General features: G+C 42.1%; 6 protein-coding genes, 3 non-coding genes and 1 pseudogene across 14 annotated transcripts; 8 read left to right on the top strand and 2 right to left on the bottom strand.

Annotated features, from left to right (window-relative positions):
• The first annotated feature begins 5557 nt into the window (after nucleotides 1-5557).
• LOC135548291 (interleukin-7 receptor subunit alpha-like) lies at nucleotides 5558-10736 on the top strand. 2 transcript variants are annotated; one of them, XM_064977744.1, is made up of 9 exons: nucleotides 5558-5574; nucleotides 6998-7190; nucleotides 7408-7528; nucleotides 7718-7866; nucleotides 8027-8178; nucleotides 8524-8683; nucleotides 8809-8902; nucleotides 9004-9085; nucleotides 9182-10736. In XM_064977744.1, exons 2-9 carry the CDS (start codon nucleotides 7109-7111, stop codon nucleotides 9608-9610), a joined length of 1269 nt encoding a protein of 422 aa, XP_064833816.1. In that variant the 5' UTR covers nucleotides 5558-5574; nucleotides 6998-7108; the 3' UTR covers nucleotides 9611-10736. The 2 variants fall into 2 exon arrangements, with proteins under 2 accessions (XP_064833816.1, XP_064833814.1); XM_064977742.1 differs by having other exon boundaries at nucleotides 9179-10736.
• Nucleotides 10698-18842, bottom strand: LOC135548295 (calcyphosin-like protein). The gene is made up of 4 exons (XM_064977747.1): nucleotides 18702-18842; nucleotides 18255-18432; nucleotides 17934-18143; nucleotides 10698-11213 (listed from the first exon to the last, which is right to left on the bottom strand). Exons 1-4 carry the CDS (start codon nucleotides 18836-18838, stop codon nucleotides 11112-11114), a joined length of 627 nt encoding a protein of 208 aa, XP_064833819.1. The 5' UTR covers nucleotides 18839-18842; the 3' UTR covers nucleotides 10698-11111.
• A 2948-nt stretch (nucleotides 18843-21790) lies between these two features.
• Nucleotides 21791-44493, bottom strand: LOC135548289 (G-protein coupled receptor-associated protein LMBRD2B). 5 transcript variants are annotated; one of them, XM_064977738.1, is made up of 18 exons: nucleotides 44437-44493; nucleotides 38726-38941; nucleotides 37983-38098; nucleotides 36702-36800; nucleotides 36312-36479; nucleotides 35894-36104; nucleotides 35699-35773; nucleotides 33800-33913; nucleotides 30041-30224; nucleotides 29498-29679; nucleotides 29153-29286; nucleotides 27079-27184; nucleotides 26891-26988; nucleotides 25593-25696; nucleotides 25454-25500; nucleotides 25213-25342; nucleotides 24844-24970; nucleotides 21791-24704 (listed from the first exon to the last, which is right to left on the bottom strand). In XM_064977738.1, the coding sequence occupies exons 2-18, from the start codon at nucleotides 38897-38899 to the stop codon at nucleotides 24641-24643; spliced, it is 2133 nt and encodes a 710-aa protein (XP_064833810.1). In that variant the 5' UTR covers nucleotides 38900-38941; nucleotides 44437-44493; the 3' UTR covers nucleotides 21791-24640. The 5 variants fall into 5 exon arrangements, with proteins under 5 accessions (XP_064833810.1, XP_064833812.1, XP_064833811.1 ...); XM_064977740.1 differs by having other exon boundaries at nucleotides 38726-38956; nucleotides 44437-44471; XM_064977739.1 differs by having other exon boundaries at nucleotides 38726-38956; nucleotides 44363-44465.
• Nucleotides 44494-70149: 25656 nt separating this feature from the next.
• Nucleotides 70150-75797, top strand: LOC135548293 (protein phosphatase 1 regulatory subunit 3B-like). The gene is made up of 2 exons (XM_064977746.1): nucleotides 70150-70414; nucleotides 73391-75797. Exon 2 carries the CDS (start codon nucleotides 73438-73440, stop codon nucleotides 74281-74283), a length of 846 nt encoding a protein of 281 aa, XP_064833818.1. The 5' UTR covers nucleotides 70150-70414; nucleotides 73391-73437; the 3' UTR covers nucleotides 74284-75797.
• An 11790-nt stretch (nucleotides 75798-87587) lies between these two features.
• On the top strand, nucleotides 87588-90865 carry LOC135548294 (3'-5' exoribonuclease 1-like; annotated as a pseudogene).
• A 580-nt stretch (nucleotides 90866-91445) lies between these two features.
• Nucleotides 91446-130847, top strand: LOC135548288 (malignant fibrous histiocytoma-amplified sequence 1 homolog). Its single transcript, XM_064977736.1, has 3 exons — nucleotides 91446-94803; nucleotides 129020-129355; nucleotides 129524-130847. Exons 1-2 carry the CDS (start codon nucleotides 91878-91880, stop codon nucleotides 129148-129150), a joined length of 3057 nt encoding a protein of 1018 aa, XP_064833808.1. The 5' UTR covers nucleotides 91446-91877; the 3' UTR covers nucleotides 129151-129355; nucleotides 129524-130847.
• Nucleotides 130848-136316: 5469 nt separating this feature from the next.
• Nucleotides 136317-139331, top strand: LOC135548296 (large ribosomal subunit protein uL22). The gene is made up of 7 exons (XM_064977748.1): nucleotides 136317-136360; nucleotides 136820-136869; nucleotides 137183-137223; nucleotides 137522-137656; nucleotides 138094-138192; nucleotides 138692-138883; nucleotides 139248-139331. The coding sequence occupies exons 2-7, from the start codon at nucleotides 136830-136832 to the stop codon at nucleotides 139293-139295; spliced, it is 555 nt and encodes a 184-aa protein (XP_064833820.1). The 5' UTR covers nucleotides 136317-136360; nucleotides 136820-136829; the 3' UTR covers nucleotides 139296-139331.
• LOC135548963 (small nucleolar RNA SNORD58) lies at nucleotides 137029-137098 on the top strand. Its single transcript, XR_010456914.1, has one exon. It is a non-coding gene; the product is annotated as a small nucleolar RNA SNORD58 (small nucleolar RNA).
• LOC135548961 (small nucleolar RNA SNORD58) lies at nucleotides 137915-137984 on the top strand. The gene has a single exon (XR_010456912.1). It is a non-coding gene; the product is annotated as a small nucleolar RNA SNORD58 (small nucleolar RNA).
• Nucleotides 139089-139158, top strand: LOC135548962 (small nucleolar RNA SNORD58). Its single transcript, XR_010456913.1, has one exon. It is a non-coding gene; the product is annotated as a small nucleolar RNA SNORD58 (small nucleolar RNA).
• Nucleotides 139332-144179: the final 4848 nt, after the last annotated feature.

Here is a 144179-nt window from a genome sequence, read left to right as displayed (position 1 = left end):
CTGGCCTTTATGGAAGAGTGGCAAGAAGAAAGCCATTTCTTAAAGATATCCATAAAAAGTGTTGTTTAAAGTTTGCCACAAGCCACCTGGGAGACACACCAAACATGTGGAAGAAGGTGCTCTGGTCAGATGAAACCAAAATTTAACTTTTTGGCAACAATGCAAAACGTTATGTTTGGCGTAAAAGCAACACAGCACATCACCCTGACCACACCATCCACACTGTCAAACATGGTGGTGGCAGCATCATGGTTTGGGCCTGCTTTTCTTCAGCAGGGACAGGGAAGATGGTTCAAATTGATGGGAAGATGGATGGAGCCAAATACAGGACCATTCTGGAAGAAAACCTGATGGAGTCTGCAAAAGACCTGAGACTGGGATGGAGATTTGTCTTCCAAAAAGACAATGATCCAAAACATAAAGCAAAATCTACAATGGAATGGTTCAAAAATAAACATATCCAGGTGTTAGAATGGCCAAGTCAAAGTCCAGACCTGAATCCAAACGAGAATCTGTGGAAAGAACTGAAAACTGCTGTTCACAAATGCTCTCCATCCAACCTCACTGAGCTCGAGCTGTTTTGCAAGGAGGAATGGGAAAAAAATTCAGTCTCTCGATGTGCAAAACTGATAGAGACATACCCCAAGCGACTTACAGCTGTAATCGCAGCAAAAGGTGACGCTACAAAGTATTAACTTAAGGGGGCTGAATAATTTTGCACGCCCAATTTTTCAGTTTTTGATTTGTTAAAAAAGTTTGAAATATCCAATAAATGTCGTTCCACTTCATGATTGTGTCCCACTTGTTGTTGATTCTTCACAAAAAAATAGTTTTATATCTTTGTTTGAAGCCTGAAATGTGGCAAAAGGTCGCAAAGTTCAAAGGGGCCGAATACTTTCGCAAGGCACTGTATGTATGTATGGGGGACAGGGGAAGGGGTAGTCATTCAAAAAACATGTCAATCCCTATTATTTCACACAGATTGAGTCCATAGAACTTATTATGTGATTTGTTAAGCCAAATGTTGCTTCTGAACTAATTTAGGCTTGCCTAAACAAAGGGGTGAACACTTATGCAATAACTATATTTTAGTTATTTAATTTTATTAACTTCTAGAACTTTGTAGAATTTATTTTCACATTATGGAGTATTTTGTGTAGAACAATGACAAAATGTTTCAATTCAATTTATTTCAATCCCACTTTGTAACATAATGTGAAAAATGTTTAAGACTTTCTATAGGCAATTTCTATAGGCACTGTGCCTGTTAAAGAATATTGCAAAACAGATGATGTTGAGTGCAACCTTGGTTAGAAAAACAAGCAAAAGGAAGCAGGAAGCTCACAGAGTTGCTGTGCATCAGAGAGATTAATGTGGCTGCCAGAGACATAGTTTCAAAGAGTTATTTTGATGTGGCTTCACTGGACATGAGCCCTTCAATAGTAGTAAGAGATCACCATGTGGCTTCATAGTTGGGATAGAGGATATATCTGAAGGATGAGGTCAGAGGTGGCATAAGCAGCAATTACTCTACCAATCTGTTTACATATCTGAAGGAGATGTGTTTTTATGGTTTTTGATTAATGATGTCATTTTGTTGTTGTGTTTGAGGTTTTTGCTGTTGTTTTTCACTTCATCAATACAGTTTTACCCTTTTCACCAGAACACAGGGACCATGCATCATCCTTAAGCACTTTGCTAAACAGTCATTACACACTGTCAAAGGATGAGGATCTAGACCACAATGAGAGAGTGCAAAACAGACTAGAGAACCGACTCCCAGGGCTGTGTGAAGTGCTGCAGAGCAGAGAGGAGGCATGAGGTAAAAAAACCACAGCAGATGATGTTTGTGAGATGAGTGCAGAGATAAGGCCACCAGCGTGTGGTTTCATAGGGAGAGGCGGGCCAGGCTGCTTGGTTCCTTTAGAACTCTGGAGAGTGAGGTGTGTGCCAACCAGGCTTTACGGAGGATTGCAGAGAATAGTGTGCAGCTCGGCAAGTGTTGACTAAGCTTTCACCCTTCTCATAACCATCTCCCCTCACTCAGGTATCAAGTGTAGTGCATAGGGGTATACTACAAAGCATGATCAATTAGTTATAGCCAGCTTATTTTGAAAACAGCCAGAAACAATTGCTTTTGGTTGTTTAGTAAATTAGACAATGCCCATTTAAATAATGTATTTTTTAAGCTGAAAAAAAAGTTACTTCAGAACATGTAGGCAAGTTAGCTCCTTGAACCTGCTTTGTAGTATACCCCTTAGTAATCTCTCACAGACCAAATTAGGGGATATTTTAGTTCTGAGTTAACCCCCCGGAGGTGGCCCCTCAACATGAACAGTGCAAGAGCCAGTGAGTGTAGAGAGGAATAGGATTCTTTCCCTTCGCCCACAGGTTTTTCTCATCTTTCTTCTACACCAAACCCAGCATCACAACCACAGCAGCCACCCACAGATGTATTCGAGACCTCACACCAACATCTACCCTCCGCCCACGAGCACCCGCAGTTACCAACACCTCCACACACACACACACACTCACACACACACTCGTCCCTCACCTTCCCTCCAATCATTCTTCACAATATGAAAGATCTAGGGTATTTTACTCTCTCTACTGTTTATTTTTATTTTTTTTAAATCCTCTACTGTTAAATCATTATAAACACGTTAGTCAAAATATCTATTTTCATAAGTGCAGTTTGGTGCTACTGTACATATTATCGTTTTAAAGTTGAAAGTTTGATGTTAGACAAGAAGCCATTTGAATGTTGCTTACATCACCTACTTTTTAATGTCAGGAAAATGTGAGGCATTTTAATGAATACATTTCTATATTGTCCTTAAGCACCACTGTGTACACAGTGAAGCCAATAGACCACAGGTCTTACCAGCTGGTGCTGGATTCTCTTGGCTGGGATCTTCTAAGAACTTACAATGGATCAGAAGCATAAATAGTGAATAATAACTAAAAGGGGCATTCCAAACCATATTTAAACTGAATTGAAAGCCAGAAAACTAATACAAATGAAAAGTTTATTTCCAAAGCGCGATATCCACAAATGTTTAGCATTTGTGTTTTTCATAAAAAATAATTGCTTAGGGGTACTTTTGTGTGTACTGTTTTCAGATTTTTAATTAATAGATTTTTTTTAATCCATTGTTTAGCTGGAATGGAATGTTCATATCCTGTATATTTGACAGTGATATGTAGTCTCACCTAGTTGTCTTAAAATTAATGCACTTACTGTAAGTCACTCTGGATAAGAGCATCCACTAAATAAATGACTGACAAAAACATATTGACGTCACAAATGTAACATTTTGCATTGCTTTATTATAAATGTAGTTACTGGTTACATTTGGCTGTGTAAAACCGAGCAGTACTAAGTATTTCTCTGAGAGTGAGGCACATATATTGCACATTGCAAAAAAAACATGAGTATTTGTCTCTCTGAAATGAAACCATCAAGTGATTTTAAACAAATACATGTCTGTCATTGAACAACCCCATGCCATGTTGATAGTGAAAAACCACACCGATCTCTATAATAGAGATATAATAATATAAATATAAATAATATAAACTCAGCAAAAAAAGACACAAACCTTTTTCAGGACCCTGTCATTCCAACGATAACTCGTAAAAATCCAAATAACTTTGTTGTAAAGGGTTTAAACACTGTTTCCCATGCTTGTTCAATGAACCATAAACAATTAATGAACATGCACCTGTGGAACGATCGTTAAGACACTAACAGCTTACAGACGGTAGGCAATTAAGGTCACAGTTATGAAAACTTAAGACACTAAAGAGGCCTTTCTACTGACTCTGAAAAACACCAAAAGAAAGATGCCCAGGGTCCCTGCCCATCTGCGTGAACGTGCCTTAGGCATGCTGCAAGGAGGCATGAGGACTGCAGAAGTGGCCAGGGCAATAAATTGCAATATCCGTACTGTGAGACGCCTAAGACAGCGCTACAGGGAGACAGGACAGACAGCTGATCATCCTCGCAGTGGCAGACCACGTGTAACAACACCTGCACAGGATCGGTACATCCGAACATCACACCTGCAGGACAGGTACAGGATGGCAACAACAACTGCCCGAGTTACACCAGGAACGCACAATCCCTCCATCAGTGCTCAGACTGTCCGCAATAGGCTGAGGGAGGCTGGACTGAGGGCTTGTAGGCCTGTTGTAAGGCAGGTCCTCACCAGATATCACCCACAACAACGTCGCCTAAGGGCACAAACCCACCATCGCTGGACCAGACAGGACTGGCAAAAAGTGATCTTCACTGACGAGCCACGGTTTTGTCTCACCAGGGATGATGGACGGATTTGCGTTTATCGATTAAAGAATGAGCATTGCACCGAGGCCTGTACTCTGGAGCGGGATGGATTTGAAGGTGGAGGGTCAGTCATGGTCTGATGCTGGTGTCACAGCATCATCGGACTGAGCTTGTTGTCATTGCAGGCAATCTCAACCCTGTGCATTTCAGGGAAAACATCCTCCTCCCTCATGTGGTACCCTTCCTGCAGGCTCATCCTGACATAACCCTCCAGCATGACAATGGCACCAGCCATACTGCTCATTCTGTGCGTGATTTCTTGCAAGACAGGAATGTCAGTGTTCTTGGCCATGATTACATACACCTGTGTCTTTTGACACTACATAAACGAGTCATCCCGTAGTGTTTGTGATTATACCCTGATGAAGACAGCTTGGCTGTCGAAACGTTGGTAATTCAATTTTTGCATCTGAGCTCCTAGAGTGTGCGGCTCTCTTTTATTTTCAAGTTTTCTACTCCGCTAGCTAGCACCTCGTCTAAATAGGTGTGCGTTTCTTTTTCTTCTAGAGTGTTCTGCCATGGCCAGCGAAGAGCCCGGATCTCAATCCCATTGAGCACGTCTGGGACCTGTTGGATCGGAGGGTGAGGGCTATGGCCATTCCCCCCCAGAAATGTCCAGGAACTTGAAGGTGCCTTGGTGGAAGAGTGGGGTAACATCTCACAGCAAGAACTGGCTAATCTGGTGCAGTCCATGATGAGGAGATGCACTGCAGTACTTAATGCAGCTGGTGGCCACACCAGATACTGACTGTTACTTCTGGTTTTGACCCCCCCTTTGTTCAGGGACACATTATTCTATTTCTGTTAGTCACATATCTGTGGAACTTGTTCAGTTTATGTCTCAGTTGTTGAATCTTGTTATGTTCATACAAATATTTACACATGTTAAGTTTGCTGAAAATAAACGCACTTGGCAGTGAGAGGACGTTTCTTTATTTTCTGAGTTTAGCATTTTGGAATGAAACTTCAAATCTGAAGTGTAAAAGCGCAGAAAAAACGTGCTGAATTCAGAATACCCCAAAAGTCTTCCATAACAGGGAAATGGTTAACAGAGTAAGGGGTTTTCCTTTCCTGTCACATTACAGGACACATTGGTCATATCACAAATGCAATGGAACCTTGTCATTGTAATACTGAAACCTGTTGAAACAAGCATAAATGTTAAGTCATTCTCACAACATCCTGTAATGGGAAATGGTTTGAACATTTCTACAAACTTTGTGGTAAGTGCTCCTTTTTCTCAAACTCTTGTTCAATGATAAGGTTAGTGTTGAGTAAGATGAGTACGTTCTGGCCTGAAACAGTTCATTTGTGTAGACAGGAAGTGTTTTGTATAGGTTACTGGTTTGTTTTTCTCTTCATGGTTGTTGGTACAATAGTAGGAAGAATATATTCTTGTTAAATGCATGTATGTCTCAGGTTGTTTCACAACAGCAAAGAAATCTGAACATTATTCCAATGTTCAAATGACCAGATCCTTACTCTATTAAAAGTGTTTGAATGAAAAAGGTTATATATTCTTCTGTCTGTGTAAAGATAGTATACAAGGTGTCAATAATAGCACACCTTGCTCATATTCTAATGCTTAGAGCACTGCTTGAGTTGGCATCCCCCACCTCCACATGCAATTCTCAGAAATTCTCTCATAAGAATGTGATCTGGTGCCATGGCACAAACCCAGATAAAACTTTAAAGGCTGAGCCCCATTATATCCCTGAGAATAGTGTGCTCATAATATGATGATAATAATCTTTAAATTAGAGTAAGGTTTATCCTGCCCATTGCTGAAACATTTACCCGACAATTGTTACAGAGGCACAAAGATCATACCCCCAAGACATGCTATAGCTCTCACCATTACCGATAACAGGGAAGGTTAGCATTCTTTGGGGGGTTTGATATTTATGCCTCTGTAACTTTCTCACTCATTATTATTCATGAGTTATTCATGATTATCCGTAATCATGGTAGCATCCATAATAGAAGTGTTCTAAAACATATTCTATTCTTGGGCACAACATAATCTGAAACACTACCAAACAAACTGCAAATGCATCCAACAAGTTTGTAAAGTCACGAGCTTGATATAGTCATTGTGTGCTATGAATATGGGACCAAATACTAAACATTTGACTACTTTAATAGAGATATAAGAGAATTTGTCCAAATAATTATGACTAGATACATAAAGTGCTTTCATGCCTGAACAGTTTTTCATTTCTAAACAGCTTTGGCTGTAACTAATGGGGATTCTAATAAAATACTAATATATGTGAAAACACCCTAAAATAAAAGGTGACATCTTTGTACTGTCGCCCCAAAACCTCAGCCAATGTCACTGAGTAAGAATACAATAACCAGCTCCAATCTTGAATAGATAATTCAATTTCTCTCTCTCTCTGTGTGTGTGTGTGTGTGTGTGTGTGTGTGTGTGTGTGTGTGTGTGTGTGTGTGTGTGTGTGTGTGTGTGTGTGTGTGTGTGTGTGTGTGTGTGTGTGTGTGTGTGTGTGTGTGTGTGTGTGTGCGTGCGTGCGTGCGTGCGTGCGTGCGTGCGTGCGTGCGTGCGTGCGTGCGTGCGTGCGTGCGTGCGTGCGTGCGTGTCTCCTCCCTTCCTTCTGCTCTCCTCTGTCATATTTATACTGACAGTTCAATGAGACAGCTGAGACATTTTGAGTTCCTTGTGCGTGTGCGCGCCAGGGTCTCACCTCTGTATCTGGGGGCACTACATCGTATATTAGTGTGACTGCTTTGTGAGAAATGGCATACAGCCTCTGGATTACCTTACTCCTGCTCCCGGTTCTGGTGCACTCTCAAAGTGGAGAAGAATTGGTTGACAATGGTGAGCTGCCATTCCTCTTTAAGAGTTCTATTTAAATGATTCACTGATTTAATCCTGAAGTCTAAGTGCATTATTTGTGTCCAACACAGTGATGGTGCAACATTAACTGTTCATTCTCATTCTTTACCAAAATGCATTTGACAAAAGGTTTGCTGCTCTTGACCCCATTCAAACCACTGAAATTGTTTTGTTTTGTTTCGTTTCCTTTCCCTTCCAGAACCCAGAATACTCTGCACCTCTCATCTCAGTGTCTCGGCAGCAAACAGCCTAACCTGCCACCTTGATGATGACACCGATGATGATGATGAAATGGAGGACATAAAAGTCATGAGTCTTTGGTAATAAACCTCCTAGAAGACCACTGAACATCAGTTGTGTTAGTTAGGAGCTTATACAACACAAAGGACAAATATCATGGGTGGAAGAACACCCTTACTGCATATTCAGATATCCAGATGTGTAAAATCCTCAAATAGATTAAGAAATGATTTATTGATAATGTGATTTTATTAACATTATGTTTACAGCTACACAGATGACAAAAAGCAACGCTGTTTGAAAGAGAAGGGGAATAATGTCACATTTACAGACCTGGACACTCTGCAATCGTATAATCTCACTGTTCAATTAAAACGAGGAGGCACATTTTGGAAAACAATGAGTTTGAAAAAAATAAGTAAGTTATCATAATTTCATACCTTCTCACCCTATGATTTGAATGAAAGTAACATGAGGCATTTTTACATGACAGATATCAATTGATAGCCCTTAGTTGGCACTTGCATCAATTGCCCTTAACACTTATCCTGTCTTTCTTGTCGATCTTTATGTTTCAGTTAAACCCAGGAGTCCTTGGGTGGTGAATGCCACATTTCTGAGGAGCTCCAACCGGGCTCTTATATTCATTGGGAATCCATACCTGAAGGATTACCTGAAACCCAGCAATCAACTGTTCCAACTTCGCATCTGGAGTGTCAAAAATACCCTGGTACAATTGCCAAAAGCCAATTTTTCTTGGATTTGTGGATACAAAAGCTTAATTATATTACCATAATTTCCATATCATTGAATCAGAATAGGCAGAATCTACCACACACTCAAAACTGATTAGTGAAGGTGCAGGAGGCAAAATGCAAAACTGGAGAAACAGGAAAAAGTCTCTGCACACTTCCAGCCAGATTTATTTTAATAGAGGCTAAGCTTTCGGTCAGTTGACCTTCATCAGAGAATATCATTCAATTGAGGCTGTTCCGAGGGCAGAAGCGGGTGCAACTAAATATTAGGAAGGTGTCTTATTGTCTTGTTCTTCTTTTACGGTGTACCCTGTTCAAAGGTTAAAAACATAACCCATCAGCCTCTGATCATTGAGGGGGACGAGTACCTCCATAAGAACACAGAGTATCATGTCAAGGTTCGAGCCAAGCCAAGCGGAGGGTACTTTGATGGCAGTTGGAGTGAGTGGAGCGCCTCTATCAGTTTCAGCACCAACACAGGTAAAAAAGGAGATGTATCTAAAAAGCATAGCATGATATCTGGACTGTACAGTTAGGTGGAAGTGATAGAGCAAGGTACAGGAAATGTGAGTCACATGCATCATCTCTCTCCCACTTCCCTACAGAGACAGATGTGCAGGTGCTTTCCTATTCTCTCATCGTGCCCATTGCTTCTCTGCTGTTGGTTACTTTGGCAGTTGGTATTTTCTGGAGAAAACAGTGAGTATCAAATTGATCTCCTTTTCCTCTGCACATCATATTTTGTGTGTGTGTGTGCATGTCCTCCATGTCATCCTCTGGATGTCTCTTTGTCCTCACAGAATACATTCCTTCATATGGCCAAGCATTCCACATCCCAAACACACACTTCTCCAGATCCCCCAGACCTATGAGCCAATGAAGGTAAGTCCTCTGATATGCACTAGACAGTGAACGATAATGGCCATAATAAGTTATGAAGATATTGTTTTATTCCATCTCTTTCCTTTGACACAGCAGGGCCCACCTGTGAGCTTTAACCCCGAGCTGTTCAGTGACCTCAACATCCAGCTGGTGGAGCCGGACAAGGAGCAAGACCTTACCTCCCTACCCCCTGACTCTGACTCCCATCGACTCGCTGAGGTCAAAGATCAATACCACATTCAAGAGCGTGATGGGGATACGACGTCCTGCCATACCACCAGTAGTGGAGGGTCGGAGACCATACTACTTAGGTGTGAGTCCCCAGGAGTGAACCTCAACGGTGGGGCGGGGATCAGTAGGAACAGTGGCTCCACCGTGGGGATCCTGGATCTGAGGAGTGGCTTTGAGAGCGTGGAGACAGACGACAGTGATGGTAACATTGGTCCTGAGAGGCTAGGTGCTACTCAGCAAGGAGGCAAGGATGAGGCTTATTTCACCATGTCTAGTTTCTATCAGATCCAGTGAGAGAGAGATGGAGAGACAGACAGACAGAGAGGGAGCGAGACAGACAGATGGAATTATCTATTCAAGACGAATTATAGCTGCTTATTACATTCTTACTCTGAGTGACTTTGGCTGCTTTTATTTGAAGTCTATTTAATTCACCGTGACTCAAACTGACTATCCACTGACCCCCAGTATCACGAGACTAGCAGAACTCAATGCACATGTTATTTACAAATGATAGGAGACAGAACAGGAATCATCATCCTTGTGTTTGTTTGGTTTTGTGTTGTTAATTTGTTGCTAGTTGCTAAGAAACAAGACAAGGGAGGACTTCAACAACTTGAAATACAATGCTGCACCTCCCTTATTATCCTTTCTGTGTTTTCACATCCCATACTATATTAACCCCGTCGGTATACTGACGAGCCACCATGACACCTTGGCGTTATACATACTGCTGCTTCATATCACAGAGATACTCTTTACCATGACAACAGCTGCTAAATAAACCTAGGGCTCTATTCAATCCATATTGCGGAAGTTCAGTGTTACAGCATGAATGAAATATAAAGGTAATGTTCCTGTGTTTATCGGAGACTGCATTCATGGTAAACATTGCATATGTCGGCTCAATCGGAAATTAACCTTCAATTTCTATTGCGCAATATGTAACGCATCAGTGATATGGTTTGAATAGAGCCCCTAGAATGTCAATTCCTCAGGGTTTAAATCCTTCTACACATTCTATACATAATTTAATCACAGCTTATGTGTTTGTTTGTCATTATATTTTATATTTTTTGCACATAAGTGATTGTATTTCCTGCACAGTTACCGGTATGTTATTTTTTTTTACACTGACTTGGATGTATTACAGTATTATACTATACTATGTACTATCATACATCATAGTTTTCAATGCAGAACGCTTTATTATTTTCTTGAACACTTTGTGAGACTTTAGCAGAGCATTAAACATGAAGTCATCATCGGCAAATTACTGCTTTGTTTATATTTTACTGTATGATCCGGTATTTGTTTATTTTAATCTGCCAAATGTGACAGCATTATCTGTGTAGAAATGACCACGTTGTTACATTTTGTGTTTAACAATTTTATTAAACAGATGAATTCCAAAAACAAATGCAGTTGTATCATTTCCTCTGCTTTCATCATCTCCTGAAATGACTGTACTTTGATTCATCAGTCTTTACGATTTCCCGTGTCTTTATAAAGATATATCTAACATCGGAACTGTGGACCACAGATGTACAGATACATCACATTTCAATTTCAACTATACGGAATATTGGTTGTTTCTGGAGAAAGTGACTGTATAATTAAAATACATATTTTCACACAGCACTAAATATTTACAAGTCATTCATAATCATTTGCATATCATTGGGACATTATTAATATTCGGTGTCAACATGATTTCTATAATGAAATATTTGTTTAAGAAGGCACCTTGAAAAACTGTCCATCATAAATCATCATAAAGTTATCAACTTAAAACTCACAATTTCCATGCATTTTTCATCATGAGAATGAAATAGACATCACTATCGATGGAGGCGCTGACTCCGCAGTAGTAGTTGAGAAACTCCTCCATGGTGACCTGCAGAAGGGAAGGATGTCAGACAGATAGCACTCCCTGAACCAGCCCACACCCTCAGTGTCAGATAGAGACAGAAACTCAACATAACCCTGATCAGGCTGAAAACTAAAAAGCAGAGGTGAATGGGACAGACACTGTTGTGGGAGAGTTGAGTGTGTCACAACCTTTTGTTCCCTCATCAATACTTGTTCTTCAGTGCAGATTCAGACATTTTCAGCTAACGTCTAAATGCTTAGTCAATCTTGCGACTAAGGTGCAATATCTAACCAGAGAAAAACAAAACTTTGACATCTGCTGGCTGACAGTGAGAAACAGCTCCACCAAGCTACCAGTTCTACTATAATTGTACTACTAAGAAACATACATGTTGCACTGTAACAGTTTGACAGCTGTTACAAATAGGCCTAAAAACTCAAAATGGCTAAGAGCAGTGTAAACACCTTGAGGACAGCCCTAAAGAATTGAATGTAGAGAGTTACACCCCACTAAACTACTGCATCTAGAAAGACAAGTGAAAAGATATACCATGACATCTACCGTGGTAACACTATATTTGGATAGTCCCAAGTAGATGGTTTGTAGATGTTCAGTAGATGTTGAATAATTATCACATATCAAATAACTATCAACTAACCCTAACTAACCCTTACCTTAACTCTTATCCTAACCCTAAACCTAACCGGAACCTTAGCAAGCAGTTTCTTATCGTTTGTTGATAGTATGCCCATCTGTAGATCATGACTATCCAAATAAAATGTGACCTCTGCCATCCATGTCCCAGGATTAAGTGCTATTTAGTCTTTACCCTAAACATTGACTCAAGAAGATATTAGTTAATACGTTTCCAGGCACTTTTCCTCATGATAGATATCAATATCAATGGAGGATCTCACGTCTGTATAGCAATTCATACTCTTCTTGTGTGACCTAATATGTTCCAGAAATAAGACATGATATGACACCGTTTGAGATGGTTCCACAGATATGCAGTTTGTAAATGTCAGGAGCCTAAGAAATGTCTCATGCGTCCAGATAATCTCATTCATATCTGATCGAATAATGTACAGGCTGTAAGTTTAGCAGTATAGGTTTACACTACAGTAGAGGTGGACGATAGTAAGACCCGGAGGAGCTATAGGAGGACAGGTTCATCGTAATGGTTTGAATGGAATAAATATGACGTTATCAAACCCATGACTTTATTTTTATTTTTATAATAATTATAATAATAAGTAAGATATACATGGCAGAGGCTTAATCAAGCTATTCATCTTGATTACTTTCTTATGTCATTCTCTCTGGCACCAAAAGTTTAAAAAGTGTTGATGGGGACAGAATGCGGTCAGACCATCAGATAATTGGCATATACATTACTCTTACAGAATTTCCACATGGCGAGGATATTGGAAATTGAATCAAAGCTTACTGGATTATAACTTGTTTTTAACTAGGACATAAGAATTTATAACGGACTTTTCCGACATAACATAGGTACAGCAGATCCTCTTATTGTATGGGACACTTATAAATGTGCCTTTAGAGGCCATGCAATTCAGTAGTCATCTATAACACAAAAGCAATTTAGGTCAAAAGAGTCCATATTAACACAGGAAATGGAAGGACAAACAGTAAAGACAGATAGCAATAAAAACTGTACCATCAGAGGCTCAGAGCAAGTTAGAGGAAAAAGAAAAAAAATGGAGGAACTTATTCAAGAAAGATCAAGTATAATATATTATTAAAAAAATAAAGCGAACTGGATGGAATATGAAAAATAATTTGGTGCATTTTTCCCCAATCTTCAACATAAAACTGCTACCAAAATAAATGTACTGAAACTTGTTACAAATGATGGGAGTCACTCATGATCCACCGAATTATATTTTGAAAGAGGAAGTAAAGTACTTTAAGCATATGTTTTCATTTCAGTCTCCTCCATCTCCACTAACCGAAGCTAATTTTATGGATTTTTTTCTATTAATAATATAAAATTAACATCTGAACAGAAAGACTCATGTGAAGGCCAAATTACAGAGGAGGAACTTCTTGATGCAATTAAAGCCTTTAAGTCCGGGAAAACTCCAGGGCTGGATGGCATACCAGGGGAGGAATACCACGCTTGTTTGATATACTCAGAGGACCATCATTAGCATGTTTTAACCACTGCTATATAAATGGTAGATTATCGGACACTCAACAAGAAGGTCTGATTTCAATATTACTGAAACAGGATCCAGGTGGTATATACAGTGGGGCAAAAAAGTATTTAGTCAGCCACCAATTGTGCAAGTTCTCCCACTTAAACAGATGAGAGAGGCCTGTAATTTTCATCATAGGTACACTTCAACTATGACAGACAAAATGAGAAAAAATAATCCAGAAAATCACATTGCAGGATTTTTAATTAATTTATTTGCAAATTATGGTGGAAAATAAGTATTTGGTCAATAACAAAAGTTTATCTCAATACTTTGTTATATACCCTTTGTTGACATTGACAGAGGTCAAACATTTTCTGTAAGTCTTCACAAAGTTTTCACACACTGTTGCTGGTATTTTGGCCCATTCCTCCATGCAGATCTCCTCTAGAGCAGTGATGTTTTGGGGCTGTTGCTGGGCAACACGGACTTTCAACTCCCTCTAAAGATTTTCAAATAGGGTTGAGATCTGGAGACTGGCTAGGCCACTCCAGGACCTTGAAATGCTTCTTACAAAGCCACTCCTTCGCTGCCTGGGCGGTGTGTTTGGGATCATTGTCATGCTGAAAGACCCAGCCACGTTCATCTTCAATGCCCTTGCTGATGGAAGGAGGTTTTCACTCAAAATCTCACGATACATGGCCCCATTCATTCTTTCCTTTACATGGATCAGTTGTCCTATTCCCTTTGCAGAAAAACAGCCCCAAAGCATGATGTTTCCACCCCCATGCTTCACAGTAGGTATAGTGTTCTTTGGATGCAACTCAGCATTCTTTGTCCTCCAAACACGACGAGTTGAGTTTTTACCAAAAAGTCATATTTTGGTTTCATCTGAACATATGACATTCTCCCAATCTTCTTCTGGATCATTCAAATGCTCTCCAGCAAACCACAGACGGGCATGGACATGTACTGGCTTAAGCAGGGGGACACGTCTGGCACTGCAGGATTTGAGTCCCTGGCGGCGTAGTGTGTTACTGATGGTATGCTTTGTTACTTTGGTCCCAGCTCTCTGCAGGTCATTCACTAGGTCCCCCCGTGTGGTTCTGAGATTTTTGCTCACCGTTCTTGTGATCATTTTGACCCCACGGGGTGAGATCTTGCGTGGAGCCCCAGATTGAGGGAGATTATCAGTGGTCTTGTATGTCTTCCATTTCCTAATAATTCCTCCCACAGTTGATTTCTTCAAACCAAGCTGCTTACCTATTGCAGATTCAGTCTTCCCAGCCTGGTGCAGGTCTACAATTTTGTTTCTGGTGTCCTTTGACAGCTCTTTGGTCTTGGCCATAGTGGAGTTTGGCGTGTGACTGTTAGGAGGTTGTGGACAGGTGTCTTTTATACTGATAACAAGTTCAAACAGGTGCCATTAATACAGGTAACGAGTGGAGGACAGAGGAGCCTCTTAAAGAAGAAGTTACAGGTCTGTGAGAGCCAGAAATCTTGCTTGTTTGTAGGTGACCAAATACTTATTTTCCTCCATAATTTGCAAATAAATTCATTCAAATTCCTACAATGTGATTTTCTGGATTTTTTTCCTTCTCATTTTGTCTGTCATAGTTGAAGTGTACCTATGATGAAAATTACAGGCCTCTCATCTTTTTAAGTGGGAGGACTTGCACAATTAGTGGCTGACTAAATACTTTTTTGCCTCACTGAATAAAGCTCCAGTCCGTTTAAAAAAATGGAGGCCTCTTACACTTTAGTGTTGTGATGCAAAAATTATAGCTAAATGCTTAGCACATTGAATTAAAAAGGTTTTGTCAGATATTATTCATCCTAATCAGACAGTTTTTTTTACATGGACGATACATTGGAGATAATATAAGACAAGTACTGGAAACAATAGAACAATATGAAATATCTGGGAAACCAGGCCTGGTTTTCATAGCTGACTCTGAAAAGGCTTTTGATAAAGTACAACCGCAGTTTATATATAAATGCTTGGAATATTTCAACTTTGGAGAATCTCTTATAAAATGGGTTAAAGTATTCGCACCCATGCTCTGTCGTAATCGGCCGCGACCGGGAGGTCCGTGGGGCGACGCACAATTGGCCCAGCGTCACCCCACGGACCTCCCGGTCCCAGGGTTTGGCCGGTAGGGATATCCTTGTCTCATCGCGCACCAGCGACTCCTGTGGCAGGCCAGGCGCAGTGCAAGCTAACCAAGGTTGCCAAGTGCACGGTGTTTCCTCCGGCACATTGGTGCGGCTGGCTTCTGGGTTGGATGCGCGCTGTGTTAAGAAGCAGTGCGGCTTGGTTGGGTTGTGTATCGGAGGACGCATGACTTTCAACCTTCGTCTCTCCCGAGCCCGTACGGGAGTTGTAGCGATGAGACAAGATAGTAGCTACTAACAATTGGATACCATGAAATTGAGGAGAAAAAGGGGTAAAAATTCAAACAAAAATAAAATTAAAATATTTTAAAAATGGGTTAAAGTTATGTATAGTAACCCTAGGGGTAAAATAGTAAAGTTTTAATCTGTCAAGAGGAGTAAAACAAGGTTGTCCACTATCGGCACACCTATTTATTATTGCCATCAAAATGTTTGCTGTTAAAATTAACAACAATAAGGGATTAGGCTTAAAAACAAAGGTGTCATTTTACACTGATGATTCATGTTTTCTTTTAAATCTACAAATATAATCCCTCCACAGCCTTTTAGAGGATCTAGATACTTTGTCTAAACTCTCTGGATTAAAACCAAATTCTGATAAGTGTACTATATTACGTATTGGATTACTGTGTAGTTTACCAATAAAATGGTCTGACGGGGATGTGGACATACTCGGTATACATATCCTGAAAGAAAGAAATGATCTCAGTCCAATACATTTTAATAGAAAGTTAGCAAAAATAGATAAGATCTTGCTACCATGGAAAGGAAAATACCTGTCTATTTGTGGAAAAATCACACTGATTAACTCTTTAGTCATATCACATATGACCTATTTGTGTATGGTTTTGCCTAGCGACCTGCTTTTTAAATTATATGAGCAACAATATATTCAATTTGTAATGGCAAATCAGACAAAATTAAAAGGGCCTATTTATATAATGAATATGAATTCTGAGGGCAGAAATTATTAAATATTAAAGCATTAGAACTCTCACTAAAGGCATCAGTCATACAAAAGTTATACTTAAATCCAAAATGGTCCTCTAGTAAATTAGTAAGAATGTCTCACCCCATGTTCAAGAATGGCCTTTTCCCCTTTATTCAGATTACAACCGCTTACTTTCGGTTATTTTAAAATTAAATCTCCAAAATATTGTTATTTTTTAGACAAGCTATAGAAAGTTGGTTGCAATTTCAGTTTAATCCACCTGAAAAGGCAGAACAAATAATACAACAATGTGGTTAAACTGAAATACACTAATTGATAAAAAAACAAAACTTTTTTCAATAACATACAAAAATATATAATCTTTGTAAATGATATCATAAATGGGACTGGTGGAGTTATTTCTTTGCAACTCTGCCTAGAAGGCCAGCATCCCATAGTCGCCTCTTCACTGTTGATGTTGAGACTGGTGTTTTGAGGATACTATTTAATGAAGCTGCCAGTTGAGGACTTGTGAGGCGTCTGTTTCTCAAACTAGACACGCTAATGTACTTGTCCTCTTGCTCAGTTGTGCACCGGGGCCTCCTACTCCTCCCACTGTTCTGTGATGGGAGTGGTACACAGCGTTGTACAAGATCTTCAGTTTCTTGGCAATTTCTCACTTGGAATAGTCTTCATTTCTCAGAACGAGAATAGACTGACGAGTTTCAGAAAAAAGTACTTTGTTTCTGGCCATTTTGAGCATGTCATCGAACCCACAAATGCTGATGCTCCAGTTATTCAACTAGTCTAAAGAAGGCCAGTTTTATTGCTTCTTTAATCAGAATAGTTTTCAGCTGTGCTAACATAATTGCAAAAGGGTTTTCAAATGATCAATTAGCCTTTTAAAATTATCAATTTGGATTAGCTAACACAACGTACCATTTGAACACAGGAGTGATGCTTGCTGATAATGGGAATCTGTTTGTCTATGTCGATATTCAATTTTTTTAAATCTGCCGTTTCCAGCTACAGTAGTATTTTACAACATTAACAATGTCTATACTGTATTTCTGATCAATTAGATGTTATTTTAATGGACAAAAAGTTGTTTTTCTTTCAAAAACAATGACATTTCTAAGTGACCCCAAACTTTGGAACGGAAATGTTTATTTACCCCAAAAATATATGGGGGATTGGAAATTATGCAGACAATTACATTGATGGAAGCACCAATCAATCCGCAATATTAAAGCTGATCCACCCCATACATTTAAAAACAACGACAACATGAAGACCACAATTGACTCCGTTCCATTAATTCCATTCCATCCGTTACAATGAGCCTGTGCTCCTATAGCTCCTCCCACCAGCCTCCACTGATAAGACCACTATGACCTCTATCCAACATTTCCATATTTTACAACCCCAAGGCCTGAAAGTGACCAGGTTAGTATGGTGTAATGTTATCAGTATTACCTTTCCGTCCTTGTCGTAAGGAGAGTCGAAGCTGTCCAGGAATTTGCGGAATACTTGCTCCTCTGTCCACTCCCCGTTTTGATATTTGGGGTGGTACTTGGCATTGTAAACCCCACTCAGATCTTCAATAGTGATCACCCCGTCACCAGTCTTATCCAGCTTCCTAAAGGCCTGCATGATCACCTCCTTCCTGGCATTGGACATTGGGGGCTGTGATCATAACCAGGACAACCAGAAATAATGGACAAAATTCACAGATTAAATAAGTATGATCAAATGTATCATGTATTTCAGAGGCTTACCCCTACCACTCATATTTACCCTGAGAGTGAGGAGAAATTCATCAAAGTCAATGAGTCCACTGTTGTCCCGGTCAAAACGTTGAAACATTGTCATGGCCTCATCTTTATCAATGAGGACACCGTAGTCATTAAGCCCCTTCATAAACTCCTTCACATCCAATGTACGGTTGTTGTCATCATCCATTATCCTGAATGTTCTGACAGATAAACCATTGAAGAAGAAAAAATATATAAATGGGTGCCAGTTGAAGAAAATAATTAATTTACGTTGTCAAAACAGTCCTTGCATCTTAGAAGCCAATCTAGAGCTGTCTTCTTGACAGGATTGCCTATAGTACAGTGTTTGATCAATCACTACTGCTACTATATCAAACATTTGATGTTGATGACCTGGGCAACATATCACTTGATACAGAACCATTACCTGTGCCATTCACATAAGAGTATACTAGTCTCTCTCTCTCACCTGCCCAGACCCTTGATGCCAGAAGAGCCTCGTGCGAGACACTGCATCCTCAGTCGATCCACAGGGTCTGTGCAAACAGACAGCTGTTTTTTGGCGTTCACCGCCATCTCCCGATCATGTCGTGACGTCCCTGCCATGATACCTGCAGGCAGCAGGCAGGTAATCAATTTGCATCACTGATTTGCATGCATACAGTGCGATTTGATGCCGAAAACATAGACACATTTTAGTGATGTCTAGTACAGTTTTTGAGTGATGTTGTATACAAAGATAAATTAAACATAATGCTTGAGCTGTGTGACAAAGCAGGGCCCTAGCCTTTAGGGGCCCTAAGCAAGATTTGGTTGGGGGTCCTCCCACCTAGCTGCAAAACATTTTAGTGGCCCCCCTCAACAGCAGAGAGATAAAAAGTGCAATTCTAAACATGTTGCCATTGGGCAGAAACAAAATGTAGCAATTTCATAAAAATGTCATGCAATTCTACTTATTTTGCCATGGGGCAGACAGAAAAAGATTCAGTTTCACAGCTAATTTCCTGTAATTCTATCCATTTTACCAATGGGGTGGAAACCTCATTTAGCTGTTTTAAAGCTAATTTCCTGTAATTATACACATTTTGCCATGACTTATGACATGTTATGATATCTGAGTGAGAATTACTAACAAAATCAATGGTGGCTCCCTGGAGGTCAGGGCCCTGCGTGCCTGGTTAGTATTTGGCCATGATTACTTCAAGTTTAGATAGCTGGCTAGACAAACTAAAAACCTAAAAATTGTTAGCTGGCAAGGCTAATTGAGTGACGGTCAGTGACTGACCAAGAGAAAAACCACTGAATGATGTTCAAACAAAATTCTAAATTGCACCTGGTGCATTATCCCATTCTTACTCTCAATAGTAAGTTGAGACCCCAACTGAGTTCATAAAAGAAAATATATATATTTGGTGGGTTTGTGGCCCCCCTAGAGGCCGGGGGCCCTAAGCAACTGTTTATGTCGCGTATGCCTGGAGCTGGCTCTGTGACAAAGCCTTAGGGAACATGTGTCAAACTCATTCCACAGTAGGCGGAGTGTATGCAGGTTTTCGCTCCTCCCTTGCACTTGTTATTTTATTAGGACCCCCATTAGCTGTTGCAAAAGACCATGAAGCTGGGGTTCACACAGAACATTACATAATACAGGACATTAATTGATAAGAACAGCTCAAGGACATAATTACATTTAAAAAAAAATAAAGTCACACATACCTTACATATCAATACATACACACAAAATATCTTGGTCAATTGATGAATTAAGGTCACTAATTAGTAAAGAACTCCCTTCACCTGGTTGTCTAGGCCTTAATTGAAAGGAATTAACTAAAACCTGCAGACACTTGGCTCTCCATGGAATAAGTTTGACACCCCTGCCCAAACTCGTTTGTTCTACATATTTATATATGAACCTTCCAAAACGTTAAATCCTGCTGAACACGTCCCTGGCGCTTGCTAGCTGAACGATCAACCTAACCTAGCAAGTATCTTGCATTATGACCGTACTTACAAAAAGTCTGACTGTATACATTTAGATAATTAGATTCCTAAATACCAAACACGTTTGTTTGCTACTTTATCTGTAAAGGCGAGAAACATACCGTACAAATTTGTAAAGCAACCTGTAGCCAACTGTCAAACAACACAAACAAAGATCAGCGGCTCCTCTCCCCACCTGCGTTACAGTTTCCATAGAAATGCGGGCTTGCCTTCTCCCCTTGTTCCAGGTCGCCTACTGTAGATTATAGGCACAGGGCTTGCTCCGACTGACTGACCTGCATCATAAATAACTGATCATTATTTGTAGATCGGTCAGTCACAATTTCCCCATGATACATTACGGGTTTGATCCTCTATTACACAGCCAGAGTTTCTAAACAAAGATACTAGACCATCATTATTCTAGGAGCTGCAGTCATACCCAGGTCAGGGCAAGCCAGCCAACAAAGATAGAAATACAGTGTTCCTTATTGTAATTTAAGGTTACTCAAGTGCAGGTCCTTTGCAGGTCCTCTCCACAAAATATGTTGAGCCGAATACATCATTTAAGGATGCTTTAGTTTATTTCTTTGCACATGCTATTTTAGTCTAAATATTACATTTAAAAAAAACGAGGACCAACACCAGGGTTTAATAAATTCTAACATTCCAGCATCAGAGTACATGTGCAGGGAAAATGAAATAAAGAAAAACCAAACATCTTCACCAAAATCAGTGTGAGGTTACCTATCAACATTATATATACAAAAGTATGTGGACACCCCTTCAAATTAGGGGATTCGTATATTTCAGCCACGCCCATTGCTGACAGGCTTATACAATCAAGCACACAGCCATGCAATCTCAATAGACAAATATTGTCAGTAGAATGGCCTTACTGAAGAGCTCAGTGACTTTCAATGTGGCACGGTCATAGGATGTTGTTGTTAAGTGGAAATGTTTAGGAGTAACAACGCAATGTTATAGGTCACACAAGCTCACAGAAAGGGACCGCTGAGTGCTGAAGAGCGAAAAGAATAGGGTCCTCTGTTGCAACAGTCACTACTGAGTTCCAAACTGCCTCTGGAAGCAACATCAGCACAATAACTGTTTGTCAGGAGCTTCATGAAATGGGTTTTCATGGCAGAGCAGCTGCACACAAGCCTAAGATCACCATGTGCAATGCTAAGCATTGGCTGGAGAGGTGTAAAGCTCACCACCATTGGAGTCTGGAGCAGTGGAAAGAAATGGTTTGTCGAGATCAGTGTGGAAGAACTTGACTGGCCTGCACAGAGCTCTGACCTCAACCCCATCAAACACCTTTGAGATAAATTGGAACGCTGACTGCGAGCCAGGCCTAATCACCCAACATCAGTGCCTGACCGCACTCATGCTCGTGGCTGAATGGCAGCAATATTCCAACCAGTGGTGGGGAAAATTACCCAATTACCATAGAGTAAAAGTAAAGATACCTTAATAGAAAATTACAAGTAAAAGTCACCCAGTAAAATATTACTTAAGTCTAAAAGTACTTGGTTTTAAATGTAAAAAAATAAAAATAATTTCAAATTGCTAATATTAAGCAAACCAGATGGCACAATTTTTATTTATTTATTTACAGATAGCCAGGGTCACAGTACAACATGTAGACATAATTTACAAACAAAGCATGTGTTTAGCGAGTCCGCCAGATAAGAGGCAGTATGGATGACCAGGGATGTTCCATTGATACGTGTGTGAATTGGACCATGTTCCTGTCCTGCTAAGCAATCAAAATGTAACGAGTACAAAGTAAATTATTTTCTTTAGGAATGTAAGTGAAGTAAAAGTTGTCAAAAATATAAATAGTAAAGTAGATGCCAAAAAACAACTTAAGTAAAAATACTTGAAAGTACTTAACACCACTGGTTCCAACATCTAGTGGAAAGCCTTCCAAGAAGAGTGGAGGCAGTTATACCCTCAAGGGGGGGGGGGGACTAACTCCATATTAATGCCCATGATTTTGAAATGAGATGTTCGACGAACAGGTTTCCACATACACTACATGACCAAAAGTATCTCAATAACACTACACGTCTGTATAATTCATTAGGAACTTTACTTTAAAAGATGCAGTCCAGGATCTTAAGCACAACAAATGTTGTAACATATTGTATTCATAACATATAGGAATTACAACAAAAAATACAAAATCAGAATGTAACAACATACAAAATAGATGACAAAATTGGATGACATCGTACACAAACTGGGACCTGTTTAACTTGGGCAAACCACTTTCAAAACTTGTGCCTGAAATTATACAAAAGTTGGGGGAGCATCAATTTAATTAATTTCTTACTTTTTACAAAAAGAGATTGTAAGGAGTTCAAGGGGCATCTAACCTGACAAGATTATTTTTTTAGCCCATGGTCACCAGTGAACTTAACAGATGCAGTTAAATGAATTTAGAATAAATAGCATGTTGTACATGTGTTGACATTTGTCTGCTAGATTAATAGAACCATATAATACAATTTTAAATGAGAGCATCATTAACAAATACATTGAGAGACGGGGGACTGGTTAAATCTAAAATATTATTTACAACAGATTACAATTTAACACGATTTTATAATAATTGTCCAACTCCTTCAAAATGGTGAATACCATGCATTTAACATGCATGCTTCTGACCATTTTTACCTGAATTCCTCATCCAACCAAGCTCATACAGTTACAGTAGTTTCAAGTTGACACAATATGAAGTCATATTTCTAGGACAACGTATTTCAGTGGCACAATGACCTGTTGCTTCGCAGTACCTTCCAGCAAGACCTCTTGAACAACGTAAGAATAAATATTTCAATGCAATGCATTTAAAAAAAATGCACTTTTATTTTTGGTTGATCCAAGTAATTAAACCCAAAATAATGAAATCATAACTGGAAAAAAATATGCCTTTGCCATTTTTGTAATGCAGTCAAATAAACAAAATAATATGGCACAATGATATCCCAAAAAGACTTCAGTAGATAATTTAACACCTAAAATTCAAATAGTTTGACAATAAATAAGTCGTTACTTATGTCAAGCAGTTAATCGCTAATGACACAATATAGAACATTACTTTTAAACAGGCCTTTCAACAGAATCCACAAAAACTATTTTCAAACAAACTTAAGGTCATTTTGACACTCGGAATAGAACATAGAGAACATATCTCAATTAAGAGCAATGGCAAATCTCTTTTTTTTTTTTTAGTATCGGCTGTATCAGTTGACCTCCAATTTCAACAACATCTCGAGCATTATGGGCCAAATTCCAACTTGAGATCCAATTTGCACAAATCTCACATCAATTCAAGTGAATGATAAGAACAAATACTGTATCTCAGGGCAGGATATATGAGCAGTACAAACATTGTTAATTGAGTTAACTCAGTGTGGGCTGGATCACATAGATTGCACATTAAATAGAGGACTGTAGGTCTAAATACGGTACTCTCAGTTTCTATGGTAGCAGCTTCCGAAACAGACCTAAGCAACGGTCCTTCCATCCATATACCAGAATAATACAAGACTGGCAACACAAGACTCATTTAAAAAATATATATAATAATTTTAAACTTTATTTAACTAGGCAGGTCAGTTAAGAACAAATTCTTATTTTCAATGACGGCCTAGGAACAGTGGGTTAACTGCCTCGTTCAGGGGCAGAACAACAGATTTTTACCTTGTCAGTTCAGGGATTCGATCTTGCATCCTTTCAGTTACTAGTCCAACGCTCTAACCACTAGGCTACCTGCCGCTCCATTGAAACATTGATAATTTTTTCCACTATTTCTATTTTGCTGACAGTTAAATAAGTAGAAAGTAAATAACTTTGTGGGTTAAATACAACTTCATACATATTAAATAAGTCTTCCTCCAAAAATATCCTTAAATTAGTAGTAATTACTTATCTTCTCATCAAAATTATGAACAATGTAATCAGCCCATCAACCAGATTTTTGAGGTAAGACACTTTATACATCCATTGTAAAGATCACAGGGTATACCACAGGAAGAGGATCTTGAACGGAAATTCATGCATAAGTAATAACAGAAATGACGAAGTGGTTTTAGGGATGAGAAAGTGATGAGCCCAAATGGGGTACGGATCTGCATTCATGACATGCTGCACAGGGGAGGACAGCTATCGGTCTAATGGGGAAGTGTATATCAACAGCCACTGGAGTGTTCTGACAGAAGACAAGCTATTGGAGACAAGGAGCAGCAGATGCATCATGCCAACAGTGGAGTGGAAGATAAGAGGTCGTGCTACATTCACAGAGCCTGAGAGTCTCTCTCCTTCGTAGTCTTCCCTACAAGGTGGATGAGTGGAGGATGAAAATTAATGTGCAATATTTAGCTTTCCTATTCCTTCGACTCTCCCTCGCTACTCTTCTCAAACATCATCAAATATTCTGCTCCGTGACGAGGACATGGACAGGTACCTGCCTGGTACATGCCTGCAAAATGGAGAGGCACAGTACACATATGTTTAACAGCACACACTGTGTTATTGGCTTACAGGTATCATCCACAGCAGAGCAGAAAGTGAAACTAACACATTTATTTCGATAAAGTGGGGAGTGGAGGACCTCTTACCTGGTGGAGTCTGCTTCAAGAGGGTCGTCTGAAAGAGTCTCTGCATTGAAGTCCAAAGGCTCTGCGTCCTCGAGAAGTTCTATAGAATCTCTCTCTGTTCCTCTGCCAGTCCGAGAGTACTTCACCTCTGTTGAAGAAAAAACAATGATCAATACCATATCACTGCCTTCCGCAGTTTAATTCAGATGCATGTAATAAGGGACTTATTAAGTTGGGGTGTATCCTTCGTGTCATCAAGATAAGCCATGACTCTACGAGAGCAAACAAAACATTGATTCATTGTTTAACAAAAGCAATGAGTAAAATCTAGCTTATGTGTAGAAAACAAGCACAATGTAATGTAAGTAGGTTTTGCGACCAAACACTTACGTCTGTTAGGGCTAGTGTTAGGGATAGGCACAGTATCAGAGTAGTTGGTCTCAGTCATTTCTGCGGCTTCATTTCTATTCCTGTTCCTGGCAGTGTCTTCCCGAGTGTTACCATAACGCTCCTTCCACTCCTAGAACACAGGCACAAGCCTGACGTTAACGCCTTGATCCGTTACTCTGCAAAAATAACAACCAACACATATACTAAAAAAGGGCATGGAACATTTTATCTAGGGCCTCACCCTTCGCCGGTTCTCTCCATCCTCTGTCCTTTGGCGCTTTCTTTTCTCTGTCAGAAACAGAGAAATCAGTGATTTGAGTTGACAACACAAACTTCTTCCACTGTCAAATGGTTTTCATTCAGATCAAGTGGGAACAAACCTCGTCGAATCAGCTCCTTGCCCTCATCAATCAGGTCAGAGGTCATTTCATTGTCTCCCACGAACTGCTGAAAGCCCAGGAGGTTCAGACAGCGGGTACCCAGGCTAAAGGGTTAATACAGAATCAGTGATGATCTGTCAAAAATCAATACTTGTTCTTGCACAGTATGTATCCATTTGTATTTATTATGGATCCCCATTAGTTCCTGCCAAAGCAGCAGCTACTCTTCCTGGGGTCCAGCAAAATGAAGGCAGTTTATACAATTTTAAAAACATTACAATACATTCACAGATTTCACAACACACTGTGTGCCCTCAGGCCCCTACTCCACCACTACCACATATCTACAGTACTAAATCCATGTGTATGTATAGTGTGTATGTTAATCGTGTGTCTATGCCAATGTTTGTGTTGCTTCACAGTCCCCGCTGTTCCATAAGGTGTTTTTTTAATCCGTATTTAAAAAATCTAATTTTACTGCCGACATGAGTTACTTGATGTGGAATAAAGTTCAATGTAGTCATGGCTCTATGTAGTACTGTGTGCCTCCCATAGTCTTCTGGACTAGGGGACTATGAAGAGACCACTTGTGGCATGTCTTGTGGGGTATGTATAGGTGTCCGAGCTGTGTGCCAGTAGTTTAGACAGACAGCTCGGCACATTCAACATGTCAATACCTCTCATAAATAAAAGTAGGGATGAAGTCAATCTCTCCTCCACTTTCAGCCAGGAGAGATTGACATGCATATTATTAATATTAGCTCTCTGTGTACATCCAAGGGCCAGCTGTGCTGCCCTGTTCTGAGCCAATTGGAATTTTCCTAAGTCCTTTTTGTGGCACCTGACCACACGATTGACCAGTAGTCCAGGTGCAACAAAACTAGGTCCTGTAGAACCTGCCTGATTGATAGTGTTGTTAAGGCAGAGCATCACTTTATTATAGACAGACTTCTCCCCATCTTAACTACTACTGCATCAATATGTTTTGACCATGACAGTTTACAATCTTTGGTTACTCCAAGCAGTTTAGTCATCTCATCTTGCTCAATTTCCACATGACTTATTACAATATTTAGTTGAGGTTCAGTGTTTAGTGAGTGTTTTGTTCCAAATACAATGCTTTTAGTTTTAGAAATATTTAGGGCAAACTTATGCATGCTGATAATCCTTTTGGGTCATTGGTGGAGTATTCCTTGTAGAAGAGAAAGTTGATATTCTGTATCGTAGTATTATTGATGTGTTTGTCTACACCACGAATGTATTGTCATTTCATAATCTAAACAGCAGGCTAGACTCACCTGAAGTAGGTAGCGATACATAGCAGCAATATAAGCATGGGGTAGTAGATATAGAAGCCATTAGCAATGAACGATAGGACCCTCATAGAACCCATGATCTGCAGAGGAGTGACATGTTATTTTCCTCATATTGATGATACATCAACGAATATGTTCCATCAGTGTCAGAAGGATGTGCTGTGTCTTACAGAGGTGTAGGCCGTCTGCTCCTTCAGTTGGTGGGAGATGGCAGAGTCCATGTGGATCAGACCCAGGAAGTTCAGACACAGAGGAGGGGTCAGACGGCAGAACAGCCTAGAGCAACAAGACTACATTAGACATTTAACATTATATCATGTTACACAAACATATACCTAGTGCAAGGTACAGCTGTCCAAATACAATACAAACTCAGCAACAACAAAAAAATCCTCACTGCCAACTGCATTTATTTTCAGCAAACTTAACATGTGTAAATATTTGTATGAACATAACAAGATTCAACAACTGAGACAAACTGAACAGGTTCCACAGACATGTGATGAACAGAAATGGAATGTGTCCCTGAACAAATGGAGGGTCAAAATCAAAAGTAACAGTCAGTATCTGGTGTGGCCACCAGCTGCATTAAGTACTGTAGTGCATCTCCTCCTCATGGACTGCACCAGATTTGCCAGTTGTTGTTGTGTGATGTTACCCCACTCTTCCACCAAGGCACCTGCAAGGTCCCAGACATTTCTGGGGGGGGGGGGGTTCTTCACTGGGGGGGCGGGCTCTTCACTGGCCATGGCAGTACACTGACATCTTGCAGGAAATCACACACAGAACGAGCAGTATGGCTGGTGGCATTGTCATGCTGGAGGGTCATGTCAGGAGGAGACTGTAGGAAGGGTACCACATGAGGGAGGAGGATGTCTTCCCTGTAACGCACAGCGTTGATATTGCCTGCAATGACAACAAGCTCAGTCCGATGATGATATGACACACCGCCCCAGACCATGACGGACTATCCACCTCCAAATCGATCCCGCTCCAGAGTACAGGCCTCAGTGTAATGCTCATTCCTTCGATGATATACGCAAATCCGACCATCAAAACTACAACTCGTCAGCGAAGAGCACTTTTTGCCAGTCCTGTCTGGTCCAGCAACGGTGGGTTTGTGCCCATAGGCGACGTTGTTGTCTGGTGAAGACCTGCCTTACAACAGGCCTACAAGCCCTCAGTCCAGCCTCTCAGCCTATTGCAGACAGTCTGAGCACTGATGGAGGGATTGTGCGTTCCTGGTGTAACTCGGGCAGTTGTTGTTGCCATCCTGTACCTGTCCTGCAGGTGTGATGTTCGGATGTACCGATTTTGTGCAGGTGTTGTTACACGTGGTCTGCCACTGCGAGGACGATCAGCTGTCCGTCCTGTCTCCCTGTAGCGCTGTCTTAGGCGTCTCACAGTACAGACATTGCAATGTATTGCCCTGGCCACATCTGCAGTCCTCATGCCTCCTTGCAGCATGCCTAAGGCACATTCAGGCAGATGAGCCGGGCAGCTTTCTTTTGGTGTTTTTCGGAGTCAGTAGAAAGGCCTCTTTAGTGTCCTACATTTTCATAACTGTGACCTTAATTGCCTACTGTCTATAAGCTGTTAGTCTCTTAATGACCGTTCCACAGGTGCATGTTCAGTGTTTGAACCCTTTACAATGAAGATCTGTGAGGTTATTTGGATTTCTACAATTTATCTTTGAATGACAGGGTCCTGAAAAAGGGATGTTTCTTTTTTAGTTTAGTTCTGTCCACACAAATACAACCAAACCAAAAATACACACCACTTTCTGAATGTAAATTTCCTCAATTTTTACTATATACATGATTTCGACAGACGTTTTGTCTTTCTATTACTTAGCTAATCATGGATAAAACCAGAACTAAAGTCTCACGTAATTGGTCAGCTGCTCAATTAAGTTCTGGGTTCATACATGTTAAAAGAAGAGATGAAAGAACGAGGAGCGGAACGGGGAGCTCCACACACTCTTTGAAAGTTATGGGCCGAATGTCCCCCCCCTCTCGAAATTTGAAAGACGCAAACACCTATGAAATCGAGATTTATCCAAATAATCAGCAACGAAAAACCCAAACACAGGAAATACTACTACTTGTAATCCCACATTCTTTCCCGACAGATTTGACGGTACCAGTTATGTTTAAATAGATCGGTTTACGAGATCAATACTTAGCTAATGCTGTCTAATCAGAACCACATTCCTCTCCTCACATCGCTCTACCACCCACTCACATGCCACTGAACTGCAGGCTGTAGGCGTCAGTCTGGTGGTGTGAGGCCAGGTAGTAGTAGTTGAACACTCGTATCCGGAACACAGTGGAGTAAACGCAGGTACACAGGAAGAAGATGGTGATGAAGCACGCCATCTAGTGGACAAAACAATAACCTTCATGTGGGAGACCCGACAACCGCTAATTGAATTATGCATACACAACAGAAACCCACTGGATGTTGATTTGATCAGATAACAATGCTTTTGGAAGCATGTAGTGTGCAACTTTCTTTCTATACAGATATTACCAGATACACCAATTAGTACAGTAGTACACCGGTAATTGCTTTCCATTCGCGTCTCACCTCGATATACAAGTAGTTATAGTCTCTCTCAGCGAGCTGGATGAAGACAGCGAAGAGTGAGAGGACAGGCCGGGTGCTGAAGAAGGTGCACTCAGACCACACCACACCCACAGAGAACAGAGACAGCAACACAGCCAGCAGCCGGTAGAACCACTGTCTCAGCAGACACTCCCAGTACCACTCTGGAGAACAACAACATAAAAACACAAAGCTCTCCAAGGATCTTAGAAATTGAGTAAAATTCTAAGTGAGGAGAGGAATGGAAGACTGTAGGGCTGTGACAATACCATTATGGGAATCATTTTGTCGATGGTAAAAATGAAAACACGATGCAGACTAAACTCTTTGATCCTTTAAAAACCTGCTCTATGTAAAATATGTTGCACGATTGCTTGGAAAATAAATAAGTGTGATTCTAGATGACAACATAATGATGTTTTCCTAAAGAAGTTCAACCTGCTTCGTGCTTTGTTTGTAGGTGTGAGTGAACCCTCAGTTGTAGAGTTGACCCAGCTATGAACTGTGAGGATCTGTGTGACCCACCTACAGTTGGAGTGTATAAGTATGGGCTGAGCCAGCTAGTTGGTTCTGTGGAGGGGAAGCTGTGAACAAACTGGTGGGCTGAGCTGGTCTCATTCTTGGCCACGTCCTCCAGGTGCATAGCCTGCTGCAGGAGGATCTGCCACTGGACATGGGTCCTGTTGTGCCTCTGCACTGCGTAGATCACCTGACCATTCACAAAAGAACCACATCCTCAAACTAGGGTTTTGAGTAAATTTGTATTTAACTAGGCAAGTCAGTTAAGTACAAGTTCTTATTTACAATGAGGGCCTACACCGGCCAAACCCGGACGACGCTGGGCCAATTATGCGCCGCCCTATGGGACTCCCAATGACGGCCAGTTGTGATACAGCCTGGATTCGAACCAGGGTGTCTGTAATGATGCCTCTAGCGCTGAGATACAGTGTCTTAGACCGCTGAGCCACTCGGAATCCCCATAAATCCATTTGAATTTAATCACTTTTTGACAGCATCCCTTTTGATTTATTGTTTAAAAAACTTTACATACATGTTTCCCCATGGAAGAAGTTGTCAGAAAGTTACTTTTTAGACCTAAATGGCAAAGCATTTAGGAGACAGAGGTGCTTAAAGTTAACCCATTTTGCATACCATGACACATCCATGTCTTCATCACTGGAAAAGATAACCGGTTGAGTTTGATATAATTTAAAAGCTTACAAACAGGGTTGTCAAACCATTTTATAATTTCTTGAAAACAATTTTTTTTCCATTAAAATTACATTTCACCTTTAACGTAAATTAACTCCCATTTTTTTTCCCATATTCACATTTGTTGCATCTTAGAACCTATTTTTCATCAGCTGTGGTTTTTGAGTTGTGCCTGCCATCGGGTGCCATTTCAATCATAGAAAAATAATTCCTAGAATTGACTTATCCCTTCAGATCACTGCAATTTAGCTGGTACACCATTGAAATTTAAATTATAACATTTAATTACTACCACAAAGGCGGCTGCTGGTCCACCCACCATCTGTCAACTTAAATGGTCATGTCTATTGTAATATCTATATGAACACAACCGTTCATTTTCTTAGTTTAGATCAACCATCTTTGTGGTACACTTTGAAAGTTTAAATTTAAAACAACATTCCTACACTACATGACCAAAAGTAGGTGGACACCTGTTCGTCGAACATCTCATTTCAAAATCACGGGCATTAATATACAGTTGGTGCCCCATTGTTGCTATAACAGCCTCCACTCTTCTGGGAAAGCTTTCCACGAGATGTTGGGACATTGTTGCGGGGACTTACTTCCATTTAGCCACAAGAGCATTAGTACGGTTGGGCACTGATGTTGGGTGATCAAGCCAGGATCGAAGTCGGTGTTCCAATTAATCCAAATGGTGTTCTGAGCAGGCCAGTCATGTTCTTCCACATCGATCTCGACAAACCATTTCTGTATGGACCTCACTTTGTGTACTGGGGCATTGTCATGCAGGAAACAGGAAAGGGCCTTTCTCAAACGTTTGCCACAAAGTTGGAAGCACAGAAATGTCTAGAATGTCATTGCCCCAGACAATTATTCCTCTTCCACCAGTTATTGTGCTGACATGGTTCCAGAGGCAGTTTGGACCTCAGTAGAGGGTGTTTACGCTCCTTGCGCTTCAGCGGTCCCGTTCTTGCTCATAGATGTTACCATTTCACAATAACAGCACTTAGTAGACGGGGCAAGTCGAGCAGGGCAGAAATTGGATGTATCGACTTGTTGGAAAGGTGGCATCCTATGACAGTGCCGCGTTGAAAGTCACTGAGCTCTTCAGTAAGGACATTCTACTGCCAATGATTGTCTATGGAGATTGCATGGGTGTGCTCCATTTTATAGACCTGTAGCAACGGGTGTGTCTGAAATAGCCGAATCCACTCATTTTAAGGAGTGCCCACATACGGCTGTATATTTAGTGTATGTATTAGATTTCTTTTACACCTTTAATTCATCTTTATTTAACTAGGCAAGTCCGTTAAGAACACATTCTTATTTTCAATGACGGCCTAGGAACGGTGGGTTAACTGCCTTGTTCTGGGGCAGAACGACAGATTTTTTTTACAGCTCGGGGATTCAATCTTGCAATCTTACGGTAGTCCAACGCTCGAACCACCTGCCTCACGAGGAGCCCGCCTGTTACGCGAATGCAGTAAGAAGCCAAGGTAAGTTGCTCGCTAGCATTAAACTTAATCAATCATAATCACTAGTTAAAACTACACATGGTTGATGATATTACTAGTTTACCTAGCGTGTCCTGCGTTGCATATAATCGATGCAGTGCGCATTCGCTAAAAAGGACTGTCGTTGCTCCAACGTGTACCTAACCATAAACACCAATGCCTTTCTTAAAATCAATACACAGAAGTATATATTTCTAAACCTGCATATTTAGCTAAAAGAAATCCAGGTTAGCAGGCAATATTAACCAGGTGAAATTGTGTCACTTCTCTTGCGTTCATTGCATGCAGGGTATATGCAACAGAGTCAGGGTATATGCAACAGAGTCAGGGTATATGCAACGGTTTGGGCCGCCTGGCTCATTGCGAACTAATTTGACAGAATTTTACGTAATTATGACATAACATTGAAGGTTGTGCAATGTAACAGGAATATTTAGACTGATGGATGCCACCTGTTAAATAAAATACGTAACGGTTCCGTATTTCATTGAAAGAATAAAATGTCTTGTTTTTGAGATGATAGTTTCCGGATTTGACCAGTATTTCTGTGTGTTATTATAATTAAGTCTATGATTTGATAGAGCAGTCTGACTGAGCATTGATAGGCACCAGCAGGCTCATAAGAATTAATTCAAACAGCACTTTAGTGCGTTTCGCCAGCTGCTCTGCTGTTTATGACTTCAAGCCAATCAACTCGAGATTAGGCTGGTGTAACGATGTGATGTGAAATGGCTGGCTAGTTAGTGGGGGGCGCGATAATAGCGTTTAAAACGTCACTCGCTCTGAGAATTGGAGTAGTTGTTCCCGTTGCTCTACATGGGTAACGCTGCTTCGAGGGTGACTGTTGTCGTTGTGTTCCTGGTTCGAGGCCAGGTAGGAGCGAGGAGAATAAGAAAATCCAATAGTCAAAAGGTATATGAAATACAAATCGTAGAGAGAGAAATAGTCCTACAATTCCTATAATAACTACAACCTAAAACTTCTTACGTGGGGATATTTAAGACTCATGTGAAAAGGAACCACCAGCTTTCATATGTTCTCATGTTCTGAGCAAGGAACTTAAACGTTAGCTTTCTTACATGGCACATATTGCACTTTTACTTTCTTCAACACTTTGTTTTTGCATTGTTTAAACCAAATTGAACATGTTTCATTATTTATTTGAGGCTAAATTGATTTTATTGATGTATTATATTAAGTTAAAATAAGTGTTCATTCAGTATTGTTGTAATTGTCATTACACATTTTTGTATTTTTTTTAAATAATAAATAAAACAACATATATATATATATATTTTAAATCGGCCGATTAATCGGTATCAGCTTATTTTGTCCTCCAATAATCGGTATCGTGTTGAAAAATCAAAATCGGTCGACCTCTAGTATGTATGGAAGGTTTCATTGAAATCAAAAGGGGTGCTGTCAAAAAGTGACTGAACTCAAATGGATTGACCCTTTAAAGAAGTCTGGATATAGTCAGCAATGATAAAAAAAACACAAAATCGCGAAATACAACTGTTGATTAGCTAATAATGTGTACATTTCTTAAATATACCTGTTTGTGAAGCTTCACCAGGTTCTTCTCACTAGGATAAGTGTTCTGTTTGTCATCAAAGTCCTCATAGTCATCCATGTTTCTGCCCATCTTCTCCTGGTACTCCACAGGACACTAAGAGAGAAAACTCTGTTAGGATCATAGAGACAGATACTGTGCCTTCGGAAAGTATTCAGACCCATTGAATTTTTCCAAATTTTGTTAAATTACAGCCTCATAACATTGACTTTCAAAAAAAATCTTTCAATCTACACACAAGACACTATAATTACAAAGCGAAAAAAAGGTTTAGACATTTTTGCTAATTTATTATAAATAAGATACGCTTTTATTTTTTATTTACATATGTATTCAGACCCTTTGCTATGAGACTTGAAATTGACCTCAGGTGCATCCTGTTTCCATTGATCATCCTTGAGATGTTTCTACAACTTGGAGTCCACCTGTGGTAAATTCAATTGATTGGACAGGAGTTGGAGAGGCACACATTGAAAGTCAATGTATATAAAAAATAAAATAAAGAAAAAGTTCTTAACATGGTGTGTTACATGGTGTAAACCTGTCTATATATAGCTCCCACAGTTGACAGTGCATGTCTGATCAAAAACTAAGCCATGGAGTTGAAGGAGTTGTCTGTAGAGCTCAGAGACAGGATTGTGTCGAGGCACAGATCTGGGGAAGGGTACCAAAAAATAAAGTATTTTCTTCCTAGAGCTGGCCGCTCAGCCAAACGAAGCAATCGGGGGAGAAGAGTCTTGGTTAGGGAGGTGACCAAGAACCTGATGGTCACTGACAGAGCTCAAGAGTTCCTCTGCAGAGATGGGAGAACTTTCCAGAAGGACAAGCCTGTCTGGAGCTCTCCACCAATCAGGCCTTTATGGTAGAGTGGGCAGACGGAAGCCAGGCCTCAGTAAAAGAAACATGACAGCCCACTTGGAGTTTGCCAAAAGGCTCCTAAAGACTCTCAGACGATGAGAAACAAGATTCTCTGGTCTGATGAATCCAAGATTGAACTATTTGGCCTGAATGCCAAGCGTCACGCCCGGAGAAAACCTGGCACCATCCCTTTGGTGAAGCATGGTGGTGGTAGCATCATGCTCTTGGTTTGTTTTTCAGAGGAAGGATCGAGGGAAAGATGAATGGAGCAAAGTACAGAGAATCCTTGATGAAAACCTGCTCAGGACCTCAGACTGGGGCGAAGGTACACCTTCCAACAGGACAAAGACCCTAAGCACACAGCCAAGACAACGCAGAAGTGGCTTCGGGACAAGTCTCTGAATGCCCTTGAGTGGCCCAACCAGAGCCTGGACTTGAACCTGATCGATCATCTCTGGAGAGACCTGAAAATAGCTGTGCAGCAATGCTCCCCATCTAACGCTACAGAGCTTAAGAGGATCTGCAGAGAAGAATGGGAGAAACTCCCCAAATACACATGTGCCAAGCTTGTAGCGTCATACTCAAGACTTGAGGCTGTAATCGCTGCCAAAGGTGCTTCAACAAAGTACTGAGTAAAGGGTCTGAATACTTATGTTAACGTGATAGTTTTAAAAAATCATAAATGAACAAAAATGTCTAAAAACCTGGTTTTGCTTTGTCATTATGGGGTATTGTGTACGAGATTGATGAGGGGATAAAAAAAACAATTCAATAAATTAAAGAATAAGGCTGTAATGTAACAAAATGTGGAAAAAGTCAAGGGGTCTGAATACTTTCCAAAGGCTCTGTAGAGGACTCCAGGCACTGGACTTTCTCAGGCCACTTCACATTCCTCACTTGTTTAATCCTCTCTTTAAGCACAGAGAGAGTGCACACATCTCATTCAATAACATTGTGGGGTTGGGCTCCACATTCTTTACTGAGAATATGTCATTGTTTCTTTGTTTGATGATTTAATCTTGCCTTTCTAAGAATAGTATCGATGTACTTCCTCAGTGGGTGGTTATACTTGATGGATTCTTGGACTTTTCTCACTTCCTAAAACAGATCAACAGCAAATAGAGAAGGGCATCAATCAAACACAATTCAACTCAGTTTCTAAGAAACAGACCACTATAATGTTTAAATGTTGTAGTCAGAGCAGGAACCATTCCCTACCTCCATGACGTCCTCTAGATTCTCCTCTGCATCAGCCTTCTCGGTCATCAGCTTGGCTGCCTTGAAGTAAGTCTTGATGAGCAGGTGTCCCTGCCGCGAGGCGTTCCAATACGAGCGCGGAATCTCTACTAGGCCATAACCTAGCAACAGCACCAGCAGGAACAGGCCCCAGGTGTTGGCTGCAGTGATGCCTATTGTCTGGAGCTCATACCTGAGAGAGACAAAGGGACAGACCAAACCAGATTTAAGTGAGACAAAGATATACAATACATGGTTCCTTCTAATTACCTTTCTACTGTATATTATTACTGTGTTGTATAGAGTACAATGAGGTGAAATGCAGAATGGTAACATTTTTGTTGTTGTAGTCAACAGCACACTTTCCAAGTCTAATTTGTCCATGTTGCTGTGCACTCACCAGGAGAGGTGCCACTGAGGGTGAACGGCCACGTAGATAAGCAGCGATCCGAAGATGAGCAGGTATGTCCCGTAATAAATGGCATTCTCTATCAGTGCCGTCTTTATTTTCCCAGTGATGGAGAAGCCCCCCGAGCGTGCATAGGATTGCATGAAGGGCAGCAGTAGCCTGCAAAGACAACAAGATCTGGATTAAGGCAGCTGTAAAGCTTTTTTGGTGTGTTAAAAGATAACATTTCTAGTACGGACAGAAGCAGATAGTTGACTTAGTAAGGAAGGTCTGTCTGTCTCTTAGTATATCAGTCTAAATGAACAAACTTAGAGACCAGTTCTGATCAGTAGGTGTTCCCAGTACAATTAAATACAAGGCCAAACAGTGTCAAGCACTCACCAGGTGAGACACTGAGAGGTCCAGTAAACAACCCTCCAGAACACAGGCATGATTCCATCTGGAATGTAGCTCCACGGCTTGTAACACACCTTTGGAACACTGTCATGGAAAACATACAAACAGTGTTGATATGCAGTTAGCAAGGTCTGGAAACATTGAAGAAATTAACATCTGGAGGGGAATGAAATGACAAAAGCTACTGCCTACTGCTATACTGATGGTGACCTATTTAGGCGGAATCAAACAAATAGATACTGGAGCAAAGCACAAACATTGATCTTCATTGTCAAGCAATGAAACTCCAATGTTTGCCTTGTATAGACTATTAGGATAATATATCAGACTGTCTGGGAGAAAACACTGTACATAATGACAGTCAAGCAAAACTACATTGGAAAAAATAAATAAATGCAACATGTAAATACCACAGTAAATGTCAATACCACAGATGTCTCAAGTTGAGGGAGCGTGCAATTGGCATACTGACACAGGAATGTCCACCAGAGCTGTTGCCAAGGAATTTAATGTTAATTTCTCTACCATAAGCCTCCTCCAACTTTGTTTTAGAGAATTTGGCAGTTGTCCAACCGGCCTCAACCACAGACAACGTGTATGGCGTCATGGAGGAGTGCAGTTTTCTGATGTCAATGTTGTGAACAGAGGACACCATGGTGGTGGTGGGGTTATGGTATGGGCAGACATAAGCTACAGACAACGAACACAATTGCATTTTATCGATGGCCATTTGAATGCACAAAATCACTGTGATGAGATCCTGATGCCCATTGTGTGACCAACATATGCATATCTGTATTCCCAGTCGTGAAATCCATAGATCAGGGCCTAATGAATTTATTTATTTAAATTCACTGATTTCCTAATATGAACTGTAACTCAGTAAAATTGTTTCATGTTGCGTTTATATTTTTGTTCAGTATAAAAAGGACCCAATGTACTTGACATTTCACAATGGGAAGAGAGTGGACTTTTAGCTGTTGCAAATGAATGCGTGACAGAAGATAAACAAAATCTGCTTGATAATCCCATTTAGATCAGCTTTTGCAAAATCGTTTTGAGAAGACAGCCTCATGTTTTGAATTACAGCAATGGTTCCTGCCTTATGCTTTCTGTCTAGGACCCTCTTCCCTGGTCTTTGGTAACTACTGTACATGCTAGTGTTTTGTTCAACCAAATCCTGACCTCTGACCTGTCATGTCCCTGAGTGCTGAACCTAATCTTATAACACTTGAACATATGAGACCCTAGGGCTTAGGCACTAACCTTTTAGTGGGTGTGGCCGTGGTGGAGTTTCCTGCAGTTTGATTGGATATCAGTGCGGTCACCAGGGATACGGAGGCATGTTCTTCATGATCAATCTTACACTGCTTGTAGATCGTCTGAAAGGTCCAAACAAACACAGACAAAGGAAGATAAGGCCCTAAAAATTGTTAGACTCCAGCCACCAAAGTCCTAGACTGTTCTCTCTGCTAAAGCATGGAAAGCGGTACATATGCATCAAGTCTGGAACCAACAGGAACCTGAACAGCTTCTATCTCCAATCCATAAAACTGCTAAATGGTTTAGTTAAATAGTTAATTAAATAGCTACCCATACTATCTGCATTAACCCTTTTTGCACAAACTTTGACTCATCACATACGCTGCTGTTAGTCACTTTATTCCTAGTTACATGTACCAATCTACCTCAATTACTTCGTACCCCTGCACATTGACTTGGTACTAGTACCTTGTGTATATAGAGCCAAGTTATCATTACTGATTGTGTTTCTATTATTTCTTTATTTTCTTTCTCTTTGCATTGTTGGGAAGGGCATTTCACCGTTAGTCCACACCTGTTATTTACAAAGCATGTGACAAATAAAATTGTATTTGATATCAGTAAGGTCTGCAAACACACAGACACACCAAGTTACTGGTCACCATTTTCATCCGAGTTAGGTGTTTCTTGAAAAAGGGAATGGATAAGATGGGGTTTTGGTGGTGAATGAGGGCAATAGTACTAACCGTGCTGATGTCCAGAGGAAGAATGAAGACGATGAGGAAACACAGGTACCAGGCCAGTAAGGTGCCAAACAGCACCATCCTCTGCTGCTTACGGAAGTCTGCATAGCGATGCAGCAGGAACAGAGCCAGGAAGAACACCACCACTATCTCAATGCCCAGCGCAGCCCCACTCATCCTGACTGCCTCTCTTATTGCTCTCGAAACCAGCAGCAGTTACTGAAAAGAGAAATCCTTCAAATAAATCCCACGACTATTCATTAGATGGGTGTAAAAGAAAAATTCACATCAAAGTAATATTGCATGGTCTAAACAAATGTGTATGTACTCCTAAGAGAGACAACAAGTAGCTCTTCTTTTGAAAGTTTCAGGCAGAGCATAATTCTCACTGAGTGACACACACTCCCCTCCCCCTCTGTCAATCACTTGAGAAAATAATGAACCCATTTTCATTGGCTTCCAAAGACATGAGTAGTCTCCTACAAAAGACCTATTGGTCTGTGAGTCTGAAAGGGTCTTTTGTTTCCCTCCTTTAGAGCATGATTAAATGAGAATGGGAACGTTCTGCTCTACATAAAACAAACGTTTACAATAACAAACCAAAAATGGCATGAATGAATATGATTGTGGTAAAACAATGTCATAATATAAGCCATTGCAGGGCCAGCTAATTGGCATTAGCTAGCTAGCCAGCCCCCCTCCCCTCCCTAAACTACCAGGTGTGAAACAGAGAAGAGACTCAGGGGGTATGCTAATTTGGTATAGAGCAGACCTAACCCACACTATTAAATTAATCAAACAGGAACATTTTATATCTGGCAAAAAAATAATAAGGAAATTATCTCAACAGAGATAAAATGTCCTCATGTGTGCTACCTATAACGATGTCCGCTTCTCCCATCCTAGAGGGGGAAATCAACTATTTCCAGGCTCGGGACATGTACTAGACTGTGGCGACCTAAATTCCAGAACCCGACACCCTCAGCACACAGGGGGACAAACACCTACCTGGAGGTGACAGCAATCCCTCCCCTTTATGCCCCCCTAGAAAGAACTACGACAACATAACCAACAAAAACTGGTCACAACTCCTGCAGCTGTCAGACGCTGGGTATGTACATAGTCAATGGTAGGCTTCGAGGGGACTCCTATGGTAGGTACACCTATAGCTCATCTCTTGGCAGTAGTACTACTTTATCACTGACCCTAACCCAGAGCTTTCACAGACAGTCCACTGACACCCCTAATAGATCACAGAAAAAGCACACTATTTGAACAGAGCTTTGCTCAATCATGAGTCAATGCCAAAGGAACTTAAAAATATTAACAAATGCTATAGATGGTAGGAAAACAGTAGGGAAATATGCCAAAAACCAATAAGGTAACCACAAATTCAAACCCTTGACAAATGGTTTGATGAAGTATGCAAAAACCAAAGTAAGAAATTGAGAAACCTATCTAACCAAAAACAGACTAGTGATGCACCGATATTCAATATTTTCCTTGCCAAAAAAACAGATACCCAATATTTAAAATTTTAGCAGCCTTAAGCATTCTAGTCCAGTTAAATAGTTAACATACACACAAATGGACGCAGCGGTCTAAGGCACTGCATCTCAGTGCAAGAGGTGTCACCACAGTCACTGGTTCGAATCCAGGCTGTATCAAGTCCGGCCGTGATTGGGAGTCCCATAGGGCAGCGCACAATTGGCCCAGCATCATCCGGGTTTGGCCGGTGTAGGCCGTCATTGTAAATAAGATCTGACTTTCCTAGTTTATTAAATAAAGGTTACACACACACACACACAAACTACACTGACCATAAAGTTATTTTGTTGGCACCTATTTCTTTCACTTACTTTCTGTGCTGTTTGTTTCGTTGTTAATTTGTTCAGTCGTTTCATTCTCAACCATTTCTATGGAACGCCGTTTGGGTCTTTGTGTGTCAAAGAAATGTCACATTTTCACAACGATTCATTGATACGTATGCTATGATACTGGTAAAGTTGTCTCACGCACTTAGTGCTGGTCATTAAAAAAAAGCTAGTTCATGGATGCAAACAATGTTCTTCCCCAAAAACATAGCAAATCGACAATTTGTTTCAGTGGCTTTTGTTAGCTAGCTAACAATATAGCTAGGTGTCATCTAAAATAACCCTAATTTATAAAGACAGTTCTTATTTGATTAATGGTGGTCGGACACATCTATGTGAAGCTAGCCACAATAAATATAAACCACAATAGTGGACTTTGCAGTTAGCCTTCAAAATAAAATTTTGGCATAATTCTACTATTTATATTAATTTGCATTACTGTCAATGACAAACGTGTATTTTGAAGGCAAACCGCAAATTCCACTATTGTGCATAATCCTTATTGTGGCTAGCTTCACAACACATAACCATGTCCGGTCGAGCCTCACTAGCTAGCTGCCCGTTTATAACGTTAGCTTTGGGCAACAGGGTTGGCTAGCTATGTATTTTCATGAACTGAAGTTCAATTTCAATAGCCGAACAACAAGTGGCAACCTAGCTAATACTTACTCGAAAGGATTACTTTTTTTCTTTCTTTTTTACCCCCTTTTTCTCCCCAATTTCGTGGTATCCAATTGTTAGTGGCTACTCTCCTGTCTCATCGCTACAACTCCCGTACGGGCTCGGGAGAGACGAAGGTTGAAAGTCATGCGTCCGATACACAACCCAACCAAGTCGCACTGCTTCTTAACACAGCGCGCATCCAACCAGGAAGCCAGCCGCACCAATGCGTCAGATGAAACACCGTGCACCTGGCAACTTTGGTTAGCGTGCACTGTGCCCGGCCCGCCACAGGAGTCGCTGGTGCGCAATGAGACAAGGATTTCCCTACCGGCCAAACCCTCCCTAACCCGGACGACGCTATGCCAATTGTACGTCGCCCCACGGACCTCCCGGTCGCGGCCGGTTACGAGACTGCGCCACCCGAGAGGCCCAAGGATTCCTAAATCATTGCTAAGAATAATGAAAATGACTGCAGGTTCTACTGGTCATTGTTTTCAGGCTAGTTGTAGTGGTGCAACCTAGGTACCAATCTAAAGCTAGCTACCCCAGAAGTTGTGGTCGAACAAATGATGGTTTTACCAACACGGTATTGTAAACGCATCATTCGTGGCCGGTGTTTGCTTATTTGTACAACTTTGACAGTGCTACTGTATCTTTTTTGACACGCAAAGACCCAAACCGCATTCCATATTATGTATGTTGTGAAGCTAATAGCAGTGACCCCGTTACTGTGTAACTCCGGTAGGGCAACATCTGAAAAATAGCGCACTTGGTAGAGTGTACCGGTGCTTGACCAGTTGGAGAAAGCCAACATCACCCACGACAGAGAACGGTTGATTGTCAAGGACAATGAATTCCATTATCTTGGCTTCAATGGATTTTGCCTTTGAGTTGTCTCGTTGAAATGTTGTTACTCTTTCAAATGACTGCTCGATCCACTGCAGACATTGTGGGCTAGTTTAGGAATGCGGTGTTGCACGTATAGCGCAAAATTTTACATGGCGTCAATTCGTCATGTACCTACGCGATAGAAAGTATGCACGTCAGGGCGTTAAACTAGACAAATGTTATCATTTTTAGCTAATTTTCGGCCGATTCCGACATGTTCACCGATATATCGTGCATCACTAATACAGACCCAGAAAAACTATGGCAAATCACAAAAACAAAAAGCATGTCAGAAATCATCTCAATGTAATTGAAGAATATAACCACTTGGAAAATACTAAACAAACAACACGAAGAGCTATCTATCCAAAACAGAGATGTATGGATAAACCACTTCTCCAATCTTTTTGGCTCTATAACAAACAAAGAACAAAAACATATGTATAATCAAATACAAATCTTAGAATCAACTATTAAAGACTACCAGAACCCACTGGATTCTCCAATTACATTGAAATAACTACTCGACAAAATACAAACCCTCCAACCCCAAAAGACTTGTGGGGTTGATGGTATCCTAAATGAAATTATAAAATATACAGACCACAAATGCCAATTGGCTATACTTAAACTCTAACATCATCCTCAGCTGTCACCCAAATATTTGGAACCAAATTTGACCCCAATAACTACCTGGGGATATGTATCAAAAGCAACCTTGGGAAACTCCTCTACGTTATCATTAACATCCGACTCATACATTTCCTCAGTGAAAACAACATACTGAGCAAATGTCAAATTGGCTTTTTAACAAATTACAGTAGGGCCGACCACGTATTCACCCATGCTTTGTTGATTTCAAAAAGCTTTCAACTCAAGTTGGCATGAGGGTCTGCTATACAAATTGACAGAAAGTGGTGTTGGGGGGGACATCATAAAATCCATGTATACAAACAACAAGCGTACGGCTAAAAATGGCCAAAAAAAACACAGACGCTTTCACACTTGTTAAACAATAAAAATGAATCTAATTTCACAGGCTAATGCTTCATTTGCCTTGGAGTTTTTTTACCGTGTTTGGGGCCCCGTTGAAATAATACTTAATAGCAGCAAACGACCTATCAGAAATGCTAGCGAGCAACCATAAGCGAACCACGACTCCCGCACAAGCTATATTCACCACATACACCCTAATTGACAAAAACTAAAACGGCTAAAAATGGTCAAAAAACACAAATTTCTTTCCAGTGGACCAGGGGGGGGTGAAACAGGGAATACAAATTCCATCTAGACACCGTTGCCCTATCGTACACAAGTTAAGACTCTGCATGCAGAATTTTGCAAAAATATCCTCAGTGTGCAACGTAAAACACCAAATAATGCATGCAGAGCAGAATTAAGCAGATACCTGTTTATGATCAAAATCCAGAAAGAGCAGTTAAATTGTACAACCACCTAAAAGGAAGCAATTCCCAAACATTCCATAACAAAGCAAGAGCTGGCTCTCAAGAGAAGACAGGCTATGTACACACTGCACCCAAAAAGAGGTGGAAACTGAGCTGCACTTCCTAACCTCCAGCCAAATGTATGACCATAGAGACAGATTTCACAGAGCCACAAAGAAATAGAAAACATTTCCAATTTTGATAAACTCCCATATCCACAGTGTGCAATCACAGCAGCCAGATTTGTGACCTGTTGCTACAAGAAAAAGGGCAACCAGTGAAGAACAAAACACCATTGTTAATACAACCTATATTTTCCCGATGTACTTTAACTAATTGCACATCATTACAACACTGTATATAGACAATTACATTTGAAATGTCTTTATCATTTTGGAAATTGTTTGTGCAATGTTTACTGCAAATTCTTAGTTTATCTATTTCACTTGCTTTGGCGATGTAAACATACTCAAGTTAATTGAGCAAAGACAGCGCCACCTTCCTTGTTACGGTCACTCACACAACGTATTTAGCTGGTATGGTAGTTTAATCAATAACAAACAAGCAAAGACGCTTTCACACTTGTTAAACAACAAAAAATAATCTAATTTCACAGGCTAATGCTTCATTTGCCTTGCCCTTGGATGTTTTACCGCGTTTGGGGCCCCGTCGAAATAATACTTAATAGCAACAAACGACCAATGAGAAATGTTCGCTAACATAAGCGACTCGCGCACACGCAGTGTTGCAGGTACGCTTAATTATCTCACCATTCGACTGTTAAGGATCCAGCCAAAATCACAGTACCACAGTTATGATATTGTAAAATACAGCTACCGTGTACCATGGAAGAATTAGCGTCACGTCCTTGGTTCTTCCTGGTTTGCGTAATGGCAGCTGGGGATGATGGGTAGTGTATGCGTTTCGAAAAGGTTAGTGCAATCCAGAATCCTTGAGCCTTCCCTAGCCTGCTACCTTGGCCCTTTATCAGTAAGACAGGTTTACCGACTGCGTGCTCTCTCGCTTCCTTTTGATTTTGGTCAAAGTTGATCGAGGAGAGTGAACGTGAATGCGCTTGCATGAAATGAGATGGTCCTTAGGCAAAATTATGTTTACATGGGTGGATCCCATATTGTGATCAAAACTAATGAAATTATTTGTGCAAGACATTTTATAGATTAAACAATATGGGGGTTTGGCAGATTTCAAAATTCTTCCGTTGGAGGATATACATTAACTACTTAAGTATTTTACTTTACTATTTCGGACAACTTTTACTTCACTACATTCCTGAAGAAAATAATGTACTTTTCACTCCATATATTTCCCGACACCCAAAAGTACTCGTCCAATTCACGCAATTGTCAAGAGAACATCCATGGTCATCCCAACTGCCTCTTGTCTAGCGGACTCACTAAACACAAATGCTTTGTTTGTAAATTAATGTCTGAGAGTTGTAGTGTGCTCCTGGCTACCCGTCTGGTTTGCATAATATGAGGAATTTGAAATAATTAATACATTTACTTTTGATACTTAAGTATATTTTAGCAATTCCATTGACTTTTGATATTTAAGTATATTGAAAACCAAATACATTTAGACTTTTACTCAAGTACTAATTTACTGGGTGATTTTCACTTTTACTTGAGTCATTTTCTATTAAGGTGTCTTTACTTTTACTCAAGTATAATATTTGAGAACTTTTTCCACCACTGCCTATGTGACTACTAACGAATTGACACAATCCTCGACCACTCAACCTTTCCAAGTTACGGAGGAGAGAGGATGGAGGATGGTCTTTTTTCCAAATTAGAAAACCCCCTTGCTAAAGCTAAACGCCACGCCCACAGACATTCATTTATTCTCCACAATGAGTCTGGATCTGAGTATCTCCCTGACACTTCACCGAATGCAAACACATTTGAGGCCGTATGATTGGTAAGAAACCGATGAGTCGGGCCAGGGCCAGAACACACATGGGTAAAGCAGTAGTTTGAAAATGTGTCATTGGTGTGATAATCAGATTGGTTAGAGACAATTGTTTTGTACAATGCCCCTCGTCACCACAGACGACTTCAATGATGGCAGTCTTAGACTAAAGTATACTGAACAAAAATATAAACACAACATGCAACAATTTTAAGGATTTTGCTGAGTTACTGTTCATATAAGGAAATCAGTGAATTGAAATAAATTCATTATGCCCCATCTATGGATTTCACATGCTTGGACAGGGGCGCAGCCATGGGTGGGCCTGGGAGGGCATAGGTCCACCCACTTGTGAGCCAGGCCCAGCCAATCAGAATGAGTTTCTCCACAAAAGGGATTTACTACAGACAGAAATACTCCTCTGCGCCCCCCTCTGACGATCCCGCAGGTGAAGAAGCCGGATGTGGAGGTCCTGGGCTGGCGTGGTTACACGTGGTCTGCGGTTGTGAAGCCGGTTGGACGTACTGCCAAATTCTCTATAACAGCATTGGAGGTGCCTTAAGGTAGAGAAATTAACATTACATTCTCTGGCAACTGCTCAGGTTAACATTCCTGCAGTCAGCATGCCAATTGCACGCTCCCTCAAAACTTAAGACATCTGTGGCATTGTGTTGTGTGACAAGGAAAGTTTCTGATATCTTTTATTTCAACTCATAAAATATGGGACCAACACTTTACATGTTGCATTTATATTTTTGTTCAGTGTATTAAGCGAACAGAGCAGTGGAAGGACAACCCGTGAACTGGGGATGTTACGTGTTGTCTTACCCAGCCTCCCTTGCAGGATCACCATGTGCGGCTCTGTATTTAGGGGAAACTGATGAGTCACAAGATGGCGGGTACAACCGAATGGATGTTGGACTTGGAGTCAGTGGAACCCACTGGTGAAACAGAGAAGCCACTCTCCGTACTAGTGAGTTTTGGTGCAGAGTTTATACATGATGAAGTCAAGTTATTATGTGTCCGTTTTTGTCCCGAATCCCGAATTACAGTTTTTTAGGTGTTGTCATGACTTTGGCCTCTCTCTACCCCACTGATGTTACATTTGCAAACACTTTGGTTAACATAGAGATTCTGGGAACATCAGAACGTGGGGGGAAATGAACTATATTCTGGTAATCCGACCAATTGAACATATGCAGTGGTACTTAATGGATATGATGTCATTTCGGTTGTCATCTGAGACATTCTCATCAATGATAAGATGACAAACTCTACAGTGTAAAGTCTACACATCAGAGTTATCGGATTCACATGGAATTGTTGTTCAATTTAAATGTTTGAACATGAAATTATTCCTGATGGAATGAAATGTGATTTTAGCTTCTAAAACGTGAGATTTGGGTTTTCATAAGGTAGGGCTCTGCTCAATCAGTGGCCTGCCCCTGTGAAGGGACATGGCCTATAAAACTTTTCAAACACGCCCTCCTCTCCCTTCCTATATAAAGCCTTGACGCCAATATAACCTCCTGTTCCGAGGATGTGAGGACGACGGTCCGATGTCAGAATGTTTCAGATAATAACTACAGAACGAAGCCAACATCAGTGTGAGCTTTGGTTGCGAATGGTATGAACTTTGAACTCTTATTCAGTACAGAAGTGATACCTCCTAGCCGTTGAGTTAGCAACAGCAGTTGCAAATGGAGGTTAGGAAGGAACAGACAGAGTATTCTGTCTACCACACAACGACGTTACCACAACGTACCCAATTTACCAGCAGAGACATTCTTCAAAGGACTCGGTTGGGCAACTCAGCCTTCCATCTACCACCAACCTACTAAAGCGCAGCTCAGAGTAAATATTTATTGCATTTTCCTTTTCCAAATGGGTGGTAATTTAGAATGCATAAGATACTGTATTTACGATAGCACAGCTTCTTCCTTTGGTCCTCAGTCTTCCCGCTCTTTCACTCAAACCCAGCCCTTTTCTTTTGTGTAACAAGCTGTCATATCTGTTCCGCCTGCTAGGGACGTTTTCCTTTATGACAATTTGTAATCAAGTTATGATTGTGTAATTCTGTGTGATTAGTTAGGTATTTAGTAAATAAATAATTTAACCCAATTTTGTATTGCTAATTCAACTTGTTAGCCAGGCTTCGCGAAGATAACCAAGAATTTACAACTTTCAGATGAGACTGAATTAAGGTGACAATTAATAGACTGCTATTGATGTAAAATATTACTAGGTCTTTAAGAGTTTATTCGGAAGATAACAGCTCTATAAATATTATTTTGTTGTGACCCGACTCTTTAATTAATAACATTTACAAGATTAGCTCAATCAGGTAATATTAATTATGGAGAAATTATTTTATTGAATAGCATGTCATATCACTTAATCCGGCGTAGCCAAAGACACGACAGTGTCAAGCTTATGGTCACGTGGAAGCAGTGTGTAGAAGGGAAATTCCTAGATGTGAGAAGTGTGCTGGAGGACACAAGACAAAGGAATGTCTAGTATTGGTGGAAAAAGTTGTGTGTGTAAACTGTATGGCTACCCATGGTGCTGGAGATCAGAGGTGTCCGGTGAGAGAAAGACAGGTTGAGATTGCCATGATCAGAGTAGTGCAGAAGGTGTCATATGCTGCGGTTGCAAACAACTGTCCTATTTTGTTATTTTTTTTGCATTGTTTGTAACTTATTTTGTACATAATGTTGCTGCTACCGTCTCTTATGACCGAAAAGAGTTTCTGGATATCAGAACAGTGATTACTCACCTCGAACTGGTCAAATATTTTTTATTTAACAAGTCCGACACGAAGGATATACTGCTTTCTCGAGACCAGGCCCAAATCCCTGTCATTTGCGTGAAGAAAAGACAGAGAAAAAAGGGGCAACGGTCGGGGTGCCTTGTGAGAATTCGTAGGCAAGTGAGTAAACCTCCACTACCATCCGTAATACTGGCCAACGTGCAATTATTGGAAAATAAATTGGACAATCTACGATTAAGACTATCCTACCAACAAGACATTAAGAACTGTAATATATTATGTTTCACGAGTCGTGGCTGAATGACGACACAGATAATATTGAGCTGGCTGGGTTTTCTGTACATCGGCAGGACAGAGCAGCTTCATCTGGTAAGACATAGGGCGGGGGTGTGTGTCTATTTGCCAAAAACAGCTGGTGCCGTCTAATATTAAAGAAGTCTCGAGGTATTGCTCGCCTGAGGTATAGTACCACATGAGAAGCTGTACACCACACTATCTACCAAGAGAGTTGTCATCTATATTATTCGTAGCTGTCTATTTACCCCCACAAACCGATGCTGGCACTAAGACCACACTCAGCGAGCTGTATAAGTGTCACGACTTCCGCCAAAGTTGGTACCTCTCCTTGTTCGGGCGGCGTTCGCGGTCGACGTCACCGGCTTTCTAGCCTCCACCGATCTTCATTTCTTTTTCCATTTGTTTTGTCTTGATTGTACACACCTGGTTCCCATTACGTTTGAATTATTTCCCTATTTAACCCTCTGGAGCCATCATGGTTTTGTGAGTGTTTATTGTTGTCAGTTGTCTTGTTTATGTGATTTTGGATTTTCGTTCTCCTTGTTGGAAGATTATTTTTGAGTAAATTTACTATTACTCATCTCTGTGTCCTGCACCTGACACCACCTTACCCACATCACCTAGACTCTGACAATAAGGCCATAAGCAAACAAGGTGTCACACCCTAACCATGGAGAGCCTTTTTATTCTCTATTTTGGTTAGGTCGGGGTGTGACTAGGTGGGTAATCTAGGTTGTTATGTTTCTATGTTGGCCTGGTATGGTTCCCAATCAGAGGCAGCTGTTTATCGTTGTCTCTGATTGGGGATCATATTTAGGCAGCCATTTCCCCACTGTGGGAACTTGTTTATGTGTAGTTGCCTGTGAGCACTCCATAGCTTCACGTATCTTTTGCTTTTTATTGTTTTGTGCGTTTCACAAATAAAAAGTTGTGGAACCCATATCACGCTGCACCTTGGTCCGAATGTTCTTTCGACGATCATGACACAAGGAAATCCAGAAGGGGCGCTCCTTGTGGCCGGGGACTTTTATGCAGGCAAACTTAAATCCGTTTTACCTTTCAACCAGAGGGGAAGAAAAAAAAAAAACTCTTGACCATCTTTACTCCACACACAGAGACGCGTACAAAGCTCTCCCTCTCCATCCATTTGGCAAATCTGACCATAATTCTATCCTCCTGATTCCCGCTAACAAGCAAAAACTAAAGCAGAAAGTACCAGTGACTTGCTTAGTACGGAAATGGTCAGATGACGCGGATGCTACGCTACAGAACTATTTTGCTAGCTCAGAATGGAAGATGTTCTGGGATTCATCCAATGGCAATGAGTAGTATACCACCTCATTAATGAAGCCGGTGACTAAGTGTATTGACGATGCCATCCCCACAGTGGCAGTGCGTACTTATCCCAACCCGAAGCCATGTACTGTATTACAGGCAACATTCACACCAAGCTAAAGGCTAGAGCTGCCGCGTTCAAGGAGCGGGACATTAATCCGGACGCTTATAAGAAAGTCCTCAGACGAACCATCAAACAGGAAAAGCCTCATTGCAGGACTAAGATTGAATCTCTGATGCATGTTGGGTGTGGCAGGGCTTGCATACTATTACAGACTACAAAGGAAAACCTACAGTAGCCGCGAGATGCCCAGTGATGTGAGCCTACCAGACAAGCTAAAAACCTTTTATGCTCGCTTTGTGGCAAGCAACACTGAAGCATGCATGAGAACATCAGCTGTTCCGGATGACTGTGTGATCACTCTCTCCGTAGCCAATGTGAGAAAGACCTTTAAACAGGTCAACATTCACAAAGCAGCGGGTCCAGACGGATTACCAGGACGTGTACTCAAAGCATGCTGGACCAACTAGCAAGTGTCTTCACTGACATTTTCAACTTCTCCCTGACCGAGTCTGTAATACCTACAGTGCCTTGCGAAAGTATTCGGCCCCCTTGAACTTTGCAACCTTTTGCCACATTTCAGGCTTCAAACATAAAGATATAAAACTGTATTTTTTTGTTTAGAATCAACAACAAGTGGGACACAATCATGAAGTGAAACGACATTTATTGGATATTTCAAACTTTTTTAACAAATCAAAAACTGAAAAATTGGGCGTGCAAAATTATTCAGCCCCCTTAAGTTAATACTTTGTAGCGCCACCTTTTGCTGCGATTACAGCTGTAAGTCGCTTGGGGTATGTCTCTATCAGTTTTGCACATCAAGAGACTGAAATTTTTTCCCATTCCTCCTTGCAAAACAGCTCGAGCTCAGTGAGGTTGGATGGAGAGCATTTGTGAACAGCAGTTTTCAGTTCTTTCCACAGATTCTCGATTGGATTCAGGTCTGGACTTTGACTTGGCCATTCTAACACCTGGATATGTTTATTTTTGAACCATTGTAGATTTTGCTTTATGTTTTGGATCACTGTCTTGTTGGAAGACAAATCTCTGTCCCAGTCTCAGGTCTTTTACAGACTCCATCAGGTTTTCTTCCAGAATGGTCCTGTATTTGGCTCCATCCATCTTCCCATCCATTTTAACCATCTTCCCTGTCCCTGCTGAAGAAAAGCAGGCCCAAACCATGATGCTGCCACCACCATGTTTGACAGTGGGGATGGTGTGGTCAGGGTGATGAGCTGTGTTGCTTTTACGCCAAACATAACGTTTTGCATTGTTGCCAAAAAGTAAAATTTTGGTTTCATCTGACCAGAGCACCTTCTTCCACATGTTTGGTGTGTCTCCCAGGTGGCTTGTGGCAAACTTTAAACAACACTTTTTATGGATATCTTTAATAAGAAATGGCTTTCTTCTTGCCACTCTTCCATAAAGGCCAGATTTGTGCAATATATGACTGATTGTTGTCCTATGGACAGAGTCTCCCACCTCAGCTGTAGATCTCTGCAGTTCATCCAGAGTGATCATGGGCCTCATGGCTGCATCTCTGATCAGTCTTCTCCTTGTATGAGCTGAAAGTTTAGAGGGACGGCCAGGTCTTGGTAGATTTGCAGTGGTCTGATACTCCTTCCATTTCAATATTATCGCTTGCACAGTGCTCCTTGGGATGTTTAAAGCTTGGGAAATCTTTTTGTATCCAAATCCGGCTTTAAACTTCTTCACAACAGTATCTCGGACCTGCCTGGTGTGTTCCTTGTTCTCCATGATGCTCTCTGCGCTTTTAACGGACCTCTGAGACTATCACAGTGCAGGTGCATTTATACGGAGACTTGATTACACACAGGTGGATTGTATTTATCATCATTAGTCATTTAGGTCAACATTGGATCATTCAGAGATCCTCACTGAACTTCTGGAGAGAGTTTGCTGCACTGAAAGTAAAGGGGCTGAATAATTTTGCACGCCCAATTTTTCAGTTTTTGATTTGTTAAAAAAGTTTGAAATATCCAATAAATGTTGTTCCACTTCATGATTGTGTCCCACTTGTTGTTGATTCTTCACAAAAAAATACAGTTTTATATCTTTATGTTTGAAGCCTGAAATGTGGCAAAAGGTCGCAAAGTTCAAGGGGGCCAAATACTTTTGCAAGGCACTGTATATGTTTCAAGCAGACCACCATTGTCTCTGTGCCCCCAAGGTAAGCTGCCTAAATGATTACCGTCCCATAGCACTCACATCGGTAGCCATGAAGTGCTTTGAAAGGCTGGTAATGGCGCACATCAAAACCATCATCCCAGAAATCCTAGACCCACTCCAATTCACATACCATCCCAACAGATCCACAGATGACGCAATCTCAATCACACTCCACACTGCCCTTTCCCACCTGGACAAAAGGAACACCTATGTGAGAATGCTGTTCCTTTACTACAGCTCAGCTCAGCATTCAACACCATAGTGCTCCATAGTGCTCAGCTCAACACCATAGTGCAACACCATAGTGCCCACAAAGCTCATCACTAAGCTAAGATAGACCCTGGGACTATTTTGTTTTTTTACGTGTTATTTCTTACATTGTTACCCCAGGAAACCTGAGGTAATATTACATACAGTATGGAGGAACTATTAGATAAGAGCAACGTCAACTCACCAACATTACGACCAGGAATACGACTTTCCCGAAGCAGATCCTCTGTTTGGTCCACCACCCAGGACAATGGATCGAATCCCAGCCGGCGATCCAAAACAATGGCGCCGAAGAGGGGGCAGACGTAGCGGTCTTCTGGTCAGGCTCCAGAGTATACTACTCGCCAACATCCAGCCTCTTGACAACAAGGTAGCCGAAATCCCAGCAAGGGTTGCCTTCCAGAGAGACAGAGACTGTAACGTTCTTTGTCTCACGCAAACATGGCTCACTCGAGACACGCTATCGGAGTCGGTACAGCCACCTGGTTTCTTCACGCATCGCGCCGACAGAAACAAGCATCTCTGGTAAGAAGAAGGGCGGGGGTGTATGCCTTATGATTAACGTGACGTGGTGTGATCATAACATACAGGAACTCAAATCCTTGTTCACCTGACCTAGAATTCCTTACAATCAAATGCCGACCGCATTATCTACCAAGAGAATTGTCTTCGGTCATAATCACAGTTGTGTAAATTCCTCCCCAAGCAGACACATCCTTGAAATAACTTAATTTGACTCTATGTAAACTGGAAACCACATATCCTGAGGCTGCATTTATTGTAGCTGTGGATTTTAACAAGACTAATCTGAAAACAATGCTCCCTAAATTTGATCAGCATATCGATTGTGCAACCTGGGCAGGCAAAACCCTGGATCATTGTTGTTCTAACTTCAGCGACGCATATAAAGCCCTCCCCCGCCCCCTTTCGGAAAAGCTGACCACGACTCCATTTTGTTGCTTCCAGCCTATAGACAGAAACTAAAACAGGAAGCACCCGTGTCAGGTCTGTTCAACGCTGGTCCCACAAATCGGATTCCACGCTTCAAGATTACTTCGATCATGTGGACAGGGATATGTTCCGCATTGCGTCAAACAACAACATTGATGAATTCGCTGATTCGGTGAGCGAGTTTATTAGCAGGTGATGTTGTACCCACAGCGTCTATTAAATAATTCCCCAACCAGAAACCGTGGATTGTTTGTAGCATTCGCGCAAAACTGAAAGCGGGAACCACTGCTTTTAATCAGGGCAAGGTGACCGGAAACATGACTGAATACAAATAGTGTAGCTATTCCCTCCGCAAGGCAATCAAACAAGCTAAGCGTCAGTATAGAGACAAAGTAGAGTAGTATTCAACGGCTCAGACACAAGAGGTATGAGGCAGGGTCTACAGTCAATCATGGACTACAAAAGAAAACCCAGCCCCTTCGCAGACCACGGTGTTGCTCCCAGACAAATTAAACAACTTCTTTGCTCGCTTTGAGGACAATACAGTGCCACTGACTCGGCCCACTAACAAAACCTGCGGGCTCTCCTTCACTGCAGCCAATGTGAGTAAAACATTTAAACGTGTTAACCCTCGCAGGGCTGCAGGCCCAGATGGCATCCCCAGCCGCATCCTCAGAGCATGCGCAGACCAGCTGGCTGGTGTGTTTACGGACATATTCAATCGATCCTTATCCCCGTCTGCTGTTCCCACATGCTTCAAGAGGGCCAACATTGTTCCTGTTCCCAAGAAAGTGAAGGTAACTGAGCTAAATGACTACCTCCCGGTAGCACTCACTTCCGTCATCATGAAGTGCTTTGAGAGACTAGTCAAGGACCATATCACCTCCACCCTACCTGACACCCTAGACCCACTCCAATTTGCTTACCGTCCCAATAGGTCCACAGACGACGCAATCGCCATCACACTTGCCCTAACCCATCTGGACAAGAGGAATACCTATGTAAGAATGCTGTTCATCGACTACAGTTCAGCATTTAACACCATAGTACCCTCCAAACTCGTCATTAAGCTCGAGACCCTGGGTCTGAACCCCGCCCTGTGCAACTGGGTCCTGGACTTCCTGACTGGCCACCCCCAGGTGGTGAGGGTAGGTAAACAACATCTCCACCCCGCTGATCCTCAACAATGGGGCCCCACAAGGGTGCATTCTCAGCCCTCTCCTGTACTCCCTGTTCACCCATGACTGCGTGGCCATGCATGCGTCCGACTCAATCATCAAGTTTGCAGACGACACTACAGTGGTAGGCCTGATTACCAACAACGACGAGACGGCCTACAGGGAGGAGGTGAGGGCCCTCAGAGAGTGTGCTGTCAGGAAAGTAACCTCATACTCGATGTCAACAAAACAAAGGAGATGATTGTGGACTTCAGGAAACAGCAGAGGGAGCAACCCCCTATCCACATCGACGGCACATTAGTGGAGAAGGTGGGAAGTTAAGTTTCTCGGCGTACACATCACGGACAAACTGAAATGGTCCACTCACACAGACAGCGTGGTGAAGAAGACGCAGCAGCGTCTCGTCAACCTCAGGAGGCAGAAGAAATTCAGCTTGTCACCAAAAACACAAACTTTTACAGATTTACGATCGAGAGCATCCTGTCGGGCTGTATCACCGTATCCCCGCAACTGCTCCGCCCACAACCGCACGGCACTCCAGAGGGTAGTGAGGTCTGCACAACGCATCACCGGGGGCAAACTACCTGCCCTCCAAGACACCTACACCACCCGATGTCACAGGAAGGCCAAAAAGATCATCAAGGACAACAACCACCCGAACCACTGCCTGGTCACCCCGCTATCATCCAGAAGGCTAGGTCAGTACAGGTGCATAAAAGCGAGGACCGAGAGACAGAAGCTGTTTTTTCAATCTCAAGGCCATCAGACTGTTAAACAGCCATCACTAACATTGAGGGGCTGCTACCAACATACTGACTCTTAAACCACTTTAATAATGTGTATAAGGTAGTTGTTGTGAAATTGTTAGGTTAGATTACTTGTTTGATATTACTGCATGGCCGGAACGAGAAGCACAAGCATCTCACTATACTCGCATTAACATCTGCTAACTATGTGTATGTGACAAATAAAATTGGATTTGATTTGATTCCCTCTACAACTGGATCCTAGACTTCCTGAAGGGACGCCCCCAGGTAGGAAGGGTAGGCAACAACACATCTGCCACGCTGATCCTCAACACTGGGGCCCCTCAGGGGTGTGCTCTTAGTCCCCTCCTGTATTTCCTTATCACCCACGACTCAAACACCATCATTAAGTTTGCTGATGATACAACAGTGGTAGGCCTGATCACCGACAACAACGAGACACCCTAAAGGGAGGAGGTCAGAGATTTGGCAGTGTGGTGCCAGGACAACAACCTCTCCCTCGGTGTGAGCAAGACAAAGGAGCTGATCGTGGACTATAGGAAAAGGCGGGCCATACCGGCCCCCATTAACATCGACGGGGCTGTAGTGGAGCGGGTCGAGAGTTTCAAGTTCCTTGGTGTCCACATCACCAACCACAAACTATCTTGGTCCAAACACACCAACAAAGTCGTGAAGAGGGCACAACAACATTTTTTCCCCCTCAGGAGACTGAAAAGATTTGTCATGGTTCCACAGATCCTCAAACAGTTCTACAGCTGCACCATCGAGAGCACTGGTTGCGTCACCACCTTGTATGGCAACTGCTCGGCATCTGACCGTAAGGCGCTACAGAGGGTAGTACGTACGGCCCAGTACATCACTGGGGCCGAGCTTCCTGCCATCCAGGACCTATATACTAGGCAGTGTCAGAGGAAGGGCCAAAAAATTGTCAGACTCCAGTCACCCAAGTCATAGACTGTTCGCTCTGCTACCACACGACAAGCGGTACCAGAGCGACAAGTCTAGGACGAAAAGGCTCCTTAATACCTTCTACCCCCAAGCTATAAGACTGCTGAAAAATGTATCCCCAATTTGTTTTTACACTTTTGCTACTCACTGTTTATTATCTATGCATAGTCACTTTACCCCTACCTACATGTACAAATTACCTCTACCCTCGCACATTGACTCGGTACAGGTATCCCCTGTATATAGCCACTTTATTGTTACTTTATTTTGTTATTTTTTTAACTTTAGTTTATTTAGTAAATATTTTAACTATATTTCTTGAACTGCATTGTTGGTTAATAGCTTGTAACTAAGCATTTCATGGTAATAGACTTTAATTTGAAGAGTGTAGTAGATGGGTCCAGGGTGAGAGATCATAAGAAGATCCTTGTGAGTAGGCTGAGGTCAATAGAGAGTGATAGGAATAGCATGTCCTTCACTAAGGTTGTTTTTTTTGCTTCATGGCCATGGTTGTCAACTGTACTGCAGGAATTGAACAAAAATCACAGAGGATAGATGTTGTGATGGCAACTGCAGGGAAGGACTTAGGTGTACGAGAGTTTACTGCAGAAGAGTTAAAAGGTGTTTTGAACGATAGTGTCCCATCCTCCCAGGCTGCTGGCCTGGTGTAGGATCAGATAGAGCCAAAGTAATGAAATAGTGATGATGTTTTAATGGGTGTAGGGTTAGTTGGTAAGGCAATTTTTTCACAAAGTGTAATGAATTCATTCTACAGAATAGTAATGTGGTACACAGCGAACACAGTGGTGGCATGCACCTATAAACTTTTTTTCATAATACTTAAGAAGAAGAACAGCGAAAGAATTTAGAGGGAGTCATCAGGCTAGCAAGTCCCAATCCTAAACCCTAACCTTAACCTAACCTTATGTCAGGATTTCTGGACATGGGAGCAGAATCTGGACTATACAACTTGGGAAGAGATAGACAGGTGGGCGGTCGACCCAGGGAGAGTGCCGGAGCCCACCTGGGATTCGCTGGAGCAGTGCGAGGAGGGATACAGGAGAATGGAGTTGGAGAAACGAGCACAGTGGTGCGGTAGGAAGCCCGAGAGTCAGCCCCAAAAATTTCTTGGGGGTGGCACACAGGGAGTATGGCGAAGCCAGGTAGGAGACCTGCGCCAACTTCCTGTGCTTACCGGAGAGCGAGAGGGGTCAGCCAGGATCCGCCAGAGCCGCCAGTCAGCCAGGATCCTCCAGAGCCGCCAGTCAGCCAGGTTCCTCCAGAGCCGCCAGTCAGCCAGGTTCCTCCAGAGCCGCCAGTCAGCCAGGTTCCTCCAGAGCCGCCAGTCAGCCAGGATCCTCCAGAGCCGCCAGTCAGCCAGGATCCTCCAGAGCCGCCAGTCAGCCAGGATCCTCCAGAGCCGCCAGTCAGCCAGGATCCTCCAGAGCCGCCAGTCAGCCAGGATCCTCCAGAGCCGCCAGTCAGCCAGGATCCTCCAGAGCCGCCAGTCAGCCAGGATCCTCCAGAGCCGCCAGTCAGCCAGGATCCTCCAAAGCCACCAGTCAGTCAGGATCCTCCAGAGCCGCCAGGATCCGCCAGAGGCGTCAACCAGCCTGAGCTGCCCCTCAGTCCTGTGCTACCCCTCAGTCTGGAGGAGTTGGTTTAGTCCAGTAGGGCCCTTTAGTAGGGCACCAGAGCCGCCACCGTGGACAGACGCCCACCCAGACCCTCCCCTATGGATTTAGGTGTGCGGCCGGGAGTCCGCACCTTTGGGGGGGGGGGGGGGTTATCTTTGTATTCTTTATTATTTTGGTTAGGTCAGGGTGTGACATGGGGGATTTATGTGTTTTGTCCGGTCTATGGGTTTTTGTATGTTTATGGGGCTGTTTCCTTTCTCGGTAGTTTGTAGGTCTATGGTTGCCTAGATTGGTTTTCAATTAGAGGCAGCTGTCTATCGTTGTCTCTGATTGGGAACCATATTTATGCAGCCATATTCTGTGGTTACTTGGTGGGTGGTTGTCTTCTGTCTGTGTCATTGCACCAGATAGGAGACTGTTTCGGTTTTCACATTTGTCGTTTTGTATTTTGTAGTGTTCTCGTGTATGGTCTTGATTTAACATGTTGACCTCTAACCACGCTGCATTTTGGTCCTCCTCTCCGTCTGTGCTCTCATACTCCCAAAACACTGTTGTTTGAATAACAAGAAAAAAAATTGCAATATTACCGTTGTTTGTCCCTCTTGAGCCACTATAGCAACAACATAACCAGGAACACTTCCTCAATAGTAAGAATGAATATAAGATAAATCAAAAAATCTGTAATTAATTTTGAATTTTTGCAAAGGAGGTCTTAGTGATGCAATTTTACAGCTAGCTAAGAGGTTTGGTGCAGTGTTTTTACATAAACGCTACTCCTCTCGTTGAATGACAACAAACTAGGAGTAGTACCCTTGACCAATCACTGACAAACTTTGACTTGTCTCATGTAGCCTAGCGGTTAAGAGCGTTGGGCCAGTTACTGAAAGATCACTGATTGGAATCCCTGAGCAGACTAGGTGAAAACCTGTCAATGTGCCCTTGAGCAAGGCACTTAACCCTAATTATTCCTGTAAGTTGCTCTGGATAAGAGCATCTGCTAAATGGCCCCCCAAAAAATGTGTTCATGAATAGCCAAAGAAATTAAATGCTGAAGGCCGACACAAACAAAAGCTAAAATGTTATCCCAATATGTGTGTGAACTGTTTCGACTGGGAAGCATATGGTACGCTGTAGAAGCAGAATGAACTCTTGGTAGGTGCATGTGTGAAAGTCAGACACTAGTGGTTTTCCAACAGCAAGGCTCATCAAACATTTTGGGGTGGCAGGGTAGCCTAGTGGTTAGAGCGTTGGACTAGTAACCGCAAAGTTCAAATCCCCGAGCTGACAAGGTACAAATCTGTTGTTCTGCCCCTGAACAGGCAGTTAACCCACTGTTCCTAGGCCGTCATTGAAAATAAGAATTGGTTCTTAACTGACTTGCCTAGTTAAATAAAGGTAAATAAAAAAGTGTTTTTTCTTAAATTTGCCAGGATGTCACTTGTCCTACTTATACCAGTACACACATAACTTAATCATTATGAAACTTTTATTCGATAAAATAAGCCACATTTACCAAATAAGCCAGAACATTTTTTGGTAATACAATTTAACATTCATTGACCTTCATACAAAAACTTGATTGGTGAGCATCCCGAAAAAACACTACCTGCTGGAGATGACAGATTTTGGGCCCAGTGATCCCTCATGCTTCTCTTCTTTCTCTGTCACAAAGCACCTTGTTCTTCTAAAAGCCCATTTATACTTGATCCGAAAATGAGGTCGGGGGCACCATATGGATAGTGTGACGCAATTGCGAAGCCTCCAGAGGCATGCAGAAGCCAAATTGAGCTCTCTACCGCATTGCTGTGTGCCGCCCAAATAAATGTTTTCTACCAATCCGTGGTACGGTGCCATCCCAAATATAAAACAGGAAAGTTTGATCAAGCGAATTGAAAAATTATTTTGACACCCAAAAGTCAAAGAAATCCATGTAATATAGGCTACACCTTCACAATAAATCGATTCTTTATTTTAGACAGGTCTAAAGAAACATGATTGGAAGAAAATGTAGTCTATTTCAGAAGAACAGAATAGCAGACTGAGTTGTCCTTATGTTAGGTTCAGATCTGGCTATGCCAAATGGCTGTGGGCTACACAAGTTCATTTAGCAGACAAGATTTTCTTAGAATTCCGTGGCATTATTTTATAGTATGAAGAATACAATTGAACAAAGTTGAATAAAATAGAAAGGATATTTTCTCCAAACGATTTGAGGGAGTGCGCACATGCGGCTATTCTGTGTTGAGCGGTTCACAACGAAATAGGTATTTCTATATGCTCTTTTTAGAGTTATTGATGTTATTAATGCAACTTTTGTTGTTCTACAAACGTTGAGCTATATGTGCAGAAATAATGCTGTAATATGAATGCAGTAATGTCTAACAAGTAATATCTAACATATTACACAACATATACCCAATACACACAAATCTAAGTAGGAATGAATACAGATTATATACATATATGGATGAGCGATGTAAGAGCGGAACGGACTAAGATACAGTAGAATAGTATAGAATACAGTATATACATATGAGGTGGGTAATGCCAGATATGTAAACATTGTTAAGTGACTAAGATACCATAGAATAGTATAGAATACAGTATATATTTTTATTTTATATCTGCAAATAAATATAAAAATAACTAATTGTGCTGTCTTGTTTGCTTAATATAAGGAATTGTAACTATTCATACTTTTACTTTTGATACTTAAGTATATTTTAGCAGCTACATTTACGTTTGATAAGTATATTTAAAACAAAATCATTTTAGACTTTTACTCAAGTAGCATTTTAATTGAGTCATTTTCTATTCAGGTATCTTTACATTTACTCAGGTATGAAAATCGAGTACTTTTTCCACCACTGGTGATATGGGGGTTGGAGGCATGTAGCCTAGCATTTTAGAGTGCTGGGCCAGTAACCAAACGTTCGCTGGCTCGAAAACCCGAGCTGACTAGGTGAAAAATCTGATGTTGTGCAACACTTACCACTACTTGCTCCTGTAAATCGCTCTGGACAAGAGTGACGACTAAAATGTTCATGTGTATTTCAACAGTATAAAGATAAACCTTTATAAACAATGACAACACTGCCATGTTGATCTGAGTCCTGCCGCTGGAAAACCACACTAGTATCCGCCTGTCGCAGATGCACCGCACCTCCTCTGACTACACTTCTCCGCTTTCGGCTAAAGTCTATTTATTCAGCCTTTCCAGTCAAACGAGCCAGGTAACTCCAGATGAGTTTGTGGACAACTGGGACACTTTTATCGACAATGAACTCAGCGTGAACCCGCAGGGGAGTCTGGAGTACTTTCCTGGCAATTTCTAGAACGCAAACACATTCTAACTGTTCTGGGCCATCCTTCGTCACTTTACACACAGAAGATCTTCGTTAAATATAGAATCGCATGGTTTATCCGTCTCTGTGACTGCCAAATACAAAGTTGACAATGTCTTTGCAATTGATACAAACAAGCAACGTCTAAAAATATGATTCAAATGACCGAGATGACTGTATTAAAATACAAACAGTAGACTATAGACCCATTTCAATCATATTGAAATACATGTATTGTATTTTATTTTTATACTTGTATGCTACTGTCTGTAATTGGTCTCAATATATTTCATAATGTGTAGCCTAACATGTGCGCAATGATGTGCCAAATCATTGATTTAGTAAATCCTTATTTGCTGCCATAGGCGCTAATATCAACCTAGGATCTGATCCGTCATCAGTATTGTGAAATAATTATAATGTTAAAGTAAGATTTTAATGTTGAAAGCTGATCCGAGAGCAGAGCTCCCTTTCAATTCTATCAGTATGGACACAATCTCCAACAACGCACTTAGCGACCGTTCTCTCTGCATGATGTTTTGGGAAATGCATGTATAACGGATGTGAAACGGCTAGCTTAGTTTGCTCTGCAAGGTCCGCGGCTTTTGTGGAGCGATGGGTAAACGACGCTTCGAGGGTGACTGTTGTTGATGTGTGCAGAGGGTCCCTGGTTCGCGCCCGGGTATGAGCGAGGGGACGGTTTAAAATTATACTGTTACACATGTTACATCTTCGGCCATAGGAAAGATGCATTATTAAAACACTGGGGCAGGAAGGGGACAGGGGGAGCAGGTAGCTGACTCGTGGTGGCTATTCAGCCGCCTGATTGTCTGTGGGTAGAAGCTATAGGCCAGTCTGTTAATTTTAGCCATGATGCTCCTGTACTGCCCGTGTCTGAGTGATGGAAGGGGTAGCTGGGGTTTTCAAAACAACTGGGAACTCAAAACGAGGTCAAATCATGTCAGTGATCTTCAGGTAGGAGCTCGAGAAAGATGCCAGAGTTTCCGGCTTGGATTTCCGAGTTGGATGACGGTTAAACAGTTACCGTTTGTCTTGTACGCACTGATGTCGGGAGTCGGAAACTTCCGATTCCCCAGTTGTCTTGAACATGACAAGTCTTAGACTGAAGTATGTAGCGAACATAGACTGGTTATTTAGCAACACAGACTATGCGTGCACAACTATGGGGCAAAACAGACAGGGTTGGTTTAGATTGTTGACAACATGTAAACTATATTTAATCTCCAATGTTTATTGAAACCTTAAATACATTTGCACAAGTAGCAATCGTTGTCTCTTAAATACATTGTTATAGTTGTTGGTTAGCCAGCTAGTGAATTTTAGCCATATTGACGTGAAATCAGTCAAAACACCTCAAAACAAGATGACACTAGCTGAAACGAGTTACTTACGATTCCCCACATGGCAGTTTGTCTTTGTTGGTAGCTATCCGGCTATCCAGAATCACAACAACTCATGGACTTCTGCCCCATTGAAGCGTGCAAATAGTTTGTCACTGTCAAATAATCCATCTATAGAGCAGCGGAATAATTTAATTTGGGTCTTCAGGCAAGAGCCCCAGTACCAATGGCTATGCACATTTTTACCTACAACAATTTCACACCATTTTTTTTTTGTCCACATTAAAGATTCCTCAGCCAACCACACAAGCAACCAACAGCAAAATAAGAATATCCCTAGTAGAATAGTTGACCTATTCAATTGGTCAGCTTGTTGCATTCTATGAAGAAAATAATATTCTTCTCTCCAGGAATTTGAAATTGCAAGCGCGGCAAGGGAATATGGTGACCATGCCCAGTCATTGCACAACATTTCTTAATACAGTTACGGGGAAAAACATTTGAAAGCAGTTACACTGTTAAAAGAGGAGGATCACAGCTTTCTTTGATACCTACATTATTTTTCAACTCCTAAAAATTGAGCGAGCAGCGCCATTTTAACATCAGAGTTGTAAGAAGCAACATGGTTTAGGTGTGTTAAGGCCTTGGATACACTGGCAATTTTGAGAGGCAATACTGCCTAGCAATGGTTGTTGCTACTATTTTACATTCAAAATGAGCAACTTTTAATATCTGGGGAATCTTGGGATGTGTTCGTAATTTCACTCTGTAGTGCTTAAAGTGCACTCTGGGCATTTGTAATTCTAAGCATTGTCAGATTGTCCATAAATTCAAAGCGTTTCGCTTTCTGAGCGTTCAGATCACACACTGGATGGTCTGGCTGAGGAGTAGGGTTGATCCAAGCGTTCTGACATCACAACAGCAGTCAAGCAACCAAGCTAACTGGTCAAGTTGGCTAGCTAGCTACTTCCAGACCATTTTACACACCCTAGCAGAGCTGGTTAGTCTGTTTATGTTATTTAGAGTGTTGGTGACTGTTTTCACAGAACCCAAACCGGCTGCGTGTGTGCGCCATCGTGCATAAATTTATTTTGTCCCCCCACACCAAACGCAATCAAGACACGCAGGTTAAAATATCAAAACAAACTGAACCAATTACATTAATTTGGGGACAGGTCGAAAAGCATGAAACATGTATAGCAATTTAGCTAGCTAGCTTGCACATGCTAGCTAATTTGTCCTATTTAGCTAGCTTGTTGTTGCTAGCTAATTTGTCATGGGATATAAACATTGAGTTGTTATTTTACCTGAAATGCACAAGGTCCTCTACTCCGACAATTAATCCACACATAAAACGGTCAACCGAATCGTTTCTAGTCATCTCTCCTCCTTCCAGGCTTTTTCACCTTTGAATTTATATGGTGATTGGCATCTACACTTTCATAGTACTACCACGACAACCGGCAAAACAGTTAGTCTTTCAATCACCCACGTGGGTATAACCAATGAGGAGATGGCACGTGGGTACCTGCTTCTATAAACCAATGTGGAGATGGGAGAGGCAGGACTTGCAACTCGATCTGGGTCAGAAATAGGAATGACTTCTATTTTAGCCCTTGGCAACGCAGACGCTCGGTGGCATGCACGAAAGCAGTGTGGGTGCAATAATTGAATAACATGTATTTCTAAATTTATTTTGCAACGCTCGCACATGTGACGTGCCCAGTCTGGTCATGATGTAACTGTGCTCTTGGCAACAATGTAATTATGTTTTTTTTGCCTACTTTAATGACACCAGTCATATTCGACGGGTGTCGCCGTTCGTAAAATCGTAAGTTATTCTGCGCTCTGGCACACTCAGAAGAGAGTGCTCTGAAATCGTAGATAGCATGAGTGAATTTACAAACGCGCCCTTGATCGGCAACTCCTCCTTTGTAGGAATTCTCCAATCAGAGCTCAGATGTTGGTCATGTGATCAGTCTGTTGTTTCAAAATAGTTAGGAAAATATGGTGACCATTTTTTGAGCAGTAGCGAGAGAAAATCAACACCTATGTTGGAGTGAAATGTTGGCCATTCACTTCTCATATGTTGCTTCACTACAATATTGATGTGATAATGCCCTCAAAGACAGTGTTTGTTACCAACATACCAAAATACTTATTTTGCTGCAAAATACATATTTTACCAACATATTAAAATACACATTTTCATTAAAAACGTTATTGATTCATGTATTAATACTATTTCATTCTTCCACAATATATAGTCCCAACACAAATCTAGGGTTGCTACCCAAGCCAGCGGATCGTTCGTTCTATCAGTTCGGTTGGCAGAGATGCAACCCAGTTGTTCAGTATTTTTGTTCTGTATCTATGGACGCGACCCAGTCGTTCGTTCTAAATGTTCCATTGCCATACTGGCTGGCAATGTTCTTATCCCTTAGTTGCTAGCTAGCTAACTATTGCTAACTTACAGTCATGTCAACCAGTGCAGCCAGAATAACAACAAAGTAGCTGCATTTGCGTTTGTCTAAGCTGTTTTCTAATGACATCTATTTGGATACATCCATAACAATGAGCTAATGATGTGCGATTTCACCTGCCGTAGGAAATGTGCTCTCTCGTCAGGACATTGATGTTCAGAGGGGCTAGCCAACAACAGAGCTAACACAATACCTTCAAACTGAAGCTGGAAAGAGCCTACTAGCTGCACTTCGTTTCATTTGACCTGTTTTCTATTGATAGTCCTTTGTGTATATCCATAAAAAATATGCTGACACATGATTTTGACTGGCTGAGAAAATCTGCCTGCCTGTCTCATCCCAACTCCCTACACATTCCACATTACTATAGGACAGCTGGAGATCGAATTTGAATATTGAAATAATGTTACAAATATCGGAGAGACAGGCAGCAAGGTTTATACAAAATCTCTGCTGTTGAAAACTAAATGTTACTCTGAAAGAAATGTGAGCTAATGAATAGATGCTTTTTATAGTGGAGATCAAGTTTATATATTGCCTGGCTGGGCTGATGAGATAGTAGATTGCTCAGTTAGATGGAACAGAGTAAATAGGCATATAATGGCATAGATTTAGCCTGTGGTAACTTGTAGAATAGACACTGGCTAGAATGCGGTTGTAAACCAATCAACATTCAGGATTAGACCCACCTGTTGTGTAATATATCATAATATGTTAATACATACATACTGTGTCCAAGGTGGCGCGCATGCTAATTGATTAGCATGCTAACCGCAACCCATGCTAAGTCAATGGGACAAACAGGCTAATTCGCTAGCTAGCTATCCATGAATATTTTACATGTTCTTTTTCGTTTTAGATTGTTGTTTTTTCATGTTTAACTAGCCGGCTAGCTTTATGAATACCATTTACACTTCATAGCTTAGAATTGAGAGTAAAAATGTGTCTAAATCTAGTTATCATTATGTCTGCATTGCCATTTGAAAGACAGTAGGTTGAGTGGTTGCCCAAAGCAAGGGTAAAACCAATTTTTTGCTTGTACTGTATGTTAGTTAATAAACTCAGCAAAAAAGAAACATCCCTTTTTCAGAACCCTGTCTTTCAAAGGTAATTTGTAAAAACCTTCTTTGAGAAGGGTTTAAACACTGTTTCCCATGCTTGTTCAATGAACCATGAACAATGAATGAACATGCACCTGTGGAAAGGTCGTTAAGAAACTAACAGTTTACAGACGGTAGGCAATTAAGGTCACAGTTATGAAAACTTAGGACACTAAAGAGGCCTTTCTACTGACTCTGAAAAACAAAACAAAATAAAAATGCTCAGGAACCCTGCTCATCAGCGTAAACGTGCCTTAGGCATGCTGCAAGAGGCATGAGTACTGCAGATGTGGCCAGGGCAATAAATTGCAATGTCCGTACTGTGAGACGCCTAAGACAGCGCTACAAGGAGACAGGTCGAACAGCTGATCATCCTCGCAGTGGCAGACCATGTGTAACAACACCTGCACAGGATCGGTACATCAGAACAGCACACATGCGGGACAGGTATAGGATGGCAACAACTGCCCGAGTTACACCAGGAATGCACAATCCCTCCATTAATGATCAGACTGTCCGCAATAGGCTGAGAGAGGCTGGACTGAGGACTTGTAGGCCTGTTGTAAGGCAGGTCCTTACCAGATATCACCGTCAACAACGTAGCATAAGGGCACAAACCCACCGTCGTTGGATCAGACAGGACTGGCAAAAAGTGATCTTCACTGACGAATTGCTGTTTTGTCTCACCAGGGGTGATGGTCGGATAAGTTGGGTGAATTTTGGCCCTTTCCTTCTGACAGAGCTGGTGTAACTGAGTCAGGTGTGTAGGCCTCCTTGCTCGCACACACTTTTTCAGTTCTGCCCACAAATTTTCTATAGGATTGAGGTCAGGGCTTTGTGATGGCCACTCCAATACCTTGACTTTGTTGACCTTAAGCCATTTTGCCACAACGTTGGAAGTATGCTTAGGGTCATTGTCCATTTACTTGTGTCATGCACAAAGTAGATGTCCTAACTGACTTGCCAAATGTATATTTTGTTAACAAGAAACGTGAGGCGTGGTTGAAAAACTAGTTTTAATGGCTCCAACCTAAGTGTATGTAAACTTCAACTGTATGCATACAGTGGGATATTTAGGCTGAATTCAGAAAAAAAGTGCATTTTGTCTTCTGTAACCTCTTTTGACATATATCTAACATATTAGTCCAACATGATACATTTCTGAAATCCTCAAGATGTTTCTTAATCACACAAAAGGACAGATGTTTCCTAATCACACAAAAGGACAAATGTTGATATCATATTCACAGGAAGCATGGCACACCCATTTGTGTACACTGAGCCAAACCATATTCTCAGTTTGCTTTTGGTAAACTGGACAGAAGGTTCGATAAACTTGGACAACGTTGTTATCGTCCTAATTGTACCAATATTACAATTCAATTCACGCTTTGTTATATTATCATGTGTTGGATACATATCGAAAGAGCATATAGAAGACAGAAATGTAGAAAGTGTCCCACTTTTCTGAATTCATTATTGTTCTGTTTGATGCCATTGTATTGGCATATGTTTAAATTAAACAGGATAACAGTACTACAGGTACCAGAGCCCTGCCTAACCTAAGTACAGGGAATCCTGATGTAAACTGGATATTTTTCCTCCATTGTAAAGATATTCAATTATACTGTCCTACCTTAGTTTGTAAAGCGGGACAACAAAGATTACTCAATTAGAAAATGTAAACATAATATTGTCAACTTTTTTATTTATTTTGTTTTACAAGTACATAGTATGCATGTTTACGTCACAATTTGGCACAGTGCATTAGTTATGACAGTTTTGTAAGTAACATTAAAACATTAAAAAAAGCTATGTCACTGATCTTACCATGTGCTTTTTTTCTTACCATGTGCTTTGATGAGCTTCCAGTTTGAAGCTTGCTCCTCCCACCTATATGATGTCAGACCAATGAAGTGATGTGATTTTGAGTAGTGTCTCTGCAAGGGCTTAGTGACAATGGGCTTGTTTGAGTGGTAAGGCTGAAGCAACCAACTGCGGGAGAGAAGTCAGGGAGGTGCATCTATTACAGCAGAAAGTGGGACACTGATGTGGTTTTCAAACAGCAAGGCTCAGTGCAACATGTCAGTGTTGCGATTGTTTATACACGTTTTTCTTTGTATTGTCAAAATAAACATGTCTCTAACTCCTACATCACACACTAACAAACTGTAAATAAATGTGTGTACATTTTACTATCAGTAGCGGAGGTGCATAAAGTTGGTGGCCTCAATGCACTTACCACAAATTCCTTGTTTTGCTAATTTCGCAGTATCATACAATGCTCTTTTTTGGTATGGTTATTAGCAAAGCACACATGATCCCAATTTTAGCTTCAAGACAACAGCAATTTAAAAAACCCAGAAAAAGTAGATTTATTGGCACATTGAAGCATAGTGAGCGCCGATAGTGCAATGACATATCTGAATTCTGGCATCGTTACACACAATTGCCACTAATGAGAGAGAGCCTCAAATATCACATTAATTTGTACATACGCACTGCACTGTATGTATACATGAATGCCAAAGTTGGTTCCTGTTTCAGTCACATCTTTGGTCACGTTTGCATAGATCAAATAAAAACACCCTAATGATTGGTTGAAAGGGGTATGGTAGTAGTTTCTAGGCGCACAGGTTCGTGTCAACAACTGCAACGCTGCTAGGTGTTTCACGCTCAATAGTTTCCTGTGTGTATCAAGAATGGTCCACCACCCAAAGGACATCCAGCCAATTTGACACAACTGTGGGAAGCAGTCAACATGGGCCAGCATCCCTGTGGAATGCTTTTGACACCTTGTAGAGTTCATGCCCCGACGAATTGAGGCTGTTCTGAGGACAAACGAGGGGGGGTTCAACTCAATATTAGGAAGGTATTCTTAATGTTTTGTACACTCAGTGTATATTTACAGTTTGTGAGTGTGTGATATGGGGGTTGGAGATGTGTTTATTTTGACATTACAAATATGTTGTTTTTTTAGAAACAATGGCAACTCTGCCATGTTGCACAGAGCCTTGCTGTTGGTAAACCACAATAGTGTCCAACTCTCAGCTGTCGCAGATGCACCTCCTCCAACTTCACTCCTTGACTTCTCGTCTACTTTTCGTCTAGCCTTACTGCTCAAACACACCCAATGTAACACAGATCGGATTTAAAAGCATTCAATACGTGTTTTTGGGGGACAATCAAGTCATATATTGCTAACTAACAACAAAATAAATTGTAGTTTGTGATCTAGGACTAGGTAATGACTAGCCCAATGGTGTAAATGCAGATGGGCAACCCTCTCCTTCAGCCTTTTTTATTTATAGCCACTGATTATGAGGGCTGGAAATTGCCAGGGACCTCACGATATGATGTTATCTCTGGTGCCGATACAATATGTATTGCAATTCTCCAGATTCTGTCACACCCCCACCTGCTCTCCTATCCGCTCACCCTCTCCAACGCTGTCTACTATCCACCGGTTCTGGCAACTGATTATGCACACCTGCTCCCCAGTTAACCCAGTGTTCATAGGCCATCATTGAAAATAAGAATTTGTTCTTAACTGACTTGCCTAGTTAAATGAAGGTAAAATAAAAACTAAAATAAATATGTAACTATTGATTTCCCCCTTCACTACTGACGATCAGTTGGGCTTCAGGTGATAATGCTTATTGCAAAACAGCATAATCTGATATGGACCAATATGTTATTTGGTTTAATGCTATTATATTGAGATTATGTTTTTATTTTCATTCATTTTGGAGTAGAATGTCCTTTGAAAAAGTCACCGGAACTGACGGCCTCACAGTCGTTCTACAAAACCATATATCCACTGTCTCGAACCTGCCCCATCATTCACCGAGCATTCCTTCACGGCCTACTGTGATTGGCTACAGGTACACGTTCACGTGAAACCAGCATGTTTTATTTTATTTATATACCCTGTGAACCCAGTATGGCGTTTAAAGCAACGAGCCGGTGGCATGACTGAAACTGGGTACAGTTCGTGAAGTTGCGACAGGTCATTGATTTGTAGCAATTATAGAGTAACATTGCTGCAAAAGTGATATCTATACCTACATTGTAGCCCACATATAAACGACACGGAAGAGGAGCTTTTACCGCTGTTGACCGTGCAATGGTGATTTCTGACTGGTAGACGTACCCTATCGCTTAATTAATTGCAAATATTTCTAACAAACTGCACAAGGTAAGCTTGTTTCTTGACTGATAATGAACATATAACTTGTGTTAGTTACTAACCACTCCAGTTTGCAGTGGTTAGTAACATAGCCTATAACATTGAGTTCCGTTTTTGTTCCATATTCAAAGAAGCTGAAACCAGCGGTATATTCATTACGGAACCCGTTTAAGAACCAAACTGAGCAAAACTCGAACTTCTAGTGGACAAATTCATTTAGCTCCGTCCCTGCTTCGTTCCTTTAGGTTCCGTTTAAGAAACGTTTTGCAACCGAATGGGCGGAATGAATATACCCCTGAAAGACTAGAGCTGGCGTAATACTAAATGCGGGGCACCAGTCTCATCTGGTATAATACTAAATACAGGACAACATGTGCGTAACACTGAGTAAATAATAGCCATATCGGTAGCATTACTGTTCTGAAATCCATGTAAGTGGTTAAAGTTTAGTGGTGTAGCCAAATCTGTCAGATATAAGCTTTCGAGGACCCATGGGGGCATACAGCCAGCGCTATACAAGGCGCTAGCCAGAATAGGTTCGACCTGTGTATCCAGCAGTAAGTACAGCTGGAGAACCCCACAGGTCGGAACGCACTGACTCTCTCAAATCGAAGATTATTAAAATACTAGTTTTTAATAAAACATTTTTGTCCTCATACTATGTAGCAGAAGCCACAGCAGTCATTTTCATGTTGGTGACGGCACGTAGAACATCGCTTTAAACCACATGTATAGTCCAAGGGGGCGTGTTACTCTTATCAATCCAAATATAGAATATGATCGTTCAAATTGAATAATATGAGTTTAAATATCAAAATGTTCAGACGCACTCGTAAAAGTATTTAACTATTTAAAATGTTTACTTTTTAAAAATGTAATACCATGTAAAATTGATTTTAATCACGTTTACCTTGTATTTTTTTAAATTAAAGTTGATATATTGGTGCACTTAGGAAAACTGAGTGATTTCTAAAATGGTTCAAGTGGATGCTTATATTACAGTGCAGGACAGAGACCCAGTTCATCCACAGTAGTAAATGAATGTGGGCATTTGAGGTGAAGTCTCTCACAGGCGCCCCAGAGCAGACAGGACAGTGGGTAAAGGAGAGTGCTGTGGGTCAAGGACTGGGGCCTTTTGTGGGTGAGGTTTGTCACTGTTCACACACACCATTTCTCCCTGCAACTTCAGACTATAGGTATAATCTTCTAACGGCCATGGTGCGCTATGAGCACAACCAAGTGAAGAAACTGTTGGCTCTGTCACTGACATGCAAAGAGACCTAGGATTGAGTCCACGTCAGCCTGCACTCTGAATTTGCTAAAACGTTCTGCTGCCATGGTCTTAAGTGAACACTAGGGTTGTGCCCATCTCCTCGTTATCGTATCCGTTTTATCACGGTTGATACTAATCGGTTTTACTTGTGATCGGAAAACCCGGAAGTGCGCTGTAAATGCCGGTGAAGCCTATCACTCAGAGCGCATCTTTGTTCCTTCACACACACTGTAAACAATGTAGACATACTAAACAACGCCAAGTAGTATGACAAAAACAACCATATGGCTAATGCAAAGTTTACAGGAACTACAGTGCATTAGGAAAGTATTCAGACCCCTTCACTTTTTCCACCTTTTGTTACGTTACAGCCTTATTCTAAAATTGATTAATTGAAAAACATCCCCACAACATGATGCTGCCACCACCATACTTCACTGTAGGGATGGTATTGGCCAGGTGATATCTGATTCCCTCCAGACGTGACGCTTGGCATTCGGGCCAAAAAGTTCAATCTTGGTCCTCACAGACCAGAGAACAGGTTCAGGTTCATGGTCACATTCCTGACCAAGGCCCTTCTCCACTGATTGATCAGTTTTGCTGGGTGGCCAGCTCTAGGAAGAGTCGTGTTGGTTCCAAACTTCTTCAATTTAAGAATGATGGAGGCCACTGTTCTTGGGGACCTTCAATGCTGCAGAGATGTTTTGTTACCCTTCCCCAGATCTGTGCCGCGACACAATCACGTCTCATAGCTCCACAAACAATTCCTTCGACCTCATTGCTGGGTTTTTGCTCTGACCTGCACTGTCAACTATGGGACCTTAAATGGACAGGTGTGCCTTTCCAAATCATGTCCAATCATTTGAATTTAATACAGATGGACTCCAAACAATTTGTAGAAACATTTCAAGGATGATCAATGGAAACATGATGCACCTGAGCTCAATTTCGAGTCTCAAAGGGTTTGATTACTTTTGTAAAAAAAAAAAGGTTTAAATAAATGTGATAACATTTCCTAACTAATTTTCGCTTTGTTATTATGGGGTATTGTCTGTAGATTGAGGGGGGAAACAATTTAATCAATTTTAGAATAAGGTTGTAATGTAACAAAATGTGGAAAAGGTGAAGGGAGTCTGAATACTTTCCCGAATGCAATGTATGCTGCCTAGTCAGATCAGAGGACTGATGACAGTGCTACTGCTTCACCACCAAGACAAGACTAGCCAATCAAATGTGTCAAGTACATGAAATGTAGGTATGGAGACAACAAATTAATTGATTGTTTGTTTGAGAAAAATACAAACAGCATTTCAGAAGGCTATAAATGATCACCTACCCTTTTTTCAAATGACTACAAATGGTAAAGGCATGATTATTCATCTTGAAAAGGAAGGTTAGAGAATACCTTTTGGTAACTTAAACATTGATCTTATACAACATACAACCAGAGGCATGTGATGGCTGTACATAAATCGGGACCTCTGTCAGCTGAAATAAGCTATTTCCTTTAATGAAAGTCAAAGACGCTATGTTTCTCTGTGACCACACGTAGCCTACTGTTGCATAATGTTTTGTGTGTAAATTCAGCAAGAGTACTGTATGCATCTCACTAGAGAATTTGTTCTCTGGCAAACATTGTTTGAAGTAACTTGTTGAATGACAATTGTTTCACCACAACTTTCTGGTATGTTTTTTTCTTTTTCTTCCCTTAGTGTATTTGGCCTTTTTCCTCAAGTCCATCAGGCTGATTGAATTTGCCATGCCTCTCTACCTGTCGAACGATGACTTCTGCTACAGGACCCCAAAATCACTGAAACCACTACGACCCTGTCTGAACCCTTGCCTGAGGTTCAAATCCTCTGCTCCTCCTAAGCAGATTAAATCAGAGAGCGCTATTCATGAGGAGAATGGGAAACCCAAAAGGCGAGTGTCCTTTGCCGACCACAATGGCCTGGCCCTCACCAAGGTGAAGGTTTATTCCTTGTTCGACAATGCCATTGACATTCCACTCAACATCACAGATCTGTTCAGCGCTGCGCTCAAATTAACAGATGAGGACAGACTGGTGCTGGATTTCACCCAGCCCTCTTCTGACTACCTGCTCTTCCGCCAGCGTTTGGAGACCGAGCTTGTCTGCTTGGAAAATTGCATGTTGAAAAAGAGGGCACTGGCTGGAACTGTGAAGGTAAAAAACCTGTCCTTCGAGAAGTCTCTAAAGGTGCGTTTGACCTTTGACACCTGGAAAAGCTACACCGACTTGGAGTGCCATTATGTCAAGGACACATACACGGACTCGGACCGTGATACCTTCTCCTTCGAGGTTTCCCTTCCAGCTGCACTGATACCACACGAGAAGGTAGAGTTTGCCATCTGCTATAAAGTCAATGGCCAGACATACTGGGACAGCAACCAGGGCCAGAACTACAGGATTATCCGGCCTGCTCTGAAGAGTGATGGCCAGGGTAGCTTCAGCAGTACCCAGCAGATGCACTCCTTTTATTTGGGAATTCACTTCGATCACTACGGTAGTCCCAGGTGCTCCCATGGGATCTGCCCAGAGTGTCCAAGATATTCAGGATATGAGGAGATTCAACCTTACTACTGAAAAAAAAAGTGATTCTTAAAGGAAAACTTCAGGATTTTGGCAAGAAGAGTCGTATTAACTCGTAGATACCATTTGTCTCTGCGTGCAGTTTGAAGGAAGTTGCTAGCTAGCGCAATTGCTAACTAGTGTTAGCCCAATGACTGGAAGTCTTATGTGTATCTGCTAGCAGATACTCATAGACTTTGTCACTGTGCAAAAGCTAGTTAGCATTGGCTCGCAAAACTACCTCTAACTTCCTTCATACTGGACACAGACATAAAAATGGCTCTGGGGAAGTAGACAATGGGCCTCATTGCCAAAATCCCAAAGTATCCTTTTAAAGTGTGTTTTTGTTCAAAGGGCTGTTCCAGATCAGTTGTGAAAATGTTTCATTTCTTTTAAAATTCACTCAACAGGAGGCCAGTCTTGCCATGCTTGGTGGAACAAAAGCAATAAGAAAAAGAAAGGGGGTGTTATAAGGATATTAAGGTTTTTGGATGGGGGCTATATACTCTGTGGATGATCATATTTTCAATGCTTAGATGGGACATTTTACAGATTGCATGACCGGTTTAATAAACAGACATTTCTCAGTGTAGGTCTTTACTGGACCATCTACCTTTTGTAACTGATCTATGTGTTGAGATGAGCCATTGTTGACTCAACAGGAAAATTACACTAACTGGTAACACTAATTAATATAATATCAATGTAGCCTATTGAATATGAAATATATTTTTTATCACAAAAAAAGAAACAAAACAAGAGATTATACATAACTGTCATGAAAGAGAAAAGAGCTATGGCTGATCTAGTTCAAAAAACAACTACTTGTATAGCTTTTCACTTATGATGATCACTTATGATGATCCTCTTCAAGGAATACCTAGGATAGGATAAGTTATCCTTCTCACCCCCCCCCCCCCTTAAATGATTTAGATGCACTATTGTAAAGTGGCTGTTCCACTGGATGTCAGAAGGTGAATTCACCAATTTGTAAGTCGCTCTGGATAAGAGCGTCTGCTAAATGACTTAAATGTAAATGTAATGTAAATGTCTGAATAATTGGAAGAACAGTGTTTCTAATTATGGATGCCAAATTCAGTGATTTTAAATAATCTATTTGGAAACCAAATGTCCATGTCCTCTCAGGTCACATTTCTTGAGTTCTTTAATTTGATGTCTGTTAAGTAATAGACCTCAGAATTGAAATGGGCCCTTCAAGTCACTTCAGGATTTGCACCATACGTTTGTACAAAGTTCATTCTGGTGTGGTTGTGTGTTATTAATTCCTTCCATTTTTAAAGGAGGGAATGGTAGGAATTAATTTGGGACTCAACTTAAGAAATGCACATTTGTCTGCTCATGTTTTCATTTACTCCAATTGAAATGTTTTACTGTGTTCACTATGCTGCTTGATATAAATGTCATTGGATATGTTTTTAAAACCAAGTATTAGGATGGATTTTGTAGGTCCAGATATTTTATCTTTTTAAGATGCTGTATTATATTGATTTTGAAAATGTTAAATAAATATTCAGAGATCAAGAATATTTTGTTAGTTTAAACTCTTTGAAGTACAGAGGTGGTATTATTACTGTGGGTAATATGAAAAGCTTTATGATTACAAATCGCTAAATGACAACGGGTATCCTTTGAAGCAACCTATCTACTCAGGGTTTTCTAAAACTAACCAGCTTCAGTTAGCTTCACATTCCAGCTCAGGCTTCATCCATAATACGACAGTGGATATTGAAAGTGGGTGTGTCAACAAGGTGGAGGATCAACAGCGATAGGCATTATACCAGTGCTCTGTAATTAGACGGTTTTTATTGAGGGTGTTTTTAGTTTCTTAACATGTTTTTATTGGTCAGTTCCCAACTGAAACAAGACTGTGAGATCTAAAATTCACTATTCTTGATAAAGAATCATACTGTGCCATTTGTTAACAAAACACACAAACACCTCACTTCGTTTTAATAGTAATGTTGATGTCAGTTATTAGTCTACCGGTTTATAATTTATAAATGTTTATATCAGATCAAGAATAGACTGAGTTTCAGAAGAAAGGTCTTTGTTTCTGGCCATTTTGAGCCTGTAATCGAACCCACAAATGCTGACGCTCCAGATAATCAACTAGTCTAAAGAAGGCCAGTTTTATTGCTTCTTTAATCAGACAGACAGTTTTCAGCTGTGCTAATTTAATTGCAAAAGGGTTTTCTAATGATCAATTAGCTATTCCAAGCTTATTTTAAAAGGCTAACACAACGTGCCATCGGAACACAGGAGTGATAGTTGCTGATAATGGGCCTCTGTACGCCAATAAGATATTCCATTAAAAAAATCAGCCATTTCCAGCCACAATAGTCATTAACAAGGTCTACACTGTATTTCCGATCAATTTGATGTTATTTTAATGGACAAAAAGTGCTTTTCTTCCAGAAACAAGGACATTTCTATGTGATCCCAAACTTTTGAATTGTATGGTACCAGTCAACAGCTTGGACAGACCTACTCATTCAAGGGTTTTTCTATATTTTTACTATTTTCTACATTGGAGAATAATAGTGACGACATCAATACTATACTACTATAATGCATATGGAATCATGTAGTAACCAAAAAGGGTTCAAATCCAAATATATTTGAGCCACCCTTTTCTTTGATGGCAGCTTTGCACACTCTTGGCATTCTTTCAACCAGATTCATGAGATAATCACCTGGAAAGAGTTTCAATTAACAGGTGTGCCTTGTTAAAAAGACATTAGTGGAATGTATTTCCTTAATGTGTTTGGGCCAATCAGTTGTGTTGTGACAAGGTAGGGGTGGTATACAGAAGGTAGCCCTATTTGGTAAAAGGCCAAGTCCATATGACAAGAACAGGTCAACGTTACTTTAAGACATGGTCAGTCAATGTGAGACATTTCAAGAACTTTGAAAGTCAATTCAAGTGCAGTTGCAAAAACCATCGAGCGCTATGATGAAACTGGCTCTCATGAGGACTGCCACACGAAAGGAAGACCCAGAGTTACCTCTGCTGCAGAGGATGTTAAAAAAATAAAATACATTTATATAGCCCTTACATCAGCTGATATCTCAAAGTGCTGTACAGAAACCCAGCCTAAAACCCCAAACAGCAAGCAATGCAGGTGTAGAAGCACAGTGGCTAGGAAAAACTCGGAAGAAACCTAGAGAGGAACCAGGCTATGAGGGGTGCCAGTCCTCTTCTGGCTGTGCCGGGTGGAGATTATAACAGGACATGGCCAAGATGTTCAAATGTTCATAAATGACTAGCATGGTCAAATAATAATCACAGTAGTTGTCGAGGGTGCAACAGGTCAGCACCTCAGGCGTAAATGTCAGTTGGTTTTTCATAGCCGATCATTGAGAGTATCTCTACCGCTCCTGCTGTCTCTCGAGAGTTGAAAACAGCAGGTCTGGGACAGGTAGCACGTCCGGTGAACAGGTCAGGGTTCCATAGCCTCAGGCAGAACAGTTGAAACTGGAGCAGCAGCACGGCCAAGTGGACTGGGGACAGCAAGGAGTCATGCCAGGTAGTCCTGAGGCATGGTCCTAGGGCTCATGTCCCCCAAAAGAGAGAATTAGAGAGAGCATACTTAAATTCACACAGGACACTGGAGAAATACTCCAGTTATAACAGACTGACCCTAGGCCCCTGACACATAAACTACTGCAGCATAAATACTGGAGGCTTAGACAGGAGGGGTCAGGAGACACTGTGGCCCCATCCGATGATTCCCACGGACAGGGCCAAACAGGCAGGATGTAACCCCACCCACTTTGCCAAAGCACAGCCCCCACACCACTAGAGGGATACCTTCAACCACCAACTTACCATCCTGAGACAAGGCGGAGTATAGCCCACAAAGATCTACGCCACGGCATAACCCAAGGGGGGGCACCAACCCAGACAGGAAGACCACATCAGTGACTCAACCCACTCAAGTGATGCACCCCTCCTAGGGACGGCATGGAAGAGCACCAGTAAGCCAGTGACTCTGCCGCTGTAATAGGGTTAGAGGCAGAGAATCCCAGTGGAGAGAGGGCAACCGGCTTGTCAGAGACAGCAAGGGCGGTTCATTGCTCCAGTGCCTTTCCGTTCACCTTCACACTCCTGGGCCAGACTACACTTAATCATAGGACCTACCAAAGAGATGAGACTTCAATAAAGACTTGAAGGCTGAGACCGAGTCTGCATCTCTCACGTGGGTAGTCAGACCATTTCATAAAAATGGAGCTCTATAGGAGAAAGCCCTGCCTCCAGCTGTTTGCTTAGAAATTCTAGGGACAATTAGGAGGCCTGCGTCTTGTGACCGTAGCGTATGTGTAGGTATGTACGGCAGGACCAAATCGGAAAGATAGGTAGGAGCAAGCCCATGTAATGAAAGTAGAGCATTGCAGTAGTCTAACCTAGAAGTAACAAAAGCATGGATACATTTTTCTGCATCAATTTTGGACAGAAAATGTCTGATCTTTGCAATGTTACGCAGATGGAAAAAAGTTGTCCTTGAAACAATCTTGATATGTTCGTCAAAAGAGAGATCAGGGACCAGAGTAACGCCCAGGTACTTCAGTTTTATTTGAGACGACTGTACAACCTCAAGATTAATTGTCAGATTCAACAGAAGATCTATTTGTTTCTTGGGACCTAGAACAAGAATCTCTGAGTTATCAGCCTCAGAAATTGAAGCCAAAATAAATGCTTCACAGAATTCAAGTAAAAGACATCTCAACATCAACTGTTCAGAGGAGACTGTGTGAATCAGGCCTTCATGGTCAAATTGTTGCAAAGAAAACACTACTAAAGGACACCAATAAGAAGAGACTTGCTTGGGCTGAAGAAGGTTAAACCAAAGCCTTATACCTTTTAAAGGGTTAATCAATTCTGTTATGATAAACTGTAAGGTCTCGTCTTCAGGAGACCTGTGTGTGTGTGTGTGTGTGTGTGTGTGTGTGTGTGTGTGTGTGTGTGTGTGTGTGTGTGTGTGTGTGTGTGTGTGTGTGTGTGTGTGTGTGTGTGTGTGTGTGTGTGTGTGTGTGTGTGTTAATCTGTTTTGAGTGTTGTGACCTTCAGACACTATCAGAAGGCGTCTACATTCAGACTCCTCCTGTCTGGATCCCACCGTGGTTATCTGGTTTTCTGAGAACACAAGGCTGCCACAGACCTGATGAAACCAGCCACCTGTCAGAAGATGCTTACACTCGTTCACATTGTTATGGCTCTATACTTGTGATGAAAGGTCCAAGTTTTGGTAAAACCCACTTCTAAGTTTTTACTTGCTGGTAAGATGGTTCCTGCTGTCAGTGGGAGGTTAGATTTATTAAAATGTTGTTGCTAGGGAAAGTTATGTAAGGGGGATTGGGGAGGCTATATGAGTTACAGGATGTCTTAAGACATTTTTCAGAACTTGGGGAGAGCTATCATATACTGTTATACAGTACTCTGTATCAACTTCTGCCTACAATTGTATTACTAAAAGGAGTATTTTAATACTTCAAGTGTCTGTTTCCATTACTAATGTATGTTTGATAATTATGTAGACCTGATTATTTGTTGAAGAAATTGACCAACAGGGCCAAGAAACATTATACCGGTGAATATCTGTACTTTTTTTGGTTCCAAACGCCGTGACTTTGAGACGCAGAGTATGTGAACGGATGATCTCCGCATGTGTGGTTCCCACTGTGAAGCATGGAGGTGTGATGGTGTGGGTGTATCTAATCGCAATTCACATAGAATTGTGAGAATCACAATACATATCGTATCCGCACCTAAGTATCGTCATATCATATTGTGAGGTTCCTGGTGATTCCCAGGGCATGACTTTTCCCCTGTCAAACTTTATTCACACATATACATTTTTAGAAACAACTGCTCTAAAATGTGTGTAAAACATTTTCTACCCGCTGCAGAAGGCTGTATTGGTCCGCTAATACAGCTGTTGTAAAGTCTCAGTGCACTACTTTAGTGAACATTTTTCAAAATCAAGAGGGAGGGAATCTGATTTAATTGGTCTTCAACTTGTGACAGAGCAGTGCTTGACTTGGGCAAGTGCTGTCCATAGTGCCGTACCGGCACTTAATATTTTGGAGGAATTGCGTACCACCTCTTCTGTGAAACTAAGTAGCCTATTGCCGGCCCAGATACACACAATGAGGCACAATCGATTGATCAAAGAAGAATGAAGGCGGGTTCGACATTGAATAGAATGGCGAGTGGGCATTCATTTCCTGATTCCGCTTTGTTCAAGTTTATTTGCCGCTAGTCTGTGAATCTGTGCGTGACAGTAAACGGTTTGAAATTGGGGGTTAAGATCAACGGCAGGAGATGGTAGGTCTACATGGGATCAGACACAGCAGCCTTCTGGTGTCAATGCTTGCTTTTTCATGTAGGCTGTAATAATAGTCATGAACATTTGGTTAAAAGTCATGAAAAATGTGTATAAACTCTTAACAGGGAATAATCAGGTGTCTTTAGCATAATGTCATTTGTGTATTTTTGTGAACAGACTTGGAAAAAGATAGCTCCTGCACTTCTTTCATCCCAAGTCAAGAACTGTGGCAGAGTCATTTCATTCATGGTAAGTGGAATTAGCCGTGTTAGCCTGCCCTGGAACAAGTTATGATTCGTTAGCATAGAAATGTATCTGTATAAAAAGTAAGCCACTTTCGTATGACCGGTTATCCGGAGTTGAACTGGAACTTGATACAACAGTAGCTAAGATGGGGAGATGTCTGTCCATAATAAAGCGCTACTCTACCTTCTTAACAGCACCATCAACAAGGCAGGTTCTACAGGCCCTAGTTTTATCGCACCTGGACTACTGTTCAGTCATGTTGTCAGGTGCCACAAAGAGGGACATAGAAAAATTCCAATCAGCTCAGAACAAGGCAGCATGGCTGGCCCTTGGATGTACACCCCGAGAGCAAACAATAATATGCATGTCAATCTCTCCTGGGTCAAAGTGGAGGAGAGATTGACTTCATCACTACTTGTATTTATGAAAGGTTTTGACGTGTTAAATGCACCGAGCTGTCTGTTTTAAATGACAAGCACACAACTCAGACACCCATGCATACTCCACAAGACATGCCAGTTCTCTTCACAGTCCCCAAGTCCAGAACAGACTATGGGAGGCGCACAGTACTTCATAGAGCCATTACTACATGGAACTCTATTCCACAACAGGTAACTGATGCAAGCAGTAGAATCAGATTTTTTTTAAACATAAAAATATACCTTATGGAACAGTGGGGACTGTGAAGCAACATCAACTTAGGCATAGACACATGCATACACACACGATAACATACACAGGGATTTTGTGTTGTAGATATGTGGTAGGGGCCTGAGGGCACACACTTAGTGTGTTGTGAAATCTGTTATGAATGTTTTGTAATGTTTTTAAAATTGTATAACTGCCTTAATTTTCCTGGACCACAACTAATGAGGATCCATAATACATACAAATACTGTTGACCAAAGTTACATCCCTAACCCCTCAAACCTGCTTCATAGGATACCCCTCACTGGCACTCAGGGCTAAAAGAATATGGATCCAAAAATGGATGTAGGAACTGCAGAACTCAGAGGAGGACAGAGACCTAGTAGTGTGGTGCCAGGAAAACAAACTCACTCAACGTGAGCAAGACAAAGGAGATTATAGTGGACTACAGGAAAAGGAGGGCCGAACACGCCCCCATTCACATCGATGGGGCTGTAGTGGAGCGGATCGAGAGATTCAAGTTCCTTGGTGTCCACATCACCAACAAACTATCATGGTCCAAACACACCAAGACAGTCGTGAAGAGGACACGACAATGCCTTTTCCCCCTCAGGAGACTGAAAAGATTTAGCATGGGTCCCCAGATCCTCAAAAATGTCTACAGCTGCACTATCGAGAGCAGCTGCTTGGCATCCGACCGTAAGGCGCTACAGAGAGTAGTGCCTACAGCCCAGTACATCACTGGAGCCAAGCTTCCTGCCATCCAGGACCTATATACTAGGCAATGTCAGAGGAAGGCTCAAACAATTGGCAGACTCAAGTCACCCAAGTCATAGACTGTTCTCTCTGCTACCGCACGGCAAGCGGTACCGGATCTCCAAGTCTAGGTCCAAAAGGCTCCTTTACATCTTCTACCCCCCAAGCCATGAGACTGCTGAACAATTAATTAATTAATCACCCGGGCTATTTGCATTGACATCCCCACCCCAGTTTGTTTTTGCACTGCTGCTCGACTAATTACCTCGACTAACCTGTACCCCCGCAAATTGACTCTGTACCGGTACCCCCTGTATATAGCCTCATTGTTATTTTGTGTTTACTTTTTGTTTTAACTTCATTTAGTAAATATTTTCTCAACTAAATGTTCTTAACTGCATTGTTGGTTAAGGACTTGTAAGTAAGCATTTCACGGTACACCTGTTGTAAGTAAGCATTTCACGCTACACCTGTTGTATTCGGTATGTGACAAATACAATTTGATTTGAGATTGCCCCATTAACAGATGACTGTTTGCTGAAGAGTTCACTGCTAGGCTATATCAAATACACCTAAAACAATTTCACTAAGGGTGAACTAAGTGAGGAGGAGAATAGTCTGATCTGCCTTGATCACTAAGAGCAATATGCTGCCTTTAAGCAGTGCTTGACTTGGGATGAAAGAAGTGCAGGAGCTATCTATTTCCATGTAGAGACCTGATTATTCACTATTAAGGGTTTATTAAGGGTTTATACACATTTTCCATGACATCTGAATGACTTTTAACCAAATTTACATAACAAAAGTAAGCATTATTGCCACTGGAAGTCTGCGGTGTCTGATCCCATGTATACCTACCATCTAGACAACAGCTCTGCTCTGCTTCGCACAGCAATAAGTATGAATGCCCTGATTTCTGCAGAGGCCATATCACCGTAAATGCTGAACGAAAAATGCAGATGTCAGATTGACCATTCAGCGCCTTTAAGTGATGACAAACTTTACTAATGAAAAGGGCTCTACAATTTGTGTGAATTTCCTTTAGCATGACCTGACATCACAAACATCATCTTCAGTTATGTTGCTCAACTACTGTGAGACTAGACTTTTGGGACTCTGGGAAGTAATGACTACCTACTTTTGTGTGTTTCTCGAAGGCATATCACTCTCATATCACAGCTGAGTAAGACACGTGATTTAGGTCATTTTAATTTTTAAGAAAAGACAAAATTCCACATTGAGAGTGTGCATTTCCCTTGGCAGCATGACCTGACATGAAACTCATACAGATACATTGCATAGACATCACAAACTCAGCTTGAACACCTTACGGCCAGCTGCTTGGACATATGTAGGGCATAAGGACGCCGTACCTTTAGCCTAATTATCATTTATGAAATCCAGAAATATAATATTTAGACTAATGTATGTATGTCAAACCCTCCCTTACAATTATGTGAAGTTATTCAACTCATTGATTGAGTTGGAGGTGTGCATGGCCACACAGTCATGGGTGAACAGGGAGTTCAGGAGGGGGCTGAGCCTGCACCCTTGTGGGGCCCCTGTGTGGAGGATCAGCGAAGTGGAGATGTTTCCTACCTTCACCACCTGGCGGGCGGCCCGTCAGGAAGTCCTGGACCCAGTTGCACAGGGCGGGGTTCAGACCCAGGGCTCAGAGCTTAATGATGAGCTTGGAGGGTACTATGTTGTTGAATGCTGAGCTATAGTCAGTGAACAGCATTCTTACATAGGTATTCCTCTTGTCCAGATGGGATAGGGCAGTGTGCAGTGTGTTGGTGATTGCATCTTCTGTGGATCTATTGAGTCGGCAAGCAAATTGAAGTGGGTCTAGTGTGTCAGGTAAGGTAGAGGTGATATAATCCTAGCCTCTCAAAGAACTTCATGATGACAGAAGTGAGTGCTACAGGGCGATAGTCATTTAGTTCAGTCACCTTTGCTTTCTTGGGTACAAGAACAGTGGTGGGCATCTTGAAGCAAGTGGGAACAGCAGACTAGGATAGGGAGAGATTGAATATGTCCGTGAACACTCCAGCCAGCTGGTCTGTGCATGCTTTGAGGATGTGGCTAGGGATGCCGTCTGAGCTGGCAGCTTTGTGAGGTTTAACACGCTTAAATGTCTTACTCAAGTCGGCCACGGAGAAGGAGAGCCCACGGTCCTTGATAGCGGGCCGTGTCGTTGGCCCTGTGTTATCCTCAAAGCGGGCGAAGAAGGTGTTTAGCTTGTCCAGAAGCAAGTAGTCGGTGTCCGTGGCTGGTTTTCCCTTTGTAGACCGTGATTGTCTGTAGACCCTGCCACATATGTCTCGTGTCTGAGCCATTGACTTGCGACTCCACTTTGTCTCTATACTGACGTTGTGCCTGTTTGATTGCCTTGCGGAGGGAATAAATACACTGTTTGTATTCAGCCATATTCCCAGTCACCTTTCCATGGTTAAATGCGGTGCCTCGCGCGTTCAGTTTTGCGCAAATGCTGCTAACTCTCCACGGTTTCTGGTTAGGGTAGGTTTTAATAGTCACAGTGGGTACAACATTTCCTATACACTTCCTTATGAACTCAGTCACCATATCCATGTATTCGTTGATGTTATTCTCAGAGCCAACCCGGAACATATCCCAGTCTGTGTGATCAAAACAATCTTGAAGTGTGGATTCCGATTGGTCAGACCACCGTTGAATAGTCCTTAGCACGGGTACTTCCTGTTTGAGTTTTTGCCTATAGGAAGGGAGGAGCAAAATGGAGTCGTGATCAGATTTGCCATAGGGAGGGAGGGGGAGGGCCTCGTAGGCTTCCCGGAAGTTGGAGTAGTAGTGGTCAAGTGTTTTAGCAGCGCGAGTACGACAGTCAATGTGTTGATAGAACTTCGGTAGCGTTTTCCTCAAATTTGCTTTGTCAAAATCCCTAACTACAAGAAATTCGGCCTCAGGATATGTGGTTTCCAGTTTGCATAAAGTCCAGTGAAGTTCTTGGAGGGCCATTGTGGTATCGGCTTGAGGGGGAATATACACGGCTGTGACTACAACCAAAGAGAATTATTTTGGGAGGTAATACGGTCGGCATTTGATTGTGAGGTATTCTAGGTCGAGTTTCTGTATGTTATCACGATCACACCATGAGTGGTTAATCATGAATAGTATTGGGGCACTTCCTGATGCCAAGAGTGTGCAAAGCTATCATCAAAGCAAAGGGTGGCTACTTTGAAGAATCTCAAATAGAAAATATATTTTTGATTTGTTTAACACTTTTTTTGGGTACTACATGATTCCATATGCGTTATTTAATAGTTTTGATGTCTTCACTATTATTCCAATATTCCAAATAAAGAAAAACCCTTGAATGAGTAGGTGTGTCAACTTTTGACTGGTACTATATATACATACAATATTTAATTAGGATAAAAAAACGAAAAAATTTGGACATTTTGAATCTAAAAACAGTTTTAAGTCAAACTCGTTAAGACCAAGTGGCGACATTGTGTTGAGCCTGTGGATCCAGAAAGATTCCCATTGAAGAAGTTTCCTCTCAATGTCCCCTCCCCTGCGTGACATCTTGACCAATTCTATTCCAATGTATCTCAAAGAACTAATAGGATGTCCAGCTTGTACAAAATGAACAGCAACCAGAATTTGTTTTGTCTCACAAGTCGGTATATTGCTGCGGTGCTCACTGATCCGGGTGTCACAACTTCTGCCGAAGTCGTTGCCTCTCCTTGTTCGGGCGGTGCTTAGCGTTCGACGTCACCGATCTTCTAACCATCATTGATCCATTTTTCATTTTCCATTGGTTTTGCTTTGTCTTCCCACACACCTGTTTTCAATCCCATTCATTACCTGTTATGTATTTAACCCTCTGTTTCCCCTCATGTCTTTGTCAGAGATTGTTTTATTGTCAGTGTAGTTTGATATTGTACAGGTGCGCGGCGGGTCCTCGTACCCATGTTTGTTTATGTACATTTTAGTGTGATGGAGAATACTACGTGGACATTATTAAAAGACATTTTGTACTCCGTTTGACTCTCCTGCGCCTGACTTCCCTGCCACCTATACACCTATGCCTGACACTGGGTTTTTAGGCTTCTACAGGTTTTCCCTATGTAAGACAGACCGCAAGAAAATTTCAATATGTAAACATTGGTTGACATGCAGGTAATCAGTCTTTTGATCGTACATCTTCATCCTGTGCAGGGGTGGGTAAATGAGTCACATTTGTACTTGAAACTGCATTGAGCACATTGGCCACATTTGTAATTACCCTCCGGAACCTTGTCCAAGAAGTTTCCCTTTTCTCCGGTGGAAAATCAAATTTGACCACTGTCTTTCACGTTTGGGGGTCTTTTAAAGGCCATACTTGAGTGATATTTAAAGATGGGTTTCAATTGTGGGCCACTATCAATGTACCAGTGCTTCCTGATAATAATATATATAATAATATAATATAATAATAATATATCCCATTTAGCAGACGCTTTTGTCCAAAGCGACTTACAAGTCGGCTGGGGCCACTACTTTTGCATATGGGTGGCCCCAGTGGGAATCGAACCCACGACGCTTGGCGTTGCAAGCGCCATGCTCTACCGACTGAGCCACACAGGCTTAATGTCTTTAAATGCCTTCCCCAATGGTGAGTATTGGGTGAAGAGTGGGGGACATGTTCTGCATTTTCTTTAACTTTTGGAAGAAGGCGTTCCAACTGTGTTAGCCCTTCAAAACGATCATTGGTATCTTTTGCCCTATTGTCTTTGTACCCCCTTTCCTTAAACCTTTGTGTGGGGTACATGGTCTGTTTCTGGTAAGAAGCATCAGAGTTGCATACTCTTCTGGTGCGGCTGAATTCATTTACAGGGAGACTTCTAATAATTAGACGTGGAGGAAAACTCACCTCTGAGGAAGGTGTTCCTGCCCGTAGGTTTCCTATTGAGGAGGGGTCTGAATTCAGCACCACCTCTTGTTCTACGGGTGTGGCTAGATAGAGTAGGCCTACAGCGCCATCTACTGGTCGCGTCGGGGACAAGTTGTTGACAACCGTAATATTAGCCTATCACTTTTTCTAACCTTAACCTCATTTTCCTAACCTGCTATGTACACAAACCATCTGTGCCGTCGACAAATCATGATTATCACCCCACCGGAATGTTTGTTTGTTTTTCACACACAATTACTTTACCAAAATTATTCCGACAACGTGTCTTGTCAGAACAAGATTGGAAAACGAATAAAACAGTGGTTTTCTATTATTATATAACGTTGATCAGCGATACACTTCGGATAAAAAAAAAAATGTCATGCGCCAAGTGGAGCACTGACGCGTGAAGAAAGCGCGGAAACAGTCAAGAGGACAGGATGATTGGCTGCCAACAACACAGTCAAGATACACCTTACCAGTATGTTAGCAACTAGCAAGCTAACCCCCCCCCCCCCAATTGGTTGAGACAATCCTATGTCAAAAATGGAGGAATACAAAGAGAATATTCAAGACGGGTGGCAATGTGAAATTGTCCTCTAAACCGGAGGAAGATGCCAAGGTTAGTAGCTACTGCTAGCTAGCTTGCAATATTGGAGTAGAAATAGAATCCAGGGATATGTTAAACTAGCTAGGAAGCTACAGTACCTACTTATGTGACTAACATTGACGGTACATTCCTTCCTATATGTCATAGTCTTGCTGCAGAGTCAGTTTGTAGTAACATCGGTGAACCCGTCCCTCAAACGTCTCCTACTCACGGCGACTTCAGTGATCCTGTTTACAAAGAGATTGCTCTTGCAAATGGACATATGAACCGCATGAACAAGGATGAGCTTCGTGCCAAACTGGCAGAATTGAAGCTTGACACAAGGTATGTAGGTACACTTGTTTCAGTTGCTAAGGAATTGTGCTGTATGTAATCAAATACCACGTTACAATCCTGTAATTAGTGTAGTGTTTCAGCAGGAGATGGCTACAATCATAATCCATTGGAGACCAGGGGCGTAATCATTAGTCCAAACTAAATCGAGATTTTTTTTATTTGACAAATTCAGGTTGGTCCCTCCCCATTCTGTTTGCTCCTGTTTTTAAGAAACGTTTTCCACCATAACCAGCTTCATGAATATGCCCCAGGATCTCTGCTAGACATGCCTCTGAAGTTCCATTCCACTGAATGTCAAATTAACCCAATTTGTGTGTGTAGGGGTGTGAAGGATGTGATGAAGAAGCGGTTGAAGAACTACTACAAGAAACAGAAGCTGTCGATGACGCAGTCTGTAACAGCGGGTGAAGCCACGGACACCTACTACGACTACATCTGCGTGGTGGACTTTGAAGCAACGTGTGAACAGGACAACCCCGCTGACTTCACTCATGAAATCATTGAGTTCCCAATGGTTCTGCTCAACACGCACACTTTAGAGATTGTGAGTGGGAATGGAGGGGGCATTGTTAGAAGCAATGCATTGTTAGGCTTGTGTGTACAATCATACAGGTCATAGATGTATAGACTTTCGATTTAACATTAGTTGTTGATGCAAATAATACACAAATGTTTTGGTATCATGATTGACACTGGTTTTACTTGTAGGAAGACAGCTTTCAGGAATATGTCAGACCAGAAGTCAACACACAGCTGTCAGAGTTCTGTGTAAAGTTGACAGGAATAACACAGGTGAGACACCAGGCATAGACATTGACTGAACTATTTTGAAGGACTTGAATAGTATAATTAAAAATACTTCACACAATGTAATGTTCATATAAGAGTTTGTAACTGCTTTTTTTTGGGGCAGAAAATGGTGGATGAAGCAGGTGTATTAATGATAACGCTAGCAAGATATTAAGTGTTCTCATTAGTATACAACTATGTGCTTTTGTTATTTCCACAGATCTTGGGACATGAGCAAGTTCATGAACACCCAGTGCCGTTTAAATCGTCTCAGATTTCCACAGTTTGCAAAGAAGTGGATCAACATCAAAACATTATACGGGAACTTCTATAAGGTTTTTTTTTTTTGTATGATATGAAATTAGCTGAAATCTCTCTAAATGTAGAAGAATGTAAGACATTCCTTAGATACACTATGTTGAGTAGAATCTTCCCTTTTCCACAGGTCCCTTGCACCCAGACCAAGCTGAGTTGCATGCTTGAGAAGCTGGGACTAAAATACGAGGGCCGCCCTCACTCTGGCCTGGATGACTCACGCAATATCGGCCACATTGCAATGCGCATGCTGCAAGACGGCTGCCAACTGCGCATCAACGAGCGCATGCACGAAGGACAGCTGCGGACTGTGCCCAGCTCTGCCCCTGTGGAAGGAGCCCCACCCCCACATACCCCCCGCAGCAGAGACTAGACCTCGGCTCTGCATCCCCTGGCTCTGAGAGTCCTGCATTAAGGCCTTTAAGCAGGCATCCCATGTCTGTTTTACCCCCATGGCTTTAAAAAAAATCATAGCACTTTTCCCACTCAATCGAAGGGTCTTTTTTTTTTCTCAATTGTGGGACTGTGTGGATAGTCGTTTAATTGGACTAGTAGTGCCACTTACCACAATGTGAATTTTGTTGCTGCCTTTTGACATCCTCTGTAGATTGCTACAGTAGGACTAAGACATATGCTAGGGATTTTCTTTAAAGACTGATTTTTAAATGTGTCTTTCATATTGTCTTAAAACCAAACATTTTTTGCTCCGAACTCTCGAAGGCTGTGTTTATACAGGCAACCCACTTTGGATCTTTTGCCACTAATTGGTCAAACGGTTAATCAGATCTCTTGCCCATAATTGGGTAAAAGATCAGTGGGCAAAATAACACATATGGGCTGCTAGTGTAAAGCTGCCAAATTTACTTGACTCTGTCTGTTAGAGGCCTTGCATGAGTTTATTTTTACAGAGCACACAAGGCTTTTAAAATTGGTTCAAGACAATTGAAGATGTCGGCTTTAAGTTTGGTGTAAGCAATGCATGTACTTTTTGATTTACATTATACATTTTTGCACAAGCTCACATGCGAACAATGTCTGAACTATTTAGCTATTGTCTTAATTTATTTTATTACTAATAAATATGTATTAACTCCAGTAATTATACTGCCTTGTTACAAACCATACCAAGTACAAAAACATTTTAAGCAACTAAAATGTACTTCTATTTTTCTATTTTTAATTTCCTGATACTGGTAATTATATAAATGTATATTATTATACTGCTTAACTAGTGCCTGTTCTGGTTAATAGTGGGTGATCATTTTTAGCCTGCTTTCTTCACTTTCTGGGGGCACAGTATAGTTTAAAGGACTTTGACAGTTCTTGACATGTATTGTCTGTCTGGTTTTTGTTGTGCTGATTTTTATAATCGATTTGAACTTGGACTCGATATACAGTGCCAATTGATCGATGGATAAGGACAATTGTTATACACACTAGCATAACATTTGCATTAAATCTTTCATGTACAATTGGTACAACTCCTAACATTTCTAACACGTCTGTGCTTCATTGCATCAGGTTCAAGATAATTGGTTTTGTACATAACAAAAAGGACTAATCAAATTTCTACCATAAGCGGTAAATCTAGGATTTCTAGTTAAATAAAATACATTTCAACATTCTATACAATATGGTGATGTAATGGTTTTGCTAAACCCGGTGCAGTCGCGTCATAGCCATTAGATGGAGACAAAGCAGATAACGCGCCGAAAGAACACGCACTGTTTCCCATCAAGAGAAAGTGGTACGTGTTTTGTATTTGTCCCAGTGAGTCATGTTTGCACCATGTAAATTTCAATGTCTGCTACTGAAAATAACCTTTTCGCAGAGAGAGATTTTTTTATCTTCCGCAATAACATATCTGGTGTTCGATCTAAATAGCATTGCATAATCTACATTCTTTAAACTCTGGTCTTTTTCTTCTAAAATAATTTTATATCCAATCTGACCAGAATTATTATGGAAAAATTAGCTTAATATAGAATAATACAGGTAACTTTCTCAACTCAATGGGTGTGGAAAATATATGTAAGAAAAGTGATCTAAATAAAAAGGAAAATACCTCTCGCTCTAGATAAAAGACATATTCCTTTATTTAATATTATAAATGTTCTTGCCTAGCAATAACAATACATTGTCATCATGGGCTGTCAATCGAGAACTAAACCAAGTAGACAAAAAAATCTGACGCAGTGTTAATCTAGGCGTTGCTGCTGTTTCACTCCCCCTTGAGCAGTAAGGACTAGTTTGCGAGAGATAACAGGCAGAGAGATGAGCGAGGCACAGGGATGAGACATTAGTCGCTGTTTGAGTTCATGCCATTTTTTTGATAATAGGACGCGATTGGATGCCACGATACTAGAGAATGTGCTGGCGAGGCCAGCCCAACCGCCTGTGTTCTAAAATGGATTTGAAATTGCGGTAGGTTTCCCTGTTCATTGTGCGGTCCGCGGCCGTAGATAAAGATGCGTGAAGCACTGCTGGCCAAGTCCAGTATTGATTCGATTGAAAAGCATGATGTTTTCTTGTTCTGGCTCGAAATGGAATTACTGTCGTTTTCTCTGTTGTTTGGATTGTTCATGATAAGAACACTAATCGATGACACAAGGGCACCTAGACCACCATATTGCCAGGAGAATTGATGATTCCTCCCAATGAAAACAAGGTGTCGGTCTGCAAAACCATGGGGGACAAGGATAACAATCTCAAAACGGCTAAATTGTGGAGAGATGCTGCTCTCCGCTCTAGGAAGCTGCGAAGCAACCAGCGACAGCTCACCCTCTGCTCCCAAAACAGGGAGAAGATCATTCTACCTGAAAATATAAGCGATATAGAGGTACTCAATCTGGGCAATAACTCGCTGCACGAGCTACCAGAAGGATTGGGGGCAACCCTCACAAACCTGCGTAGCCTTGTCCTCCGCAGGAACAAATTTGTCACAGTTCCTTTTGTGGTGTTTGAACTGGGTCCTCTTGTGGAACTGGACATGAGCCACAACTGCTTGGGCCACTTCTCTGAGGACATAGGCCTGCTGAAGGGGCTGAAAAAGCTCTGCATCAGTCACAACAACATCCAGTACCTGCCATCACAGATTGGGGCACTGCATTGTTTAGAGGAGCTGGACATAAGCTTCAATGACATATGTGATTTCCCCAGGTCCTTCTCACAGCTCAAGACGCTCCGTTCTCTGGATGCTGATCACAACAAGCTGAACCAGTTTCCCCCAGAGATTCTTGCCCTCAGTGACATGGAGGAGCTCGACTGCTCTGGTAATACGTTTGCGTGTCTACCAGAGGACATCACTAAGCTGCAGTCCATCAAGAACCTGTGGCTCAGCAGCATTCACATCTCCACGTTACCAGACACATTCTGTCACCTGCACAACCTAGAGAGCCTGATGCTGGACAGTAACAACCTCACAGCTCTGCCTCATTCATTTGGCAACCTGCAGAGACTTAAAATGGTCAATCTATCCTCTAATGAGCTTGAGGAGTTTCCCCAGGTTATCCTAAACATCACAGGACTAGAAGAGCTTTACCTGAGTAGAAATAAACTGTCTTTTGTTCCAGAGGAGATAGGCCAGCTGCGTAGGCTGGCAAACCTCTGGTTAGACAATAATAACATTACTTATCTGCCCGACTCCATTGTGGAGCTAAATAGATTGGAGGAGCTTGTTTTACAGGGTAACCAAATAGCCATTCTCCCAGATAACTTTGGAAAACTTTCCAAGGTAAACATTTGGAAAGTGAAGGATAACCCCCTCATCCAGCCTCCCTATGAGGTCTGCATGAAGGGGATCCCCTACATCGGTGCTTATCAAAAGGAACTCGCACATTCCCAGCTGGCTGTGAAACCCAGGTTAAAACTGGTCCTGATGGGAATGAAAAACGCTGGGAAAACACAGCTCAGGCAGAGTGTTGTGAGTGAGCAGCAGGATGCCAACTCTGCTCAGGGGAACAAAGGGGTTGATGTGACTAACTGGGTAGCGGACGCCGATCGCAGTCTTACATTTTTAGTGTATGACCTGTCAGGGAAGCCAAACTATGACCTCATCAAACCTTTTTTTCTCTCACCTGGTGCTCTGTACATCCTCGTTGTGAATCTGAAAACATACTCACCCAAGAACTTTTACCCCCACGTGGGCTACTTCCTCCATCTCCTCAATGCCAAAGTGCCCCACGCTGTGGTCTGCATGGTGGGCACGCACACAGACCTGTGTGGAGACATGGAGGTGGAGGGGAAGAACCTTGATATCCACAGACAGATTTCCCTGCAGGAGAAGTGGGACACCCATTGCCTGCGGAGCCTTGTCCACCAGGTGGACCAGGCCCTGGAGCAGGGCTACAACATCCGCACCTCCAGCCCTCACATCCTCTTCTACGGCGTCACAGACAAGAACCTGAGACGGAAGAAAGCCCAGCTGCAGTACATGCTGAACCACAGGCTACAGATCCTGTCCCCTGTCCTGTGTGTCAGCTGCACAGAGAGCCAGATAAATATCCAGAGGCTGAGGGAGAAGCTCATGTCAGTGGCTGACCATCGCGACATCTTCCCCAACCTCCACCGCGTGCTGCCCAAGTCCTGGCAGATGCTGGAGGAGCTGCACTTTAAGCCCCAGGACCTGTGGCTCTCATGGTGGGACTCGGCCCGTTTGGGCCTCCAGGCTGGGCTCACAGAGGACCGCCTGCAGAGTGCCCTGTCCTACCTACACGAGAGTGGGAAGCTACTCTACTTCGAGGACAGCCGGACACTAAAGGAGTATGTCTTTCACAACCTGCCACGCTTCATTGCCATCCTCAACGTCTTCTTCCAGAGGGATGAGTCCACGCTGCTGGAGAGACTACTGTCGGACAGTGAGAAGGGGGACAAGAGGAGGACCAGTGTAGTTATAGATGGAGAGAACCTCAGGGCTACCCATCTACAGCACCAAGTGGAGGGCTTCCTCAGCCACGGCCTCCTGCCTTCTAACATCATCCGGCTGCTCCTGAGACCTCTCATCCAAACCCAGCAGGACCTCCACCTCATCATGGAGCTGCTAGAGAAGATGGGGGTCTGCTACTGCATTAACAAGCCCCGCAGCAAGCCTCTGAACGGGGCCACCGTCTGGTACAAGTTCCCCAGCTATGTCAGCAATGAGGAGCCCCATGCCGAGGCCTGGGTGAACGGCAGCTCAGTGGCTGCTAGTCAGTTCTTCTCTGTGGAGCAGCTGCAGATTGAATACAGCTTCCCCTTTCTCTTCCCTCCTGGACTGTTTGCACGCTACAGTGTGCAGATCAACAGCCATGTGGTGCAGCGGTCAGACGGGAGGCACCAGATCTTTGCCTATCGCGGTAAAGTGCCTGTGGTGGTCAGTTACCAGCCGGCTCGGGGCAGGCTGCAGGCCGAGTCACTGTCCATAGCCAGCCATGCCTCCCTGCCAAATATCTGGACTGCTTGGCAAGCGATAATCCCACTGGTTGAGGAGCTGAATGTCCTTCTGCAGGAGTGGCCCGGGCTCTACTACACTGTTCATGTACTGTGTTCCAAGTGCCTCAAGAGAGGGTCACCCAACCCACACACCTTTCCGGGTAAATATGCTGTCCCTTCTCTTTCTGACCCCCCCACCCCTCAGTTACCAGGTGTTTAAAATCATGACATTATGGAAATATCTCATGGAAGGGACATCTGATACATTTTATTGGATGAAAGGGAATAATTAAATGCTAATAACATTTCTTCCTATTATAAATGTCTAAAAACAATCTCAAGCTTTGATTGAGAAAGAGAAAACCATAATGTACATTCATGCACTGCTCTTGTTCTATATTCAATAGAAATAGAAACAGGGGTTTGTTGCTGTGGGTGAGAAGATTACATTTACATTTACAGTTAAGTCATTTAGCAGACGCTCTTATCCAGAGCGACTTACAAATTGGTGAATTCACCTTCTGACATCCAGTGGAACAGCCACTTTACAATAGTGCATCTAAATCATTAAGGGGGTGAGAAGGATTACTTATCCTATCCTAGGTATTCCTTGAAGAGGTGGGGTTTCAGGTGTCTCCGGAAGGTGGTGATTGACTCCGCTGTCCTGGCGTCGTGAGGAGTTTGTTCCACCATTGGGGGGCCAGAGCAGCGAACAGTTTTGACTGGGCTGAGCGGGAACTGTACTTCCTCAATGGTAGGGAGGCGAGCAGGCCAGAGGTGGATGAACGCAGTGCCCTTGCTTGGGTGTAGGGCCTGATCAGAGCCTGGAGGTACTGCGGTGCCGTTCCCCTCACAGCTCCGTAGGCAAGCACCATGGTCTTGTAGCGGATGCGAGCTTCAACTGGAAGCCAGTGGAGAGAGCGGAGGAGCGGGGTGACGTGAGAGAACTTGGGAAGGTTGAACACCAGACGGGCTGCGGCGTTCTGGATGAGTTGTAGGGGTTTAATGGCACAGGCAGGGAGCCCAGCCAACAGCGAGTTGCAGTAATCCAGACGGGAGATGACAAGTGCCTGGATTAGGACCTGCGCCGCTTCCTGTGTGAGGCAGGGTCGTACTCTGCGGATGTTGTAGAGCATGAACCTACAGGAACGGGCCACCGCCATGATGTTGGTTGAGAACGACAGGGTGTTGTCCAGGATCACGCCAAGGTTCTGAGCGCTCTGGGAGGAGGACACAATGGAGTTGTCAACCGTGATGGCGAGATCATGGAACGGGCAGTCCTTCCCCGGGAGGAAGAGCAGCTCCGTCTTGCCGAGGTTCAGCTTGAGGTGGTGATCCGTCATCCACACTGATATGTCTGCCAGACATGCAGAGATGCGATTTTGGTCATCAGAAGGGGGAAAGGAGAAGATTAATTGTGTGTCGTCTGCATAGCAATGATAGGAGAGACCATGTGAGGTTATGACAGAGCCAAGTGACTTGGTGTATAGCGAGAATAGGAGAGGGCCTAGAACAGAGCCCTGGGGGACACCAGTGGTGAGAGCGCGTGGCAGGAGACAGATTCTCGCCACGCCACCTGGTAGGAGCGACCTGTCAGGTAGGACGCAATCCAAGCGTGGGCCGCGCCGGAGATGCCCAACTCGGAGAGGGTGGAGAGGAGGATCTGATGGTTCACAGTATCGAAGAAGCCGATAGGTCTAGAAGGATGAGAGCAGAGGAGAGAGAGTTAGCTTTAGCAGTGCGGAGCGCCTCCGTGATGCAGAGAAGAGCAGTCTCAGTTGAATGACTAGTCTTGAAACCTGACTGATTTGGATCAAGAAGGTCATTCTGAGAGAGATAGCGGGAGAGCTGGCCAAGGACGGCACGTTCAAGAGTTTTGGAGAGAAAAGAAAGAAGGGATACTGGTCTGTAGTTGTTGACATCGGAGGAATCGAGTGTAGGTTTCTTCAGAAGGGGTGCAACTCTCGCTCTCTTGAAGACGGAAGGGACGTAGCCAGCGGTCAGGGATGATTACACTTTAGGTTGAAGTTCTATCAGTCAGTGGGGATGGAGGCTAAACAAGGTGAGGTGGGTTCCAAGCCCCACCTCAGAGACAGAAATTGGCCTCGTAGCTGTCTGTTCTGGGCCTCCTGCTGAGATCATGGACAAGTTCTGACATGGCTGTGTAGACTGAGAGTTGCCATGGCAATGCAACTGCCTTTATTTTCTTATAATGTGACTAGAGTACAATAGATCATACAGCATGAGCAAGCCCATAGTCAGCTCTTTGTTATGATATAAACGATGCCATCCTGACATCCGTAGGTGTGTGTACACACATATGGCAAAATCAGTAAAGATTTCCCTATTTGTGCTGTCAGTGGGAACATTGTGTACATTGTCTCAATACTATAAATGAGAATTTTGCTGTGATATCATCATATTACCTCCTCAGTGTGAATAGAGTACCTACTCCTTTTCCTCCCCCTATGTTATGACAGAAAGTCTGCCTGACTCTGAGATAATCTTTTTTAAATATTTTTAAAATCTCTTTCCATTTTAAATAGGCCTTTTCATGCTGCAGATCTTGTTTGTATCTTGTGCTGAAGCAGTCTAGTGCTGGAGCTATGCGCCAACCAGGATTGTTGAGATCTCGTAATTTAGGTGTGGCCCTGAATTGAGCAGGCACAAGAATGACAGCTGAGTTTCTGCCAGCTGGATGGGTAGCTGTATCCACCCTATTTCCTGGCCTTCGTCTTATTTCTTCCTCATTTTCCCTGTGTCAGCTCCCCACATACTCTCGTTTTCACGCTCCGCTCCCCTCCCCTCATCCACCTCGCTGGTCCAGGGAGCGCTTTGGCGGTCTTTGTGGATTAGTTCACGTCTGCGCCGTTGCTGGTTTGAATCATTAGACACGAGGCAATGCTTTTTCAGAGCTCTTCCACTGGCATGCCTGGGCTTCCGGAGCAACTGTCAGTCTGACTGGTTTGGGAGCCGGGACACAGACCAGCCCCTACTATACTAATACACTGGAGCTTAGCTAGGCACATAAACTGTCTGGTAGATCAAAGTGAGGCAGTTCTCTGGCAGATACATCTAGTCTAACTAGAAGAGGAGACATGGGAGGAAAATACATACAACACATTGTGCTAGTATGCCCTTGTAGTTTGCCACATTTCACAAGTCACAACATATACTGAGTATACAAAACATTAAGAACACCTGCTCATTCCATGACAGACTGACCAGGTGAATCCAGGTGAAAGCTATGATCCCTTGATGTCACTTGTTAAATCCACTTCAATCAGTGTAGATGAAGGGGAGGAGACAAGTTAAAGATGGATTTGTAAGACAATTGAGACAGTTTATGTATGTGTGCCATTCAGAGGGTGAAGGGGCAAGACAAAAGATTTGTGCCTTTGAACAGGGTATGGTAGGTGTTACATTCCCAGCAAGAAAACCAAAAATGTCACTCAAACAGAAGAGGTAATTAACTAAGAGTCACTGACCAAAAACCAAACAGGTGGGGTTTTAAAAGTGGTTCTGAAAGATACTCATGGGGTTGTCCACTGAAAGTTGACGAGCAACAACATCTGGAACCTAAAAGACACCTACCATGAGCACCCACTAAATATGCCCAAGAAGAGCAAAATAAAAACCCCACACAAAACTTAAAGACAGGAAGATAAATTATTGTTTGTCTAGCAATAAGAATAGGGAAAGCCAACTAAAGGTTTTAACCTCTTACATCTATGGGGGCGTTATTTCATTTTTGGATGAAAAACATTCCCGTTTTAAACAAGATATTTTGTCACAAAAAGATGCTCGACTATGCATATAATTGATAGCATTCGAAAGAAAACACTCTGGCGTGAGCTTCAGGCAAAACCAAGATGAGCTGGCATCCAGGAAATGACAAGGATTTTTGAGGCTCTGTTTTCCATTGTCTCCTTATATGGCTGTGAATGCGAGAGGAATGAGCCTGCCCTTTCTGTCGTTTCCCCAAGGTGTCTGCAGCATTGTGACGTATTTGTAGGCAGATCATTGGAAGATTGACCATAAGAGACCACATTTACCAGGTGTCCGCCTGGTGTCCTGCGCCGAAATTGGTGCGCAAAAGTCACCTGCCAGTATTTTTCCATGCGATACAGAGAGGAAAGCAAGCTTCCACGAACTGCATATCAATGGAGATATGTGAAAAAACACCTTGAGGATTGATTCCAAACAACGTTTGCCATGTTTCTCGATATTATGTAGTTAATCCGGAAAAAGTTTTACGTTGTAGGTGACTGAATTTTCGGTTCGTTTCGGTAGCCAGACGCAATGTAGAAAACGGAACAATTTCTCCTACACACAGAAGGAAAAACTGCGCATTTGGTATGTAACTGAAGTCCCTCATTGAAAACATCAGAAGCTCTTCAAAGGTAAATGATTTTATTTATTTGGTTATCTGGTTTTTGTGAAAATGTTGCGTGGCTACTCAAAATGCTATGCTAGCTTTGCATACTCTTACACAAATTAGTCAATTTCTATGCAAAAGCATATTTTGAAAATCTGAGATGACAGTGTTGTTAAGAAAAGGCTAAGCCAGACACATTATTTTAATTTTATTTGCGATTTTCAGAAATCGTTAACCGTTATGCCCTGAGGCTTTAGTCACAAACCCGGATCCGGGATGGGGAGTTTCAAGAAGTTAACCCTCAGTCTCTCAAGACAACTGTAGCACTGGGCCAGCCACTCTTAAATTGCACCTGTACCAGCACAGGTGAAACACCTTCCCTCTAACGAGATGGCCAACCAGCACAGGTGTACTATAGACTGACTAACGAGGTGACACCAATCAGTGCACCTGACGTGCTAACTTACAACCTGCAAGTATAAAATGGAAAAACCAAGGCCTGTAACATAGGTGCTGGTTTGTGTCAAGAACTGCAACACTGCTGGGTTTTTCCACACTCAGCAGTGTCCTGTCTGTATCAAGAATGTTCCACCACCCAAAGGACATCTAGCCAACTTGACACAACTGTGGGAAGCATTGGAGTGAACATGGACCAGCATCCCTGTGGAATGTTTTCAGCACCTTGTAGAGTCAAAAGGCGTGGACAATTCAATATTAGGAAGGTGTTCCAAATATTTTAATACTCAGAGTAGACAGTAAGTTTAGCAAGATGATTGTGAACTGTTTTGGTGTACTAAACAGTTGCTTTTAATTTTAATTGTGTAGTAACTAGATGGTGATGGCTTTGCTCATGTAAATGTACCACATTTCATGGCATGAATCGTTGGAATTTCTGCTCGATAGGAGTTAGTTACTTAACTACAATCTAGTCTTTCTGCTTGGCCAATGAAGTAAGGCTGGATGTGCTATCATACGCTGATAGTTTGGCTTGAGCTGAAAAGAAAACTGTTTCTTTAGTGTCTGGACCAGAGAAACAACCCTGCCATTATTTGGAAGGGTCAAAGCATTTCCTCTACTTTGTCGGCAACACATTTTTGCGAGGCAGCAATGTTATGGCATCTAATCTCTTTTATAAAGTTGAATGTTTATTCTTCTACAGTACAACTGCAACTTTCTCGACATTCTCTCTGTGCCCACTTCCATCCACACCAAGGCCTTCTTAGTTTATCATCATAATGTACTTAGCAACTCTGTCAATCTGGATACTTGGGAGACTTTGACCCAGTGAATGGGGTGGGAGAAGGAACAAAGGGAGGTGAATGTTTTGTTGATGGAGTGGGGGGTGTAATGTGTTACAGGTTAGTGATTGGAATTCAAGGAATGGATCTTTAGCACTGTAGCCTACTCCCGACCCTCACCAACTGTAAGCTTCATAATTTAGACTGGCCAATATCTGAACTTGAACAACTGGAAGGGTGGACAGAGCTTCAAATATATGACGCAAATTGATTGTAAATTGGAAAAAGGGTATAGATTGTCTTCAATCCTTACAATGTTGGCATTCATTTAGAATGTTGCTGTAAGATTCATCAATGTATCCTAAATGAAGATCCCTCACTGATTCTCCCTTGGTTTTACGAGGGAGTTTGTTTTCATTGAGGTCCTAAGCCCTGGTATAGGTGGTAACCATAGAGATGTCCATTGTAGTATTCTAATTCCTAATTCTATGGTGGTAACATCCTCCCTTGAGTGTTATCCTAGAGAGTTTAATGAGGGATTTATCTGAGATTTGCGTTGCGACAGGATGTGCTCGTCTGTTTGGCAGCTCCCTGAAGCACTTGGAATGCCCCACCCCCACCACTGTTCCCATGGTGTGTGTCAAGACCAGGTTAATCAGAAGCAAACAGTGACTCAAGTACTTACTTTTGCAGGTGACTGGCTCTCAGCTGCACCTGTCTATCGCCACGGACTGTGCCCTGTTAATTGGAGCAACTCAATGGTTGCTGTTAGATTTCTCTCATGCATGCTGTCTGATGATTTCAGTTCCTTTAGAATGTGATGTGTGTCCCTTTGCCCCTGCTTTGTCCCCGTAAAGACATTTACATTGACTACCTTTTCCACAACCTATTTGTCCTCTGTTTAGCTGCACAGCTTTTGATCTGTTATTATATAGACATATTTTTGGCTGCTGCTGCTTGTTGATTCACTTTTAGGGCTCCTCTCTCTCCGTTTGACTGAACATGGCAGGCTCTTGAATACACTCATTCTTCTGTGAAATCTATAGAGAAGACCTCTATTGCAATAACCTTTACTTGCATCTGTTTCCTGCTAAATCTCTGAATCAAAGGCATACATTCCTGTTTCTATTCATGACCTGATCTGCCTCTGTATGGCTGGAAAAAGTCTCAGCTATGCAGATCTCTTTTCCACCTCCACGATGTAACTTCTCCAACCTTATGGTGTGTGTGTGTTAACATATGTTTGTTGTGTAAGCGAGAGAGAGTCTGTGCTTGTGACTGTGTGACTGCATTTGTTAAATGACAGAATGAGGGTTGTGAGTGAGGAGTGGTCCTGTGTAGCTCTGTTGGTAGATCATGGCTCTTGCAATGCTAGGGTTATGGGTTTGATTCCCACAGGGGACCAGTATGAAAAGATATGGACTCACTACTTTAAGTCACTCTGCTAAATTACTTAATTAAATGTAATTAGTAGTGCTGTTAATTACTTCCACACACATCCAGATTGGTTCATTGCTGATCTGACAGTTAATAACAGTTATCGTGAACTGAAAGGATGTGATAGACTGTTCAAATAGCCCTAGTTTTGGTGGAATTGTCATTGACCTCCACCTGGGGGATTTCATAGGAAAAACAGTCCTGCTTGTTTATGAAGGTCATTTGGTGAGTTCTTTCTGGTGAGCAACTCCTGTGTCAGATCAGATGTAGATTTGGTCACTGGTGCTATTTATGTTTGTAGGTTATTGGAACAGTGGATATTTTGGTCCCATTGCATACCTTGAGCTTAAAAATGTTGCTGTGTTTTGAACTGGGTGTTGTAGACCTACAGACAGCCTGATATGAAAAGGTTCAACTTCAGACCCAACATTGGGCTAGTTTGTATATAGGGTCCCCTAGACCTGTTTTGTTAAGTCATCACCCTGTTGCATCATTCAGGGTCATTCATGTGATGCTGGTGTTGAGTACAGCATCCACATGGGGTTAACCTGAGGACAAGGGTGTCCATTATGAAATCGTGGCACCTGGACATTCAACCAGCAGCATTTTAATTTACCAGACATTTGAGAAATGTATCAGACCCATATGCATTGGGTGCATAAATTATTATGGCATCCACCCATGGTGCTCAGAATAACAAAAATCACATTTTAGATTATGGTAATTCATCTTAACAGAACATGCAAGTCGAGGATGTAACAAAGTGCGCTCGTTTTACCGAATTCTGATGCAGACTTCGAAGATGTTAGCGTAACTGTCCACATTTACTTTCCCTCGGTCAACAACATGAGTAATGAACAACAAAATCACTAGCTCACATCAATCTACTCTTCTCCCACAGTAGAAAAGTTGACCTATTCTATTGGTCAGCTTGTTGAGAAAGAAATAGCCTATTTCAGACAGACTCTGGGACAGTTGTGGGACGATAGAACCTAAATTCATACAACCAGTAGGCCTAGGCTACATTAAAAAAAGTTAAAAAGCAATGAGTCTGATGCAACCGATCAGAACATTTAGCTTAAAATGTTGATCAAATATTAGTTCTTCACATTATAAGCGCAGCAATGCTCACAAGGCCATAATCTATGCGCAAATGTTAGTTTAATAATACAATTAGCAGGAAAACACTGGTGTCAAAGTACATGAGAGAAATAGGTTACTGATGAAGCCTGCCTTTGCATTTCAATGGCAAATTGGAAGTGTGCTTCAGTTATTCTACCGCTTGAGAAATGGGCCTAAAAGTAGTATCTCTTTTTAATCGCGGCCATCAAAACTATTTTTAACACACGATTGCAGTTTTAGAATTGTTGTGCAATGATTGGGTTCATAAAAACGCTGTCAGACAGATTTTCCGCTCAAAGGCGCTGTATCTTTATGCTGTGTATGTGTGATAAGTTGCATAACGAATATATACACACGCAGCAATTTAATTCCACTAAATTATACAAATGAACCCATAGACCGATAAGTATGACTGGTTAAATATACGTATTTCCATCAATGAATTGGCAAAAAAACATTATTTCTCAATGGGAAAATTGGTCGTGGAAGTTTTATTTATCGGCTTTTCACAAAATAAAATAACGGAAACCCTGCTGAGGACATGCCCTGGAGCTTTGCTGGAGGTGCGGTATATGTTTCTGAAAAACCGAGCAGATCAAAGTGTGTGTGTGTGTGTGTGTGTGTGTGTGCAGATATCCGAGCTGCCGTCAGTCGACCCTGAGTGGGAGACGTGTGAGAAACCAGAACCTGATCTCTGGCTGGACGCCCACGGTCTGCCCTTTTCCAGTACAGTACCACAACCTGCTCACTGCCTGGCCAACTGCTTAGTACTCTGAGAATAGCTGTACAGTAACATTACAACAAATATATTTGGCCCGCTGGCCTATCAGCTTGACAACCTGTGAACTACTTAGCATAAATGGTGCAATTACATCCCAAGATGTTAACCAACATAGATGCATTTAATTGGCAGACCATGGTGTATTTTCTTACATATCACTGTTGCACCTTGTTTTTAGGTGCAACTTCAAAGTAGGATATGTAAGAGGTTGGTCTTTTGGATAAAACAACTCTTTTGAAATCATATTTATGTCCTTGTCCTTTTGACTTTGTGGTTACCAGGTTGAAGTATAGCCTACAGTTGAGGGGCAGGGATCCAGGTGAATCCTCGAGCACTTTCCTCTCTTTGACTCACTACCGCTGAGCAAGCCCCTCTAATCCAGTTAGGAGATCTGATAGGATTAGGCAGCTAGTGAGAAGTGTCCTGCAGGTGATTGGCCAAGAAGGCAAAGGTGAGATGGTTAGATAATCACAGAAAACACACTCATAGTCACATAGATACAATCACACACGTACACACACACAGAAACAAACACAAAAGCCATTTACCCTAAAGCTATTTACATAGTGTAGCCTCACAGCCTCCTCCTCCCACACCTTTAGTGGTATAATAGTTAGACAGTTTTTCCTGTTTAATTGCTGCACTCTTTTGTATTATGAAAGAGATGTGATTGGCTGAAAGACTTGAGGCTGCCTGCCCAGTAACGATGGTATGAAGACAACTCCGTTCACTGGAACATTTGTTTGGACGCTATTTTAGTTTAATTCTGACCTCTTTTTTTGTTGAAGTGAATATGAAATCTGAAGTCTTTTCACTGTGGAAGAGCTAGCCGTTTTCTGAGTATGAATAGCGCGGAGTCATACATGCCCCTAGGGCTCCCTGCTTGCCAGTTATTACAGTCTTAGTCTATCCTCCTCCTTCCATCTAGGAGCATAGATCAGTCTTACAGTCATCATGTATTGTTTTCTCACCACATGGCAGACATTTTAATTGGGTTTCTTACAGGTTCCGTACATCCCCTGGGGAATATCCTGAAAAAGCTTAGGCCAACTTAAAATAACTTGGTGTGCTTTACCCCAGGAGCCATAGAAGACTGTGTCTCATTTTATGGGTGTGTGTTGTCAATGTAACCAAAGGCCTCCAAGAGAAAGTAAGACAAGTCACAACATTTATACCTGTCACAGGAATCACAGAGAAGATGTCAGGATCGGCTAAGTTTTATTGTTTGTAAATTGAGCAAACCACATTTAGAAATCTTGAGGAATATGTAGCTGTCAGTACCAGTAGCTTTATTGATTACATGGATTGGCAATACAGAGAGTATTAATGAGGCAAAAGTTGAAATCCTGTCGGTCAGTCTCTTGCAAGCTCTTGAGCTGGGACTTCCCGGCCGGTTACGACTGAGTGTTTTACCAATAAAAACATTCTGCTGGTGGAAGTGCTGGGAAATGACACAGCTCAGACACTCTGGCCAAGGACTGATTGCAGGGTCAGGAGGAGACAGACTCCAGGCTGGGGATGATTGTTGCCACACAGTAACTGCCAAGCACAAGGAACTCTGGCAGAATGAGCCAGAATCTCACAACCAAAGTAAAGCTTTTTTCGGGAAAGTTCCATGGACTGGAGATCTGAGAGTTCACAGACTAGACTACAAATACACATGAAGTGAAGAGTATTGATTAATACAAACTTGGTATGCTGCTGAAGGGCCTACATTAATGTTTAGTTGTTATATCTAGTGAATGTGGGTCAATCACAACTGTTGAGGCAGAGACATAAAGGTTGCCAAAATAAAAGGGAAAAGTATACCTAGTCAGTTGTACAACCAAATGCATTAAACTGAAATGTGTCTTCCGCATTTAACCAACCCATCTGAATCACCAAAATAGTGTCTTAATAGGGCGTTGGGCCACCACAAGCCAGAACAGCTTCAATGCACCTTGGTATAGATTCTACAAGTGTCTGGAAGTCTATTGGAGGGATTGGACACCATTCTTCCACAAGAAATTCCTTCATTCGTTTTTTGTTGTTGATGATGGTGGAAGCGCTGTCTGAGGCACCGCTCCAGAATCTCCGATGCATTCAAATGGGTTGGGATCTGATCACCGAGACAGCCATGGCATATGTTTGACATTGTTTTCATGCTCATCAAATCCTTCAGTGACCACTCGTGCCCTATGGATTGGGGCAATGTCCTTCTATGGCCATTGTAGCCAAAATAATGGCCTGTCTAGCATTTTTATACATGACCCTAAGCATGATGGGATGTTAATTGCTTAATTACCTCAGGAACCACACAGGTGTGGAAGCACCTGCTTTCAATATACTTTGTATCTCTCATTTACTTGTGTTTCCATAATTTTGGCAGTTACCTGTAGCCATCATATTAGTGGCAGAAAACCTGGGGGAGGTTCTGTATTGATGGAGAGGTTCAGATGTTTTGAGTTTCCTGGCTCAGGGACAAGCCTGGAAGTGAAAATGATAGAGCTCATATTTCCCCTCGTGCTGCTGTGACCTTCTGAGTTGTCTTTCTCTGTTGTGTGTGTATGTCTGTGTGTGACATGAATGAGCTGTTGACATGAAAGAAGATTAGGCTGTTTTGCTTTGTTTTTAACTGTGTAGCCATCATATGGGTAATGGTCTTATGAACATCTCTCAGTAAATATGGTCTTCTGATGACCTTACATAGAGTTAAATAGGGCAGCAGAGGTGTACCTACTAAGATTGTCTTCCTGTACAGCTCATGCTGAAATGTTCTTATTTTCTACCTGTAAAGTATATCTCATTCATGCTATAGCTAGGAGCTAAATATCTGGCTGAGAGCCTGAGGCATTACTCCTGTCCTCTCAACCACACACGGACACTGAATGACACGGCTTAGGTAGATGAGATCCCAGGGAGCTAAATTAGTTCTGGGAGTTGCTGCAGGATTTGGATGGTTTAGTCTGCTCTAAATGTTGTTTTTCATATTTTCTACTTGTTTTTTTATTTTGCTGTATGAAATCTGCCTGGAGTTGAAAGCAGTAAGCCTGTCTGCTGCATTATCTCTCAGACGTGGCTGAGACGGTGGTCGTGGGGGTGGAATTGGTTCACAGCTTCTATTCTGTAGGACCACAGAGGCAATGATGTCAATGGTCACCTGGGAGCCTGACCTCATCACATAGGCAGTACACCAATGGGGTGGGTGGAGACATGATGTCTGAGGTGAAAGAGGTGAATAAAGGATTCTTCTAAACAAGATTGGCTTACATACATCTCACAGATGGACAAAAAAGGCAATTTTCTATCTACTATATCAAATACTGTTGTTTTTCTATGGCTGAGTCAGTATATTGTAATAAAATCTTTGCATAGACTCTTGAAATGTTTGTCCATAAAAGTCTAGATTCTTTTTCTTGACTTAGTCTGTCAAGATGAATTGTCTTAACAAAAGAGAATACAAAATAATGACTTGACTTAACTTACTTGCTATGTTGCTGTGATTACTGTGTATTCCTCCCAGAACACATCTACAGTACTCAAATCAAATTTTATTTGTCACATACACATGGTTAGCAGATGTTAATGTGAGTGTAGCGAAATGCTGCTGGGCTGAAAATGGTCTGGAGTGGACTGTTATAGTGTACAGCCAAGAGGCTGGCTAGAGTTTGAAACCACGTGTATACTAAACACTGGCCTTACAACCACAGCGACACTGCTGCTAAATGCTCGTCCCACCACTGCAGCTACTGAACGCTTGCGTTGTTACCACAGAGGCACTGCCACAGTTTCTAGTCAATAGATTTTTGAGTGAATCCAGCATTCCTTGCAGAGTTATTTTCGTCCACAATCCTGTGCGAAGATAGTGGTGTTGCTGTATTTATAATCTATGGGTTCTGGAAGCCTGGTTGCCAGCCTTCGTTTTGTGTTATTAATGATATCAAATCCCTTTCAACATGGGTTTCCCCCTTTGCCCACTAGCATCCGTCAAATTCCTGAATGTGTTGAATGAATATGAAATGAACAAAGCCATCAAGGTTAAAACTTTTGAGTTTTCCTAGAAGTTCTTATTTGAATTTGTCAGGCCATTGTCTGGCTTGAAAGAGAAATGGTGTCTGGAAATTAAATTAGGGCACTCCTGTTTATATCCCTGCACCTTCAGGCTTTCCTTCTGGTCAGACGTGGTCAGAGATCTGGAACTGATAGTAATAGTGGAAATGGACCATTGGTCAGACAGTCTTGGTTGGAGCATGAGCACTAGACCTGAATTGCTGCTTTTGAATATTATTCAGCTGTATAACTTGTGTTGTTCCTGGTCTGCCAGGCCAGTAAAGTCAAGTAAAGCAGTGTCACGGTGAAGAATAAAGAGTTCAAGATCAGATTGTGTTTTCCTCCATCTTGGCTTGGGCAGAGCCACTGAGATAGATCCTTGAATTTGAGGATGTGGTGTCAAGGGAAAGGTTGAGGGCGTAGAGCTGTGGGGAGGACGAAGGAAAAGGAAGCAGGACTCAGATCAGTTCCTGGCAGATTGCCTGGCCTGGGGTGCGTTTCCTCAAAACCTTCTTCAACACTATTGAACAGACTTTGAGGCACATTTGCACGGGGTGATGGGTGTGGAGGGGTGTGGCTTGAAGCAATGAGCAATGATGAATTTAAAGGGCAGCGGCCATGCTGACTGTGTACCCTAACCCACAATAGGACTGGGCGGTATACCGTATTGTAATGAAACAGCAGGGAGCAGGTCTCGAACCCTCGACCTTCGAGCCCGAGGTCCGGCGCTATCGACTGTGCCGCAAAAGCATGCTCGTGCGGCTGAGTCGATTTCCGCGCTTATAAACCCAGGGTCGTTACACTACTCCCTCCTCGCGCTAGCTTGCTACTCTACGTCTTACAGGAACGCGCTTACCGGCCAAGCACACGCACTGTCGTGGATGTGAGGTCCGATCACTTCTGACACCAATGTAATGAAACAGGCAGGGAGCAGGTCTCGAACCCTCGACCTTCTAGCCCGAGGTCCGGCGCACTACCGACTGTGCACAAAAGCATGCTCGTGCGGCAGAGTCGATTTCCACGCTTACAAACCCAGGGTCGTTACAGTATTTTATGATATACCGGTAATTATGCAGGGACCCAGTTTGGGTTTTTACCTTCTATACCGGTATTTGAATGCTTGATTTGTTTAAATGTGATACTCCATGTGTAATGTCAATTTGTATAGTTTACCTCGCTACTTGAGTCACACTTTCTCTCCGTGCTGCTTTCCACACAGACCTAGTCACGCCCCCTGTCACTCAAGGAGCGCATTTGATGTTCCTCAACCACGAGACACTTGCGTTTAGTCTGCGTGGTCAATGCAGCACATGCAACAATGTTGATGACAACAATGCTGTTTTCACTTTGCTTCTTAATATAAATCCACTAGCGTTCTGTAATGACACTATTAGTTTGTGTTTCTTACATCAGCAAACAGCTAGTTTGTCTTTTCTTAGCAAGTTGCCCTAAATCTTGTGCGACGCTAATTGCTAGCCGCTAATAGCTAGCTAGCGAATTAATAAATGTACAGAGTAAGAGCAAACATAGCTAGCTAATGCAGCCTGATTATACCAATGATGGTGTAGACCTATATCAGCATGTTGTTTGTGCAACAGTATCTTCTAAATCAAAGAGGAATATGCAAAGCAGGAATATGTTAGCTACATGAAGTAGCTAAGTGAAAACATGAAATGTAGAGCCAAAGCTTATAGGGTACCCTAGGAAACACTTATCAACACTTTAGTTCCTACCCTGTCACAATAACTCCTCCCTGGTATTTTAACTCGTTGTCATCTCAAACAGCACTGTATTCAAAGTGCCCACTCTTATATTCTAATTATAGAATTGGATTCTGTTTCCATGATTCCAACGGTTTTTCTCTAATTCGCAAGTCAAATTGCAATTGCAACATTTGGTTAAAAACAAGTCCTAGATTATTTGCCCATATTGTTCAGCCCTACGTGGCAGTGTGGAAAAATGATTATGTCTGAGTGTTGGAGTGTGCCCCTGGCTATCTGTAAATTAAGAAATATATATTTTTTAAATGGTGCCATCTGGTTTGCTTAATATAAGGAATTTGAAATTATTTATACTTTTACTTTTGATAATTAAGAACATTGTATTAATTACATTTACTTTTGATACTTAAGTATATTTAAAACCAAATACTTTTATACTTTTACTCAAGTAGTATTTTACTGGGTGACTTTTACTTGAGTACTTTTCTATTAACGTATCCTTACTTTTACTCAAGTATGACAATGGGGTACTTTTTTTGTATAAAACAATCAGAATGGAGAAAGACTCAATGAAATCACTTAGAATGTATGTGTTGCCACCCTAGGATCAGTCACTACTCATAAAGCAAATGTACAACTTTTATTATTCAAAAACAGAAAATACCGTCATCCCGTCCATTTTTTTTTTAAATACCGTGATATAATATTTGGCCATATCGCCCAGCCCTAACCCACAACATAACCCCTCCCCATTTTTTAACTGGTCGTTCAGAACAGCACCGTTTCGGTTTAATTGAACCTTCTTCCAAGGTTTTTTGTACTGAGTGCGGTCCTCCTGTCTATTACTCAGCTCTGCATGAGAAACGATAAATGAATCCACTTTAAACCCAACCAGTCAGTGTATATATTTGTGTGTTTATGTGGTGGGGGATGGGAAGCATTGCAGAGATGAGCAGGCTGTCTGTTTTAATGACCATAGTAACCTAGCTACTGTTAGCTGCTAATTAATACACAGGGCTGTTCAGCAGCATTCCATCCACAGCCTGTTCAAGCCCCTTTCGGACAATGATCCCCTGGAGTGGTAACCCCCCCACCCCCCAGGCATGGACAGCTTTTTTAGGAGCCCTTCTGTTTTATGAACTCCGCTGTTGTTGGTTCTACTTTTGGTTGATTTTCACAATTGGCAGATATACAATACACAACCAAAAGTATGTGGACACTTGCTCGTCGAACATCTCATTCCAAAATCATGGGCATTAATATGGTGTTGGTCCCCCCTTAGCTGCTATAACAGTCTCCACTCTTATGTGAAGGCTTCCATTAGATGTTGGAACATTGCTGCAGGGACTTGCTTCCATTCAGCCACAAGAACATTAGTGAGCTCGGCAGTGATGTTGGCCGATTAGGCCTGGCTCGCAGTCAGTGTTCTAATTCCTCCTAAAGGTGTTTGATGGTGTCAAGGCCCTGTGCAGGCCAGTCAAGTTCTTCCACACTGATCTTGACAAACCATTTCTGTATGGACCTCGCTTTGTTCCCTCACGGGGGCATTGTCATCCTGAATCAGGATAAGTTCTTCTCCAAATTGTTTCCACAATGTTGGAAGCACAGAATCTTCTAAAATGTAATTGTGTGCTGTAGCCTTAACGTTTCCCTTCACTGGAACTAAGGGGCCTAGTCCGAACCATGAAAAACAGCCCCTGGTCATTATTTCTCCTTCACCAAACATGCATTGGGGCAGGTAGCGTTTTCCTGGCATCCGTAAAACCCAGATTAGTTAGTTGGACTGTCAGATGGTGAAGCGTGATTTATCTCCCCAGAGAAAGCGTTTCCACTTCTTCAGAGTCCAATGGCGGGGAGCTTTACACCACTCCAACCGACACTTGGTATTGTGCATGGTGATCTTAGTCTTGTGTGCGGCTGCTCGGCCATGGAAACCCATTTCATGAAGCCCCCGACGAACAGTTTTTGTGCTGACGTTACTTCCAGAGGCAGTTTGGAACTTGGTAGTGAGTGTCACGTGTGCTCCCTCTCCGGCCTCTAGGTCACCAGGCTGCTCGTTATGGCGCACACCTGTCACCTTTACACGCACCTGCGCATCATCAGACTCACCTGGACTCCATCACTTCCCTGATTACCTTCCCTATATATGTCACTCCCTTTGGTTCCTTCTCCAGGCATACAATCCAAGATGGCGTAGCAGTCAGACGTCTTTGTCCTGTCCCATGTATATATCGTTTTGCATATTTTTCTTCGCATATCTTTTAAAATATTTTGCTAAAACTCAACATCTAAATACTCTCCTGCAACCTGCCTCACCCAATGTAGCGTGGATCTGCTTTTTTCGAAAGTATTTATAATTACAGTTGAGATCTGGAATCCCTCAACTGAAGCTAGCCAGCTTAACTACCAGCTATCAGTCAGCAAACCATTACCAGCGGTCATCAGCTAACCTTCAGCTCGGAAAGCTCTCGCCAATTCGAACAACGTGACTCTAACCAGAGCATAACGGACCTATTATTTTTATCTCAGGATTCCTACCGCAAACTGAACATTTTCATCTGGATCTTCACAACTAGCTAACCGCAATCCCGGATGACTACTCCTGGCTAGCGTTTCCATCCCAGAGCAAGCACCAATTAGCTTGAAGCTAGCCCGGCCAGGGCTCCTGTGCTACCACCGACGCATACTCCTGGGCTACAATATCCGGACCGCTTCTAGAGCCGGTACGGGGCATGGAACCCCGCAGATCCCCTACGACTGGAATACCGACATAATCTGCCCGAGGACTCCAACAGGCCCCTCAGGCCCCTCAGACCTAAACTGGGACATGCTTAACACCCCGACCATCCTACGATCTAATCTTGATGCCCTCAATCTCACGCAAATTATCAATTAACCTACCAGGTACAACCCCAAATCAGTAAACACTCATAGATGTCATCCTAACTAACTCCCCTCCAAATACACCTCTGCTGTTTTCAATCAAGATCTCAGCAATCACTGCCTCATTGCCTGCATCCGTAATGGGTCGGCGACCAAACGACCATCCCTCATCACTGTCAAACGCTCCCTGAAACACTTCTGCGAGCAGGCCTTTCTAATCGACCTGGCTGGGGTATCCTGGAATGACATTGACCTCATCCCGTCAGTAGATGATGCCTGGCTATTCTTTAAAAGTGCCTTCCTCACCATCTTAAATAAGCATGCCCCTCTCAAAAAAATGTAGAACTAGGAATAGATATAATCCTTGGTTCACTCCCGACCTGTCTTCCCTTGACCAGCACAAAAACATCCTGTGGCGTTCTGCATTAGCATTGAATAGCCCCCGTGATATGCAACCTTTCAGGGAAGTTAGGAACAAATATACACAGGCAGTTAGAAAAGCTAAGGCAAGCTTTTTCAAACAGAAATTTGCATCCTGTAGTACTAACTCAAAAAAGTTCTGGAACACTGTAAAGTCCATGGAGAATAAGAGCACCTCCTCCCAGCTGCCCACTGCTCTGAGGCTAGGAAACACTGTCACCACCGATAAATCCACAGTAATTGAGAATTTCAATAAGCATTTCTCTACGGCTGGCCATGTTTTCCACATGGCTACCCATACCCCGGTCAACTGCCCAGCACCCTCCACAGCACCCCGCCAAAGCCCCCACCATTTCTCCTTTACCCAAATCCAGATAGCTGATGTTCCGAAAGAGCTGCAAAATCTGGACCCCTACAAATCAGCCAGGCGAGACAATCTGGAACCCCTCTTTCTAAAATTATCTGCCGAAATTGTTGCAACCCCTATTACTAGCCTGTTCAACCTCTCTTTCGTATCGTCTGAGATTCCCAAAGATTGGAAAGCTGCCGCGGTCATCCCCCTCTTCAAAGGGGGTGACACTCTAGACACAAACTGCTACAGACCGATGATCTATCCTACCCTGTCTTTCTAAGGCCTTCGAAAGTCAAGTTAACAAACGGATTACTGACCATTTCGAATCCCACCATACCTTCTCTGCTATGCAATCTGGTTTCAGAGCTGGTCATGGGTGCACCTCAGCCACGCTCAAGGTTCTAAACGACATCATAACCGCCATCGATAAGAGACATTACTGTGCAGCCGTATTCATCGACTTGGCCAAGGCTTTCGACTCTGTCAATCACAACATTCTTATTGGCAGACTCGACAGCCTTGGTTTCTCAAATGAATGCATCGCCTGGTTTACCAACTACTTCTCTGATATAGTTAAGTGTGTCAAATCGGAGGGCCTGTTGTCCGGACCTCTGACAGTTTCTATGGGTGTGCCACAGGGTTCAATTCTCGGGCCGACCCTCTTTACTGTATACATCAATGATGTTGCTCTTGCTGCTGGTGATTCTCTGATCCACCTCTATGCAGACGACACCATTCTGTATATTTCTGGCCCCTCCTTGGACACTGTGTTAACTAACCTCCAGACGAGCTTCAATGCCACAACTCTCCTTCCGTGGCCTCCAACTGCTCTTAAACGCAAGTAAAACTAAATGCATGCTATTCAATAGATCACTGCCCACACCTGCTCGCCCGTCCAGCATCACTACTCTGGACGGCTCTGACTTAGAATACGTGGACTATTACAAATACCTGGGTGTCTGGTTAGACTGTAAACTCTCCTTCCAGACTCGCATTAAGCATCTCCAATCCAAAATTAAATCTAGAATCGGCTTCCTATATCGCAACAAAGCATCCTTCACTCATGCTGCCAAACATACCCTCGTAAAACTGACTATCCTACCGATCCTCGACTCCGGTGATGTCATCTATAAAATAGCCTCCAACACTCTACTCAACAAACCGGATGCAGTCTATCACAGTGCCATCTGTTTTGTCACCAAAGCCCCATACACTACTCACCATTGTGACCTGTACGCTCTCGTTGGTTGGCCTTCGCTTCATACTCGTCGCCAAACCCACCGGCTACAGGTTATCTACAAGTCTCTGCTAGGTAAAGCCCCTCCTTATCTCAGCTCACTGGTCACCATAGCAGCATCCACTCGTAGCACGCGCTCCAGCAGGTATATCTCACTGGTCACCCCCAAAGCCAATTCCTCCTTTGGTCGTCTTTCCTTCCAGTTCTCTGCTGCCCATGACTAGAACGAATTGCAAAAATCTCTGAAGCTGGAGACTCACATCTCCCTCACTAGCTTTAAGCACCAGCTGTCAGAGCAGCTTACAGATCACTGCACCTGTACATAGCCCATCTGTAAACAGCCCATCTATCTACCTACCTCATCCCCATACTGGTATGTATTTATTTATTTATTTTGCTCCTTTGCACCCCAGTATCTCTACCTGCACATTCATCTTCTACCGATCTACCATTCCAGTGTTTAATTGCTATATTGTAATTACTTCGCCACCATGGCCTATTTATTTCCTTAACTTACCTCATTTGCACTCACTGTATACAGACTTTTTATTTTCTTTTGTTCTACTGTATTATTGACTGTATGTTTTGTTTATTCCATGTGTAAGTCTGTGTTGTATGTATCGAATTGCTACGCTTTATCTTGGCCAGGTCGCAGTTGCAAATGAGAACTTGTTCTCAACTAGCCTACCTGGTTAAATATAGGTGAAATAAAATTATTGTTTCTGTTCCTGTGTGATGTCTGTTCAGTTTTCGTGTTTCTTATTTTGTACTATGTTGCATTTATTTATTAAAACACTCACTCCCTGTACTTGGTTCACGACTCTCAGTGCACATCGTTACAGATTTTTATACGCTTCAGCATTTGGTGGTCCCGTTCTGTGAGCTTGTGTGGCCTACCACTTCGTAGCTGAGCCATTGTTGCTACTAGACATTTCAACATCACAATAACAGCACTTACAGTTGATCGGGGAAGCTCTCACAGGGCAGAAATTTGGCGAACTGACATGTTGGAAAGGTGGCATCCTATGACGGTACCACGTTGAAAGTCACAGAGCTCTTCAGTACGGGCCATTCTACTGCCACTGTTTGTCTATGGAGATTGCACTGCTGTGTGCTCAATTTTATATACATGTCAGCAACGGTTGTGGCTGAAATAGCCAAATCCACTAATTTTAAGGGGTGTCCACATACTTTTGTGTGTGTGTATATATGGTTTCTTTCATATTTTACCATATTACCATGTAATTAATGTATATCCAATGCTCTAGCTGCTTTTTTTTAAGAGGATACTGAACTGTGTTCCTTTGCAATGTTTTGATATAGGCTATATTTGAATGTGAGCATTCTTTACCTTGAAGACACAGGAAAAATTAGCTTTTTTGCTCGAGCGGACAATCATTACATTCATTTAGGAGAGGGAATCTCTCTCGCTTTCTCTCTCACTTTCTCTCCCATTTTCCTGGGGCAGACTGAGGCATATTTAATAGTCACGTCATATGGTGTATTTGCCTGTGTGATACAGTCACCAATTGACAAAGTTAAACCCATGTTTAGTCATTTCGTTGTTGCGTATCTGTCCATGCTACAAGCCGATACACAGAACCCAGCGTTTAAACAGATATCCAAAAGTGCATTACTGTATATTATGAACTGGGTGGTTCGAGACCCAAATGCTGATTGGCTGACAGTCGTGGTATATGAGACGGTATACCACGGGTATGACAAAACATTTATTTTTACTGTTCTAGTTACATTGGTAACCAGTTTATAATGGCAATAAGGCACCTCGGGTGTTTGTGGTATATGACCAATATACCACGGCTAAGGGCTGTATTCAGGCACTCTGCGTTGCGTCTTGCATACGAACAGCCCTTAACTGGTATATTGGCCTTATTGCTTAATTAGCATTCCTTTAGAATAAAGCCATGATTGTGTCAGTCCAAAATCAACATGATGGTAATTTGGGGCCTTATGTCATCCTTATCAGCCAGGCCCATCAGTGTGAGTGGTCTGATTTTAATGTGATTGGACAGCTTCAGTGAGAGGAGCACATTGGGGCTGCTCTGCCTGCTGTGCTGCAGCAGGGTGATCAGCAGATGTTAACATCTGGCCCTGCAGCGTGTGCGCTCGTGCGTACACGCACCACTGTCCGAGCAGATGACCAGCAGCTGTCTCTAAGTACATACAAATGCAATGTACAGGGGAGAATATAATGGTCTTCTAGTACTCCTTCCATAACCATCAGATGACTAGAAGTGACGTAGTAATTTTTGTATTAATTAGATATTTATCCCAGCTCATTTTTCTACCCTGGCTATGATAGGAGCCTGTCTGCACTATGTTACTGTCGCCTCCTCCCCTCTCTTTAGTGTAGTTGTATGCAGGATAATGCCCCTGTGATTAAACTCCCCTCTCTGCCTGCCTGGATTAAGCTCCACTTTAACCACAGCCATCTTGAACACAAAGGTGCTACTGGAAGCCCCCCCCACACACACACCTTCCCCTCTCCATCTTAAAGGTCCCTAGAGTTTTTGCAGGGCCACTCTGTTTGCAGGGCAGGCCCAACTCCACAGATTCCAAGGCAACCCTCTGTTGAATGGCCAGAATGGGCCATTTTTTAGGCATCTCCTCTGACAGAGAAGTAGGGCACACATTCCTCAGGCTATGGGCCCATCCATTTCAGGAGGCAGGAGCCGCTCGCTGTTCAAACAAGTTTCATCTAATTTAACGTGTTTGAGAAAATGTTCACGATATCTTCCTGTCTCTCTTTGTTAAGCAGTCTCTAAGATAGTCGTGTCTCCAGTCTATGTCTGTGTAACCTTTAGTCATTTCCCAGCTCCTGGTTTGATCCAGTGAAGAGTCTGGTCGTCCACAGATTTTAGCCTCTAAAATGTCCTCTGGACTGCTTTCTCTCACTGTAGAATGAGTCCAAGAGTCACAAACTACTGTTTGTGCAATCTGCTGATCTGAGCCCAAATGTAGGAAATATTTATTTATTTAGTGGCCACCAGGGTTGGGGTCAATTCCATTGAAATTCCAGTCAATTCAGAAAGTAAACCACATTCCAATTCCTAATTTTCGTAGTTGAAAAGCATTGAACAGAATTTAATTTGGAATTTAAGTGTACTTCCTGAATTGACTGGAATTTAAATTAAGTTGACCCCAACCCAGATGGCAACCAAATTCGTCACCCTGTCCCCATCACGTCAGCTCATGGAATTAGTCAATTCTGATCGACTGGCCTAAGAAGGAAACTCTGTGTAATTATCCAGCCCACTTTCTGGCGCTGTGCATTGTTCATAAACAAATATAGTCAGTCATTGAGGTGGCGGTCCAATTTGACGCAGCAACTAAAAGTGGAAAGCTTTGGTGGTACGTTTGCCGGGTAAGGAAAGCGAGTCCCAACACCCAAAGGCAATCAGATTGCAGAATTGTTAACAGAGACAGAGTAGGTCTTGGCTGAGGCTACCCAGACCAAAATGTACTTTCCACACCAGACGTTGTCACAGACAGGCTAGGAAGAAAACAGGGCGTTTGGTCATCTAAAACCCTCATTATGCAGGTAATGACCCTAGTGATAAAAATGTGTGTTATGCAAAGTAGAAAGAGCTATTAGGGGCCTGTGGTTTTCATTAAGACATTTGACTGGTGTTCTGTCTGGGCCTGGGCCTTCTCACCAATACAGTACAGAGTGGGCAGAGCAGTTAGCTGCCTGTGTGGAAATCTCATTAGCGCACAGCCCTGACTCAACTACATCTGACCACTAGAAGGCTGCTAAGCTCTCTCTCTCTCTCTGTTTGTGTGTGTGTGTGTGTGTGTGTGTGTGTGTGTGTGTGTGTGTGTGTGTGTGTGTGTGTGGCACTGTGTGTGGCACTGTGTGTGTGTGTGTGTGTGTGTGTGTGTGGCACTGTGTGTGGTACTGTGCTATATGTCAGTCTATGTCTGGCAATGTGTTGATCGTGACTAGTGTGGCCCGGGTGCTTCATGTGACGTGCTTGGCCTTATTGTTGTTTAACCCACTGTGGTGCTAATCCTCTGACCGAGCTGCTGGCATCTGGTTGTGATCTCAGAGCAGCTGGCTGTGTCCTCTGCCCTCTGCATCCCTCTCGCTCACTGCTCACTTACGCCCACACCAGGCACTGCTGCATGGGTGCTTCCATGACTGGTAGCAACCCAAGCGCTGTGTCTTCTCTACTGTCCAAGATGTCTGATCTGTTTACTAGAAAGTCAAAGGTCACTGTCTCAACAACACTCTGACATTTAAACACCCTTAGTTCCTGATCTAACTGTATGAGTCACACTGATCTACTTTACAGGAATAACCTGAACTGATCTGACTATGTACAGCCAACCTGAACTTGTCTTTCCCTCACTTCTCTGTGAATGTGTCAAATGGTAGGCTGCTGATGAGGGACATGTGTGGGCCTGTTGAACTGCAGGACAGAGGACACTTCACCTGAAGAAGTGAAAGGTGATCTTATGTACCGATTTGAGGTTGTTGAGATACAGGCTAGTCTTGTCTGTCCTGATAAATCACCCTAAAAAGAACATTTATTTGTACTGTTCTAATTACATTGGTAACCAGTTTATAATAGCAATAAGGTACCTCAGGTGTTTGTGGTATATGACCAATAAGGGCTGGCAACATGGATACAGCCCTTAGCCATGGTAAATTGGTCATATACCACAAAATATTTTATTAAAGTTATGTGAATAAATGATGGTTAATAAGTGAAGCAGTAATGGGCATTAACTACCATCATATAACTTTTATGAATTGTTTTATTCTGTTATTCTGTTATGAAATTCAACCCACAATGTATAGTGCATTTAATATCCAAAAAATTATGGAAACATAATTTTTTAACGATTCAAAACAAAACCGAGCTGTCCTCAAAACAACCTAATCACTCAGCACTATTGAATGCGCCACTGAAAACGTAATAGATTGTTAGGACTGTATTGATATAGTTTATTACAGGATGTAATTACAACACAATAAACAGTATTCCTGGAGCTTAGTTCAAATGCAGTATTTAAAGCAACACACCAGGTGTTACAAAGTGAGGTCATTTCTGACATGAGTCCATAAACCTGACATTCTTAGGCTGCATTTAGACAGGCAGCCCAATTAGGATTTTCTTCCCTTTACTAATTTTGACCAATCAGATTAGCCCTGAAAAAGATCTGATGTGATTGGTCAAAAGACCAATTAGTGGAAAAACCATCAGAATTGGGAAGCCTCTCTAAACACAGCCTTAGATATCTGTCGTTCATATATTTTCAAAGATGCACATGATGTGGAGAATCCCGTATACAGGTTGATTCCCTGTCAGATTATTCAGGCTGTTTATTTAGGCTGTTTCAACAGAAACTGCAGTCAGTCCTGTGTGACTCATTAGCACACAGGAGTTTGTAGAGATCCTCCTCTGGTGTGTGTGTAGAGGTGTGTTAGTGTGCATGCTTATGGATGATTGGGCAGTGGGGGTTCTTTCACACACACACACAGCCTCTCCAATTGTGTGGCCATTGTGTGCTTTGCCAAGTACATCAACTCCTCTAGAGTTGAGCGCAGACTAGAGTTTTGAACCTCCGAATCATTCGAATTGCTATGCGTCGATACTTAAAAATGTAAATTGTTAAATAGCCTTTTTCCTTGTGTGGACCGTGTTGTCCCCAGTTGGTCTAATTTATGGTTTGTTTACTATTCTTGGGGACTTCTGGTCCTCACAAGTATAGTTAAACATGTCCCCCCCAACACACACAGACAGACAGGACAGACAGACAGGACAGACAGACAGACACAGACAGACAGACACAGACAGACAGACACAGAGAGACAGACACAGACAGACAGACAGACAGACAGACAGAAAGACAGACAGACAGACAGACAGACAGACAGACAGACGGGAGAGGGGGCTGCAGGCTGTGTAGGCAGACAGAGGTTGGTAGGGGTGTGTAGTGTGTAATGTTATGTTCTCCTTTCAGTGGACATGCTTTAAGAGAATAATAATTTCTCTGTTTACTCTTATGACAGGCACGTGTAATGCTGCAGTAGAGGGGTGTGGCTGCCTGGGGCATGTGTAGATGTTATCACGAGGACCATTATCCATGGGGTTGGGGGATTAAACTGTGGAATTGGTTCCTGAAATCCCTTTGCTGTGATCTAAGCAGATTTCAGTTTTGAGACCAAATATAATATTTTGTTATTTGTCCAATCCCTCCCTCTGCCCTGTTTTGCCTTAATGGTGATTATGGATATGGCTGTAACATGCTCAGTGTGTTTGTTCTCTGTGTGAACTTCGTTTTGATGTAGTTTTTCATCCATGGCTGTTGAGTTAGCTGTAAAAAGTTATCCTCTCTCCCCTCATTCATGTGGAGTGACAGGGCAGAAGGCAGCTAGCTGGCAGCCCTGTTTGCTTTAGGCCTGACCTGGGCACACTACCAGCTTTGTCATGGCATTGACAGTTACTGACAAAGTAACTGCCAATGAACAGCTGACAAGTAATTTCCCTGTGAATAACTTTGTATCAATCCAATCAAGAGCTCCTTCAAGGCCTCCCGGGTGGCGCAGTGGTTAAGGGCGCTGTACTGCAGCACCAGCTGTGCCATCAGAGACTCTGGGTTCGCGCTCTGTCGTAACTGGCCGAGACCGGGAGGTCCGTGGGGCGACGCACAATTGGCCTAGCGTCGTCCGGGTTAGGGAGGGCTTGGTCGGTAGAGATGTCCTTGTCTCATCGCGCACCAGCGACTCCTGTGGCGGGACGGGCGCAGTGCGCGCTAACCAAGGTTGCCAGGTACACGGTGTTTCCTCCGGCACATTTGGGTTGGATGTGCGCTGTGTTAAGAAGCAGTGCGGCTGATTGGGTTGTGTATCGGAGGATGCATGACTTTCAACCTTCGTCTCTCCTGAGCCCGTATGGGAGTTGTAGCGATGAGACAAGATAGTAGCTACTACAACAATTGGACACCATGAAATTGGGGAGAAAAAGGGGTAAAAATTCTACAAAAAAAACAAAAAAAGAGCTCCTTCAAACCCCAGTGTGATTTTGAGTTCTCAGCTACCATTGGGGAGAGAAGTGTGGAAAGACTCCCTCCCCCTATTTCCACACAGAGAGATATGGACCCCTCTGTTTTATTGGTTAATCATGTAACCTATGGATGAGATGAGTAAGAGGAAATTAATGTGTAAAATCAGACGATGTTGATTGGAACTTGGGAAAATTATGACGTGAAGGAATGGAGGAGGCGGTACAAGGCCTGTAAAATCAGTCTGTTGATTGGATGCTGGGGGTCATTCCCTTTGCAGAGATGCGGCCTGACCATAAGTGACACATCGGATCTTCCTACAGAAACAAACTGTACAGAGAAAGACATATGAAAGTGAATGTAATGGAGCCAGACACCCTCAGAAACATGTCCCTCTTCTCCACCCATCTCTTTGTGTGTATTGTCATCGATCATTGTCAATAGCCTTCTTTGAAATGAGCACCCTCCTCCAACCCCCAAACCCTCTTTGCCCCCTCCCTCTCTGATCATGCTGCTAATGTCAGGAAACAAAAGAAGGAGAAGTGGAAGGGAAAGGAAGGGACTGAGGCCTCTGGAGTCCATTGTGAAAGGATCAGACGTGGACGTTCTAAACTCTGTCACGCTCGTTGATAGAATAAATGGACCAAGGCGCAGCATGCGTAGAGTTCCACATGTTTAATTATAGAAACTTACCAAAACAATATAGAAACAAACGAAACTGGAAGAAATGGAGTGCTCACAGAGACTACACAAAAACAAGATTCCACAAAATAACAGTGAGAGAAGGCTGCCTAAAAATGATCCCCAATCAGAGACAACGATAGACAGCTGCCTCTGATTGGGAACCATACCAGTCCAACATAGAAATGAAAAAACTAGACTACCCACCCTAGTCCACACCCTGACCTAACCAAAATAGAGAATAAAAAGGATCTCTAAGGTCAGGGCGTGACACTCTTATTTCCAAACATGTTCAGCATCCTACTGGGACTTTCTTAGAGACAGGGAAAGGACTCTTTTTAATAGCAATTCTGGAGAAATATCAGTTTTCCTTTTATGGAGGCAGCGGTAGAGCTCTCTGGAGAATTAAAGAGAGAAAGAGCAGAAATGGAGGGCCTGGCAGAAGATCAAGCCCAGCAGGGCAGAGCAGTAGCACAGGAATGTACAGGCTCATTATTCTACCTGCCTGCTGATGATATTTCAGTGAGGAGGGGGAATTGGGAGTTGAGATGAATTGCACATTCCTAGTCCCTGATGTCAGGGTAACCGATTCCTCTATCCATCTGCATACTGCATTACTAGCTGACACCCAGTCAGCAGTGATGAAGGTGAGACTAGTGTTCTCAGTCTGACTCTCTCTGACCAAGATGAAGAGGCAGAGATAACTGGCTGTGTGATTCAGCATCTGTGCTGCTTCCTGTAACAGACTCCCTCCCCCTATTTCCACACAGAGAGATCTGGAGCCAGCAACATTCTCAGGAAGGAACCACTAATACATCATGTCAGGACGTCCTGTATAGCAAACTAATGTTATACATTGACTGTTTTACAGTGTACGGCAACACTACAATCAAAATGCTGTACAAATCACACCTATTTAACAGGACAATAAATACCAAGACCGGCACAGGTTTGAGTGTGTCATGAACTGCAACGCTGCTGGGTTTTTCACACCGAACAGTTTCCTGTGTGTATCAAGAATAGTCCACCACTCAAAGGACATCCAGCCAACTTGACACAACTGTGGGAAGCATTGGAGTCAACATGGGCCAGCATTCCTGTGGAAAGACCCTGTGTAGAGTCCATGCCCTGGCAAATTGAGGCTGTTCTGAGGGCAAAAGGAGGTGCAATGCAATAGTAGAAAGGTGTTCCTGATGTTTTGTACACTCAGTGTACATTATGCTGTTGAGTGTGGGAAATAAAATATGTGTGAACACCATTGTTTCAGAACCAGGACAAAAGACAGAAAAAGAAATGGACACCGCTTGAAATTAATTAGAAATACCAAGACCAGAGAAAATATCAACCATGGTAACTAGCCATATCCTTGGTAACTAACTATCCCCATTACCTTTCGGATAGGGTTGCTAAGAGGGTTCTAGTTTTACTGCATGGTGACACTCAGACATAGTCACACAGTCAGCCCATGAGACCATACTGGAGCTACAGTTTGTTGATCCAGCAGGTCTGGAGGATATGAGGTTTCAGATAGTGAATCCAGGTCAATCTGTGTCTGTAGCAGATAAGCCCAGATCATCCTGGTGATGGGTCAATGCAATATTAGTGAGCTCTCTAGGCAGATGCCTAACAGAGGTTTTTAGTGCCAATTATGATTTGCTCATAACAAGAGGGGTGCAGCAGTATTTAGCCAATGAAAAGGGTTTAACAGTGAGGCCTAATCCATTCCCATAGCTTAACCATAAAAACCATGTGAGCTCTGAACATGTACAGGGGAGTATAGCTTGCACAGCAAAAGTAGCATGCAATGTTCTCTCCCTCTCTCTCCTTGTGCTCTGTTTTGTGCCCTGTCTCTTGCTCTCTTTGTATTTCTCTCTCTCTTTCTATAAAAGATTGATTGGGTTTACCTTTCCAGCATGCAATAGAGATGTTATAATAAAACCCTTGTATAATGATAGAATGTATTGACATAGTATTACTGACAGGATTTAACTACTGTATTCTCATGGCCTTCAAAACACTATGTGAGTACATGATCCAGCCGGTTATAGTAGCAGTGTGTGGTCAGACTGTTTGTACAGACAGTGCGTGGCTTTAGTATGTGCTGCACTGCATTACTGTCAGAGGTGGAGGCAGCCAGGCAGGATGACCATAATGTTATTGAGTGACGAATGATGTAACAGCCTATTGTTTCTGCCTGCCTCAATCAGACCAATACCCAGCATCACAAACAAACTCCTGCACAACATTCCATACCCTGTTAGTTGTGGACTGGCTGACAGCGTTTGGAGGAACCCTGGCTGTGCCACTTAGGACTACTTTTAGAACTAGTTTCCTTCCATCAAGGATGCAGCAGAGGATGAAGGAATTGGGATGTTTGTTTTAGGTTTTTGCTGTTTTCCTGATTCTGTTCAGTCATGCTGTACCTGCTCTGGTCCTGCTATTGTTCTGAAATGAAGGGAATAGGTCTTTCAGGGTTGCCATATTGCCTAGTAAACCAAGTGAACTAAGCAGTCGCGCAAGTTGAGCCTGCTCTAAAGTTGCAAAAAAAAACACAGTGGAAAAAAAACCAACAGTGAAAACAACTAAATTGCAAAGAATTCCAGTAGCCTAAAACTGATCTTTCTGGTTCCTCCCCATTGTTTAAGTGAAAGATGGACATTTTATGGCAATCTGGCAAGTTCAGTCTATTTTTTTTACTGATAACAGCCAAAATACAAATCATTCCATTACTGATCTTTCTGGTTCCTCCCCTATGTGTAGGTGAAAAGCAGGCAATAATGGCACTTCTGTAAATAGCACATTTATATTTTTGGGCAAATGATCATAATCTTCGGGCAACCAAAAAATACTCATAATTAGCCCGATGGGCAAGTGTGCCTTTTAGACTTGAATGTCAATCCCTGAGATCCCTCCATTTAAACAAAACTACTTAAGGTGTATGGGTAATAGTTGTTCGTTATCAAGAAGATGAGTAAATCTATGTACCAACAACTGAAGCCTGTTTGACATGCTGCTTGTTAGATATGAAGTGGTCCTTGATAGGGAATGAAGGCCAGGCATGTTTTTCTAAACATTCACTTAACATGCTGGTTGTAGGGCTACAGCCTGTTAGTGAGACAGACTAGTGTTTTAGTTTTTCCCATAATTGGAAGGCCAGAGCATGTGACTTACAGTGCCTTCAGAGAGTGTTCACACCCCTTGACGTTTTCCACATTTTGTTGTGTTACAAAATGGGATTAAAATGGATTTAATTGTAACTTTTGGTCAACGATCTACACAAAATAATCTAATGTCAAAGTGGAAGACAAATTCTAACATTTATTAAAAAATACAAAATAAAGCACAAATATATCTTGATTAGATAAGGATTCACCTCCCTTGGACAATACATGTTAGAAGCACCTTTGGCAAAGATTACAGATGTGAGTCTTTCTGTCTCTAAGAGCTTTGCACACCTGGATTTAACAATATTTGCCCACTAGGCTTTATACAATTCTTTAAGTTCTGTCAAGGTGGTTGTTGATCATTGCTAGAAAGCATGTTTCAAGTCTTGCCATAGATGTTCAATCCTATTAAAGTCAAAACCGTAACTACTCCACTCAGGAACATTCAATGTCATCTTGGTAAGCAACTTCAGTGTAGATTTGGCCTTGTGTTTGATGTTACTGCCCTGCTGAAAGGTGAATGTGTCTCCCAGTGTCTGTTGGAAAGCAGACTGAACCAAGGTTTCTTCTAGGATTTTGCCTGTGTTTAGCTGTATTCCTAGGACTAGGGGGAAAAAACTCCCTTGTCCATGCCAATGATGAGCATACCCATAAAATAATGTGTCACAACTATGCTTGAAAATATGAAGAGTCGTACTCAGTGATGTGTTGGATTTGCCCCAAACAGCTTTGTGTTCAGGACAAACAGTACATTTCTTTGCCACACTTTTTGCAGTATTACTTGTTTCAAACAGGATGCATGTTTTGGAATATTTGTATTCTGTACAGACCTTTTTTTCATTCTGTAATTTAGGTTAGTATTGTGGAGTAACTACAATGTTGATCCATTCTCATTTTTCTCATATCACAACTAAACTCTAATTGTTTTAAAATCACCGTTGGCCTCATGGTGAAATTCCTGAGCAGTTTCCTTCCTCTCCAGAAACTGAGTTAGGAAGGATGGCGGTATCTTTGTAGTGACTGGGTGTATTGATACACCATCCAAGGCCTAATTAATACCATGCTTAAAGGGATCAGTGTCTGCTTATTATTATTACTATTATTATTATTGCATTTTTTTACACCTGCTAATCTTTGTGGTTGAATCCCTGCTTGAAATTGACTACTGGATTGAGGGACATTACAGATACTTGTATGTGTGGGTTACAGAGATGGGGTAGTCATTCTAAAATCATGTTAACCTCTATTATTGAACACAGAATGAGACCATGCAACCTATGTGATTTGTCAAGCAAATTTTTACTTCTGAACTTATTTAGTCTTGCAATAACAAAAGGATGGAATACTAATTGACTCAAGACATATTTTTTCATTTTTTTATTCATTTGTCAAATGTTTTACAAAAAAAAAATACTTTTTAATATTATGGGGTATTGTGTGTAGATCAGTGACACAATCTTGATTTTATTCAGGCTGTAACACAACAAAATTTGGAAAAAGTAAAGGGGTGTGAATACTTTCTGAAGTCACTCTACTGCTGAGGTGTCTGCCGGTTCTGTGCTGGTAGTCAGGAAACGGTCTTGAGTACAGGAAATTGTATAATTAACACACACATGCTCGTTCACAGTCAAACATACACATACAGGCTCTTTCTCTCACTTACACACACATTTCCCAACAACCTGCCAGTGCCTTGTGATTTTGCTGATGATGACAAACCCTTTCAATATGAGTTGATCTGCAATTATTAAGCCTGATGATGGAGTCCTCCACTCCTGTGGTCTCTAGGGAATTTAACATGTGGTTACTGTGCTTATTTTGCTCTGTAGTGGGCTCTGGAAATCAGTGGTAATGAAGTCAAATCGCCATCTAGGGAACAAATAAAGAACTGTTGTCTTTTTACAGATCAAATCTCTTTCAATCTTGGCAAAACATTGACTTGGGCTCCTGTACAAAATCCACCATATCCTGATATCACTGGATAACTAATCTCTCAGTCAATTAGATAATTAAGTATTATATACAGTTGAAGTCGGAAGTTTACATACACTTAGGTTGGAGTCATTAAAACTTGTTTTTCAACCACTCCACAAATTTCTTGTTAACAAACTATAGTTTTGGCAAGTCGATTAGGTCATCTACTTTGTGCATGACGCAAGTAATTTTTCCAACAGTGTTTACAGACAGATTATTTCACTTATAATTCACTGTATCACAATTCCAGTGGGGTCAGATGTTTACATACACTAAGTTGACTGTGCCTTTAAACAGCTTGGAAAATTCCAGAAAATTATGTCATGGCTTTAGAAGCTTCTGATAGGCTAATTGACATATTTTGAGTCAATTGGTGGTGTACCTGTGGATGTATTTCAAGGCCTACCTTCAAGCTCAGTGCTTCTTTGCTTGACATCATGGGAAAATCAAAAGGAATCAGCCAAGACCTCAGGAAAGAGAATTATAGACCTCCACAGGTCTGGTTCATCCTTGGGCGCAATTTCTGAAAGTACCAAGTTCATCAAACGTCTGAAAGAACCAAGTTCATCTTTACAAACAATAGTACGCAAGTATAAACACCATGGGACCACGCAGCCATCATACCGCTCAGGAAGGAGACACATTCTTTCTCCTAGAGATGAACGTACTTTGGTGCGAAAAGTGCAAATCAATCCCAGAACAACAGCAAAGGACCTTGTGAAGATGCTGGAGGAAACAGGTACAAAAGTATCTATATCCACAGTAAAACAAGTCCTATATGGACATAATCTGAAAGGCCGCTCAGCAAGGAAGAAGCCACTGCTCCAAAACCGCCATAAAAAAGCCAGACTACGGTTTGCAACTGCACATGTGGACAAAGATCGTACTTTTTGGAGAAATGTCCTCTGGTCTGATGAAACAAAAATAGAAGTGTTTGGCCATAATGGCCATTATGTTTGGAGGAAAAATGGGGAAGCTTGCAAGCCGACGAATACCATCCCAACTGTGAAGCACGGGGGTGTCAGCATCATGTTTTGGGGGTGTTTTGCTGCAGGAGGGACTGGTGCACTCCACAAAATAGATGGCATCATGAGGAATGAAAATTATGTGGATATATTGGAGCAACATCTCAAGACATCAGTCAGGAAGTTAAAGCTTGGCCGCGAAGGGTCTTCCAAATGGACAATGACCCCAAGCATACTTTTAAGGACAACAAAGTCAAGGTATTGGATTGGCCATCACAAAGCCCTGACCTTAATCCCATAGAAAATTTGTGGGCAGAACAGAAAAAGCGTGTGCGAGCAAGGAGGCCTACAAATCTGACTCCTTTCCTCCAGCTCTGTCAGGAGGAATGGGCCAAAATTCACCCAACTTGTTGTGGGAAGCTTGTGGAAGGCTACCTGAAACGTTTGACCCAAGTTAAACAATTTAAAGACAATACTACCAAATACTAATTGAGTGCATGTAAACTTCAGACCCACTGGGAATGTGATGAAAGAAATAAAAGCTGAAATCGTTTATTCTATTATTCTGACATTTCACATTCTTATAATAAAGTGGCAATACTAACTGACCTAAGACGGGGAATTTTTACTAGGATTAAATGTCAGGAATTGTGAAACTGAGTTTAAACATATTTGGCTAATTTTAATTTACCTTTATTTTATTTCACTAGGTTAGTCAGTTAAGAACAAATTCTTATTTTCAATGACAGCCTAGGAACAGTGGGTTAACTGCCTGTTCAGGGGCAGGACGACAGATTTGTACCTTGTCAGCTTGGGGATTTGAACTTGCAACCTTTCGATTACTAGTCCAACACTCTAACCACTAGGCTACCCTGCCGCTAAGGTGTATATAAACTTCCGACTTCAACTGTATAAACTAACTCACCCTCTTCTCTACCAACCCTCTCGCTCTCGCTCTCTCAGGTGAGCTGCTAAGCCAGCCGCGTCCCGAGGGGCTGACTGAGATCATCTGCCCAAAGAATGGTTCGGAGCGGGTCAACGTGGCACTGGTTTACCCCCCTACGCCCACCGTGGTCAGCCCCTGTCTCAAATGAGCCCTTCTGCCTAGCCTCTACTGTCCTGTCCTGTCTGACTGTACCCTCACGCTGCCTGCCTCTCTAGCCAACTCCTAAGTCTAAACACCACACCCCAGCTCTCCCTCTGAATCTCCTCAGCCTACCCAAGCAGCAGCCTGGACACATAGCCATGCAAGGTCACAGAGATATGCACTGTCAGCTAGATGGAGCAGAGCAGATAACTGTAAGTATCCTGAAATATTAATGCAGGATTGGCCTCAAAAGGCTAATAGGTTGGTAACTAGAGGGTTGGATGCTTAGCGCCTTCTATTTACTGTTTAAATGCAATTGACAAAGTATCTAATTATAAGAGTGTCTAATATTGTCATTTTTTTCCCTTATTTTTTTTTAGGTTGTCCAGCTGTTACTACATGCCTCACCATGGTGACAAAGACGGTATTAAAGGACTTTGGCTGAAAGCAAACCTGGGTTGTTTTTAAGACCCATACAAGCCATCAACAAGCAGTGTCTTTTCCAACTGTCCTACTCTCTACTGCCCTCAAACTCTACCAAACCTCTGCCTACAACCTACTCAAGACGAAACACAGGAAATCAACCTATCCATGCTATCAATTCAACAACAAGAGAGATGAGTGGGCAAAGACTTGGACTGGTTTCTCTCTTTACTACTTAGTGGTGTCATGAAATGTTGGAAACCTCTTGGCTGGACTGCAACCCGTTCTAACTTCCAGTAATGCTGCTTATCCTGTCCACATGCCAAGGTTGTGATTGATGAACATAGGAAAGAGAACTGACTGAACCTCCTATGCTATCATGCTGTTTGTAAACCAAATATTGTCTTGTATGGCCAAATACATGAACCACATACTCCTGAACACACATTACCCATGTACAGACCTTATTCTTTGCTTTAGCCTTTGCGAATGGACAGCTGTATCATATGAAGTAAATGCTGGGTCTTACATATTATGACAGACATACTGAACAAAAATATAAATGCAACATGCACCAATTTCAAATATTTTACTTAGTTACAGTTCATATAAGGAAATCAGTCAATTGAAATAAATAAATTGGGCTCTAATCTATGGATTTCAAATGACTGGGAATACAAACATGCATCACAGAACTTTAAAAAATAATAAGGCCATGGATCTTCAAACCAGTCAGTATCTGGTGGATATTCCTGCAGTCAGCATGCAAATTGCATTCTCCCTCAATTTGAGACATCTGTGACATTGTGTTTTGTGACAAAACTGTACATTTCAGAGTGGCCTTTTATTGTCCCCAGCACAAGATGCACCTGTGTAATGATCATGCTGTTTAATCAGCTTATTGATATGCCACTCCTGTCAGGTGGATGGATTATCTTGACAAAGGAGAAATGCTCACTAACAGGGATGTAAACAAATTTGTGCACAAAATGTGAGAGAAATAAGCTTTTTGTGTGGATGGAAAATGTGTTTTATATTTTTGTTGAGTGTATTATGTAAGATCAGGGGACTGCCTTTATGCCAAGGAAATTCCAGTTCTGCTGGATTTGAAAAGATATTTCATTTTAACATATCCTGACCAAACCATGGTGTGATGTATATGTGATATGCCATTTCAACTTCAGTAAGAAAGGTACTCAGTTTCTCATTAGACTTGTTAAAAAATGATCATTGTATGTAAATAAAATATAATAATGTTCTCTAAAGGAAACAGAAAAAGAAGACCTCTGTAGGTGTTGAGTTTTAAGTCTTCATAAGACTATTTGTGGTCATGTTGGAAGAGACATTTATTTCAAGATGTTTTTTCACTGCTATGGGGAGATACTGCAATATGTTTAAAACATGGAAGAAACTAGTTAATACACCTTTTGTGTGTAATACCTTTATTTTTGTACATCAACACAAGTTGTCACCGCTCAACATTATTTATAGTGCGACGTTGTGCATGGCTGTCTTGGCCAATGTGAGAGTGTACATACAATTGTTTAAGTAGCTGGTCAAACCATCTCCCAACACAACATATATGTATGCCAACTACTGGTTTTAATATTACCATATTGTGTCTTTTTCATTTCACCTTTTTTGTCCCCAATTTCTCGGTATCCAATTGGTAGTAGTTACAGTCTTTTCTCATCGCTGCAACTCCCGTGCGGACTCGGGAGAGGCAAAGGTCAAGAGCCATGCGTCCTCCGAAACACAACCCAACCTAGCTTTTTGACACAACGCACATCCAACCCAGAAGCCAGCCGCATCAATGTGTCGGAGGAAACACCGTACACCTGGCGACCGGCCGCCACTCGAGACTCCCTAACCCTAACATGGACCTCCCGGTCGCGGCCGGCTACCAAGAATCTCTGGTGGCACAGCTAGCATTGCAGTGCCTTAGACCACTGCGCCACCTGGGAGGCCCCGTCCTTTTCATTTCTACTTTTTTTACACACTACTACCAAAGATTTTTATAACTAAACCAAGATTGACCACAGCCTGTCTGTTAGGGAAGGCATACTCTGAATTGCGCGTGTGCAATAATTCAATTAGCCTTTTCCTTCCTAAACAACAACATTTTTTGAAACTTTCGCCAGAGATGCTAGTTTTGGAAACAGAAAACTGTATTGAGATTAAATGTTTAATCGATGAGAAAATTTGCAGAATTTCGGCCAAAATCCATCTCGTTCCATCTTCTCCTACTGCCAGCCACTGGGCTTCCTCCGTGGTAACGACAAGCTGATGCTTCGCATTTATACATCTGGTGAAATATCTGTCCCATTGTTCTATCTGTGCTACTACTGTAGATATGATGGCTCTATGACCTTTATGGGAATAATATTTTGATACTGCTCTGTGACTGTTTATATATCTTGACATTGAGGATCACAACCAATAACATTTCTAAAAAAGAATGTCACACATTTTACATATTGATAAGAGTCGAGAGTCTAGTTTCTCTACCCCCTGTATTTGAATGAAAGTTCTTACTCTGGTTCTGCCAACTACACATTAAATCAAATCAATTTGTATTTGTCACATGTGCCGAATAAAACAGGTGTAGACCTTACAGTGAAATGCTTACTTACAAGCTCTTTCCCAACGATGCAGAGTTAAATAAAATTCAAATAAAAATGCATGAGAAACGAAACACACAAGAATGAAGCTATAGTATATACAAGTAGTACCAATACCATGTCAATGTGCAGGGATATGTGGTAATTGAGGTAGATATGTACATGTAGGCAGGGGAAAAGTGACAAGGTATCAGGCTATACACTCAGTGGTAAGTTTATTATGTACACCCATCTAGCACCGGGTCGAACCTCCTTTGCCTCCAGAACAGCCTGACTGCCATCAGCATGACACAACAGGAATCGTTATTCGTCGTACCAGGCAATGTCTTTCAACTTTCCAATGTCTGTTGGAAAGCACACTGAACCAGGTTTTCCTCTAGGATTGTGGATGTGCTTAGCTCTATTTTGTTTATTTTAATCCTAAAAATAAGTCAGTGTCGATGACAAGCATACCCATAACATGATGCAGCCACCACCATGCTTGAAAATATGAAGAGCGGTATTCAGTGATGTGTTGTGTTGGATTTGCCCCAAACATAACACTTTGTATTCAGGACATTAAGTTAATTTCTTTGCCACATTTTTTGCAGTTTTACTTTAGTGCCTTATTGAAAACTGGATGCATGTTTTGGAATATTTTTACTCTGTACAGGCTTCCTTCTTTTCACTCTTGTCATTTAGGTTCATTGTGTGGAGTAACTACAATGTTTTGATCCATCCTCAGTTTTCTCCTATCGCAGCCATTAAACTCTATAACAATTTAAAAGTCACCGTTGGCCTCATGGTGAAATCCATGCATGGTTTCCTTCCTCTCCGGCAACTGAGTTATGGACACTTGTATCTTTGTAATGACTGGGTGTATTGATACACAATCCAAAGTCTAATTAATAACTTCACCATGCTCAAAGGGATATTCAATGTATGTTTTGTTGTGTTTTTTCATCTACCAATAGGTGCCCTTCTTTGCAAGGCATTGGAAAATCACACTGGTCTTTGTGGTTGAATCTGGATTTAACATGTACTGCTTGACTGAGGAACCTTACAGATAAGTGTATGTGCGGGGTACAGAGATGAGGTAGTCATTCAAAAGTAATATGAACCACTGTTATTGCACACAGAGTGTGTCCATGCAACCTATTGTGACTTGTTAAGCAACTGTTGACTCCTGAACTTATTTAGGCTTGCCATAACAAAGGGGTTGAATACTTATTGACTCAGCACATTTCAGCTTTTAATTTTTTATTAATTTGTAAACATTTCTAAAAACACTTCTATATTGGCATATTGTGTGCAGGCCAGTGACACCAAATCTAAATTTAATCAATTATACATTCAGACACAACCAAATGTAGAAAAAGTCAAGGGGTGTGAATAGTCTCTGAAGGCACTGTATATCCTGATGCCTAGTCACCTTGCCAATATACTGTACATACAGTATCTACTTCTATCCCTCCACATTGTAAATATGGTATTTGAACTGACCCTATATAAAGCTTCTTACATTCTCATGTTCTTCTGATTTCAATTTCTTGTTTGTTTTTGTTCTACCGTATATTAGTTTTAGTGCTTCATTGATATTGATTGTTGGGTTTGGAGCTTGCATGAAAGGCATTTCACTGTACTTGTGCACGTGACAAAAAAAATATATATATATATATATATATATATATATATATATAGTACACAGTACCAGTCAAAAGTTTGTACACACCTACTTATTCAAGGTTTCTTTATTTTTACTATTTTAAACATTGCAGAACAATAGTGAAAACATCAAACTATGAAATAACACATATGGAATCATGTAGTTATAACGACACAAGGAGAAACCCAGATGCAGACAGGGGAGGCAGATGGTTTGAGCTCTGATATTTATTTTAGACCATTCTAGCTAATCCTGACCTTGTGTCTGCCTGCCACCCTGTACCGTTTTGGACTCTGGCCCACCAGGTCAGGCAGACTCGAGGTCAAGCGCAGGCAGAATGGTCAGGCAGAGTCAGGACAGGCAAGGGTCAGAACCAGGAGGATGAGAAGAACAGAGACTGGGACAAACAGGCGCTAAGAGAAAAACACTGGTTGACTTGGCAAACAAGACAAACTGGCACAGACAGACAGAAAACACAGGTATAAATACACAGGGGATAATGGGGAAGATGGGCGACACCTAGAGGAGGGTGGAGACAAGTACAAGGACAGGTAAGACAGATCAGGGTTTGACAGTAGTAACCAAAACCGTGTTAAACAAATCCAAATATATTTATATTTGAGATTATTCAAAGTAGCCACGCTTTGCCTTGATGACAGCTTTGCACACTAGCTTCACATAGAATGCTTTTCCAACAGTCTTGAAGGAGTACACACATATGCTGAGCACTTGTTGGCTGCTTTTCCTTCACTCTGCGGTCCAACTCATCCCAAACCATCTCAGTTGGGTTGAGGTTGGGTGATTGTGGAGGCCAGGTCATCTGATGCAGCACTCCATCACTCTCCTTCTTGGTCAAATATCCCTTACACACACCTGGAGGTGTGTTGGGTTATTATCCTGTTGAAAAACAAATGATAGTCCCACTAAGCACAAACCAGATGGGATGGCGTATCACTGCAGAATGTTGTGGTAGCCATGCTGGTTAAAGTGTGCCTTGAATTCTAAATAAATTACAAATGGTGTCACCAGCAAAGCACCCCCACACCTCCTCCATGCTTCACAGTGGGAACCACACAGCCGGAGATCATCCGTTCACCTACTCTGCATCTCGCAAAGACACAGCGTTTGGAACCAAAAATCTCACATTTGGACTCATCAGATCAAAGGACAGATTTCCACTGGTCTAATGTCCAATGGCCAAAAGCAAGTCTCTTCTTCTTATCAGTGTCCTTTGGTAGTGGTTTCTTTGCAGAAATTACACCATGAAGTCCTGATTCATGCAGTCACCTCTGGACAATTGATGTTGAGATGTGTATGTTACTTAAACTCTGTGAAGCATTTATTTGGGCTACAATTTCTGGTAACTCTAATGACTCTGGGTCTTTCTTTGCTGTGGCGGTCCTCATGAGAGCTAGTTTCATCATAGCGCTTGATGGTTTTTGCGACTGCACTTGAAGAAACTTTCAAAGTTATTGGAATGTTCCGGATTGACTGACCTTCATGTCATAAAGTAATGATGGACTGTCGTTTCTCTTTGCTTATTTGAGCTGTTTTTTACATAATATGGACTTGGTCTTTTACCAAATAGGGCTATCTTTTGTATACCATCCCTACCTTGTCACAACACAAATGATTGGCTCAAATGCATCAAGAAGGAAAGAAATTCCAGAAATTAACTTTTAACAAGGCACACTTGTTAATTGTAATCCATTCTAGGTGACTACCTCATGAAGCTGGTTGAAAGAATGCCATGAGTATATAAGGCTGTCATCAACGCAAAGGGTGGCTACTTTGAAGAATCTCAAATTTAAAATATATTTTGAATGAACACTTTTTGGTTACTACATGATTCTATATGTGTTATCTCATAGTTTTGATGTATTCACTATTATTCTACAATGTAGAAAATAGTAGAAATTTTAGAAAGCCTGGAATGAGTAGGTGTGTCTAAACTTTGACAGGTACTGTTTATATATTTACAGTATGATTTGTTAAAACTTGATAGATATTTGCATTAAAGAAGCCCTCCGTGTCTACCAATAAATACCATATAAGTGATCGACAGTCCAGAAAAAAACATGACCTGACAATCTGCATTAGTTCTCTGATAACAAGGAGCTCTTTTGTAGATCAGTGATGTCACAGGTGGTACCATGTTGAATATTTGCCCAGGTAGCAGCACCAGGAAATGAGAGACTCTTTTAGCTGATAAACATTTCAATGATTAGCCCCTGCATTTGAGTGATAAGACCTGCAGCACACCATATAATTTGTGGTGGAGATGAGTGGTCCCCAAAACAACAGTACAAGCACATAAGGATGTATGATGTTATATGATACATATTAAGGTAGTTAGAGAAATGTGTGTCATCAATAAGTATTAATATTGTTCTTTTCATTGGAATAAATGCTTGTCAGAAATTACACCAAAGAACCGTTAAAATTTCATAAAATCTCGCGAGAAGACATTCACGACTTCTACTCCCAGAATGCTCTTTTCTACCTCTTCCCTTCCGCGGCCTGAGAAAGTAAGTGAACAGATATAAAAATGGGTCTGAAAATCCATCTAATCTCTTCAATATCTACGGCATCCCGACTCTTTAAATGTTTAATTTACATGTATTACAACTACTACCAAGAAACGTCGACGTTCATGCTTGTATCTTTTCAATAAAATATTGTAATATTGGGGATTTTCTTGGCCCCATGTAGCACGCCGGTTTACAGTTTACCTTTGCTACCAACAAGAAAACGTCCTACGACTGAATCCGTATAAAAAAATGCATTGTCGTATTGATGTAGTTATGTGATTTATTCGTATTTGGTTGTAACTAAAGCAGAAACGTTCTAGTTATACTAACGTTAGCTAAGTAACACGTAGCGCATCCTCCAGTATGTCGGATTTGTTTTCTCAAACAACCCACTGACACGTTCGCCGATTAGGACACCGGTCTGTTATAAACTAACAAACATGTTATCGTTTGCAGATCTCTGAAAATGGTCCGCTATTCGCTCGACCCCGAGAACCCGACTAAGTGTGAGTATCTACCGGGTTGTGATGGTCTCCCTGGCTTCATTGATTGGCTAGGTCGCTAATGCTAGCTAGGTACTATCCTCTGGCAGCGTGCATGGTCAAGTCTTAACGGACTTTGCAATTACCCATGATATTAAGTCAAACGTACCCCATATGCAGTGGTTGTAATGATGACTTTCTTAGGACACCTTTGGATTACCCATGAAAATAAATATGAATGAGGCTGAGCAACCGCATGTTCGTAAACTTACCGTTGTTTAATCACCATACTTGTTTTGTGACCTCACTAATTATTGCTGGATTCCCCCCCACACAGCATGCAAGTCGAGGGGCTCTAATCTCCGGGTTCACTTCAAGGTAAGGCGTTGTCTTTTCTGAGTGACACGAAGTTGATTATTGTCTGGTTGTCTACTGTAGTTCTATCAATGTGGTAGTTTGGTGGTAATTGGTATTTATTCGTAGACATAAATGAGTACAGATTTAGGTGTGGTGCTTTGCTATGATGATAACATTGGAGACCTTTGGAATCAAATGTGACAATATCTAACAAATAACTGAGCAATTTTGCATCCATGCCTTTTGGACCAAATGTTATAACATGTTATTTATATATTTAATGACTACTATTGATTTTTCAAAACATTTTCTCCATCAGAACACCCGTGAGACAGCTCAGGCCATCAAAGGCATGCACATCCGCAAGGCCACCAAGTACTTGAAGGATGTTACCGTCAAGCATCAGTGTGTTCCCTTCCGCCGCTACAATGGGGGTGTTGGCAGGTGTGCCCAGGTGAGCTTCAATTATAGTTGACCTAGCCTCTATTGAAATGGCTTTAGGGGAGACTGCTTGGTATCTTTATGAGAATGTTAACTCTTTCCTGTATTTCCCATTTAAAAGTAGTGGGATTTTAAGTTACAAAATTGCCTTTTTAAATGTGCATTTGAGACTGGTACAAAATGCCTTACAATATTTCTGGCATCAGAAATTGTGAAAGGGTGTCAGACCTTGTACTTGTATGTTTTTTAAATGTGTGCCTGAATGAAATGGTTGCAGTGATGACTTTCTTAGGACACCTTTGGATTACCCATGAAAAGAAACATGAATGAGGCTGAGCAACCACACATTTGCATTTATGCCTACCTTAATCTGTCCCAATGTGGACCGGAAATGGGGTCACGTAACCTGGCCCAGTCTGGTATGCACAACTAAAAACCTTTCTTCTGCAGGCCAAGCAGTTTGACTGGACACAGGGACGCTGGCCCAAGAAGAGTGCGGAGTTCCTTCTCCACATGCTGAAGAACGCTGAGAGCAACGCTGAGCTTAAGGTAAGGTTGCGTTATTTGCTAGACCTGAGATTTATTGTTCCAGGCCTGTAGTGGAGAGTTACTTTTTTCGTGGCTTTCTCTTGTCCCTCTGCTGTAGACATGGTGAGCAATGTGTTTGGACCATGGAATCTCAATAAAATCAGTATTGAATCTTAATACATATAGAATCACAATACATGTTGCATCGACACCTAAAGTATAGTGATAATATTGTATTGTGAAATCCTTGGCAAATCCTAGCCCTAGTGGAGAGATGGGTGAAAGTATGACGCTATCAAACTTGTAGCAAAGTCTGCGTGTTTGAGATTTGTTTTATTTGTGTTCAAGCTGTGTAATTCATGATTTCAATGACCGTTAACCATGAAACTGATCTTGGAATTGAGTTGTCATGATTCTTGTATGACCAATCTAATTTGGTATGCATTAAGTACTGTATATTTCTGACAACTAAGTGGATGATTTACTTGTTGACCGGTTTGTCTTTGCTCTATTCTGACAGGGTCTGGATGTAGACTCCCTGGTGATCGAGCACATCCAAGTGAACAAGGCCCCCAAGATGCGCAGACGCACATACCGTGCCCACGGTCGCATCAACCCCTACATGAGCTCTCCATGCCACATTGAGATGATCCTCACAGAGAAGGAGCAGATTGTTCCCAAACCAGAGGAGGAGGTCGCCACTAAAAAAAAGGTGCACACACGCCAAAGCCTTTTGCACAATTTCCTTAGCATCTTTTTCATAATATTTACTCTTCCACATTTCTCATGTAAAATCAGCATCATTAGAAGGAACAGCAGTTCTGCAGATGGGAACAAAATGGTTTACTGGCATTCTAAATCATGGAGTCTTATCAGACCTTACCATTATGGTTTTTATACATTCCTGTATGAGATGGTTGCAATGATGACTTTCTTAGGACACCTTTGGATTACCCATGAAAAGAAATGTGAATGAGGCTGAGCAACCACACATTTACATTTTTATTCTGTTCGTATGTGGGTGTTATCAGAATTGGTATGGTGTATATGTTGGTCTGACATGCTTTGTCCTGCAGGTTTCTCAGAAGAAGCTGAAGAAGCAGAAACTCATGGCACGGGAGTAAATGTAAATAAAATGGAACCATTCTTACCAAAACAAAGTCTCACGCTTCATTACTTCATGAGTGTATTTGGAAATTCCCTACTGCTCATGTAAAATGTTAAAATCTAATATTCCATATCAAAGCAAATGGTTTCAAACCAACCGACATAAGTGGACAATGCTGTTCAGATGCAGTTTGTTACTTGCTGAAATGTCACACACACACACAACTGAAAATATTGCAGCCTTATAAGAGATGAAGCCATTGCAAAATTCTATAACAACCACAGCATGCATGTGCATGGTGAAATCAAGCATTTGTCACTAGTGACTAATGCAGTCTTATTCATAAGAGTGGCAGATGGATATGTAAAGTGACTGAGTCCACGATAGACACACATGGCACATATTTCAGGTACCATCTCAAGCATTTTAGACCAGGGCTGTGCACACGAAGGAGCAAATTATGCATTTGACTTAATGTCTACACTTGGTGGTGCCAATGTCCAGATTTGAGCCCTACACAGGATGTAGGCCTCAACAGGATTAACCATGGCAACATTTTAGTACTATTCGAATAATAGTCACTTGGAAGGGTAACTTCACCTGAGTTAACATCTGCCTGTTTGAATAGGCCTAAATCATGAAAGGAGTTTGTCTACAAATAGTTTACAATCGATTGCTAGTTACAAACTGCTTAGTCAAGACCGCCAACAGAGGGCAGGTGTGGCCTACTCAAATCTGAGAACAGGTCTGGTCTGCTTTCAGTACGAAAAAACATTGCAACGTTGAATTAAACGTAAACAGTGTTGTTCTGAACGACACGTTGAAAAACAGGGAGATGTTGGTTGGATAACGCTGCAAGCGTATATGTCTAGGGTGTAGGCCTAATTATTAGTCCAACTGTTCTGTTTTGCAAATTATTGGAAAAATTCAAGTCCCTGTTTCGTCCAGCAATACATACACCTGTTCAGGAATGTTTTTAGGGGAATGTGTAGTTCAGGACAAACCGTTATGCTGCACAATGTGCAAGTGGAGTAGCTTACCGCTTCCTCCCTCGGTTGATAGTTTGTCACTCAGACCACTGCGCCACTCGGGAGCCTACGGCACTGCATCTCAGTGCTAGAGGTGTCACTACAGAACCTGGTTCGATTCCAGGCTGTATCACAACCAGCCGTGATTGGGAGTCCTATAGGGCGGCACACAATTGGCCCAGTGTGGTTAGAGTTTGGCCGGGGTAGGCCGTCATTGGAAATATGTTCTTAACTGACTTGCCTGATTAAATAAAAATAATTTGCCAGACTCACCTGGAGCCCTATGTCTGAATCAGTGGCAGGTTAGGGAGTAAATGTTATAAGGGTTACCTCCATGGAGAAGATTGGAACACTGAAATAAATGTATGGGCGTCCCTTAAGAAAAATATATATTCATCTAAACCGTCCTTGAACGCTTGAGAAAAGTTACCCATATATTCCAAATAATAAAGTGGAAGGCAGAGAATGCCTACGATTTACCCTCACTTATTGGACAGATCACCAGCCTTAGATATGTAGTTGTAGATACTTTGTCCTGTACGAATTAGAGTTAGACTCAGCTTAAAGCAGAAGATGAATGTGCAGGTAGAGATACTGGGGTGCAAAGGAGCAAAATAAATAAATACCAGTATGGGGATGAGGTAGGTAGATGGGCTGTTTACAGGTGCAGTGATCTGTAAACTGGTCTGACAGCTGGTGCTTAAAGCTAGTGAGGGAGATGTGAGTCTCCAGTTTCAGAGATTTTTGCAATTCGTTCTAGTCATGGTCAGCAGAGAACTGGAAGGAAAGACGACCAAAGGAGGAATTGGCTTTGGGGGTGACCAGTGAGCTATACCTGCTGGAGCTCGTGCTACGAGTGGGTGCTGCTATGGTGACCAGTGAGCTGAGATAAGGCAGGGCTTTACCTAGCAGAGACTTGTAGATAACTTGTAGCCGGTGGGTTTGGCGACGAGTATGAAGCGAGGGCCAACCAACGAGAGCGTACAGGTCGCAATGGTGGGTAGTGTATGGGGCTTTGGTGACAAAACAGATGGCACTGTGATAGACTGCATCCAGTTTGTTGAGTAGAGTGTTGGAGGCTATTTTATAGATGACATCACCAAAGTCGAGGATCGGTAGAATGGTCAGTTTTACGAGGGTATGTTTGGTAGCATGAGTGAAGGATGCTTTGTTGCGATATAGGAAGCCAATTCTAGATTTAATTTTGGATTGGAGATGTTTAATGTGAGTCTGGAAGGAGAGTTTACAGTCTAACCAGACACCCAGGTATTTGTAGTTGTCCACGTATTCTAAGTCAGAGCCGTCCAGAGTAGTGATGCTGGACGGGCGAGCAGGTGTGGCAGTGATCTATTGAATAGAGACTGTCAGTGGTCCAGACAACAGGCCCTCCGATTTGACACACTGAACTCTATCAGAGAAGTAGTTGGTAAACCAGGCGAGGCAATCATTTGAGAAACCAAGGCTGTTGAGTCTGCCAATAAGAATGGTGTGATTGACAGGTCGATGAATATGCCTGCACAGTAATGTCTCTTATCGATGGCGGTTATGATGTCGTTTAGAACCTTGAGCGTGGCTGAGGTGCACCCATGACCAGCTCTGAAACCAGATTGCATAGCGGAGAAGGTATGTTGGGATTTCATAGTGTCCAATTGTTGTAGTAGCTACTATCTTGTCTCATCGCTACAACTCCCGTACGGGCTCGGGAGAGACGAAATTTGAAAGTCATGCGTCCTCCGATACACAACCCAACCTAGCCACACTGCTTCTTAACACAGCGCGCATCCAACCCGGAAGCCAGCCGCACCAAGGAAACACTGTGCACCTGGCAACCTTGGTTAGCGCGCACTGTGTCTGGCCTGCCACAGTCGTTGATCTGCGATGAGACAAGGACATACCTTCCGACCAAGACCTCCTTAACCCGGACAATGCTAGGCCAATTGTGCGTCGCGCAACGGACCTCCCAGTCGCGAACCCAGGGTCTCTGATGGCACAGCTGGTGCTGCAGTACAGCGCCCTTAACCACTGCGCCACCCGGGAGGCCATTAATCTGTTTGTTATCTTGGCTTTCGAAGACCTTAGAAAGACAGGGTAGGATAGATATACAGTGGAGCAAAAAGGTATTTAGTCAGCCACCAATTGTGCAAGTTCTCCCACTTAAAAAGATGAGAAAGGCCTGTAATTTTCGTTCAGAACAGAGAGTAAAAGGAGCAGGTTTCTGGGCACAATAGCATAGATTCAAGGCATAGTGTACAGACAAAGGTAAGGTAGGATGTGAGTACATTGGAGGTAAACCTAGGCATTGACTAATGAAGAGAGAGATATAGTCTCTAGAGATGTTTAAACCAGGTGATGTCATCGCATATGTAGGAGGTGGAACAACATGGTTGATTAAGGCATATTGAGCAGGGCTAGAGGCGCTACAGTGAAATAAGACAGTAATCACTAACCAGGACAGTAATGGACAAGGCATATTGATATTAGAGAGAGGCATGCGTAGCCAAGTGAACATATGGGTCCAGTGAGTGGTTGGGCTGGCTGGGGACAAGGCGATTCAGACAGCAGGCTAACAAGTTAACAGTTAGTAGGCCGGAGCTAAACAAGCTAGCAGCTAGTAGACCAGGGCAAGCTAGCAATTAGCAGGCCGGGTTAGCAAGCAAGCAGTTAGCATGGGTTAGCAGTTAGTAGACCAGGGCAAGCTAGCAGATAGCAGACCGGGTTAGCAAGCTAGCAGTTAGCAAGGTCTCGCAGTTAGCAGACCTGGTTAGCAAGCAAGCAGTTAGCAAGGGCTAGCAGTTAGCAGACTGGGCAGGCAAGCTAGCAGATAGCAGGGGCTAGAAAGTTAGCCTTTGGGGGGGGGACATCGCGATGGGGGTAAGTCTGTTTTTGCCTCTTCGTGCGGTGACGTCGATAGACCAGTCATGGAATTAGTAGGGTTCCAAGTAGCTCTAGGTAGCTAGCAGGCCGATATTGTAGCCCAGGAGTATGCTTCGGTGGTAGCACAGGAGCCCTGGCCGGGCTAGCTTCAAGCTAAATTGGTGCTTGCTCTGGGATGGAAACGCTAGCCAGGAGTAGTCATCCGGGATTGCGGTTAGCTAGTTGTGAAGATCCAGATGAAAATGTTCAGTTTGCGGTAGGAATCCGGGGATAAAAATAACAGGTCCGTTATGCTCTGGTTAGAGTCACATTGTTCGAACTGGCGAGAGCTTTCCGAGCTGAAGGTTAGCTGATGACCGCTGGCAATGGTTTGCTGACTGATATCTGGTAGTTAGCTGGCTAGCTTCAGTTGAGGGATTCCAGATCCGAAGTAAATATAAATACTTTAGGAAAAAAAGCAGATCCACGCCACATTGGGTGAGGCGGGTTGCAGGAGAGTATTTAGATGATGAGGTTTAGCAAAATATTTTAAAGGATATGCGATGAAAAATATGTAAAACGATATATACAAGTGACACGACAGGACAAAGACGTCTGACTGCTACGCCATCTTGGATTGTATGCCTGGAGAAGGAACCTAAGGGAGTGACATATATAGGGAAGGTAATCAGGGAAGTGATGGAGTCCTGATGATGCGCAGGTGCGTGTAAAGGTAACTTCCGCCATGCATATAAGGCCCTCCCCCGCCCTCCTTTCGGAAAAGCTGACCACGACTCCATTTTGTTGCTCCCTGCCTACAGACATAAGCTAAGACAAGAAGCTCCCACGCTGAGGTCTGTTCAACGCTGGTCCGACCAATCTGATTCCACGCTCCAAGACTGCTTCCCCCACGTGGACTGGGATATGTTTCGTATTGCGTCAAACAACAACATTGACGAATACTTGAGGATTGACCACAAGTTCTCAATGGGATTAAGGTATGGGGAGTTTCCTGGCCA

The sequence above is a fragment of the Oncorhynchus masou genome, chromosome 11 (genome assembly GCF_036934945.1).
Source record: "Oncorhynchus masou masou isolate Uvic2021 chromosome 11, UVic_Omas_1.1, whole genome shotgun sequence".
NCBI classification, from domain to species: Eukaryota; Metazoa; Chordata; class Actinopteri; order Salmoniformes; family Salmonidae; genus Oncorhynchus; species Oncorhynchus masou.
Note: the sequence above shows the minus strand (reverse complement) of the source record. Positions and strands in the feature narration are given on the sequence as shown.

Coding starts and splice junctions, on each gene's coding strand:
- LOC135548289 (XM_064977738.1), bottom strand. CDS start 38,899: ATGAGTGGGGCTGCGCTGGGCATTGAGATAGTGGTGGTGTTCTTCCTG. Junction 29,287..29,497: donor ATAACTACTTGTATATCGAG/GTGAGACGCGAA, acceptor TTTGTCCACTAG/ATGGCGTGCTTCATCACCAT. Junction 24,705..24,843: donor CTTGAAGCAGACTCCACCAG/GTAAGAGGTCCT, acceptor TCCATTTTGCAG/GCATGTACCAGGCAGGTACC.
- LOC135548296 (XM_064977748.1), top strand. CDS start 136,830: ATGGTCCGCTATTCGCTCGACCCCGAGAACCCGACTAAGT. Junction 137,224..137,521: donor ATCTCCGGGTTCACTTCAAG/GTAAGGCGTTGT, acceptor TTTCTCCATCAG/AACACCCGTGAGACAGCTCA. Junction 138,884..139,247: donor AGGTCGCCACTAAAAAAAAG/GTGCACACACGC, acceptor TTTGTCCTGCAG/GTTTCTCAGAAGAAGCTGAA.
- LOC135548293 (XM_064977746.1), top strand. CDS start 73,438: ATGCCTCTCTACCTGTCGAACGATGACTTCTGCTACAGGACCCCAAAA.
- LOC135548291 (XM_064977742.1), top strand. CDS start 7,109: ATGGCATACAGCCTCTGGATTACCTTACTCCTGCTCCCGGTTCTGGTG. Junction 8,179..8,523: donor GGAGTGTCAAAAATACCCTG/GTACAATTGCCA, acceptor CCCTGTTCAAAG/GTTAAAAACATAACCCATCA. Junction 8,903..9,003: donor GGTATTTTCTGGAGAAAACA/GTGAGTATCAAA, acceptor TTGTCCTCACAG/AATACATTCCTTCATATGGC.
- LOC135548295 (XM_064977747.1), bottom strand. CDS start 18,838: ATGGCAGGGACGTCACGACATGATCGGGAGATGGCGGTGAACGCCAAA. Junction 18,144..18,254: donor AATTTCTCCTCACTCTCAGG/GTAAATATGAGT, acceptor TTATGATCACAG/CCCCCAATGTCCAATGCCAG. Junction 11,214..17,933: donor CTTACGACAAGGACGGAAAG/GTAATACTGATA, acceptor TCCCTTCTGCAG/GTCACCATGGAGGAGTTTCT.
- LOC135548288 (XM_064977736.1), top strand. CDS start 91,878: ATGATTCCTCCCAATGAAAACAAGGTGTCGGTCTGCAAAACCATGGGG. Junction 94,804..129,019: donor CAACCCACACACCTTTCCGG/GTAAATATGCTG, acceptor TCGCTCTCTCAG/GTGAGCTGCTAAGCCAGCCG.